This window comes from Schistocerca gregaria, chromosome 5, assembly GCF_023897955.1.
Source record: "Schistocerca gregaria isolate iqSchGreg1 chromosome 5, iqSchGreg1.2, whole genome shotgun sequence".
Lineage (NCBI taxonomy): Eukaryota > Metazoa > Arthropoda > Insecta > Orthoptera > Acrididae > Schistocerca > Schistocerca gregaria.
Genome location: NC_064924.1, coordinates 486141652 through 486285830, shown reverse-complemented (window position 1 = coordinate 486285830; position 144179 = coordinate 486141652).

Sequence of the window (144179 nt, the reverse complement as noted above, 5' to 3'; positions counted from 1 at the left end):
GTGTTTCCGGAGTCACGTTCAGAATGTTTTGCGCAATGTGTGCCTTCAATGCAGCTTAGTTTGCAATCGGAACACTGAACACAATATCTTTCAGTTTGTCCCACAACCAGAAGTCACGCTGATTAAAATCAGGTGATTGTAATGGCCAGACTGTAGGGAAATGGCAGCTGATAATTCTAGCATTTCCAAAATGGCGCTTCAGCAGCTGCTTAACTGAATTTGCAATGTGCGGAGGTGCGCCATCTTGCATAAGAATGATTCCATCCACACATCCACGCTGGAGAGCCGGAATGACGTGGTTGAGCAAAAGACACTCATAGCGCTTACCAGTGGCGGTACAAATAACAGGACCGGAAGCACCTGTCTCTTCGAAAAAAGTATGGATCTATGATAAACGATGCCGTACACAAGCACCACACAGTGATCTTTCCACGATGAAGTGGTACTGGTTGATTTGCGTGTGGATTTTCCGTTTCTTCTGCCATACGTTTTCCTCTTCTGCGATAATATTTCGTTGCAATTTGACGTAATTCTGGCCAGTGGCGTTATTTCTACAGCGTTTTCAAGCTTTAACTTTAATCACCCAGCATATATAGATAGCTTGGTCAGAAACAGTCTGAAAAGCTTGTAAGAGTGTTGCAGAGGAGGCTGTGCTGAGAAATCGTTACTATGAAAAAATTTGACGCGTTACGCCGTTTAGCACTGAAGTTAGCTAATCAGGTTTCTGCGCATGCAAATTCAACCAACCGCCTGGAGCAGTGGTGCCATACGTGTTATTCGTTTTATTTCCTCAAACGGAACAAACATAGCGTTTGCTCACTTAACTTAAATTTATCTACATCTACATGACTACTCTGCAATTCACATTTAAGTGCTTGGCAGAGGGTTCATCGAACCACAATCATACTATCTCTCTACTATTCCACTCCCGAACAGCGAGCGGGAAAAACGAACACCTAAACCTTTCTGTTCGAGCTCTGATTTCTCTTATTTTATTTTGATGATCATTCCTACCTATGTAGGTTGGGCTCAACAAAATATTTTCGCATTCGGAAGAGAAGTTGGTGACTGAAATTTCGTAAAAAGCTCTCGCCGCGACGAAAAACGTCTATGCTGTAATGACTTCCATCCCAACTCGTGTATCATATCTGCCACACTCTCTCCTCTATAACACGATAATACAAAACGAGCTGCCCTTCTTTGCACCCTCTCGATGTCCTCCGTCAATCCCACCTGGTAAGGATCCCACACCGCGCAGCAATATTCTAACAGAGGACGAACGAGTGTAGTGTAAGCTGTCTCTTTAGTGGACTTGTTGCATCTTCTAAGTGTCCTGCCAATGAAACGCAACCTTTGGCTCGCCTTCCCGACAATATTATCTATGTGGTCCTTCCAACTGAAGTTGTCCGTAATTTTAACACCCAGGTACTTAGTTGAAATGACAGCCTTGAGAATTGTACTATTTATCGAGTAATCGAATTCCAACGGATTTCTTTTGGAACTCATGTGGATCATCTCACACTTTTCGTTATTTAGCGTCAACTGCCACCTGACACACCATACAGCAATCTTTTCTAAATCGCTTTGCAGCTGATACTGGTCTTCGGATGACCTTACTAGACGGTAAATTACAGCATCATCTGCGAACAACTTCCGAAAAAGGCACATTTTAACTGGTGATGTGCATTTCAAGATCAGTGTGCACTGATTGAACACTGAAAGAAGAACTTAATGAGAATCTCAGATAAGCAGACGCTAAAGATGTTAAAATATCACAAGATTCTCATAGACATACAATGAAAAATAAAGTTAGTATATTGAATCAGAATTGGGGGATTGAAAAACAAAGTAGACGAGCTTCTCGTTTTTTGGAAGATATATAAACTTATGATGTAATAAGACGTAATATGCCTGTCTGAACATCATATGGTCACAGACATGGACACGGGGAGGTGCTGGACGTGACGGCGCGACGGACGGACGGTCGCGAGAGAGACTTGGAAGAGAGTGGAGCGGTTTGCGCGTGATCGCGGTAGATAGAAATTCTTCACAGTGCTGACTTGTGAACGTGTGAGATTTCCGTGGTTTCTACAGTGAAGACGTAGTATGCATTTAGAAGTGAATATATCGCGAGCTAGCCGCCGCGGTGGTCTCGCGGTTCTAGGCGCGCAGTCCGGAACCGCGCGACTGCTACGGTCGCAGGTTCGAATCCTGCCTCGGCCATGGATGTGTGTGATGTCCTTAGGTAAGTTAGGTTTAAGTAGTTCTAAGTTCTAGGGGACTAATGACCACAGATGTCAAGTCCCATAGTGCTCAGAGCCATTTGAACCATATCGCGAGCTATGTTGTCGTTCATAACTGAAAATCAAATCAAATGTGTGTGAAATCTTATGAGACTTAACTGCTAAGGTCATCAGTCCCTAATCCTACATACTACTTAACCTAAATTATCCTAAGGACAAACACACACACCCATGCCCGAGGGAGGACTCGAACCTCCGCCAGGACCAGCCGCACAGTCCATGACTGCAGCGCCGAAGGCCGCTCGGCTAATCCCACGCGGCGTTCATAACTAATTACGTGAAGTAGGAATCTATTATTTTCCTGTTATTCAACTTATATTTTATTTAATTGCTGGACCATCGACACCAATAAGTGTTTTGCAGAAATATACCTCATTCTCAAAAGTACTTCTACTATCGTACTCATCATTTAAAGTTTTTTTTATTTATTGAAATCTTTTATTTATAAATTTCTACGTTACACTCGCAACTGCCGAGTGATAAGAACCTTCGACCATTCGACATATGTGTGTATTCATTTTGTATACTGTAGACTCAGCAGTATTTGGCTTGTAATGCGGCAACTACGTATCCCAGCTCCTAGACAATGAAACCAGCCAAAACTTTTAATACTTCATATCTGAGTCTGTGCGTAGTTGAGGGTCACCTCATCATTTCATTTTAATGTGAAAGCCCGCACCCCGTTCCCCCGTCCCCCCAAACAGCCTATTGAGGGCAGTAACCTATCCATTAACGATACTGACTGTTTTCTGGAAATTGTCTTAAGGGAGTAATTATGTCATTTTATCCTCATAACATGCTTTTTTTCCTCTTGAATTTCAGTATTCTTTTATAAAAATAAAATTCAAATAATTTGAGCTCCCGCTAAAAGGCTCCATTCGGGTCACATGATGCCTGTGACATCACTGGGTAGATCTCGACTTGTACTATCATAATGCTAGTTCACAGTGATGTCTTGCTTTGGAATTTAAGTTTCGGAAATGGATTACAAATGGTGTGTAGTACCATACTGCGCAAATACATCTACAAAACTCCTGAAGAGCTGCTTTTGAGTTTTCCAGGGAATGAGAATATGTGTAAAATGTGGTTGCACTGTACCGGAAAATTGCCACCACGTGACTTAACTAAAAATGTATTGCTCTGTGAAATTAACATATATCCGAGTTATGTTCTCCCACTGTTACAACGAAGGACAGCGTCATTCAACGAAATTAGACTCCTAGTTAAAATTGTCGTTTTACCTAATTACACCAGAATTGTTCGGTAGCTCAGTTGTAATAGCGGTAAACCGTCGAATTTTATAAGGCGACGTCCATAAATCGCTGGTTCGAATCTAACCCGAAAGAATATTTTGACTTAGTTGTAAAACGACTTTGTGTCGACAATCTAGTTATATTATACGGACTCATTTGCAAAAGTTCTACAATTCCTTAGTTTCGAGAGAGTTTAATGATGTAAGGAGCAGGGAAAAGAATGTCCGTCGTTGCACACATCGCCGGTGTAAATGGATGAATCACAAACGCATCAACTTTCAGGAGGCCTCTATCATCAGCGTTACCAAATTCCTTTCTGTTTTTAGTTTACAGTTGTAAATGCGTTTTCCATCACTAAACAGCTAAATTGTTTGCAGTAAAAGTACGTAAAAACCTCACAACATCAGTTAACGCTCCTATAACGCAGTATACCTTCGTCTTATTCCTAGCCTGCGATGTCACCAGAGCATCAGCCAGTAACAGAGCATTTTCGAACACGTGACCAGATCTTGACATTTACTGATTTTCAAGCTTCAATTACATAAAAATAACAGCTATTTTGTGAGAATATTAACCGTAAATGCTATTTAAATTTAATAATCAACCAGAAAAACAATCCGAACCTTATTTTTAACACAGGAAAACAGCCTATTCTGATTGACTGCTTGCAACTGAGAAATCATATAGACATCGCAATACTTTAAATACCAGTCATAATCCAAAATGGAATGATAGCTCCCTGACTCTAACAAGGTGCAAACAAGTTCATAATTAAGAACTGGACACACTAATAGCGGGAAATGTTTGATGACCTCCTTTATGTTACCAGACTCCTTCACCAGGAACCCGTATTCGTAATGGTTTGTGTTTCCTTGGCGTCAGCTGTTCCGAAATTTCTCTCGTCCAGTTGTGTACTTGCAAATGCCTGGCTTCTCACAACGATAACGACTTCTTCTGGAACGAGTCACTCATTTAGCCAGTATCCACTACTTTCGAAAACTTGACCTACTATACTAATCCCTTGTCTCAAATTTTTCATCAGCACAGCAGAAATTCTCTATACTGACTACAACTTGATCAATGTCCGCAAATGTACCAGGTTTCTCAGAGTACAGAATACGTGAATGATCTTCGAATCACATTTCTTCCAAAATGTTATTCACAGCTTCCGTCCTGGTGAGCTGGAAATCCAGTGCCAAGATGGTATTTCGGAGCTTCTCAGTATACTGTACAAGCGACTCATCGTGAGCTTCCACGCGAGAGAAACGATTACTTGCAAGATCGTTCCTAACTCGATTAGATAACTCTTCTGCACAATATTCTCCCTTAAATCCTTCAACAAGCTTCGATTATGCAAAATTAGACCAACAATCCCAGTCAAGAAAGCCCAAGTTAAAGAGTATGTGATCTGAAGAACCATGGAATGAGCAGTCTTAAGGGAACCTACATTGTGCTCCAAGTGGACAGAGAACCACAGAAATCCTATTAGTTCCTGAACGTTCTCAACCGACAGACCACTAATAGCTTGGAGCACTGGTAAAATGGGACGGGTTTGGGTAACGTAGCTAATTGTTGATATATCTCACCACGACACACTCTCTCCCCGATGCTGCCAACTACTCCTGTCCTTTCTCCCTTATCCTCAAACAAATTGTCCTATTAAAATGCATGAGTCCGTCTTGCAGTTGTATTACCCTACCCGTAATTCGTAGAATCCGCAAGCCTCTTTATTACTGGTATTAAGTGACTTGTAGCATTGACGTTAGCTGCGCCAATGACTAATTTGGACTGCATGTAATAAATTTGAGTCTAGAAACGAGTGCTACACTCAAGTAAGTCAACGTTTCTGCAGAGTACAGCAGCAGAAACACTCAGGGCAGCAATTAACTCAACAACATTGTCGACGGTGACTTGTAGTGCAAAGTCCAGGGCTCCACATAGCTATGAGCGTAGTTTGGCAAGAATGCCTTCTCCCAGCTGACCAGATATTCGGAGTTCATGCTGGAGCTGCTTTATCAAATAGCTTGGTTCGATAGGTGATAACAAGGTACCTACAACACACTCATAAAGAAACGGACTCTGCACATAACAAAACGAAATCGTATCCAAACAAACTTAACTTGAGAATAATATCTATTTATAGTTGTAATTTTGATCTGCTCCCAGAGAACCATGCTCTACTACCATTGACAAATAGAGAGTGAGGAGATGGGAGTAGAAGTGCCAGACGACCAAACAAACAACATTCCATTGAAAGAACAAAAGTTTCTTCACCAGGACTGTATTAATTGAATTAAAGTACAAATAGTCGCCAAAAGGTGAGGAATTAAAACAAAGTGCACTGCGAGGACTGGCAAAATCTGTTACAATAAGTCGGTAAGGCACCAAACGACTAATCGCCGTCGGTCATCAGTACTGGGGTGCTCTCACAAGCGTCTCTTCTGTCTAAGTACCCACAGCCACTGGCTATTCAGAGAGGCATTCATATAGCTAAATATACCAAATTTGCACTACAACCAGAGCGACGTATTTAGTTATTCTTAAGCCCCAAGCACTGATAAGAATTAATAAGCCGCCGGACACACCAGAAATACAAACGATTTTACAATACAGCAAATAACGCAGTAAAAAAAGAAACGTTCATCTTGAACACGTCAGTAAAACGATAATCTGAAGTTTAAATACACGGAAAACTAGTTTACATATAAAGATACAATAACCTCAGAATATTTATCGCTTTGATGAACAATAGGCAATGTAGTTACAAGAATCCACAATATAAGGTAAAATACACTCATGCTAATAAATCAAGGATAATTGCAGAATTTGGTGCCACACAAGATGGCACTACACAAAACTGGCGGTAATGGCATAGGCACATAGGGAACACACACGACACAGATCTGTAAGTCCACAACGGTATTGGTGATAAGTCGAGAAAACCGTCCCGTGCTACAAAACGCCACTGTTTCCTGCGCTTGTATCCCGACATCAATATAGGATATGATCGCCATACACACGTACACAGGCCGCACAACGGGTTGGCATACTCTGGATCAGGTGGTCGAGAAACTGCAGGGGTATAGCCTCCCATTCTTGCACCAGTGCCTGTCGGGGCTCCTGAAGTGTCCTAGGGGTTTGAAGACGTGCAGCGATACGTCGACCGAGAGCATCCCAGCCGTGCTCGATGGGGTTTAGGTCTGGAGAACAGGCAGGCCACTCCATTTGCTTGATATCTTCTCTTTAAAGTACTCCTCCACGACGGCAACTCGGTGGAGCCGTGCGTTATCATCCATCAGGAGGAAGATAGGACCCACTGCACCCCTGCAAAGGCGGACATACTGGTGCAAAATGACATCCCTATACACCTGACCTGTTACAGTCCCTCTGTCAAAGTCATGCATAGGTGTACGTGCACCAATCATAATCCTACCCCACAACATCAAACCACGACCTCCATATAGGTCCCTTTCAAGGACATTAAGGGGTTGGTATCTGGTTCCTCATTCACGATAGATGAAAATCCGGCGAGAATCACTGTTCAGACTATACATGGACTCAAAAAATGGTTCAAATGGCTCTGAGTACTATGGGACTCAACTGCTGTGGTCATTAGTCCCCTCCAACTTAGAACTACTTAAACCTAACTAACCTAAGGACATCACACACATCCATGCCCGAGGTAGGATTCGAACCTGCGACCGTAGCAGTCGCACGGTTCCGGACTGCGCGCCTAGAACCGCGAGACCACCGCGGCCGGCTACCTGGACTCGTCTGTGAACATAACCTGGTACGACTGTTCCAATGACCATGTAGTGTGTTCTTGACACCAGGCTTTACGGTCTCTCCTGTGAGCAAGGGTCAGTGGAATGCACCTTGCAGGTCTCCGGTCGAATAAACCCTGTCAGTTTAGACTTCTGTAGACTGTGTGTCTGGAGACAATTGTTCCAATGGCTGCGGTAAGGTCCCGAGCAAGACTACCTGCAAAATTCCGTGGCCGTCTGCGGGCACTGATGGTGAGATATCGTTCTTCTTGTGGTGTTGTACACTGTGGACGTTCCGTACTGTAGCGCCTGTCTGCTGGAATCGTTTCCATAATCTTGGGATCACACTTCGTGGCACATGGAGGGCCAGTGCTACGACCTGCTGTGTTTGACCTGCCTCCAGTCGCACTAGTATTCTACCCCTCATAACGTCATCAGTATGTGTTGAGCCACTTTCAACACACAGTCAACATTAGCACGTCTGAAAACGTCTGCACACGTACTCGCTGCACCGTACTCTGACATGCACCAACACACCTCTGCGCATGTGGACTGCTGTCAGCGCCACCGTGCGACAACCGCTTGTCAAATGCACCGCATGGTCATACCCCGAGGTGATTTAAACCCGCAAACCGCCCACCAGAGAGTTGCTTCACCATGCATCAGCATTATCCTTAATTTGTGAGCATGAGTGTAAATTAAAAGGAACTTTAAAGCCAAAACACACATAAGACAAGTGGATTAACTCGTGAGGCTTCAAGGAGCAAACAGGCCTTAATTAAAATTCTCAGATATGCACTATCCTACAAGGACGGGAACGCCAAGAACCTAAAATAATACCCACAAAGACGGTTGCCTACACTTGCTGAAGTGAGGGACCGAACAAACTAGCCAAGCTGAATCTCTAGAGGTGTACTTTCCAGAGTGGACAAATGTCGGAAGTAAATGTTCAGAAATGTGATCACCAAATACTCTTTCTCCTTTGATGGCTGGAGCTGAAAAAGGAGAGCCCAGCCCCTTCCACAGCCAGTTCACTGTTGCTTCCAACAATTGCTTTTGGCTGATCGTGCCACATAGAACACTACGTATTACAGCCCAGTAACCTCCAGGCAGCACATCCAATTCCTCTCGTGGTTCTGCACTTCCACGCTCTGCTGAAGTCAGCCAGCGCTGCCTCCACCCATCTGCTCCAGTCCGAGGTCAGAAACAGAATGCAAAGTGGCATGCTGAGCGCTTTCAAGCCTCGCAGACGGACAGTCTGCGTCCTCTCGGGAAACACTCCCAAACCCACTGCTGGGTAACTAACGTAGAAACTGCTGTGGAGAAGCACTATCGATAAGAGCTGGCACGGCTCAGAGCTGTTATTCTGATCTCTAATGTGATGAAGAACATCATTCCAGAATTGGGTCCCTGCTTCTGGAAAGGACTTTGAGAAAGTGGCTGAGTGATAGAACTGGACACAAAGGAATTTGCTCTGACAGGAATCAATGTTTCTACTGTGTTGATCAAACAGCGTCGAGGAGAGATACAAGTGATCATATACATGTACTTTGATAAGACAGTAGAGGAAGTAGAGTATGTAGACATGCCTACACTAGTTTGCATAAAACTAGGATAACTGAGAGTAGGCTCTTCCTATATGGGAATTTTAACCTAAAGATGTCTCTTAATTGGTCTGTTGAGCAGGAAGAAAAAACTGCGATCATCTACACTATTATCGTCCCGTTGATTCTTTGAGGAGACGCGCAAACCGCAGTGCACAACATCTGATGCTCGCGGCGCGGCAGATAGCGACCTACTGGCTGCTGGAGACCCCTGTCTTTCCGGCGTTGGTCATTTGTAACGTTGTCGACGGATAGGTGTGGAATGACTTGCGAGCTGAGGATGCTACTTACACACCCCAAACGAATATATATATATATATATATTGCTAAGCAACTAACATATATAACTGTAGAGAAGTACTATCGATCAGTCTCTCCGCCAGGGAGGGGGGGGGGGGGGGGATGTTTTACAATGATCATATACACATACACAGTTGACGGTATGCACATACACAGGTGACGGTAGTATCGCGTGCACAAGGTACAAAAGAGCAATGCATTGGTTGAGCTGTCATTTGTAGTCATGTGATTAATGTGGAAAGGTTCCCCACCTGATATTGGCCATACGATGAAAATCAACAGACTGAGAAACGCACAATGGTAACTTCAGATAGACGCAGGGGACATTCCATTTCGGAAATTGTTAATGAATTCAATATTTCTAGATCTACAGTGTCAAGAGCAGGCTGAGAACACCAAATTTCAGGCATTGTCTCTCACACGGCAAGGTTCAATCGATATGTTTTTAGTTCTAGTAGAGACTAATGTAGAACAGAATAGGGATACAGCAAAATGCAGTGTTAGATACAAACTGAAAGGGGCATACCGAGGAATGAAAGGAGAGAAGACTCATTCGAAGACTTCTAAATCAATGTTCTACGTTTTATTTACGTTTGTTCCGTATCGCAAATGCCATAATAGCATTTATAGTCTGTGAAGTATTTATTTCTGCCAATGAACACGTCAATTAAGACTTAAAGTTCAAATCTCTGTTTGCTCTTTCCAAATCCGACGTCACAAATAGGGGTTTCCATGTAACAAAACTCAATCTTTAAATGACCTTCGATAATTACCTTTAAAATAATGGTTATTAATAATTATATGAGACCCCTTCTGCCCCCTCCAGTCTGCACCAAACATTTATTCTACTTTATCCCTCCTCTACTCCTAGTTAATCCCTGCTAGAACTAAAAACATACTTGCTTATTTGACCTTGATTGAACCTTGCAATGATTTTTATCAATATATTATTTTATAAGTAAAATTTGATACTCAAATCAAAAATTAGGATTCCCATTTAAAAAAAAAAATCACTTGGACCTCAGAATCACTTTGAAAATCACGTTCAAAGTAACAGCTATTAGAAGCAATGCGTGACCCTCTTTGCCATCTACAATTTTTATCTAAAACATTTTGCATTTTGCTGTGCCTCGTCTCCATCCAGATTTATTCCCCATTACGAATTAAAATAGTCCACCTCCCTCCTCCCGCCTCCCCCCATATAAGTTATGAAAGATCTACTAGATCGAAACGAAACTTCCGTTACGGTTGAATGCTTGGAGGTCAGTGGATGTCCCAATGTGACTACTGCACCTTGTTGGACGGCGACCGATCTGTTTCCAGGTGGGCAGTAATGCTCTTAATGACGTTGCGGTCCCAACTGCTGTGGAGTGGTGGATGTTTTGTATCCGGTGCTCAAAAAATGGCTCTGAGCACTATGGGACTTAACATCTATGGTCATCAGTCCCCAAGAACTTAGAACTACTTAAACCTAACTAACCTAAGCACATCACACAACACCCAGCCATCACGATATTCGGTGCTGGCCTGCGTTTTGCTGGAGTTTTCTTCGCTTAGGTGGACTGGCTTGCACCGATCAACGGACATTACTTCATCTATTTACTTAATGCAGAGAGTGAGTGTCCTACCATTTCAGCCAATTTTGGTAGGGTGGCTCCACTGAGTTGCGCAGTGGACGACGTTGGAGAAACACGTGCTTCGTCATTGCCAGGTCGTGGCATTTACGCCCCATGTCAGCCAACATTTAGTTATATTTCACCAGACACTGAGGTGACAAATGTCATGGGATACGTCCTAATATCGTGTCGAACCTGCTTTTGCCAGCTGTTCTGCAACAAATCGACGTGACATAGTCCTAACAAGTCGTTTGAAGTCTCCTGCAGAAATATTCAGCAGCACTGCCTCTGCAGTCGACCGTAATTTCGAACGTGTTGTCGGTGCAGAATTTTGTTCACGACCTGACCTCTCGATTAAGTCCCATGCATATTAGGTGCGACTCATGCTGGGCTATCTAGGCGACCAAATCATTCACTCCAGAATGCTCTTCAAACAAATCGCGAACTATGGTGGCCAAGTGATATAGTAAATTCCCATCCATAAAAATTCCATCGTTGTTTGGCAAGATGAGGTCCGTGAATGGCTGCAAATGGTGTTCAAGGGACCGAACATAACCATTTACAATCAATGATCGGTTAGTTAGAACTGGGGACCCAGGCCTTCTGTGTAAACACACCATTATGGAGAGAAACACAGTGCCTTGTTGACAACTTGGGTCAATGGCTTCGTGGGATCTGCGTTACACTCGAACCTAACCACCAGCTCGTACCAGCTGAAATCGGGACTCATCTCTTCAGGTAACGGTTTTGCAGTCGTCTGGGATCCAACCGATATGGTCATTGGCCCGAGAGAGGCGCTGCAGTCGATGTCGTACTGTTAGTAAAGGCACTCACTTCGGTCGTCTGTTGCTATAGCCCATTAACGCCAAATTTTACCGCCCTGTTCTGACGGACGCGTTCGTTATACGTAGTTATATCGCGCAGTGTCGCTTGTCTATTACCAGTGACAACTCCACGCAACCGTCAGTGCTCTCGGTGGGCCACTACATTTTCCGTAGTGAGAGGTAATGCCTGACATTTCGTGTTCTTCACACGCTCTTGGCACTGTGGCTCTAGAAATACTGAATTCACTAACAATTTCCAAAATGAAATATCGCATGACTCTAGCTTGAATACTATTCCGCATTCAAAAGTCTTTTAATTCCCATCGCGTGGCCATAATGACGTCGGAAACCATTTCACATGAATCACCTAGTACAAATGACACCTCGACCAATGAGTTGCTCTTTTATACCTTGTGTACTTGACACTACCACTATCCCATGACGTCTGTTACCTCCCCATTTTTTGTCTAAGGGAGAGAGACTGAGCCGGGACAGCTCGTATCGATTGTGGTTATCCATAGTGACCTATGTCAGTTGCTCCGTAATGGGTTAGGGATCATCTCCCGAGAGACCACAGCCAGTCCTCCTGTGAGGCTTGGAAGTGCTGCACCAGTTGGGGGAGTTCTGTTTTCGACGTCAGACGGGAGCGTATGGGAAGAGGTAGCGTTGGTCAAGCACAGCCAAGTGCATCGCACCAGGAAAGCTCGGACTCAAAAGAGGAACCTGACATGCTACCCGGAGGTTACTCGGCTGTTATATGCAGTTGGCTAAGTGACATGATCAGCCTCAACCTCTAGTTGAAAGCACCAATGAAATGGCTGCGCCGGCCGCAGTGGCCGTGCGGTTCTAGGCGCTACAGTCTGGAACGGCGAGACAGCTACGGTCGCAGGTTCGAATCCTGCCTCGCGCATGGATGTGTGTGATGTCCTTAGGTTAGTTAGGTTTAAGTAGTTCTGAGTTCTAGGGGACTGATGACCTCAGAAGTTGAGTCCCATAGTGCCCAGAGCCATTTGAACCATTTGAAAAGGTTCCGGAAAGGGCTGGGCCCTCCTTGTTCAGCTCCAGCCGCCATACAAGAAAGGGTATTTGGTGAGCACATTTATGAACATTTGCTTCTGACATTTGTTTTCTCTGAAAAGCACAGCCGTAGAGATTCAGCTTGGTGAGTTCGTCCGCTCCCTCGCTTCAGCAAGTGTAGGCAACGGTCTTTATGGGCATTGTCTTAGCTTTCTGGCGTTCCCGTCCTTGTAGGATACTGCAGATCTGAGAATTTGAATTAATCGAGGCCTGTCTTTTGGTTAAAGCTTTACAACTTATTTCACTTGTCTTATATGTGTTTTGGCTTTGAAGTGCCTTTTAATGTATTTCATCTTATATTGTGGCTTATTGTAACTAGATTGCCTTCTGTTCACCAAAGCTGTAAAATTGTTGTTGTTATTAAGTTCCGGAGTTTTTTGTTCAAATGGTTCAAATGGCTCTGAGCACTATGGGACTCAACTGCTGTGGTTATCAGTCCCCTAGAACTTAGAACTACTTAAACCTAACTAACCTAAGGACATCACACACATCCATGCCCGAGGCAGGATTCGAACCTTCGACCGTAGCAGTCGCACGGTTCCGGACTGCGCGCCTAGAACCGCGAGACCACCGCGGCCGGCCCTTGCTAGTCAGGTAACTTATTCCAAGTACTATATTGTGTGTGTATTGTGTATTAAACCGGGGCCTAAAAACGACGGAGAGGCTTCGTCCCACCGTAGCAATCAGTGGTTCACAACCCGACAACTGGCCACAGCAGTCCGCCCACCCAACCGCCGCCCCACATCGAACTGTATCGACACAGATCCAACTGAAGATGCCTTAGAACAAGACAAAGGCGAAACGCGTCTACCAAAAATAAATTAAGCTGCAGCAAGAAACAGCGGTTTTGTTTACAAAATAAGTATGTCTTTTTTTTACAAGGTTATTTATGGTATTGTAAAATCGTTTTAATGCTGGTGTGTCTGGCTGCTTATTACTTCTTATCTATGCTTGGGCTTAGGAGCCACTACAGATATTCCTCTGGTTATGTAAAGTAATTACATTTAATTTACTGACTTTCTTTCCGAGTGACCATTGGCTGCAGTAGTAGTCGTGTAGGGCGACAACCCTATACTGATGGAGAGCGCTGATTTCTCGTTGGGTACATTAACAGCCTATTGTAAAAGCTTTTGCCGGTTCTTTCAATACATTGTTTCAATTCCATATCTTTTGAAAGCTATGTGTATTTTAATGCGGTCAATGCAGTTCTGACCCGAGTGGAATGGTGTTTATTTGGTCGACTGGCACTTCCACTCCCACCTCTTTGTTCACTACCTTTCAAGCTCGGCTTCAGGAGACTGTTAATGACATACCTAATTGCAAAAATAATTTCTCCTTTTGTTCCTGCATGCAACAGTTATCTTATTACAAATAACAGTAAGTATTGTTCTTTCCAACCAGACCCTAAAGTTATAAGCTGGTGCGATCTACCTAAACTTCTCCTCCTCACAAGTCGCTGTCTCCATTATTATTATTATTATTATTATTATTATTGGCAGCAGCAGCTGTAGTAGTAGTACTGCTAGTAGTAACATTTTTAGTTCTTCATCAGTACTCTTACATTGTCACTAGATTCATTCAAATGGTTATTAATTCTATTAACAGGATTTTATTGCCATCTACCACATTGAAATTATTTTATTTTCGTAAGTAACTATGTGTATGTATGTTTGAAACCCTGGTACGATGTAAGAGAGAACGTGAAGGCTAAAATCTGGTCAGATTAAATAAATAAATAATAAATATTTATATGTTTTCAGCCCACAAACGCTCGATGTCCACCCAACTGCCCTGCGCTGATATACACTCTTCCCAGGAACACTCCACAAGGCGTTCAGTACATGGACGTAACTGCCTGTGTAGCACTACTTACGCAAGGTCCTGAAGACCTAGTTGTACTAAATTCCGCTATGTCTAGTAACACAGCCCGACTACCCATTTGGTTCAAATGGTTCAAATGGCTCTGAGCACTGTGGGATCTAACAGCTGAGGTCATCAGTCCCCTAGAACTTAGAACTACTTAAACCTAACTAACCTATGGACATCACACACATCCGTACCCGACGCATGATTCGAACCTACTACCGTAGCGGTCGCGCGGTTCCAGACTGAAGCGCCTAGAACCGCTCGGCCACTCCGGCCGGCCTCCCATTTGGTCCCATTCACCTTGTGTCCAGAGGCGAGTGTATCTGACGGTGGGATCCAGGGTTGTTCTTCTGATTTTATTCACCTCTGTAGCTGAAAACCGAATTGTTCCTTGGAGTCTGCAATAGAGCTGATAGAATGAGCTAGGACTTCAGTTGCAGAGGGGCTGGATATAATCTAAGGAGCGGGAAACACTCGTAGTAGCCGGTTACTAATTTGAAGCTTAAATTTAGGCCACAGTCGACTTTCTTGACATTTGTTGATTTACACCGCAATGGCTTAGCATACTCGCCAGTGGAGAAGCGCAAATCTGAAGCAGCAATTGACACAACTAGTGCTCTGGTTCCCCAAATTGCCCTGATTAATAGGCAAAGTATGTGATTTTTACCATTGGTCTTGAATGGTTCTAATATGTTAGAACTAGATATGGAATAACTCTTAAGCAAGTGAGATAAGCACAGTGCCCCAGTGTTGTATATCGGCTTCCTTGGGACTAGACTGTGCAAAGGTGAAAAGAACAAACTTTCATTTTATTGCGAAATAGTTTACACTGTTTCTCTGCATTGTACTGAATCAAGCTTCCATAAGCTTATGTTCCAATACCTCAAATGACCTGTTGCTAAATCAGCAGCGAAGATAGAGCTGATTTTATCTTTCGGTATGCGCAGTAAGTTATTCTAAGGTTAAGCAGAATAGAGGCGAGCAACCCAATTTGTGCAGACAATCTTTTTCCTATCTGCCAACAACACAATTTCTCCTGAAACTCTTCATGAAACCGGCGATTTTAGAAAAGAATTGTGATGTTATAAAGTAACTACAAATCCTTGTTCGTTAGATCTTCACCAGCAGTTTATGGTGGGTGGTCTCAAATGTGACTGAAAGAACTCTAAACGCAACGTTCATCACTGTTGAATTTTTACATGCAAGTGTAATTGGTTGATCAAATGTGCTAGAAAATCATTATAGTACTTTATGAAACTGCTTTAGCAACTTTTAGTGACAACATCAAACAGTGTTGGAGAAGCCTTTTGAAATGCCTATGGAAGGTGACATATCATTTGACAATGCTGTTATGTTTTGCCGCCAGAATGCTTCACTACTCACACTAAGTATAATAGGATGTTGTTGTAGTCTTCAGTCCAGAGACTGGGTTGATGCAGCACTCCATGCTACTCCATATTGTGCAAGCTTCTTCATCTCCGAGGAACTACTGCAACCTACATCCTTCTGAATATGTTTAGTGTATTCATGGCCTCCCTCTACGAATTTTACCCTCAGCCCTTCCCTCCAATACTAAATTGATGATCCCTTGATGCGTCAGAATGTGGCCTGCCAACCGATCCCTTCTTCTAGTCAAGTTGTGCCACAAACTTCTCTTCTTCCCAATTCTATTCCGTACCTCCTCATTAGTTACGTGAGCTACCCATATAATCTTCAGTATTCTTCTGAAGCACCACATTTCAAAAGCTTCTATGCTCTTCTGGTCTAAACTATTTGTCGTCCATGTTTCACTTCCATACATGGCTACACTCCATACAAATACTTTCAGAAAAGACTTCCTGACACTTATATCTTTACTCGCTGTTAACAGATTTCTCTTCTTCAGAAACGCTTTCCTTGCCATTTATATTCTCTCTACTTCGACCATCATCAGTTATTTTGCTACCCAAATAGCAAAACCCACCTATTACTTTAAGTGTCTCGTTTCCTAATCTACACTCCTGGAAATTGAAATAAGAACACCGTGAATTCATTGTCCCAGGAAGGGGAAACTTTATTGACACATTCCTGGGGTCAGACACATCACATGATCACACTGACAGAACCACAGCCACATAGACACAGGCAACAGAGCATGCACAATGTCGGCACTAGTACAGTGTATATCCACCTTTCGCAGCAATGCAGGCTGCTATTCTCCCATGGAGACGATCGTAGAGATGCTGCATGTAGTCCTGTGGAACGGCTTGCCATGCCATTTCCACCTGGCGCCTCAGTTGGACCAGCGTTCGTGCTAGACGTGCAGACCGCGTGAGACGACGCTTCATCCAGTCCCAAACATGCTCAATGGGGCACAGATCCGGAGATCTTGCTGGCCAGGGTAGTTGACTTACACCTTCTAGAGCACGTTGGGTGGCACGGGATACATGCGGACGTGCATTGTCCTGTTGGAACAGCAAGTTCCCTTGCCGGTCTAGGAATGGTAAAACGATGAGTTCGATGACGGTTTGGATGTACTGTGCACTATTCAGTGTCCCCTCGACGACCACCAGAGGTGTACGGCCAGTGTAGGAGATCACTCCCCACACCATGATGCCGGGTGTTGGCCCTGTGTGCCTCGGTCGTATGCAGTCCTGATTGTGGCGCTCACCTGCACGGCGCCAAACACGCATACGACCATCACTGGCACCAAGGCAGAAGCGACTCTCATCGCTGAAGACGACACGTCTCCATTCGCCCCTCAATTCACACCTGTCGTGACACCACTGGAGGCGGGCTGCACGCTGTTGGGGCGTGAGCGGAAGACGGCCTAACGGTGTGCGGGACCGTAGCCCAGCTTCATGGAGACGGTTGCGAATGGTCCTCGCCGATACCCCAGGAGCAACAGTGTCCCTAATTTGCTGGGAAGTGGCGGTGCGGTCCCCTACGGCACTGCGTAGGATCCTACGGTCTTGGCGTGCATCCGTGCGTCACTGTGGTCCGGTCCCAGGTCGACGGGCACGTGCACCTTCCGCCGACCACTGGCGACAACATCGATGTACTGTGGAGACCTCACGCCCCACGTGTTGAGCAATTCGGCGGTACGTCCACCCGGCCTCCCGCATGCCCACTATACGCCCTCGCTCAATGTCCGTCAACTGCACATACGGTTAACGTCCACGCTGTCGCTGTCGCGGCATGCTACCAGTGTTAAAGACTGCGATGGGGCTCCGTATGCCACGGCAAACTGGCTGACACTGATGGCGGCGGTGCACAAAGGCTGCGCCGCTAGCGCCATTCGACGGCCAACACTGCGGTTCCTGGTGTGTCCGCTGTGCCGTGCGTGTGATCATTGCTTGTACAGCCCTCTCGCAGTGTCCGGAGCAAGTATGGTGGGTCTGACACACCGGTGTCAATGTGTTCTTTTTTCAATTTCCAGGAGTGTAATTCCCTCAGCATCCCCCTACTTAATTAGACTACATTCCATTATCCTCGATTTCCTTTTGTTGATGTTCATCTTTTATACTCTTCACAAGACACTGTCCATTCTGTTCAACTGCTCTTCCAAGTCCTTTGCTGTCTCTGACAGAATTACAATGTCATCGGCAAACCTCAAAGTTTATATTTCTTCTCCATGGATTTTAATACCCACTCCGAATTTTTATTTTGTTTCCTTCACTGCTTGCTCGCTTCGATCAGCATCACCCGATTTCATTCGACTACGTTCCATTATCCTCGTTTTGCTTTTGTTGCTGTTCATCTTATGTCCTCCTTTCAAAACACTGTCCATTCTGTTCAACTCCTCTTTGAGAGAATTACAATGTCGTCGGCAAACCTCAAAGTTTTTATTTCTGCTTCATGAATTTTAATTCCAACTCCAAATTTTTCTTTCGTTTGCGTTACTGCTAAATCAATATACAGATTGAGTAACCCTGTCTCACTCCCTTCTCAATCAATGCTTTACTTCCGTGCCCCTCGACTCTTAGAACTGTCATCTGATTTCTGTACAAATTGTAAACAGCCTTTTGCTCCCTGTATTTGACCCCCGCCACATTCAGAATTTGAAAGAGGGTATTCAAGTCAACATTGTCAAAAGCTCTCTCGAGGTCTACAAAAGCTAGAAACTTAGGTTTGCCTTTCATCAATATATCTTCCAAGATAAGTCGTAGGATCAGTATTGCCTCACGTGTTCCATCATTTCTACGGAATCCAAACTGATCTTCCCAAGGGTCGGCTTCTACTAGTTTTTCCACTCGTCTGTAAAGAATTCGCGTTAGTATTTTGCAGCCGTGACTTATTAAACTGATAGTTCGGTAATTTCCACATCTGTCAACGCCTGCTTTCGTTGGGATGGCAATTATTATATTCTTCTTGAAAGCTGAGAGTATTCAGCCTGTCTCATACATCTTGTTCACCGGATGGTAGATTTTTGTGAGGGCTGGCTCTCCCAAGGCTGTCATTAGCTCTAATGGAATGTTTCACCTGAGGGCCTTGTTTCATCTGAGGTCTTTCAGTGCTCTGTCAAACTCTTCGCGCAGTATCATATCTCCCATTTCATCTTCATCTACGTCCTCTTCCATTTCCATAACACTACCCTCAAGTATATCGCCCTTGTATAGACTCGCTATATACTCCTTCCACCTTTCTGCCTTTCCTTCTTTGCTTAGAACTGATTTTCCATCGGAGCTCATTATATACACTCCTGGAAATTGAAATAAGAACACCGTGAATTCATTGTCCCAGGAAGGGGAAACTTTATTGACACTTTCCTGGGGTCAGATACATCACATGATCACACTGACACAACCACAGGCACATAGACACAGGCAACAGAGCATGCACAATGTCGGCACTAGTACAGTGTATATCCACCTTTCGCAGCAATGCAGGCTGCTATTTTCCATGGAGACGATCGTAGAGATGCTGGATGTAGTCCTGTGGAACGGCTTGCCATGACATTTCCACCTGGCGCCTCAGTTGGACCTTGCCGATCTAGGAATGGTAGAACGATGGGTTCGATGACGGTTTGGATGTACCGTGCACTATTCAGTGTCCCCTCGACGACCACCAGAGGTGTACGGCCAGTGTAGGAGATCGCTCCCCACACCATGATGCCGGGTGTTGGTGCTGTGTGCCTCGGTCGTATGCAGTCCTGATTGTGGCGCTCACCTGCACGGCGCCAAACACGCATACGACCATCATTGGCACCAAGGCAGAAGCGACTCTCATCGCTGAAGACGACACGTCTCCATTCGTCCCTCCATTCACGCCTGTCGCGACACCACTGGAGGCGGGCTGCACGCTGTTGGGGCGTGAGCGGAAGACGGCCTAACGGTGTGCGGGACCGTAGCCCAGCTTCATGGAGACGGTTGCGAATGGTCCTCGCCGATACCCCAGGAGCAACAGTGTCCCTAATTTGCTGGGAAGTGGCGGTGCGGGCCCCTACGGCACTGCGTAGGATCCTACGGTCTTGGCGTGCATCCGTGCGTTGCTGTGGTCCGGTCCCAGGTCGACGGGCACGTGCACCTTCCGCCGACCACTGGCGACAACATCGATGTACTGTGGAGACCTCACGCCCCACGTGTTGAGCAATTCGGCGGTACGTCCACCCGGCCTCCCGCATGCCCACTATACGCCCTCGCTCAAAGTCCGTCAACTGCACATACGGTTCACGTCCACGCTGTCGCGGCATGCTACCAGTGTTAAAAGACTGCGATGGAGCTCCGTATGCCACGGCAAACTGGCTGACACTGATGGCGGCGGTGCACAAATGCTGCGCAGCTAGCGCCATTCGACGGCCAACACTGTGGTTCCTGTTGTGTCTGCTGTGCCGTGCGTGTGATCATTGCTTGTACAGCCCTCTCGCAGTGTCCGGAGCAAGTATGATGGGTCTGACATACCGGTGTCAATGTGTTCTTTTTTCCATTTCCAGGAGTGTACATATAAGTGGTTCTCTTTTCTACAAAGTTCTCTTTAATTTTCCTGTACGCTGTATCTATCTTACCCCTAGTGATATATGTCTCTACATCCGTACATTTGTCCTCTAGCCATCCCTGCTTAGCCATCTCGCAGTTCCAGTCGATCTCATTTTTGAGACGTTTGTTTTCCTTTTTCTCTACTTCATTTACTGCATTTTTATATTTTCTCCTTTCAGAAATTAAATTCAATGTATCTTCAATTACTCAAGGATTTCTACTAGCCCTTGTGTTTTTACCTACTTGGTTCTCTGCTGCCTTCACTATTCCATCTCCAAAAACCACCCATTCTTCTTCTGCTGTGCTTCTTTCCTCCATTCTTGTCAGGCGTTCCCTAATGCTCTCTCTGAAACTCTCTACAACCTCTGGTTCTTTAGGTTTATCCAGGTCCCATCTCCTTAAATTCCCACCTTTATGCAGTTTCTTCAGTTTCAGTCTACAGTTCATAGCCATTAGATTGTGGTCAAAGTCGACATCTGCCCCTGCAAATGTCTTACAATTTAAAACATGGTTCCTAAATCTCTGTCTTACCGTTATATAATCTATCTGAAACCTACCATTGTCTCCAGGCCTCTTCCACGTATACAACCTTCTGTCATTATTCTTAAATCAAGTGTCAGCTATGATTAAGCTATGCTCTGTGCAAAATTCTACCAGGCAGCTTCCTCTTTCATTCCTTAGCCCCATTCCACATTCACCTACTATGTTTCCTCTTCTTCGTTTTCCTACTATCGAATTCCAATCCCCAATGACTATTAAATTTTCGTCTCCCTTCACTATGTGAATAATTTTTTTTTTATCTTATCATACATTTCTTCAATCTCTTCGTCGTCTGCGGTGCTAGTTGGCATATAAACTTGTACTAATGTGGTGGGCATGGGCTTCGTGTCTATCTTGGCTACAGTAATGCGTTCACTATGCTGTTCATAGTAGCTGACCTGCGCTCCTATTTTTTATTCATTATTAAATTTACTCCTGCATTACCCTTATTTGATTTTGTACTTACAATCCTGTATTCACCCGATCAGAAGCCTTGTTCCTTCTACTACCGACGTTCACTAATTCCCACTACAATAGGTTAGCTATGTAATTACGTGAATAATTCCTGTTAAAATTGGTCAAGAACGAATACAATTAGGTTTTCAGTTTGTTTACGCACTCCACAATTTAAAAAAGAGTTTTAATACTAAAATATGACTCAGTCGTTCAGCAATAAATAAACTATGCTTCAAGAATCGAGAAACGTCAGTGTTTAAATAAAAAAAGCTACAATGCAAAGTTTTCACTTTCATATCTAGCGATGAGTAATGGCTCTAAGCACTATGGGACTTAACATCTGAGGTCATCAGTCCCTTGACTTAGAACTACTTAAACCTAACGAACCTAAGGACATCACACACATCCATGCCCGAAGCAGGATTAAACCTGCTACCGACATGGGTACTAACAGTAAATTACTTTCGAAATACGAAGTAAGAATAAGTAAATGTTAACAACAGAGAGTTTGTTAAGTATTGTCTAAGTGGTGGTGGTGGTATGCCTTTTCATTCCTCACGATTGTAAATACTGTGATCTAACTACCTAGTTAAAAAAAATACAACAGAGCGTTTCTGTTCACCTCTTATACTCTCTGACCTATCCCTTCTTCATAAGGCCTTTTAGCTGTAACGTGGAATTATTCATTATAAGATTAATGTTTCCCATGTTATAAATAATCTTCATGGATAGGAAACATCTACCAAAATTTGAGTAGCATTGTAGCTCAGCGTGTTCGATTAGAGGGCTGCCTGCCCTCTGTAATAAAAAGAACTTAATCAACGATCAATTTGAAGGTGTGTCATGAACGTCCGCCCAGAGAAAATGGCAAGAACAATGACGAACAAAACAGAGGAACGAGAGTAGCGTCATTGACTAATAATCACAATGTCCTCTGTCCCTGGTTCGAAACGCGCCACTGTTTGCATTATGGATAAAATTCATCACCAATGCCGGACTTGTCAAAGAGAGTGGAGGAGCGGACAGAGGTTCATGGTGCTTTTTTGCCCTTGGGTTGGTAAGTTACGAGTAAAAGGCGGAAGAACCAGCAATGGTCAATGGCATGAGGATGCAGAAGGGAATGGAAACCACTGAATTAAAGACACAAAACGTGTATCCATGAACATCTCTACATTAGCAAAACATTCGGGACTAGTTCCCCATTCGGATCTCCGGGAAGGGACTGCAAAGGCGAGGTGACTATGAGGAAAATGTTGAGTAACCAGTGAAAGAATAACGTTCAGGAAGTCGGGATGTTGAATGTGCTAGAGAACCTAGAAAATCTGAAAAGAGAAACGCAAATGCTCAGTCTAGATATTGTGGGGTTAAGTGAAGTGAATTGGAAAAACGACAAAGATTTGTGATCAGATGAGTATCGTGTAATATCAACAGCAGCAGACAATGGTATAAACGGAACAGGATTCGTTATGAATATGGAAATAAGAAGAGAGTGAAGTACTGTAAGCTGGCAGGTGTGGCCGAGCGGTTCTAGGCGCTTCAGTCTGGAACCGTGCGACCGCTACGGTCGCAGGTTCGAATCCTGCCTCGGGCATTGTGTGGTGTCCTTAGGTTAGTTAGGTTTAAGTAGTTATAAGTCCTAAGGGACTGACGACCTCAAATGTTAAGTCCCATTGTGCTCAGAGCCAGCCCAATTACTGTAAACTGTTCAGTGGTCGGGTTGTTCCCATCAGAATCAACAGCAAACCAACACCGACAACAGCAGTTCAGGTACAAATGCCGACGTCGCAGGCAGAAGATGAAGAGATAGAGAAAGTAAATGAGGATACTGAACGGATAAATCACCAGGTAAAGGGAGATGGAAACCTTATAGTCATCGGGGTTTCGATTGTGGTTGTAGGGAGAGGAGAAGAAGAAAGGGTTACGGGAGAATAATGGGTTTAGTAGTAGGAATGAGAGAGGAGAATGACTAATTGAGTTTGGCAATAAATTTCATTTAGTAATAGCAAATACTCTGTTCAAAAAGCAGTAGAGGAGGCGGTTAATTTGGAAAGGACCGGGAAATACGGGAAGACGTCAGTCATGGTCAGACAGAGATTCCGAAATGAGATATTGGATTGTATGGAGTACCCAGGAGCAGATACAGACTCAGATCACAATTTAGTAGTGATGAAGATAGGCTGACGTTCAAGAGAGACTCAGGAAGATTCAGTGGTCAGAGAAGTGCGATACGGATATACTGGAGGAGGTTAAAGTTTGATGGATGCCGAAATACTTAGGAACGAAGAGTTACGCAATAGGTAAAGACGGTTAAGATACACACACCAAAAAAAAGTTTTGCATCACCCCAGTTCCCAGAACTACTGAAGATAGACTGTGAATGAAAATAGACTGAAGACTGTGGATATTGTATCACAGACACAGTCACTTTGACTGTTGAGAGATGTCACTAACCCGCCCAAAGATGTAATCAACCATGCATGAGCAGCGCCTATTAGACGGAAGGGGTCCGATAGCCGATCAGTTCCAGGCATTCCACCAGGAAGGAGGTACATGGCTCGTGTTATCTGTAGTTCAACCATGGCTATACGGTAAATTCCGTAGTTCAATCGCGTCCGCATTGTTACTTTGTGCCAGGAAGGGCTCTCAATAGGGGATGTCCAGGCGTCTCGGAGTGAACCAAAGCGATGTTGTTCGGACATGGAGGAGATACAGAGAGACAGGAACTGTCCATGACATGTATCGCTCACGCCGCCCAAGGGATGACCGCGACCTATGGATTATGGCTCGGAGGGACCCTGACAGTAACGTCACCATGTTGAATAATGCTTTTCGTGCAGCCACAGGACGTCGTGTTATGATTCACTGTGCCCAATAGACTGCATGGTGTGCAACTTCACTCCCGACACCACGACACCATGCAGCCCGGTACAGATAGACCCAACAACATGCCGAATGGCCCGCTCAGGATTGGCATCTCGTTCTCTTCACCGATGAGTGTCGCATATGCCTTCAACCAGACAATCGTCAAAGGCGTGTTCGGAGGCGACCTGGTCAGGCTGATCGCCTTAGATAGACGGTCGAGCAAGTGCATCAGGGTGGAGGTGTTTGCTGTTTTTGGGTGGCATTATGTGGGGCTGACGTGTGACGCTGGTGATCATGGACGGCGCCGTAATGGCTGTACGATACGTGAATGCCATCCTCCAACCGATATTGCAAACATCTCGGCAGCATATTGGCGAAGCATTCGTCTTCATGGACGACAATTCACGCCCCCATCGTGCACATCTTGTGAATGACTTCCTTTAGGATAACGACATCCCTCTACTAGAGTGGCTAGCATATTATCTACATATAAACCCTGTCGAACATGCCTGGAATGGATTGAAAAGAGCTGTTTATGGACGATGTGACCCGTCGACCGCTCTGAGGGATCTACGCCGATTCTCCGTTGAGGAGCGGGACATTCTGGACCAACAGTGCCTTGATGAACTTGTGGATAGTATGCCACGACGATTGCATGAATGCATCAGTGCAAGAGGACGTGCTATAGGGTTTTAGAGGTACCGGTGTGTACAGCAATCTGGACCACCACCTCTGAAGGTCTCGCTGTAAGGTGGTACAAAATGCAATGTGTAGTTTTCATGAGCAATAAAAAGGGCAGAAATGATGTTTATGTTGATTTTTATTCCAATTTTCTGTACAGTTTCCGGAACTCTCGTAATCGAGGTGATGCAAAACTTTCTTGATGTGTGTACAATATGTACAAGAAACAAGTACTTTGTTTGAAATGGGTATAAGGCAGGGATGTAATCTCTCGCCCCTGATGATCAATCTATACAACGAAGAGACAATGACGGAAGTGAAAGTAAGTTTCAACAGTGGGAGGGCGTTGCAGTGTTTCCCAGCCAAACCGCCTTTGCCCGATTAACTAAGTGGGGGCGGGCTTTATTGAGTAACAGGATGACTCCGATTGAAAGCATTCGTGGGACTCTGCAGTCAAAGAAGGAGGTCATCACGAATTTATCGGAAATTGTGTGACCAGTTTCGGACTTTTTTGGCTGGAAAGACGTGGGATGTTCCACTCTTGGTTTTCCCCCATACTGCCAATCAGGTGAAGATACACTTTAGCGACTTGATTGGGATACACTGCAACATCCTCCGTGCACGTCGGATCTTTCAGAGTATGATTTTCAAGTCTTTGGCGACCTGAGGAAAGACATGCGTGGACGTCAGCTTCACTCGGACTAGGGAGTGCAAGTCCCTCATATACTGTGTATCAATATGAACTGTCACACAGCCTTTCTCGAATGCCGATTTTCTAGCTTTACCCGACGTAGTTTAGTGAGAACGGCGACACATTTCTTCCAAAAACTCCCTTTGAGTGACCAGCACCTCAGTTACAGATTCGTGTGGTATACCGACCTGTAATGATCGTAGCAGCGCGTCTCTTTGTTCATCCAGCACTCACAGATCTCCTATTTTTATTCCTCAGCTTTGCCACGTCATTTATGCTATCAACGAAATTGTTCCTACTAACTGACAAGAGCTCGCAGAAAATGCTTTCTACTTTCACTTAATGCAATTATACATACCATACCCCACGGTAAAATCCTTTTTCCAGCTGCTTCGCTGAACATGGCTTTTCACGAAGATCCTCCATACAATAATGTTCGTCTCCCTCTTTTAATCTTTCACTATTATCTTAAATGTCCGCCCCCGGTAGCTGAGTGGTCAGCGCTTCAGAATATCAATCCTAAGGGCCAGGGTTCGATGCCCGACTGGGTCGGAGCTTTTCTCCGCTCAGGGCGTGGCGTCAGATAGAAAGAATTGCACCCAGCGAACGGTCTACCCGACGGGAGGCCCTAGTCACACGACATTTGCATTTATCTTAAATTTCTTCCCAACATCCATTTACATTGACCATCAAGTACGTCACTTCTGGCTGTTCACATTTTATACATTCTTGTTCTTGAGTCTTAATTCGTCCAACAAAACTAATTACAGTTTTGACATGTATCATCAGTCCCTCTTCTATATTATCCTTTTCAGAGCCATTCCCCTCTACCATTTCAACTTCAACCACAATTTTATTTTCAATTTCTATGGATCTATCCTTGACTTGAATAGCGTCATCACTAACTACAATCATCGATTTAAATCCCCACAATTGATTTCAGCCTTCTCACGACTTGATTCATTCTCCTGAAATCGCTTTCCACAACTTGAATTTCTGTTAATTTGGCTTCCAACTGATAAAACTTTGTACTTGCTTCACTTACTTTGTGTTCGAGCTCCGTTTTGAATTCCTCATTATAATTCCTAAACTATGATTTTAGCTCTGCAACTAATTCAGATTTCATGCTCGCTGTTCTTGAGTCTATATATTCAAATTTTAAACTTGTTTTGTTATAATTAGTGTTCACAGCATTAAGGATTAATGCAAATTGATCATCTGCCAACCACTGAAAGAGATTTTGCACGACAGTGTTGAGAACTTGCGACACAGAGATCTCAGTGCAGAGACACTGCAGCAGTGAGATTGCACTGTAGATGTGTTACAGAGTGGAGACGCGATGGCAATGAAACACACCAGCTCAGACACTGTGGATTTGGTGTCACTGTAGCATGGACAAGGCAGTATGTGATGTGGACATGCTATGGTGTGGGGACATAGTGCTGCTTAGACACTGCAGTACAGAGACTGTAGTGTGTATGTACTTCATAGACTCTAGACAAACTGGAGCATGAAGACTTTGGCTCAGAGATGAAAACACTGTGGCAGCGAGATGCCGTGGTATGGAGACTGCAAAGCAGAGACACTGTGACATGAAAACTGTGGCACAGAGATGCTGTATCATGGAGACTGCTGCACAAAGATGCTGCGACATAGAAGCTGTGGGGCAGATGTTGCGTAGAGGCTCTGCAGTAAATGCACTGCAGCACACGACTGTGATGCAGAGGCTGCAGTACAGGGACGCTGCGGCACTGAGACATGGCAGCATAGACATGCAGTTGTGTGCAGACAGTGCAAGACGAAGATGCTGTGGCATGGAGATTGCAGCACGAATGCGCTCTGGAGACTGGGATGCAGATGCAATGTTGCACGAAAACTGTAATTAGAGACTGTGGCACAGAGATGCTGCAGTGTGAAAGCGTGGCAACGCTGAGTTGCGCATATACAGTGCTGCATAAAAACTGTGCTGCAGAGACTGTGGCATGGAGATGTTGTGATTTTGAGGGAGCATCGACATGCTGTGGCCTTGCGAAGACTACTGCTCGCTGTTACAGCAGAGTGTGCTCCCACACATGATTGCACTGGTGCTACTACTGCTGCTACTGCACTAACTAAAGTTCAGACTTCCACACAACCTGTCCATTGCTAAGGCCTCAATACATTTATTGGGACACCCGACACCAAAATAATTCTTAGAATGAACTGCAAATAGAGTTCTGTTCGGCAAAAGCCAACGCAATTGCAACTTGACTAATTACAAAAGTGGAATCCTGGATAAGACCAAACCAGCTGCAACTTCACTGGGGCTCGGTAACAAAATTAGGAATTAATCAACAGTCAGTATCAGTTCGTAGCTACCTAACCATCAGAGGGCGAGCCCAATACGCTAGATCTGTCATTGCTCATATGATCAAAAAGGTTTGGTGATGCAGTGTTGCTTTAACCCCATCTAGAGGCATGGATTATTCATGAGACACCTCAATTTAGCAATGAACGGATTGAAATAATTAAACAAGTCATTAAATCCAGAATGAGATTTTCACTCTGCAGCGGAGTGTGCGCTGATATGAAACTTCCTGGCAGATTAAAACTGTATGCCCGACCGAGACTCGAACTCGGGACCTTTGCCTTTCGCCGGCAAGTGCTCTACCAGCTGAGCTACCGAAGCACCACTCACGCCTCGTACTCACAGCTTTACTTCTGTCAGTATCTCGTCTCCTATGTTCCAAACTTTACAGAAGCTCTCCTGCGAACCTTGCAGAACTAGCACTCCTGAAAGAAAAGATGCTGCGGAGACATGGCTTAGCCACAGCCTGGGGGACGTTCCCAGAATGAGATTTTCACTCTGCAGAGGAGTGTGCGCTGATATGAAGGTAGGAGACGAGATACTGGTAGAAGTGAAGCTGTGAGGACCGGCCCTGAGTCATGCTTCGGTAGCTCAGATGGTAGAGCACTTGCCCGCGAAACGCAAAGGTCCCGAGTTCGAGTCTCGGTCGGGCACACAGTTTTTATCCGCCAGGAAGTTTCAAATCATTAAATGTACTGTGATGGTCAAATGGAATAAAACATTAAGAATGATCCTGTAGGATAACAATGTGGGCTACAACTGCAAGGGTCCATTTTATGCTTTTCTGCGATTTATTTCGTACAAAATGTGGGAAGAAGAGGTGTGGAGTCGTGTCAGAAATGACTGAAACCGCAACGAAATCTCAAAGTTCGACAGTTTCTAGACACTAACAAATTCATCATTGTTGAAATATCAGTCACTGTTAGCCCAACTACGAGTCGACGTCCACTAGCACTGGTGTACATAGAAATATTTCTTAAGTCCTGAATGACACTTAACCCTATGTGGCTCTCTGGCGGCACAAATGTTACCGAAACCAACCTCACCAACCAAGAGACAGAGACGGAAAACCCCCGCCCTGCTCTCCCTGCCTCTTTAAAAACTCAATACTGCCAATTACAACTTGACCATCACGAATGAGATTATATGTATTATAACATTTATACATTTTAAATGTATACAAGACATACTCTTGGTTGGCTAGCAACCTCATTCAACACTACTCACTTTCAAACATAGCAAAATAATGGCTTTATTAAATTTTATGCACTACGAACGGAACTGTAGAAAACTTAGTCAACTTGACAACTTTATTCAGTATGGCGCTACAGTCCTACGCTAGCCACGCGACAGTCTTACATACATTAAATTACTAAAATCTTATTAAATAGACGTAAGTATTGATGGGATAATGGGACAGCCTTCTCATGGCGGCGACAACAGTTTGACACATACGGAGAAGTCTTTTTTTTGCATCATTATTCTGATCACTTAAAAAAAATTTTAAGCATTTTTGTATTTGTTTAATAATAATAGAAATATAATCACTCCCAAGCTGACACAAAGTCTATCTGACTGTGCATTACATGCATGTATTGTGTGACTGCTTCATTTGTTACTCACTTTATGTACAATTTTTAGTGAAAATATTAATAACATTGTAAACAATAATTTTATATCATGGTGATTCTTTTAGTGACCTCGTCCGACAACTGCGAATTCGGCGCTGTCTTTACATTTTTCGTGGCATGTCTGGAAGCAGTTTTAGAGTCTGGTCTTGGTTTAGCTGTGTTTCGTATTTCTACTTCACAAACACATCACCAACAGTCGACTTGGGAAGCTTTAGAAGGATTGAAATGTTCGTGATGTATTTGTTGCTTAGATGACAGCCTATGACTAGTCCACGTTCCAAATCACTGAGCTCCCCTGGCCTGCCAATTCTGCTGTTTGTGCTTCTCTAGCAGCAGCACAACACTCCCTGCCTCTTTTTATGAGGGTAGCTTCCCCTCTCGTGACATATTGGTCAGCTGCTCCTTATAAAGGGGTGTCGGATACTTCTGATCAGTGTATCTACGATGAGCAAGAGGCAAAACAGGGACAACTAATGGTCGCTTTTAAATCTTCATTCATCTTAGCGTTTGGATTACGAGTGTTTAGGACACAGTAGGTTGAGACTTAATGAAAGACTTGATCCGGGTAAAGCAAATGTAGTATATCAATTTATGCAGCATAAGAGAAAGAATACTAATTAAGTCGAATACAAAGACAATAGAGTTTCTAGTGACCCCATTTCGAGTGAAAATGACACCTTCACATATAAGTCTCATTTAATGCAACAAGAAAAATAAACGAAATTTGATTTCCTTCGTTCCAGATAGAAGTTTGAAAACATCCTATTTAAATTGCAAAGTCAGACGGTGAAATACGCAAAGCTGAGTATCTCAGAAATGTTTACTGAAAATATCTTAATCTTATTTGACATGGCAATATGTAAAGCTCAGGCTACACGACGTGAAATCCAGAGTAGCTGATCGATCCAACAATACGACTGCGAGAAAGAAATCTGTTCTCATTAATATTTACGTACACTTCCTGACTTTGTGACAAAATTAATTTATGTTAAATGCTGGCCCTCAATGTTGCGAATCTTTATTTAGAAAACAATTGCTGTTCCAGAACTATAATCGTAATTACGCTACAAATGGCCTCTGAATAAAACGCATCTGACTTCATTTGTTAAATGCGTTTAAAATCACAATGTTGCACTTTCATAAGATATTTCATTCGCAATGAGCCTCTGAACTTATTCTGACATTATTCTCGTAAATGCACTCCCCCCATCATTGTACCTGACTCTGAAGATGAACTACAATGATAATGAAATTGATGGCTTACCTGTGCGCAATGGACCGCTCGTCTGCTCTGCAACCCTGTAGCAATAATGTCTTTGTTCGGTATATAGGGGCTTCCTTTTGTTTATTTTATAAAATAATGTTCTGACTGTCAAAAGTAAGTTTCACTCACCGTACTCGCGATGTGTATTGCGAGACGGGATTTCATCAATACTCAAAAATGGTACACAGCACACAAACTCGCAATGAGCAATGCCACTGTGCAGTTAAATAAAACCATGAATACAAATGAAAAAGCGGGTACTTATTTCATAGACAAAGAAATAACTGAATCGACCCTTAAAGTCATAGGAACAATACAACTTTCTACACTTCTCACAGACACAAAATGTCTATTTCGTATTTATCACTGCAACGAAACACATATCCATATAAATTCATTACAAAAACCTTACAGAAAATCTAAACCATAAGCACTGTTACAACAATCAACATACTAAGTAATTACAAATATAACAAACTAAGTTACCTTTTCTCATTCATACATCCTTCTGCTTAATATCTCTCTCTAAACATCATGTTACATAAACTGCTCCACATAATGCCGCCTACATTCCAGGACAGTCAAGTTTCCGGCAATTTCAAACCAAGTATATTACCCCACATTTGCTATTAGCTCACCCTGGCTATACTTTTTTTTGCCTTCGGTTAGACACCATTCAGTCATGGCAGCGTAGCAATAATAACTTGTTCGCTCTATAGTCACTTCCCTTCGTGTTGCTTCGCCTTCCCTGTTTCTTATATTTACTATTCAACATGAAAACTAGGTACGTTTTATGTTGGGTTCAGATAACAAAGACTTGACTGACATTGGTTGCGGGATTTTATTCTTGATAACAAATGCTAGAAACTTGTTCCTCACCTCACTACATTTTCTGCATTGAAATAATATGTGGTTCGTATTTCCCTCAGCAGAACCATCACAATCGCAGGCTAGTGTTTGGTTCATATGCTGTCGGTATAAATGTTCTGGAACTTTCCAACGATTGAGCCTTATTCTTCTTAATGTGGGTGTTGCTTATCGGGGTCCATAAACGTATTCAAGCCAAGATCGTTTCGAAATTCGTGGTTGTTTTTGCACATAGTCATTTGTTTTGAGTCGTGAGCTTCGTGTCTGTTCTCCCTGACAGAATTCGAATGCCCTTTTTTCGAAGAAGCTGTCCAAATTCCGTGTGGCGAAGGTTTTAAGTCGAGTGGTGAACCGTTGCTCGTAGCCTGCTGTGCCAATTGATCTGCTGTTTCACTGCCTGGGAATCCACAATGTAATTTCACCCACATCAAGGACATGTATTATCATAAAGGCAATGTTAAGGCGATATCACAAGGTTTGAGAACATTTATCAAATTCACAAGTTAATTCATATTTATGACCCATGACACACTCAGAATTACCATAGCAAATAGGACATCCACCTTTGAAGTTGTGACGGCATCCCCCCCCCCCCCCCCCTGCTGTGTAGGCAAAACAAACCACCAACCTTTTAGATGCTTTGCTATCACGTCAGACCAAACTCGTATATTAAACTTTTAGGACGGTACATTCTCTTCGCTTTTAGGGACTCCCTAAGGGCGATTGGCCGCCTGTTTGAGATCAGTTCGGTGCCGTTTACAGTTAGGTGGCGGTGAACAGACGCCTGACGCAATACGCGTTAGCTATTACGAGCGATCGCAGCGAGGGACGTAGGCGCGTCTTGTTAGCATCGCTCAGGGACACAACAAGTACAGGCGCGCCGGCTGGACGCGGATGTGGACTCCGCCTGCTCAGACGACGGGAAACAATTTCTGGCGAGTGACGGATCCATGTGATACGGAGCCTGTCTGTCTGTGGCTGTTACTGCATACAGGAGTATAGGCACTATTGGTACAAATATTGATGCAAAATAGAGCTAGTAAACAATACGAGATACCCCAGTGTTCTTTGAACAGTCGAAATGAGTTAATTTCATCTGCTTTCATCTACACGTCTCATGTCTCTTCATCACAAACGTAAATCGTAGATTACCACTTTCCTCTCTCTCCTAGTTTGAGCACACTCAACACTGGTACACAGTATGTCCGTAATTAATACTGTAGAATGAGAACCACTGCTCAGAATGACAAATTTGAACAGCATATTATTGACACAAGGACAAACCTCCTGGAACAAGAACTTAACGAAAATTTTCCCAACAGATGGCGCTGTGAACGTCTTAACGTAAGTGGGTTCAGCTAGAAATGACAGATGAATCGCAAACGAAGAAAGTCATTTGAGTTGCACACTGCACCAACCGCACTGTCCAATGTGCATGACTGCACAAGTTCTGCAGTCAACGGTTGTGACACTGTTAGTAAAATACGCCCATCCCCCAGGGCAACGTCGTACCACATCGGACGGGAAAAATCAGTTTTTAATTACCCTGAGGCTAAACATCGTAAAAAAAAAACAAAATTACATCGGTTTTGGATTGTTCTGGGTCAAAAACAGCATAAAAAGCAAAATGATATCAGTTCCTAGTTCGCGTGCGACTGGCATAAGACATGTTTAACATGCTGTGAACAGTTTTCTGCAATAAATTGAAACCGAGAAACAGCGTGTAGCAAGGAAGTAAGATGGGGTTTAACATCCCGTCGACGTTGAGGTTATTAGAGACGGAACACAAGCTCGGATAGTGTCAAGATTGGTGAAGAAAATCGGCCGTCCTCTTTCAAAGGAACCATCCCGGCGTTTGCCTGAAGCGATTTAGGTAAATCACAGAATCTGGATGGCCGGACGGGGGTTTGAAACATCGTCCTCCCTAATGCAAGTCCACTACACCATCTCGTACGCTAACAGCATGTTCCACAACAGATCGCAGTGTCTGAGGGGTCACGCTGAAAATGCGTTGTGCAATGAGTGCCTTCAGTCCAGCTACGTCCGTAATTGGAGCACTGAACACAACATCTTTCAGATAACAACGCAGCCAGATGTCACACGGATCAAGACCAGCTGGTCTGGACGGACAGGCTGAAGTGAATCTGCAGCAGCCGCTTCACTGGCTGGGAAAGACGTAGGCGCGCAAAAGACTGTCATAGCGTTTACCAGTGACGGTACAGGTAACAAGACCCGCAGGAGTCATATCCTCGAAAAAGTACGGTCCTACGATAAAATATGCCGTCAACCCGCTCCACAGTCATCTTTGTTGAATGAAGTGGTATCGATTGATTTGCGTGCGCATTTTCCGTTGTCACTATCCTCAGTTCTGGTACTGACATGTCCTCGCAGTTGGAAATGAGCTCCGTCTGCCCACAGAATGTTCCATGGCAATTCATTGTCCACTTCCACGCGGACAAGGAATTCAAGAGCGAACGTTTGTCTTGTTGGCATGCAAGCAGGAAGCAACTCCTGAACACGGGTGACTGTGTACAGACTGCAGTGCACGATGTTTCACAGGATTTTATGCAGAGTGCACGCAGGCGTGTTCAACGTTTGGGCAGTTCTCCGCGCAATGCATCGTTGTACACCACCGCTCGACCCCTCTAGCAATACTGTGGCCACATTCTTGACAGATGTCGGGTCAGCTGCTTTCCTCACTCTGCAACACTGTACTTTAAAAGAACACGTCTTTTCGAATTTTGTAGTCATTTTCTCCCGATCCTTAGCAGACATTGGACCAATGGCTTTTTTCACGGCTCTTGAGTGTCCGGAACTTCTGCAGGAGCTATGGAGCACAATCACAGTTCTTGCAAAAGAGCTTTACCAGCATCTTTCATGGAGATAGTCATGCTGAGCGTCTCGGACGGAAACTGAGGAACAGCCATGTGTCGCGCGTCTATTGCTGTACATATTCTGTCGCTTACAGCACCATCTATTGACCATTTTATTTTATCTTATTTGTTCCATGAGGTTTGCAGCTGCGTCAAAAATATGCTGTTCAAATGTGACTTCATTCTGAGCAGTCGTTCTCTTTCTACAGCGTTTAGAAACTGGAGCTTTCATTATGGACACCCTGTTCTAGCTCTTTGAAGGCAGGAAGGAAGATTAGTGTTTAACGTCCCGTCGATAACGAGATCAGTAGAGACGGAGCACAAGCTCACGTTAAGGAAGATAAGAAGGAATTTGGCAGTCCCGTTTCAAAGGAACCATCCGGCACTCGCCTTAAGCGGTTTAGAGAAATCCCGGAAAATATGAATCAGAATTAAATGTGTGGATAAAAACGACAGGTCAAGAACTAAAGAATTTCTTTATGAGAAACTAGCTTCAGCTCACTGACGAGCCATCTTCAGATCAATAAAAATTATTCCTTAACTCAGTGAATATCAGTCAACAGACACCACAAATCGTCACCATCTACTGAGCTGAACAAGACGGTCCGACCCGGATTTGAACCATCATTCTAGCGAATGCAAGTTCAGTGTGCTAACCACGGCAATAACTCGCTCGGTAGAACAGATCTTTGAAGGGAAAGTGCCACCACGCCGCAAGGTCATTTTTGACCAATGCGGCAAGTATCACACAGAAAACTAATTTACCCTGTTCACCTAGCTGTTTTCTGTAGGTATTGTCGTCTGTGAAATTTATTTGGCTTGAACTTTCAAACTTTATTCCATCGAAAGACCAGGCATTTACCTCGCCTAACTCGGGGCTATCAGGCCCGTTGTAGAAGAGAGAAGAAGAATCCACATGGTTGGACACTACAATTGCAATGCCACGAAGGCGTAACGTGTACTACACACTGAGGTGATGAAAGTCATGGGATACCTCTTAATATAGTGTCAGAAGTCTTTTTTACTGGCATAAATGCAGCAACTCAACATGTTATGGAATCAACAAGTCGTTCTAAGTCCCAAGCATAAAAATAGATTCACGTTGCCTCTATAGCCGTCAGTAATTGCGGAACTGTTGCCGGTGCAGGATTTTATGCACGAACTGACCTCTCGATTATGTCCCAAGACGGGTGACATGAATGGCCAAATAATTCGCTCGAACTGTCAGAATGCTCTTTAAACCAATCACGAACAACTGCGGCCCGGTGACGTGGCACTTTGTAATCCATAAAAATATGTCCATTAATGGCTGCAGATGGTCTCCAATTAGACGAACATAACCATTTCCGGTCAATGATAGGTTCAGATCGACCAGAGGACTCAGTGCATTCCATTCCAGCCCACAGCATTATGGAGCCACCACCAGCTTCCACAGTGCCTTGTTGACAACACGGTTCTGTGGGGTCTACGCCACACTCGAACCCTACTATAAGTTCTCACCGATTCAAATCGGGACCCATCTGAACACACCACTGTTCTCCAGTCGTCTAGGACCCAAACGATAGGGCCACGAGCCCAGGAGAGACACTGCAAGCGACGTGGTGCTGCTAGCAAAGGTCTGCTGCCATAGCCCATTAACGCAAATTTCGCCGCACTGTCGTAATGGATACGTTCGTCATACGCCCTACATTGATTTCTGTGGCTGTTTCAAGCAGCGCTGGTTTTCTGTTAGCCCAGACAACTCTACGTAAACGCCGCTGCTCTCAGTCGTTAAATGTATTCCGTCGGCCATTGTGTTGCCCGTGGTGAGAGCTAATATGTGAAATCTGATATTCTCGGCACACACTTACACTATGGTTCTTGGAGTGTTGAACTCCCTAACTATTCCCGAAATGGAATGTCCCATGCATCTAGCTCCAACCACCATTCCGCGTTCAAAATTTAGTTAATTCCCGTCGTGCGGCCGCAGTCACTTCGGAAACCTGTAACGCCGGAAATGCATATCTTGCTATTTCCATCTATTGTACTATTTTATTACCTGAAGATATGACATTTCGGTGTCTTTTTATATTGTAATTGTAATTTTATATATATATATATATATATATATATATATATATATATATATATATATATATATATATATATATATGCATTTTTGTCGATGTATAATTGGTTTGTTTTGTAAATATTGTTTGTATTTTTACGCTGGGTCTGACCTATGGAAAACTATGCTATCGAACGATTACATCGATAGGTCGTGTGGAGAACCACAGTGTTTAGGATCTTTGGTAGTGTGAACTCTGCGGCGTGGAGCGCGGGCAGAGCAGAGTCTGGCTGGGGTAGGGCGGTGGAGCAGGTGTGTTGTGTGACGGTCCCGCGAGTTGCCGCGCTTTCGGAGTTTGGCAGCATGTAATTGCGGTCGACTTGCTATGATTGTTTCTGACACGGTGTCGCGGACGGAAGGCATTAGCTGTCGCACATCAAGAGCCCGTTTCGCCTGGTGACCGTGTCGAGAAGAAGGCACGCCAACATCCAGCTTCAGCAACAGCGACGGCCGACAATGAGTGACTGTCGCCACCTCCTCGATCGACGACTTCAAACCTTCAATCAACTAACAAGGAAGACTGGAAGCACGTAAATTTTTAGAACTGTGTGGCAGACCCCAGCTTTTCAAACTGTTTCAAAATTACAGCAACGTAGCATGAACCTTTATTGCTCATTGTCCCAATTGCATTACCAAGCAGGGTCGCTTCCTTTTCCGGAATGGACCCTAGTGTCGTTGACATTCAAATGCCAGCATTAAAGTAATATAATTCCATTTCAGTGCTTTAATTTCAAAGTTCAGTTAAAGTATTCATAGCTGGCTACAATATTTAGATTACACAAGCACAAATTAAGAGTGCGAATTTTGTTACCACAATTTAGCTTACCTGTGACTGCAGCTCAGCTTGGTACGTACTAAATTTTTCTGTTGTTAATAATTCAGAATCATTTAATTCAAGTTCAAAGTTAAATCTCTCATTTCTAAATTGCGTAGATTCAAGTAGCTTTTGAAATGATTGTTGAGGTAGCCCAAGACTAACCTTATTTTACTGAATTTCGTAGTGCTTCAGAAACAAAACTTCCTATTACTTTCAGTCACTAAATTAACTTTCAAATTTCCGGTTTTATTAAATCTTTAGCTAAATTAAGCCAGGTGTAGCGAAATTTATTACTTCTGGACAGACATTCAGTTTTCACACAACACGTGTCGACCTTTAGTTGACACTCTTTTAGTGATAATTATATGTGCATTAATCTTTCATTTTCAGTTATTATAGTAGTTGTCCATAGGACTGGCGACCGTAATTTTCCTCAAAGCTCAAATAGCTAATTAACGCAGATTAATTGCTAACGTAACGACTGCACATTTACTTTCTTTATTAATGTTACCCTTTTCTCAAAATTAATTTCCACCAATATCATTTGCATTTTTCCTTTCATTTAGATGTAACGCTTTCCTCCCTCTTTACCGACAAATTAACTTCGGTGACGATTGCTTTTCCCAAATTTCCATTAGGTGCACGCGGTTTAATTTTTACTGTCATTAAGCTCGATAAGTGAGGGGTAGGTTACAAACCTATTCACGTAAATCACCTGCGTACAAAAGACAGCTCCACCAATGCGCTGCCTCTTTACACCTTGTGTAAGAGATACTACCGCCATCTGTGTATGTGTATATCGCTAACACATGTCTTTCGTCGCCTCAGTGTATAGAAGTTCGTAAACAAGGGATATATTATTGTCAAACCCAAGAGGATGAGTGACACGTAGGTACGGCGACGGCGAGAGCAAGATATGCACTCCTACGGTGACCGCACGTACTAATGTGAACACTGCCATTTAAATTTCTACAGCAAAACTTCCAAACACGTCGGTGGAATTACGGACCTGTCACGGGACTGTTCTGTCACTTGAGTGACTTTTAGTCACTGATTGTGTGTTGTATCGTAGTATTGTGTCTGCTGTTAGTGTTACTTGACATCAGTATGGATGCTTCGTTTCGGATGGGGTCCTGCCACAAGACGAAACAGACAAGTGATGAACGAACTTTCCGATCAGATTCTGTAAAAAGTGAGATTGTTAGTAAGTCAATATCGAGCCAAAATTATAGCGAAACACCAAAGAAGGATAAAACATATTTTCGTAAATATAACCAAGTTTTTTAAAATCTCGAGTTTGTATATTCCGATGCCGAGGAAGAGTCTCAGTGTGTGATTTACTTCGAAATGCTATCCAGCAAATGTATGAAACTATCAAAACTTGAGAGGCAGCTACCAACTAAAAATCCTGAATGTGCAGGAAAGTCTCCCGATCGATTTCAAATTAAGAAACGAAATATTTCTATCCTTAAGTCCACTGTGGAATAATCTTCAAAATAGAACGTACTGAGTACCAGAGATTCTTATGAGCTATGTTGTTAATTCCACAGAAGTGGTCAGCTTACACCGAGGGAGAAGAACTTATACCCACAGCAAAAATAGTAACTAATCAATGTTTGATGAAAATACACAAAAATATAAATGAAATTCCATTATCAAACACAACAGCGAAGAGAAGAATTGACGAAACGTCAGAAGATGTGAAAGAAGCTGCTATTACTGGGGTGAAACGAAGTGAATATATTTCGCTGCAGCTCGGTAAGAGTACAGATGTTGCTGCCAGGTTAATTTTATTAGCTTTTGCTCATTTTTAGTTGAATGGCAATCCTGAAGTAGAAATGCGGTCCTGAGAGCCTTTGAGACAAAAACAACTGGCGAAGAGATTTTCGGATCTGTTGACAAATTTATGAGAGAAAATCACGGGCAGATTGTATAGGATTGAGATCTGATGTGGCAATAGGTATTCATACCGGCTTCGTCGCGAAAGTTATGTCAGTTGCTCCCTTGATTCAGTGTTTCATTTCAACATCTGTAGAGATTCTTGCACTTAAACGTTTGGATGAGTGTCTCAAAAACCTCTATACGACACAGTTCAAATAGTCATCTTTATTAAAACAAGGTCTAAAAATTGGACTGTTTGATGTTTTGTGGTGTTGAAATGAGCAGTGGACACGCGCAGCTTGTACTACATTGCGAAGTTAGGTGGCTGATGACAGGTACTTGTCAAGATTTTTCAAACTTCGCGACGAACTCATGACTTTTCTTACGGATGAGATAGTGGCAGAAAACTTGCAAGTTCCTGCTTAAACTGTGTGACTGACGAGAACTAGTTGACATGGTTGGCGTAATTGGCGGTGAGTTTATGCGTTTATGTGTGTGTGCGTGCGCGCGTGTCTATCTGTGTTTATATTTTTTTAATTGGATACGCCTCACGCCCATGCACCAGGAAAAATGACGTAAAGCCTGTGGCGTCTTGTTTGGCGGTGTTGTAGGCAAACGTCACGAAAGGTAGCACCTCATCGCAGTTGCTCCGCTCAACAGTGACGAACATTGATAGAATATCGGCCAAGGTCTTATTAAGGCGTTCAGTAAGCCCGTTAGTTTGCGGGTGTTACGCAGTCATCATGTGATGAGTTATGTTGCACCGACGGTTTATCTCTGTCACAAGATTCGATTGAAAAATTTTCCCTCGATCTGTAATTAACGACCTTGCGGCACCGTGTTTTAATACAATGTCTTCCACGATGAATTTGGCTACCTCCAATGCTTCGGCTTTTTCAAGGCTTATGTAATGGCATTGCGTGTCATATAATCAGTACAAACAATAACCCATCTATTGCCACTAGCAGACGTTGGAAATCGTCCGAGGAGGTCAATCCCAACACGCTGGAAAGGCGTTTAGGCTCGTGGAATTGGTATGAGTTGGCCAGGTGGTTTCTGAGGAACTGCCTTTCTCCTCTGGCACTCTAGACAGTGTGACACATAGTGACGGACACTCCTAAATAAACCTGGCCAGAAAAATCTCTTGCGGATTCTATCGTAGGTCTTAATAAATCCTAAATGTCCAGCCTCAGGTGTGTCATGGAATCTAAGCACAGGTATTTAGGAATCACTGGTAGCCACCTCTTTCCAAGCGCATCAAAGTTTTTCTTGCAAAGTAATCCATTAACAACCTTAAATTGTCCTTTCACATCTTCTGGCCGATTTAAGGCAAGCATAATACGAGATATCTTGGCGTCCTTCTGCTCAGGAGAGAGATCCTGGTGTGCAGCGAGAGAGTCACTGTCTTCATCGAAGTCTTGACGGTCTTGCACAGGGTTTTTGAGAGACAGTCGACATCTTGGTGTTTTCTTTCACTTTTGAACACTATGGTAAAGTCATACTCTTGAAGACGTAGTGCCCACCTGGCGAGTCGTCCTATTGGATCCTTAAGACCTGTCAACCAACAAAGTGAATGATGGTCTGTAACAACTGTGAATGGCCTTTCATAGACATACTGTCGAAATTTACACATCGCCCAGATCACAGCAAGACATTCTCTTGCTGTAGTTGAGTAGTTTCTCTCGGCTTTTACAAGTGTCCTAGAAGCATAGGCTATAACCTTCTCTTTTCCATCCGAAATTTGCACCAGAACAGCACCGAGCTCATACCCACTGGCATCTGTGTGTAGTTCAGTAGGTGGTCTCTCATCGTACAGACCAAGTATAGGGTCAGACCTCAGAGCTTTTCGCAGCACATCGAAAGAATCGTGTTGATCACCACCCCAGATAAATTTAGCATCAGCTTTTAACAACTCTTGGAGTGGCCTGGCTTTGATACAAAAGTCTTTGATAAAGCGACGGTAATAAGAACATAATCCGAGGAAGTTTCTCACATCTCTAATTTTTAGGAATAGGGAATTCCGTTATAGATCTCACCTTTTCTAGGTTTGGCCGCACACCTTCGTTTCTCAAAAGGTGTCCAAGTATTTTGATTTCCTTTGCTCCAGAGAGACACTTTCTTGAATTAAGTTTCAGTCCGCCTTGTTGGAGACAAGAACGGCCCTCAGTCTTTTTATATGTTCGTCAAATGTCTTTGGGAACACTATAATGTCATCTTAGTAACAAAGTCTCATTGTCCACTTCAGGTGACGTAGAAGATTATCCATCATCCGTTCAAAAGTTGCTGGTGCATTACACAAATCGAACGGCATTACCTTAAACTCACACTGGCCCTCAGGGGTGATGAATGCAGTTTTCTCACGATCAGCCTCATCTACTTCGATTTGCCAGTGTCCCGAGTACATGTCCATGGTTGACTTAGCCCCCTTCAGAATTTAGTGTATCGTCAATTCGTGGAAGAGGGTGAACGTCTTTTTTAGTTATCTTATTAAGCTTTCTGTAATCAACATAAAGCTCCAAACTGCCGTTCTTCTTCCTGACGAGGACCACTGGTGACGACCATGGGCCCTGCGAAGGCTGAATGATGTCATTCTTCATCATTTTATCTACCTCGTCGCGAATTATTCGACGTTCCGTTGCTGACTCACGTTATGCTCTCTTACTTATTGGTTGATGGTCTCCACAGCTAATCCGGTGCTTCACCGTCGATTTGTTTAATTTGCTCTTCGCCTGTGGATTGAAGCATTCAGAGAACTCTTGGAGAATAGCAAGTAGCTTCTTCTGTTGTTCCTCAGTGAGACCTGGCGATAGTCGAGCTAGAAGATCTTGTCTCGTGGTGGTAGCGCTCATTTCGCCCACAGACTCGGCATGGGAGGTTTGTATGACGCTGAGCTGATCTTCAATTAACAGCTCGGCGTTTGCTACGCACATGCCTCTTGGAAGGATTTGCGGTTCTCGGCGACAGTTAAGTATCCAAAATTCACCAAATCCATGCTTAAACGAGACGACAGAGGCTGAGATGACCAGGTTACTCTTCAGTGGTATACTTCTCTTACACTCCACTACAAGATCCATGGGCTGATGCATGGCATGACACGTGATAGTTACCTTTCTAGCGCTGACTGCAGGAATGATAACTTCATCCAGCACACATAGTCTCCACACACTCGGACTCGAATCTTCCTGTCCACAGTATCTCATCTCGTCTAGCATAATCTTCGAGCGACCGTAATCTATAATTGCCAGAGAAGCTTTCAAAACGTCCCATCCGAGAATGACGTCATGACTACACTCTTGTAAGACGATGAATTCTAAGGGCTGCGTATGGCCACTTATACCTACACGAATGTTACATCTCCCTGTAGTTTTTACATTTTTCCCATTAGCCATCCTCAGCAGAGATATTTTGCTGTCGACGAATAGAGTTTTCTGCAACTGGCGACGGTAGTTCTCCGAAATGACTGAATATGATGCTCCATAGTCCACAAGAGTTTGGGCTGGTCGGCCATCCATGAGGATATCGACGTTGTTTCCCATCATTTTTTTTAGTGATCGACGGCGGAGGATTTTTCTCTTCAGCGGCCTCACCTCCAAGGAAGGTCGCACCCTTTAGTTTTCCAGGTTGCGGCAGCTAGGTGATCGGCTGCAGCTTCTAAACACCGATGGAGACCGTGATCGACGTGTTGGGGAGCGTCCTCTCCCGTGGCTAGCTTGCGGCGGTGTTGACCTACGTCGTCCTGCACCTACATCTTCTTGTTCATCTTCGTCGTCCCGGAGTTGGCGTCGGCTAAGATCGGTCTGCTGTCTTCTGGCGCAGACGTCATCAAATATCCGCTGCCTTTCTTGACAATAGCGCACCACATGTCCCGGTCGTCCGTAGTGGAAACATACTGGTTGGTTATCCTGGGCTCTCCAGACGTCAGACTTCCTTGGTGCCCAAACAGGTTCCTCATTCGGCATTGAAGGAACGTAACTCCGCCTGGGTCTCGACCTTTTCACCGTTTTAAAGCGAAATGAAGGACCACAGATTGGATTCAATATCTGTTCTACTACCTCCCTTATCACCCTTGAAGCGTCTCTAATTTTTGCTCGCCGTGCAATCCAAGTGCCTTCTCAACTTCCTCTCCTACTATCAGTTGCTTCCTTAGTCACAGACATCGATACGAAGTTTGGAAGCCGTTCAAACTTCTTGCGTGTAACTCTTTCTTGATTCATTGTCTCGATATACTGGCACCATTTTATGAAGTCGTCTGCTGTCGAAACCTCCTTCAGGAGTAGGGCTTGATACATGTCCTCAGCAACACCCTTCATGAGATGTGCAACCATATCTTCCTCCTTCATTCTAGGATCCACTATTTTACACAGCTCCAAGACGCCTTGAATGTAGGATGCTGTAGTTTCTCCTGGACGCCCTGCCCTGCACTTTAATTTATCTTCAGCCTTGAACTTCTGTCGTTGTGTGTCGCCGAAATACTTGCGCAGTTCCTCCCGGAATACTTCCCAGCTTGTGAACTTCTCCTCGTTCTCATACCATTGCTTGGCAGTAGGGCACTGCCAAGGCAAGTAGGGAAATACGTTAGCCAGACACACGGTTCATCCCATTTGTTAAATTTGGCTATACGCTCGTATACCTTAAGCCACTTGTTTGATCTTGGCCATCGTCACAAGAGAACCCGGAAGGATGTCTCATGTGGTGGCACACAGTTGCTGTCATCGTAACGTCCTCTTCTTCTTCTGTCTCCGGTAGATTGCGATCTGTTGAATGTGGCTCGAACCCGGGTTTCTCGCCACGTAAACGTCGGCTCTGTCGTGGCCTGATGGGAGCCACTGTGTCGTCGATAATGGGCGCTGTCACAAATTCCGATACCCAGCGCCTCCACCAGAATAATGTCACGTAGAAGAAGACACTAACCTCACTTAACAAAGGTTTATTCAGCACCTGCACATACAAGAGAGCGGAGCGAACTGCCTCCGGCCAGAACACATACGGTATATGTACAGCTACAGAACATTCCATTACAATGAATCTTGACATTTGTGGATACTTTTAGAATGTACTCGAACCGAATATAGAAATTTAAATGGTACAGTTCAGGTGAGTTATGTAACTCACGACCCGCGATGCAACAGTTTAGTATCATAACCACTGTACTACTCATCTTCCTCTGCGACAAAATTTTAAAAGAAATATATTTAACTTGGTATAAGAACATTCAGGACCATGGATTCTGTTGCATACGTCAGGATAGCATTAAAGGAAGTTCTAACAATTGAGCTATCCTGGAACACGAAGAGCGATGTTATGAGAAAATTTAACTGAGAAATTTAAGAGCTTCATTTTTAACATCTTCGTCACACATGATAGACACGGAAACTAGATATGTTGCTACGTATGCGTCCATAATGTATGTAATTCCTTAAAAACAAATATTCTGTCGTCAGTCATTGACAGAGAAGTGTTACTTTAAGCGCAGTTACCGTCTCTGTCAGCCTGTCATCCTCGCAAAGCTCGGCGAAGTTCTGCTCTACCGCATTAATTTGTTTCTGAGGCAATTCACAGTCAACGGCCATCTTTCGCATGTCTGTAAAGTAAGTTTCATCAAGTAATTTGTCGTATAGTCTTTTGATGGGAGGTATTTTTTGACAGCAGCCACGCGATACATCGCAGTGGTAAGGCTCTGGACCAACATCCACCCACCGTTCACCAACCCAGATTGAGGATTTCCGTGATTTCCGACAAAATCGCTTCAGGAAAGTGCTCGGGTGATTCAATTGGAAACGGTACAACAGATTTGCACTCTGTCTCTAATGACCTAGTTGACCAGGTGGCGCTAAATCCTGACTTTCCATCTTCATTCCTAACAGCGCCATGCAACTGCAACGTCTGTCCTCCCAGACTGCAGAGCCTGGTGTAGTAATCGTCTTTACTGGTTTATATTGAACCTGAAGAGTGTAAGGTTATGTTTTGAAGACCTACACTGAGGTGACTAAAGTCTTGGGGTAGCGACATGCACATATTGTGTTGTATTGTATGTTAACTGGGGGCCTACAAACGAGGAAGAGGCTCCGTCCCCGCCGCAGCCCACGACGACTACCGCAGTCCACTTCACCCCTCAGCCGTCCCACACGGAACCACTCTTTCAGTGTTATAGTGCGGTTCGGCCCTCGGAATACCCCCCCCCCCCCATAAACCCCCCCCCCCCCACACACAGGGAACGTCTCACACCAGACGTGTGTAGCCCCTATGTTTGCGTAATAAAGCAATGGTGGAGTACGCGTACGTGGAGAACTTGTTTGCACAGCAATAGCCGACAGAGTGTAGGTGAGGCGGAAAAGGGGGAACCAGTCTGCATTCGCCGAGGCAGATGGAAAACCGCCTAAAAACCATCCACAGACCGGCCGGCTCACCGGACCTCGACACAAGTCCGCCAGGCGGATTCGTGCCGCGGACCAGGCGCTCCTTCCCAGTCCGGAAAGCTGTGCGTTAGACCACACGGCTAAACGGGCGGGCGACATGCACATATACAGATGGCCGTAGTATCGCGTAGACAAGGTATAAAAAAGCGGTGCTTTGGCAGGGCTTTCATTTGTACTGACGTGATTCATGTACAAAGGTCTCAGACGTGATTATGGCCTCACAACTTTGAAGGCGGAATGGCAGTTGGAGGCAGATTTCATTTTGGGAATCGTTAGGGAATTCAATATTCCTAGATCCAGAGTGTTAAGAGTGTGCCGAGAACGCCAAATAACAGGCATTACTTTTCACGACACACAACACAGTGGCCGACGGCCTTCACTTTACGACCAAGAGCAGCGGCGTTTGCCTAGAGTTGTCAGTGCTAAGACAACCAACACTGCGTCAAATTACCGCAGAAATCAATGTGGGACGTACGATGAACTTATCCGTTAGGACAGGGCGTCGAAATTTGCTACAGCAGCAGAAGACCGAAGCGACTATCTTTGCTAAAAGCACAACATCGCCTGCAGCGCCTCTCCTGGGCTCGTGACCACATCGTTTGGAAACTACACATTTCAGTTGGTAAGAGCTAATGGTAGGATTCGAGGGTGGCGCATACCCCAGATTGTCAATAAGGGATTGTGCAGTCTGCTGGTGGCTTCATAATGTTGTGTTCACATGTAGTAGACTGGGTCCACTGCTCAAATGAACTGATCTTTGACTGAAAATGGTTACGTTTGGCTACTTGCACACCACTTCATTTTTGTGGATGACGATCCATCGTGTCATCGTGCCACAACTGTTTGCGAATTGCTTGAAAAACATTCTGGACAACTTTAGCGAGTGGTTTGGCCACCCAGATGGTTCAACATGATTCCCATCGAACATTTATGGGACATAATCGAGAGTCAGTTTGTGGACAAAGTCCTACACCTCCAACACTTTCGCTATTATGGACGGCTATATATACAGCATGGCTCAATGTTTGAGCAAGCGATTTCCAGTGACTTGATGATTCATGCCACGTTGAGCTGCTGCACTACACCAGGCAAAGGGAGGTATTCCATGACTTTTGTCACGTCCGAGTATTGATAGTATTCGTTCGTTGCATTTCTTTCTCTTACCAATTATGTTTGTCAGAGCCTTAAGAACGTCAACGAATTTTTAAGTGTACAGATGTTCTTTTACCAGCCAGCCCAACGATTTAGATTAGATGCATTCAACGCATTCTTGGAAGTACTCACCACATAAACGACCGAAAATGCGCAGATATTCTCAACTACTTCGCAAATTCGTCGCTGGTTTCTGCGCACAATTACGTAGCCACTCCTGATGGATGTAGCGTTATGGCCTTGGTAGATACGTTTGCTCACATTTAGCTGCTTTTATTTTATATATTCCATAAACTAAAGCTCGTATCTCAATACAGACAGATCTTCAACTTGGATAAAGGAGTTAAGTGATTCGCATATCATTACTCTAGAATGGTTTCCAAAAACAATCTTGTTTTAAAATATCGAAAGACTTTTCTTGCTTGATAGATTTCTCCACTTTTCACTCCCATTTTATTTTTTACTCACTTTTTCCTTTTTTAAAAAAATTGTAATGGCACCTTATCCCAGGGAGCATTCCCCAATCGTCTCAGCGTAATTACGCCTCTGCTACTATTGGGGATGGTCCCCTTAATTGAGCAGTGATTATTTTCCGCACACAGAATAAACGACATACCGTTCAGTGACGTAGTACTCAACAATACAAGAACTTCTACAGAAGCCCACGCAGTTGCTTAGCATCAGTTTTGGATGCTTTGACTGACAGGCAATGTGAACATACACGAAAATTCTATAGAAAACAGTGAAATGGAGTAAGGACACGGAGTAACGACAGCAGCCAGAAAGTAAGGCATTGACAGACATTTGAGTTCCTCCAATGAGTGGCATCCAAAACACAGGCGTCAAACCGATTACACCTTCCTGCGGCCACATAATATAAAGTCTCACAGGTATGTACGTTTAATCAAGATAGAGATCGACACTGCAGTTATATCCAGGGTAATCTGATTTTGCAACCAGTCATCGTAATCGTTTATGAAGGTTTGTCTGAGACTGTTTGTGTTGGAGGAGCATGACATTTTTAAACCTTGTAACTGTAGAAAAATCGAAATATTACAAACTGTACGTTCTCCTATGAAGTTTCCGTGCCATGTGATCACTGTGTTAGCTCGTATAGACACTCTCCGATAAGCCGAAAGTGTCACACACACGCACATTTTCCTCGCACATCTTGTTGTTGTTGTTGTTATTGTTTTAGTCGTTGTTTTCAATCCGAAGATTGGTTTGATGGAGCTTTCCATGCTACTATATCCTGTGCAAGCTTCTTTGTCTCCGAATAACTACTACAATCTACATCCTTCTGAATCTGCTTACTGTATTCATCTCTTGGTCTCCCTCTACGATTTTTACCCTCACACTTCCGACTGGTGCTAAACTTATGATCCCCTGATGTCTCAGAATGTATCCTACCAACAGAGCCCTTCTTTTAGTGAAGATGTGCCACAAATTTCTTGTCTTCCCAATTCTATTCAGCACTCCTCATTAGTTACGCGATCTATCTACTTAATCTTCAGGCACACCACATTTCAAAAACCTCTATTATCTTTTTGCCTAAACTACGTATCATCTAAGTTTCACTTCCATACATGGATATATTCCAGATCAGGGATTCTCAAACTTTATTCGTGGTGCCCCCTTCTGAAACATATCTTTTTTTTTAATCATCATGCATTTGTATTATACAAAGAAGGCAAAGGTGGTGAAATTTAACAACTAGAACTAGTTTATAAATACGTAAATTGGTGTGTGCACTTTTTGGAATTGAGACAATATGTGTATTCGTCACACTTTTTTTTCTAGAAATTAGTTAACGAATTAGTTACTTAAAATTTAATTATTTCCATTTATATTGTTTCTAATTCATTTAGAATATTTTAAAGATTGCGACGTACAAACATTTAAACACGAATTTAAAAACTTATATTTAAACTGATAATACAAGGAGAAAATAAACATTACTAAAAACGCACACTGTTCAAAATTCGGAAATTTTCTGACATTTTTACACTTCGTGTGACGCGTGTGCTTCAGTCTCTGATGCCGGCCGCGGTGGTCTAACGGTTAAGGCGCTCAGTCCGGAACCGCGCTGCTGCTACGGTCGCAGGTTCGAATCCTGCCTCGGGCATGGATGTGTTTGATGTCCTTAGGTTAGTTAGGTTTAAGTAGTTCTAAGTTCTAGGGGACTGATGACCACAGCAGTTAAGCCCCATAGTGCTCAGAGCCATTTGAACCATTTTTTTCAGTCTGTGAAGAAAGCAGATGCAGCCTTGGTTGTTTTTCTGAGGCAGCAACTCGCAGATCACCTTTCAGCTGCAGTCGAGACCGATCTTTCGCCTTGGTTAATGCCATTGCGGACAATGCTGGATCAAGCGTAATAACACGTCCACAGCCGTTCTTCAAATTGAGATAATCATTCCGAGTCTGCACCCAGATATTTTCAAAAGGCTTCTATTGAATTTCATTCCAAAGTATTCTATCACTTGTGAGTTCCATTAGTTCCATACGTTCGACTGTTGACAAGAGTCTGATAAGAGATCTGTTATGATAGTATCAAACAGGTTGTGGATCTAGTGGTAATTAGATAAAGCTTCTGTAGAGTTATCCTCGCGTTGTTAAAGGTTTTCGAGACGTAATAAGCCAGTTCTACTACTTTTGTGTATACCCAACTCATTTCCTTCACGAAGTCATTCGGAAACTTGCAGTTACCTTTGTCCATCTCTATTTTTCACTGTCCAAGTCTTCTCTTAAAATCAAGCACTTTCTCGCTTAGAAAGATGATATTACTATATCGATCGTGAGGTGATACGTTAAGATCATTCAGTTTCCCAAAAACGTCGGCCAAGCAGCACAATTTTTCATTCATGTTTCATTCAGAAACAGAGCCGCGAGTGTAGGACTGCTCTTTGATAGGAAAAGAAGAGATTCATCCTTCAGATCCACAAGGCGGCGAAGAACTTTACCACGAGCCAACCAAAGTACCTCCGTGTGCAATAGAAGCCAGTCATTAATAGAACACATCTCCTCGCAAAGAACTGAAAATAGCCTACTGCTTAAAACTCGGGCTATCCCAAAATGTACAACACTGACTCCATCGTTCGGCACTTTATTGAATTCCGACTGCAGTACTTTATAAGACAATGGCTCCTTGTGTATCATGCAATGTGTAAATTTTAGAGAAGGAAAAAAAGCACACTCCCAGTAAATGCTGCCGTCGCATCGGTTCACATACCAACACAATTTGTCCACGACAGTTGTTGTCAACAAAAAAGAAATTCACTAGAAAGAAAATATATTCGCCTGTAGTTCTCCCTTCCAGACCTTTACTAAATAGAAAATCGTCCTGCATTTCGCTTCCGTAAAAGTAGCGTATCAAAACAAGAAGCTAGGACATATTTCCGATATCAGTACTATCAAGTTGTAGGCGGTATTTCGGGCTGTCATGAAGAAGTGGTAGCAACTGATATTTCACATCAGATGCTATTCCATTAATATGACGACTACGGTACCGTTTGAGAGTTGTATCGGCTTCAGATTCTCGCCAGCCCTTCGCCTTGTATTTTGATGACCGCGGGAAGAAGTAATTTCTCCGTAACAGTGCGTGGTGATTTGGATTTTGCAGGTTCCATCCTGAATACTCGTAGGGCTTTCTTATGAACTGATACCTGTTTTTTGAGGTATCTGATGTTTCCTTTTAGCTGTTGTTGATGATGCTAAAAACATTCGTTGAGTTTACGTACATGGTCTGGATGTTTTGCCTGCAGGTGTGTCTTTAATTTTATGTTCTTGAAGCTATGGTTGGCCAAAATCAGAAACACTTTGTGGTCTTCCTCGCTATTCCAAAAAATACTGTTAAAGCCTAGTGTCAGATAATCATCTTGATATTTACACACTTTGGTTTTGCGTTTAGAGCTAACCTTGCCGATGCGAACAGAGGAAGATGAGCAAGAAAAATGTACTTTGATTCAATTCGTATCTTTTTCCTTATTAGAACTGCATGTGTTCTAAGAAAAAGAGACACTCGACGAATCACTACCATGGCTTCTTTTGTTACCACTGTGAGTGTGCCACTTAGCCATGGGAAATGGCGGAACCTGAGTCACTTCATTTTAAATCCTGTGAACATGTACTAGAACTCATCTTCTAATTAACTTACTACCTTTGAACTAACTTCGGAAGCCTGGGTGAAATCGAGTGGACAATCACAATGGCTGTGATTAACAATCTATTACTCCAGTCAGCGTTGCAAGAAAGTAGTGGTAACATTGTCAAGCCGCTTATTGCCATTATTGTCCTGGTAAGTAGCTAACCCCGAGGGCGGTCGGTGACAATGCCTTAGCTTTCTAACTGACACGATCATTTCTTGTGAATTAAGATAGCAAATTAACTATGGGACAGCTTCGTAACTTGGTTCACGGAAATGAGAATCTGACGCTAGCAATATTCACTTGAAGTCTTCTTACGTAATGCGAAATGCAAATATTTCAAAGAAAGCTGGCGCCCCCCTCCATTAGTCTCTGCGCTCCCCATTGCCAGTCTAAATGTAATATGAAACTTTATGATTCCAGTGTCCTTTTCAAGTCACAGATATGTGTATATGCAAACTGGAGTAACGAATGAAAATTTGTACCAAGGCCGGGACTCCAACCAGGGTCTCCTTCTCACTAGGCAGATGCGCTAACCACTACGTCTCCCTGGCACAGTCGTTTGCACAACTGCACAGACTACCCTAGCACGCCTCGCTCCTCAGTCCAAATTCTCATTCACGCTGCAGTACACTTGGTATTCACTCTGAATAAATAAGTTCGTTGCAGGACATTCAGCATATCCTCTAAAGCCTTCTCCCTTTGATTTCTATTATTGTAGAATTCGTTCTTCTGATTTCGAATACATTGCTTTCCCTCACGTGAGCTGCGAAACGCAATCGCTATAGCTGCTCTCTTCCTTTCCACAACACCACGTGTATTAATGAAGTAACCGGCTGCCCAACGTTACTCTATTACTTACTTTTTTCTGACATCCTCCATTATCCCACCAGCAGAGACTAAATGCCTTCGAGACTGTCACCAACCATATGACCTACGTATGCGACCACCAGTCATTTTCAATTACTTTACGAGTCATCCACTTCCCACCCCACCCTCAAACGAGCACCTTGTGTCAATTGTCGTCTTGTCTGTTACCATTCCGCTGAACAACTCCAAATACTATGGATTCGACATTTAATATTAGTCATATTCGGTTTTATTTATGGCCGGTCGCGGTGGTCTCGCGGTTCTAGGCGCTCAGTCCGGAACCGCGCGACTGCTACGGTCGCAGGTTCGAATCCTGCCTCGGGTATGGATGTGTGTAATGTCCCTAGCTTAGTTAGGTTTAAGTAGTTCTAAGTTCTAGGGGACTGATGACCTCAGCTGTTAAGTCCCATAGTGCTCAGAGCCATTTGAACCATTATTTTTTTTATTTCTGGCATAAGATTAGCGAATACTAGATAACTACACTTATGCTCATAAATTAAGGATAACTACAGAATGTGGTGCCACATAACGTGGCACTACACAAAACTGGCGCTAATAGCATAGGCACATAGTGAACACACACGACGCAAATCTTTGTCCATGGTGTTGGTGATAAGTTGAGAAAACCGTCCTGAAACACATGTGCTACAAAACGCCACTGTTTCCTGCTGATGTACCCCGACATCAGTATGGGATATGATCGTCATGCACACGTACGCAGGCCGCACAACGGGTTGGCATACTCTGGATCAGGTGGTCGAGCAGCTGCTGGGGTATAGCCTCCCATTCTTGCACCAGTGCCTGTCGGATACATCGACCGAGACCATCCGAAAGGTGCTCGATGGGGTTTTGGTCTGGCACTCCATTCGCCTGATATCTTCTGTTTCAAGGTGCTCCACCACGATGCCCGCTCGGTGAGACCGTGTGTTATCATCCATCAGGAGGAAGGTGGACATACTGGTGCAAAATGACGTACCGATGCACCTGACCTGTTACATTTCCTCTGCCAAAGACACGCAGGGGTGTACGTGCACCAATCATAATCCCACCGCACACCATCAAACCACGACCTCCATACAGGTCCCTTTCAAGGACATTAAGGGGTTGATATCTGGTTCCTGTTTTACGCCAGATGAAAACCCGGCAAGAATCACTGTTCAGACTCGTCCGTGAAAATAACCTGGGACCACTCTTCCAATGACCATTGCGGGCTCTCTGTGGCCAGGGGTCAGTGCAATGCACCTTGCAGGTCTCCAGGCGAATAAACCATGTCTGTTCAGTCGTCTGTAGACTGAGTGTCTGGAGACAACTGTTCCAGTGGCTGCGGTAAGGTCCCGAGCAAGGCTACCTGCAGTACTTCGTGGCCGTCTGCGGGCACTGATGGTGAGGTATCGGTCTTCTTGTCGTGTTGTACACTGGGGACGTCCCGTACTGTAGCGCCTGGACACGTTTCCTGTCTGCTGGAGTCGTTACCACAATACTGAGATCACACTTTGTGGTACAAGGAGGGCCCGTGCTACGACCTGCTGTGTTTGACCAGCCTCCAGTGGCCCTAGTATGCTACCCCTCATAACGTCATCAATATGTGTTCTTTGAGCCATTCTCCACACACAGTCATCATTAGCACGTCTGAAAACGTGTGCACACTTACTCGCCACACCGTACTCTGACATGCACCAAAAGACCTCTGCGTATGTGGACTTTCTGCCAGCGCCACCGTGCGACGACCGTAGGTCAAATGCACCGCATGGTCATATCCCGAGATGATTTAAACCCGCAAACTGCCCACCAGAGCGTTGTTTCTCCATGTATCAGGATTATCCTTAATTTATGAACAGGAGTGTAGATTGAATAACTAATGATAAGAGCTTTGTGGTGTAGCGTAACTAAAAGGAGGGATAGGCTGATAGGACACTTCCTGAAGAATCAAGGAATGGTTAGTTTGATAACAGACGGAAGTGTGTTTGCGGGGAGAGAGGGTGAGATGGGGTAATAATTGTTGAGGGAGGTCAAGAGTTGACCACAGGAAGCAGGTTCAAGAGCTGTAGGTTACAGTAGTTTAGCAGAGACTAAGATACTTGTGCAGAATAGACTATTGTTAACCCAGATTATGGCTGAAGGCCACAATAATAACAAACCAAACATAAGTTCGTCCATCTCTGATTTACTATAATACATCGCAAATTCGTGCTTTCACTTACATGGTGTGGATCCTCATGACGATGCATACCAATGAATTTAATGTAAAATGTATTCATTTAATTATTTCACACAGCACTGATCTGTGAAGTGACACGGTCAGAACTAAAATCTTTATAAAATGTACATGACCATAGTCTATATCTGCACAGGTATGAACGAAATTTTTCAATTACTAAACTGTTTCTAAAAAACAGTTTGCAGCGCTTTCAACTGAAAATGTTTTATAGTGACCCTGGCAATAAATTGAAAGGAGACAAAGAGTAAACGTGAGCGACATTTGGTTGCTGTGTTTTGGGCAGTTAAATTGTGATTTCGTGTTCGTCGGTCTTAAAAGAGAAGTGTGGGTCGATCGACTTTTGTGTCAGCTGCAGTGCAAATGAACAAATGACCGTGGCACTGTCCTCTGATGTTATATACACAACTATTGATGGAGATAAATGTTGTAAATGGCTGAAAGCTATTAACACATGTGGTATCACACCTATAGAGAGCCAAGCATAGCATCTGGTATCATTTCTCCGTTTCTGCATTCTCCATAAAATATCATAAGAGAAATAAAAAACAAGAGACAAATAGAATTTTTGTATATTGTGGCGATTTTATTTTGTTAACAGAAGGAAATTGAATTTAAAGTTAGGATTTAATATACATATACTCCAGAAAATTAATGTAAAGCTTACAGAAGTTTTATGTGCAAAACCGAATATGGATAATCTTAGAAAGAGTTTAACATTAAAAGTTCCTCAACAATTCAAGAAAGAAGAAAGATAATTCAATAATCACTCACCAATAACAAAGCGCCTGGAGAGGACAATAAAACTGCAGAAACGTTTAAAATGGGTAGTGATGACTTCATAAGAAGAATTTATACATTCTTAACAGAAACATGGGTAACTGAAACACACAACTGTGGCATAAAAGATATGATAGAACAGACACCAACAAATGCAGAGGCCTATCTCTTCTGAAAGTTATAATTAGGGTTTTACACAAAACTCTCTTACACAGAGGTGAACTGCCAACAGATAATTTGGTTGCTGTGTATTAAGCTAGTTTCAGGAAAGGAAGCTTGTGTGCTGAGCAGGTTTGATGTCTGAAGAGAATATTAAGGATGTATCAAAATACCAAACACTTTCTATAGAGTTTCTATTCATGTTTTGACACTTATTTGATATGAACAATATTCTTTTTGCAGTGTTGATGAATTTTGGCACACTTGGAAAGAAATTGTGACATTTGACAAGCATCATATATGTGCTAAATAATTTATTTGTGACTCTGTTATGGCTCATACTATGGTAACCCTGCGGGCCGGTGTGGCCGAGCGGTTCTAGGCGCTTCAGTCTGGAACAGCGCGACTGCTACGGTCGCAGGTTCGAATCCTGCCTCGGCATGGATGTGTGTGATGTCTTTAGGTTAGTTAGGTTTAAGTAGTTCTAAGTTCTAGGGGACTGATGACCTCAGATGTTAAGTCCCATAGTGCTCAGAGACATTCTGAACCATTTTTATGGTAACCCTATCGAACTTTGAACGTTTCATTAGTGCAGCCTCCCGTTGACGAAGAGCTTAAAATTAGTAGTTGGTTTGGTGTCTCACTTTTGTTTTGTAGAACAATTTTTAAAGTAAAACTCATGTTCGACAATTATGTATTATTGATTTGTTAATAACATTGGATTAGCAAATTGGTTGTTAGCTATGGAGAGTGCATTACATACTTGTTCTAGTATTCCATAGCGAATGTTATGTAGCTTCCAATAATATTTGTCGATGCGACTGGTGAGCGAGTCCACAAACGATTTATTAAAGCCAATAATGAAGACATTGTTGAGTACATTTTCCGCATGTGATGCAATTCAGATAATTTTTTTAGTGAGTAGCGTATTTTTTTGTTCAGATCGTTTGGATACTTTTGAGCAGAGTCCAGGTAGGGTTGAATTGTTGTTGGCTCTTTCGTTGTAATGGCAGCTAAAATACTAGGTTATTACTGAAGGTGAGGCTATTGGTACATTATGCAGTGTTTGTGTGTGTTTGCAAATTTCTCGCCCCTGTCTTTTGATAAAAAAGCGGTGTGGCCTGTGACATCACTATAATTACATCATTAATGAGGGTGAATCGCTTATTAAGTCGTTGCCCTTGGATTTAGGCAACCTGCAATGAAACTTGCACTTTTCAAGGTCAATTGGGCGTCGTTTTGAATTGTGTCATGAGTGATGTTGCGTACTTTAATATCGCATTTAAGTACAAAGTGATGCAGGTAGTTGGCAGCCATTCTACTGATGAAAATACAAAATACATAATACTATTTTATCAACATATTGCCCCACTTACACCGTCTTTGCTTCTGTCTTTATTATTTTAAAATCTTGGCATTTACTTACTATGCCACCCTCTCAATTTGTTTCATATTTTTATATTTCCGTTTTCTTATTTCCATTAAAGTTAACATGTTATGCAGCTCAGTACTAGTGACTTAGTTATATAAGGAAACACAATAGCATATCTGCACTAACGCTTTTAAAGTGACTTATTTTCGTGCGCCCCTATTATTGTTGTCGTGACTCGGGTAACTTTTTTGCAAAATGATGTTTGGTATAAGTGCTTTACTAGGAACGCTGTACTCTAGGTCACAGCAAAAGAATGTCCCACTAAAAGTGTCTATGCATAGAGAATTCCATCTACCGGCACGTGATCTTAAGCGAAACCGTGCAGGACATGAACTTTAAAGACGACATTTGCGTGCAGCTGCGGCAAGCAACGCTAATCCTGAAAGGTCAACTAACCCAGCACTCAGTCACATATAACAGGCTATTACCATTCAGTATCGATAAATGTCACAGCTACAGTTACTGTTTCCCTCGTTGACCAAAGTAGCTTTATATCACTGTGATTCTGAGAAGTTTCACGTACAATTCAAAGTTGTCTAAGCTGCACATTCCTCATTGGAAGAAAGCAAAATCTGGAAAATCTCGCCTCAAACCAGTCTTCTGATTCACTGGGAGATTAGTTCCTGCCTGATTAAGCCTTTCCGTTGAAAAGATCTCTATTGGTAAGAGCTTCACTATTTTCTTTTGGAGAAATTTAAAATTGATAGTATTCAAGTTAAAATGAGTAAGTGATCCACTTCTTAAATAACTGATAAGAGTCAAAGGAGCTGGGTCGGAGATTTTCTCCGCTCAGGGACTGGGTGTTGTGTTTTCCTTATTATCATCATTTTCATCCCCATCGATACGCAAGTCGCCGAAATGGCGTCAACTCGAAAGACTTGCACCAGGCGAACGGTCTACCCTACGGGAGGCCCTAGCCACACGGCATTTTCATCAAAGGAGCACATCACATAGTTCATATACTCCCTTTGCAGAAAAGTTCCAGATCGGTTTTTTTAACAGAAAATTGCACGTACCAAGTAATGATCCAAAGTATCGAAGTGGTCCCCTTTGCAACCTGTATACAGTTCCCGACGTTTCTGGAGGTCTTGGAAACAAGCAGGGGAAGTTTCAACTGCGATGCCTGTAAGCTCCTTTAGCACAGCCCGTTAGATGCCTACGATATCTTCATGAAGCTTTCCTTTCAGTTGCCTTTTCAGACACACCGAGAGAGGTGGTGCAGTGGTTAGGACACTGGACTCGCATTCGGGAGGACGACGGTTCAAACCAGCGTCCAGACATCCAGATGTAGATTTTCCGTGATTTTCCTTAATTGCTCTAGGCAAATGTCAGGATGGTTCCTTTGAAAGAGAGCGGCCGATTTCCTTCCCTATTCTTGACAACATCCGGGCTTATGCTCTGTCTCTAATGATGTCGATGTCGACGGGGCGTTAAACTCCATCTTCCTTCCTTCCTTTTTTTTCAGTTACGGAAAAAGAAACAATTGCAGGGCGATAGGTCGAGCGAATACGGCGGATGTGGGATGGCAATAACAGAATGTCTGGCCAGATACTCTATAACAGATAAAGCAGTATAGTGTCTTCCATTGTCAAGCAATAAGAATCAGTCCTGAGAATGCCATAAATGAGGGCGGCCACGTCGAGTTCCTTGCCACAAAACTCAGCTATTTACTATTTAGAAGCATTTCAGAGGCGGGCTGCTAGGTCTCTTACAGGTAGTTTCGAACAGCAAGCAAGTGTTACGGAGATGCTTCGGGAACTCAACTGGGAATCCCTAGAGGGTAGGCGACTATCGAAAAAGTTGGAGAACTGGCATTTGAAGTTGAATGTTGAGCGACTCTACTGCCTCCAGCATACATTGCGCGTAAGGATCACGAAGATGAGATACGAGAAATCAAGAGTTCGTGTGGCGGCATATAGACAGTTGCTTTTCCCTCGTTCTATTTGCGAGTGGAACAGGAAAGGAACTGACTAGCAGTGGTATGTGGTGCCCTCCGCCACGCACCGACAGGTGGATTGCAGATTATCTATGTAGATGTAATGAGGAGGTGACAGCTTTTCTCATTTAGTTGATTTAATTTAGCTGGCGTAAACATAAATAGCATTAAACGCTATAATGATAGTTCAGTGTTAATTCGTTACATATTTTATGTTTCTGTGAAGTGTCAGCCTTTTGTAATGTATACCATGATTCGCTCCACAAGCCGGTAGGTTTCTCTTATTGATGGGATCTGCAGAATATGATGAATAAACGTATCAACAATTAGTCAATGAGTGAAGAATGACTAAATGAATTGCTCGTCTAGCGTCTTGTGTGTGATTTCTGTTACAGATACACTACTGGCCACTAAAATTGCTACACAAGAAGAAATGCAGATGATCAACGGGTATTTATTGGACAAATATATTATACTAGAACTGACATGTGATTACATTTTCACGCAATTTGGGTGCATAGATCCTTAGAAATCAGTACCCAGAACAACCACATCTGGACGTAATAATGGCCTTCATACGCCTGGGTATTGAGTCAAACAGAGCTTGGATGGCGTGTACAGGTTCAGCTGCCCCTGCAGCTTCAACACGATACCACAGTACATCAAGAGTAGTGACTGCCGTATTTTGGCGAGCCAGTTGCTCGGCCGCCATTGACCAGACGTTTTCAATTGGTGAGAGATCTGGTGAATGTGCTGACCAGGGCAGCAGTCGAACATTTTGTGTATCCAGAAAGGCCCGTACAGGATCTGCTCAATGCGGTCGTGCATTATCCTGTTGAAATGTAGGGTTTTGCAGGGATCGAATGAATGGTTGAGCCAACGGTCGTAACACATCTGAAATGTAACGTCCACTGTTCAAAGTGCCGACAATGCGAACAAGAGGTGACCGTGACGTGTAACCAATGGCACCCCATACCATCACGCCGGGTGATACGCCAGTATGGCTATGAATACACGCTTCCAATGTGCATTCACCGCGATGGCGCCAAACACGGATGCGACCATCATAATGCTGTAAACAGAACCTGAATTCACCCGAAAAAATGAGGTTTTGCCATTCGTACTCCCAGGTTCGTCGTTAAGTGCACCACCGCAGGCGCTCTTGTCTGTGATGCAGCGACAAGTGTAACCGCAGCCATGTTCTCAGAGATGATAGTCTATGCAGCTTGCAAACGTCGTCGAACTGTTCGTGCAGATGGTTGTTGCCTTTCAAACGTCCCCATCTGTTGGCTCAGGGATCGAGACGTGGCTGCACGATCCGTTACAGCCATGCGGATAAGATGCCTGTCATCTCGACTGCTAGTGATACGAGGCCGTTGGGATCCAGCACGGCGTTCCGTATTACCCTCCTGAACCCACCGATTCAATTTTCTGCTAACAGTCATTGGATCTCGACCAACGCGAGCAGCAATATCGCGATACGATAAACCGCAATCACGATAGGGTACGATCCGACCTTTATCAAAGTCGGAAACGTGATGGTATGCATTTCTCCTCCTTACACGAGGAATCACAATAACGTTTCACCAGGCAACGCCGGTCAACTGCTGTTTGTGTACGAGAAATCGGTTGGAAACGTTCCTCATGTCAACGCTTTGTAAGTGTCGCCACCGGCGCAAACCTCGTGTGAATGCTCTGAAAAGCTAATCATTTGCATATCACAGCATCTTCTTCCTGTCGGTTAAATTTCGCGTCTGTAGCACGTCATCTTCGTGGTGTAGCAATTTTAATGGCCAGTGTTGTACATTGCGGGTTACCAGAAAATTTTACACATGCGTAATCTTCCATTCTTCCATACCGCTTTTACATGTTTGTCCACTTCATATCGCTTTTTATCATTGCATGGTATTTGATATTATTGGAATCTTGTTTCGGGAATCGGGAGAAGCTCTGACGACAGAACGTTATCTTGTACTCCGAGATATATGACGGCCATTACTAAACGAATTACATAACCCTTTTTATGGTGTAGAGATATATGATCTTTGATATTTATAGTTCTCAACTGAGAGGCGTGAGAAACAGCGAACCATTAGTTTAATAGCTCATCCTTGCAAAATACTAACGCTATTGTTTACATAAGAAGCCGACTTTGGGGAAGATTCGTTTGAGGTACAGGTATTAGCAGCCAAACACGAAGCATTACTGACCCTGTGGCTTATCTTAGAAGATAGGTTGAAGGAGTGCAAAAGCACGTATACAGCATTTTTAAATTTAGTAAAGCTTTTGAAATTGTTGACTGGAAATACAAACTTTGAACTTAGGAATGTAATAGGGTTAAAATACAGGGAGTGAAGTGTTATCTGCGATTTGTACAGAAGCCAGACTGCTGTCATAAGCGTCGAAGACCATGGAAGAGAAGCAGCAGTTCAGAAGTGAGTAAGACAGGATTGTAGCCTATCCCCTACGTTATTCAATCTGCATATTGAGCAGACTGTGAAAAAAAAAAAAACTCGAGGAATTTGCGTTGTAAATTAAAGTTTATAGAGAAGAAATTAAAACTTTGAAGTTTATCGAGGCACTATAATTCTATTGCGGGAGGCAAAAGACTTGGAAGAGTAACTGAACGGGATGGAAAATATATTAAAAAGAAGTTATGAGATGAATATCAACAAACGTAAAACAAGGGCAATGGGATAAATTCAAATGAAAGCAGGCGATGCATGGAGAATTAGAGTAGAAAACGAGAAACTAAAAGCTGTAAATGAGATTTGTTATTTGGGCAACAACAAAAAAACATTTTTGAATAAAATTTAAATGTTAGAAAGTCTTTCCTGACGGCATTTGCTTCGAATGTAGTCTTTTACGGAAGTGAAACGTGGACGATAACCAGTTCAGACAAGAATGGCGTAGAAGGTTTTGAAATGTGATACAGGTAAATGCTGCAGATTAGATGGGTAAATCGGTCAACTGTTGGAAAGGTACTGAATCGAATCGGAGATCAAATAAAATTGTGGCACAGCTACAATAAAAGAAAGGATAGGTTGACGGGGTACATCTTGAGGCATCGACGAATTGTTAGTCTGGCAGTGAAGGGTTGTATCAGGTTCAACAATTCTAGAGGGCTACAGTAATGAGGTTCGAATGATGGGTGCAGTAATTATGCAGAGATGAAGAAGCTTGCACAGGATTGATGAGCTCGGTGAGCTGTATCAAACAAGACTTCAGACTGAACAACAACAACTGAAGCTTTATTGCTGGATTCCATTAGTGTCCGACATTCGTAATTTCATGTAACTGTATTCTGATTTTCAGCCTGAACTTGTGAGCGGTTTTTCGTTTCCTTTTTTTTCTTTTTTTAAGTCTTAACTTTATTTATAGTCTCAAAAACAAATAATACACAGAACTTGTGCACACAACTTAGCTAAGAACAAAACATTGATACACAGCTCAACTATCAACAAAATATAAACATAACAAACATTAGACAAAAGCAGAACTGAACTGCACTAATTGCAGATATTGTTAGCTCGGCCATGGTGCACGGAAGCAGTCATAGGCGACCGAGCAGTGTTGTGCTCAGGGCTGCTCAGCCTCGTATTTACAACAAGCAGATTCCACTCAGACTCTACGATGTGAATCCATTTCAATTAGTTTTGTTCCTTGAGATTTCAGAACTGATCTGACATTAGATTTTGTCACAAACCTTTCCACCGAAGATATAATTTAGGTGGTTTCTGAGAATCGCATACGGAATCTGCGTGTGAGTAGTAAGGAATGATAGCATCTAGAATTTCTTTTATGGTCTACCATCCTCTCCTTCTAACCTAACTCTCACTATAATCGGCCTGTTTGGCTCTAGTTCTTCGCTAAAGTTACTGTCTCATCAATGCAATTTCTGCTGTGTAAAAATATGTTTCCTTCTGTGAACTGACTTACTAAAAGATAATACGAGCGTTGCCCATAAAATAAGGCACAGCATTTTTTTCTTCAACATTTTTTTATTGAATGTAAGAGAATTACAAACAAGAAAGAATGGTGTTTTATCTACACACCCAATTTTTCCACCCCGTTCTATGGCCTTCCTCCAGCGCGTAACAAGGGCGCGTATGCCCGGTCGGTACCATTCCTTGTCCTGGAGGCGGAGCCAGTGCTTCATTATGTGACTCACGTCCTCATCGTCCTCAAAATGTCCTCCACGAATGGCTTCCTTCAATGGCACAAACAAGTGGAAGTCCGAGGGATCTAGGTCAGAGCTGTAGGGTGGATGGAGTAACACTGTCCAACCCTGTTTTGCGATGTATTCAGCAGTCCTCACATTTGTGTGGGGCCGAGTGTTATAGTGTTGCAGCAAAACATCTCTTGGGTTGCTGTGGCACCGAAGTCGCCGGAAGTACGTCGTGAGTTTTGTTAATGTGCTGACGTATGCTTCTCAAATAATGGTACCGCCCCTTGGCATCACGTTAATGAGAATCACAGCTTCACAGTCCCAGAACACGGCGATCATGACCTTACCACCGGAAGCACTTGCTTTGAAGATTTTATTCTGTGAGGAGTGGGAATGGTGCCATTCCATCGACTGTTGTTTTGTTTCGGGCTCAAAATGGCGAACCCAGGTTTCATAACGTATCACATCGGGACAAGAAGGCCTCCCCCTCAGCTTCAAAACGTTGCAACAAATCAAGACAAATGTTTTTTTCTGTGCAATTTGTGATCCACCGTTAGACACCGCGGGACTCATCTTGCACACCCTTTTGAATGTCCAAGAGTGCGGGCAACTGCATCCACTTTTCCTTTCCTTGCCATTGCCATTGTACATTTTATATCCTCTCTACTTCGATCAAAATCAGTTATTTTGCTCCCCAAATAGCAAAACTCATTTACTCCTTTAAGTGTCTCATTTCCTAATCTAATCCCCTCAGCATCACCCGATTTAATTTGACTACATTCCACTATCCTCGTTTTGCTTTTGTTGATGTTCATCTTATATCCTCCTTCGAAGACACTGTCCATTCCATTCAATGCACTTCCAGGTCCTTTTCTGCCTCTGACAGAATTACAATGTCATCGGCGAACCTCAAAGTTTTTATTTTCTTGCCATGGATTTTAATTCCTATTCCGGATTTTTCTTTTGTTTCCTTTACTGCTTGCTCAATATACAGATTGAATAGCATCGGAGACAACCCTGCCTCATTCCCTTCATAACCACTGCTTCCCTTTCATGCCACTCGTCTCTTATAACTGCCATCTGGTTTCTGTACAATTGTAAATATCCTTTCGCTCCCTGTATTTTACCCCTGCCACCTTCAGAATTTGAAAGAGAGTATTCAAGTGAACATTGCCAAAAGCTTTCTCTAGTCTACAGATGGTAGAAACGTAGGTTTGTCTTTTCTTAATCTATCTTCTAAGATAGGTCGTAGGGTCAGAATTACCTCACGTGTTCCAACATTTGTACGGAATCCCATCTGATCTTCCCCGAGATCGGCCTCTACCAGTTTTTCCATTCGTCTGTAAAGAATTTGCGTTAGTATTTTGCAGCCGTGACATATTAAACTGATAGTTAGGTAATTTTCACATCTGTCAACACCTGCTTTCTTTGTGATTGGAATTATTATTTTCTTCTTGAAGTCCGAGGATATTTCGTCTCATACATCTTGCTCACCAGATGGTAGCGTATTGTCAGGGCTGGCTCTCCCAAGACTCAGTCAAAATCGAATGAGGCTCATGTAGCTGAAGCTGTAGAAAGGGCTCAACAAGTTTTCAAGGACTTGAAAAAGGTAGGGAAATTTGTAAAGGGAAAGAAAGTTCTGTTGGTAGGTAGTTCCCATGGTAGAGGTGTTGGCCAACTACTGCAGGAAAATCTAGGTCCAGAGTACCAGGTCACAAACTTTTTCAAGCCTAGTGAAGATCTGCGTCAGGTAACAGAGGATGTAGGTTTTTTATGCAAGGATTTCACAAAGGAGGATGCTGTGGTTATAGTGGGTGGTCCTGGAAATAGCATTGACGCAGACTCTGAATATTCCATAGGAAGTGACCTGGTGAAGATAGCACCAGCAATAAAGCATACGAGTGTGGGATTTGTGTCTGTGTTGAGACGCCATGATCGGCCTCATTTGAACTCTTCCGTTGGGAGGATGTACTTGGAGTTGGAGTGGCTACTTAGGACGGATATAGGGTCCCATATTGGTTTGATTCCTGTGGATGCTATCGATAGGTGGGACTACTCTAGGGATGGCCTTCACCTGAATAGGAAAGGGAAGGGAAAGTTGTCTGGGTTGATTGCAGAAAACTCAAGGGGGAACACTGTCAGAAGTGGTCATGGGTGTCATAGGGATGCCTTTTCTAGGATAGGGAAGGGGGAAAGAAAACGAGTCTTAAGAGAGATTGGCAGGCACACTCAGTTTGAGAAAACAGATGAACAGGAGTCAGATTTTAGCATACAGACTCCATTTAAACAATGCTTAACAGAAAGTAATCAGAAACTGCCAGCTCATCTTCGCCAAAGCAGTTATAATCCCATTAGTATGCAGTATCAGCTGTCTTTATTACACCAGAACATTCCGGGACTCAGAAATAAATTTGATGAACTATTCATTTGTATCGATGAAATGAATTCATCTAACCAAATTGACATAATCTGGCTCTCTGAACATCAAGTGACCACTGGTATATATATGTTAGACATTTCAGGATTTAAGCTAGCTTTCTACTTCAGCAGAGTAAGATGTGGATGGAGGAGGAGTTACCACATTTATTAAAAACTGCCATAAATTCTAGAACATTGAAATTAATAAATTCTGTTTAGAGCAGCATCTAGAAGAATGTGCAACAGAGGTAGAGTTCCATAACAGATCCTATATAATAGTAACCATTTACCGAGCAATTGCAGGAAATTATAATCTATTCATAAATCAACTAGAAGCTCTTTTGGGTTATTTAACAGGAAGAAACAGAGAAATTTTAATTGCTGATGACTTTAATGCAATCTTCCAGTTAACATTCACTGCAGTTAGTAATGTTGTCTTTCAATATAACACACACTGTAAACTTTCCAACTAGGATCACTAAATCCTCAAGGACAGCCATTGATAACATTTTTATAGACAAATCAAAGGAACGAAATCATATCATAAAACCGGTTATAAATGGACTATCAGATCATGACATGCAGCTCCTTGTTTTAGATGTAAATTCTAAGCAGATTATCAAGACTGCTAAATCTAAGTATGGCAGAGTACTCAACCAACCAAAAATTGAGTGTTTTAGAAAACTGCTCAAAGATATGAACTGGAAAGATGTTTATAGTGCTCATGACATGAATGAAAAATATAACACATTCATGAACAATGTCAGTACAATGTTTGAAAACTGTTTCCTCTAAAAGTTACTCAAATTAAACAGAAGTCTATAATAATACCATGGATTAAACCACGAATAAATATTTGATGTAAGACAAAAAGGAAAATGTAATAGTCGACCAAGAATAGTTCCAATGCTGATGATTTAGCTAAATACAAGGAATACTGTAAAATATCTAAAAAAAGTAATTCAGATCTCTAAACAAATGCACTACGAGAAGAAGATAGCAATATCAGGGAACAAAATATAAACAATATGGGATATACTGAAAGAGGAGACTGGTAGAACCAGAAAGGAACAGGAGAAAATAGCACTAAGGGTAGACGACACACTAGTAACCGATGGGCAAAGTGTGGCAAATCTATTTAACAAATACTTTATATCCATTATTGATAGAATGGGATTGTCAGGATCAGTAAATAATGCCCTTGAATATCTGAAACCAGCCTTTACAGATAGCTTCAGGTACATGAATATGACACTCACTTCACCAAAAGAAGTAACTTCCATAATAAAATCTTTAAAAACAAAGCATTCTAGTGGTTATGATCAAAGATCAACAAAGTTAATTAAGGCATGTTCTTGTGAGTTTAGTACAATTCTAAGTTACTTGTGTAACCAGTCAATTATAACTGGGACATATCCTGACTGGTTAAAATATGCAGATGTTAAGCCTCTGTTCAAGAAAGGGGATAAAGAGATACCATCAAACTACAGACTAATTTCACTTTCGCCAGCATTCTCAAAAATTTTAGAGAAAGTAATGTACAGGCAGATTCTCAACCATCTGACCACAAATAACATATTATCAAGAACACTGTTTGGACTTCTGAAGGGTTCTGATGTCGAGAAGGCTACTTACACCTACAGTGAAAATGTACTTAATTCATTAAATAACAAGCTACAAGCATCAGGTATTTTCTGTGATTTGTCAAAGGCATTCCACTGTGTGAACCACTACACCTTGTAAATAAATTAGAATTCTATGGTGTCACGGGCAGTGCTGCAAAATGGTTCAAGTCATGCCTCATTAACAGGAAACAAAGGGTGTCAGTGCAAGGAACTAGTGAATTAAGTCATCAGTCATCATCACAATGGGAAGAAATTACCTGTGGTGTCCCACAAGGATCCATCTTCGGGCTATTGGTTTTTTTTGTTTACATTAATGATCTCTCATCAGTTATACTGCCAGAAGCAAAGTTCGTTTTGTTTGCAGATGACAAAAGTATTGCAATAAGTAGTATGTTGAGTGTAGTTCTAGAAAGATCTACTAATGGTATTTTCATGGATATTATAAACGGTTTAAAGCCAACTCACTGACATTAAACTTCGAAAAGCCTCACTATATGCAATTCAGAACCTGTTACAGGTTTCCACCCATAATATGCATAAAGTATGAAGAAGAGCAGATAGAAGAGGTTGACAGTCTTAAATTCCTGGGATTACAACTTGATACTAAATTCAGTTGGGAGGAGCACACCACAGAACTGCAGAAATACACTAACAAATCTGTATTTGCAGTCCGAGTGTTAGCAGACACAGGCGACATATAAATGAAAAAGCTTGCATACTTTGCCTACTTTCATTCCATAATGTCATATGGTATAATATTTTGGGGTAACTCTTCAAGTCAAACAAAAGTTTTCAGAGTCTAAATGCGTGTAATGTGTAATATTTGTGGAGTAAATTCACAGATGTCCTGTAGAAACCTCTTCAAAGAAGTGGGTATACTAACTACTGCCTCTCAGTATATTAACTCCATAATGAAATTTTTCCTAAATAAAATATCTCTTTTTACAACAAACAGCTCAGTTCATACAAACAATACTAGGAACAAAAATGAAAAGCATTTACTTTAGTTCAAAAATGGGTCCACTAGTCTGGAACACTCATCTTCAATAATTTGCCAACAAACATAAAAAATTTAGTTACAAATAAAGATCAGTTTTAAAGGAGCCTGAAAGACTTACTAGTGGCCAACTCCTTCTACTCCACTGACGAATTTTTTAACACAAAAAATGATGTATTGTATATATGCATACTATTAGTATTGTTATTTCAGCTTAAAAAATATTTTTAAAAAATGACATGTTCCACATCCACGAGGATCTCCTCAGCTCGGATCTATGGAACGAAAAACTACTCTAATCTAATCTAATCTCAGTAGTTCTAATTGAATGTGATCTACTCCTGGGGCCTTGTTTCGACTTAAGTCTTTTAGTGGTCTGTCAAACTCTTCGCACAGTACCATATCTTCCATTTCATCTTCATCTACATCTTCTTCCAAATCCATAATATCTCCTCAAGTACATCGCCCTTGTATAGACCCTCTACATACTCCTTCCACCTTTCTGCTTTCCCTTCTTTACTTATAACTGGTTTTCCATCTGAGCTCTTGATGTTCATACATGTGGTTCTCTTTTCTCCAAAGGTCTCTTCTATTTTCCTGTAGGTAGTATGTATGTTACACCTAGTGATATATGCCTCTACATCTTTACATTTGTCCTCTAGCCATCCGTGCTTAGCCATTTTCCCATTCCTGTCGATCTCATTTCTAAGATGTTTGTATTCCTTTTTGTCTGCTTCATGTAGTATATTTTCGTATTTTCTCCGTTCATCAATTAAATTCGGTATCTCTTCTGTTACCCAAGGATTTCTACTAGCTCTTGTCTTTTTAACTACTTGATCCTCTGCTGCCTTCACTATTTCATCTCTCAAAGCCATCAATTCTTCTTCTATTATATTTCTTTCCCCATTCTTGTCCATTGTTCCCTAATGCTCTCCCTGAAACTCTCTAGAACCTCTAATTCTGTCATTTTACCCAGGTTCCATCTCCTTAAATTCCCATCTTTTTGTAGTTTCTTCAGTTTTAATCTACAATTCATGACCAATAGATTGTCGTCAGAGTCCACATATGCCCCTGGAGATGTCTTACAATTTAAAAGCTGGTTCCTACATCTCTGTCTTACCATTGTATAATCTACCTGAAACCTTCTGGAATCTACAGCCCTCTTCCATGTATACAATCTTCTTTCATGATTCTCGAACCAAGTGTTAGCTATGATTAACTTATGCTCTGTGCAAAATTCTGCCAGGCGGCTTCCTCTTTGAGTTTTTACCCCCATTCCATATTCACCTACTACATTTCCTTTTCTTCCTTTTCCTACACTCGAATTCCAGTCACCCATTACTATTAAATTTTCGTCTCCCTGCTCTGTCTGAATAATTTCTTTTATCTCATCATACATTTCATCAATCTCTTCTTCGTCTACGGAGCTAGTCGGCATATAAACTTGTACTACTGTGGTAGGTTTGCGCTTCATATCTATCGTGGCTACAATAATGCGTTCACTATGCTGTTTGTAGTAGCTTACCCGTACTCCCATTTTTTTATTCATTATTAAGCCTACTCCTGCATTACCCCTATTTGATTTGTATCTATAACCCTGTATTCACCCGACCAGAAGTCTTGTTCCTCCTGCCACCGAACTTCACTAATTCCCACTATATCCAACTTTAACCTATCCATTCCCCTTTTTAAATTTTCTAACCTACCTGCCCGATTAAGGGATCTGACATCCCGCCCTCCGATCCGTAGAACGACGTCCTCTTGAGTAGTCCCCGCCCGGAGATCCGAATGGGGGACTGTTTTACCTCCGGAATATTTTATACAAGAGAACGCGATTATCGTTTAACCATATAGTAAAGCTGCAAGCCCTTGGGAAAAATTACGGCTGTAATTTCCTCTTGCTTTACGCCGTTCGCAGTACCAGCACAGCAAGGCCGTTATGGTTAGTGTTACAATCAATCATCCAGACTGTAGCCGCTGCAACTACTGTAAAGGCTTCAGCCCCTCTTCAGGAACCACACGTTTGGCTGGCCTCTCAACAGATACCCTTCCGTTGTGGTTGCACCTACGGCACGGCTATCTGTACCGCTGAGGCACGCAAGCCGCCCCACCCACGGCAAGGTCCATGGTTCATTGGGGGTTTCTTTCTCTACAGTGAGAAATACAAGGACGGCAAGGTGCTTGTACGTCACCTACAGATGCCATTTTGAAGCCGTTTTGCAGCCTCGCTATTTGTCGGAAGTGACGGAAAATCGGTGCTCTCACTAAGGTAGGAAACTTCAAACAATACATATGTAGCGCTTCGCACGTTGTTTTCGGCTGAGAAAAAAAAATGTGGTGCATTACTTTCTGGGCAACCCTCATAGTTTTTTTTGTTGAGCGTGACTTGAGGCGAAACAAAATTTCATTACCTACATAGGGTGTGATGCGCTTAATAAAAGATTTAAAATTTACTTCATCATATGACATTACTTTTCCAGAGTTTCTCAGGGCACAGTGCCGTTAATAAAGGAGTCAGAATTTCTTGGATGATATGTATTCATGTAAACAACAAAAATATTCCGATAATATGTTCTCCTTTGCTGACTTATGTTGAATTGCATCACGCCTTGCATCGTTCTTGTAATTTTTAAGAGGAAGAGAGTTAACAACCCTGACACAACAAAGATCAAAACTTAATTATGATTGTAGTGTTGCTCACGCTACTAAATATTGCATTTTTGGCCAACAACAAAGTTATATTATGTGGCATGTGGCATTAGAGCACTGTTAATAAACTCATTTCATGAAATAATGGATAAACTAGGCACTCATCTTTTCGCGTTTCCCACGCTGGTCTCGTTGTGAACTCATGGCTCTATCGTCGAAAATCTAGGTAGTGATGATTCCAAGCTCGGATGCAAAGAGGCCTAGGTGTTGTTCTGCTATATTCAAAAGTTTTATAGAAGATTCTTGAAGATTAAACTTTTGCAAGTTAGGACAATGGTGATGTAAAAAAGTAATCAGCACTCCGAATTTAAGTTACACTTCTTTTTTATTATTTTTGTTGCACCATCACTTCACAATATAAAACATACTTGAAAATATCTTCCTCACTGTTAAAGTTCACATTTAATAAACTGACTACAATTTGCGTCTTTTCAACATGACGACCCAGACTTGACTCTCTAATAACCGCTTATGCGCCCAAAAATCAGAGTTACAAGTACGTCAAATATCATAGTGACAAAAGAAAGAATACACATAAGAATAATATCATTGCAATATAAACATATTGATGTATCAAAGTACCTCTACATTAAAAAAATCAAATCTGAATGTTATCACAGAAATATGTTAACTCTTTTACAGAAACACAGTAGAATATTGCTGGTATCGAGAGGTTGAGGTGAGGTGCCATAATGGTTACATAATTCAAGTAACATTACAAGAGGATTATACAGAAAACGGGTTATAAGAGTTCTGAGTATTGCGCTTTAAATCTTGCTTCAAGCTTCAATTGAAGCTGTATTGGGAACTGAAGAAACTTTGTATTTTATTGTTTACAATGTCTATTGTGTAATACGTGAATTGGCCAGCTAACCAAGCATAGAAGATATCCATTTATCTGGTGTCAGTACATCCGTAATGTATAAATTTTTAGACAACATAGTTGTGTGGAGATAACAGCGATTGGTTTACTTATGATCAATTATTCAAAATGAGAGTCACAATCGCATTATTTATTTTGCCGCCAAGCGGTTTCAAACCACGATGGGGTCATCTTCAGGGCAATTTACACCATTTGGTCGCACACTGGAGGCGTCACCCTGCCTGTGCACGGTTGGTAACTAGTTCAGTTTTGTCGAGTCTGATACCATATCTTATTGGCTCCTTGCATAGAATTACAGGGCGTCCCAAAAGAATGTAGACACTCTTTTTATGTCTGTAACACTAATTTTATTAAGGAACGGACAAATTTCAAAATTCAGAATAATGGGAACAAACGTAGAAACCAGCCATTTATCGAAGCGTTCAAATTGCTGGCCACTGTGGTCCAAACATAGCTGATATCGCTGACCAATGGCATCCAGCATGTTCGTGATCGCTGCAGTTGGCATTTTTGAACATTCGTTGTTAATGATCGCTTTCAACTAATTTATTGTAGCTGGTATTGTGCTACGAACGTTGTGTGATGGTAACGGGTAGGTGCGCCATACTTCTGGAAATACCATTCTCCATCCCGAAAGATCCCTTCGATGCGTGGTAAGGCATATTCCTGTACTAAAATCAGGTAGTTCTTATAAATCATTGTATGCTAAAAAAAAGAAAAGTCCCATCAAACAAAATGCTAATAAATCACACCACACTCCTGGTAGGTTCACATTGTGTTTCACTGTCACTTTAGGATTCTCAGCTGCAGAGTGCGTACAATTGTGATGATTACTTGAACCATTTAACTTGAAAGTGTCCCCTTCGCTCCAGACAATGTTGTGTGGGATTTATTTGTCCTGGCGCACCTTGATTGATACCATTCACAAAATTCAATTCTTCGGTCGTGATCATTCTCATTCATAGCGTGGAATAATCTAGGAGTAAAACTTTTCCATTGGAGACGCTTCAGAATACGATGGATCCTCGCTTTTGGAACTCCTCTCTCACGAGCCGCTTGAAGCATACACTTTCTGGGAGATTACTGAAACATTTCGATGACATCTCTTTGACCTTTGGAGTGGTAGATTGTCATTGTCTTCCGGAATGGTTCTTATGGGCACTATGGATAGTTTCACCTTCCTCAAGCATATCTCGCAAATGAATAATTGTGAGTTATATTGGTGCATCCCGTTGAATCTTTCTTCTGAACTGCCTCCTGCCATCTTTCAAGCTGTCACACCTGAAATAGCAAATAATTAAATAAATAAATAAAAAATAAAATGTAGTTATGAGCTGTAAAAGAGAGTATACAATTATTTTAGAGAGTGTCCCAGGAGAAATGGTTAATATTAAGGTATATGACAGAAACGTTCATTTGAAAGAAAAAGCTTCATATGAACATATGCTCAATGGTTTCCTCTTTGGCTAGTGGCGTACGCGTACGGATCTTATTCACCCAACCTCTTTGACGCTTCATTTTAGTCCAACCTACTTAATTGCTTTCAGCCTCTTTGCTCTGGATGCCTCTCTGCCACTAAACTAACCCGTTGAATCCGCAATTGTCTGTGGTCTGTTCAGTGTGCGTTAGTGTGAGGTATCGATAATGTATCAGAGAGAGGCGTCGGTTAACAATGTTTCTACACGTGTTATCTAAAATACTGCACATCTACAATGATGAAGAATGTGCAGATATAGTGTATGTTTGCGGCTTCTGCTGTGTTAGTGCCCCTGCTGCTGCCGAAGAATACCGTCGGTGCTTTCCGACGCTAGGAATTCCTGATCATTGAGTTTTTAACAGAGATTTTTTTCCTTTGACTCTACGTAAAACTCACATTTTCATGTTTAATACCTGCCGTGTATGTGCACATGTATAAACCAGGCAATGTACTGAATAATACAGAAAATGAATAACAACATATATTTAATGTGTTCCATTCGGAATAGGGGATACGTCCATAAGAACAGAATGGACTCCGGTCGCTGAGGCGGTTTGTAAGTAATGTAAATAAACATAACAGAAAGAGATGCAGGTGGATGCTTCTGATCCTGTTAGCGTTCACAATTGGCTCTATTTATATAACTCCGTACCCACCTTCAGTTCCACCTCGACGTCCTTGCAAAAGATAATTTCTGCGCCTTCATCAACTGTACGCCGCGGGCGTTGTCGATCTGTTTTCGCAAGGTCTAATAACCTTTCACCGCCGCTGACGATCCTTGCTACGCTGTCAACACAGCGATCCGGGTAACCTCGACAGTATAGTGCCGCATTTGGTCTCTCCTTCGCGTAGCTGAATGTCCACGCGCAACCGGAAGCAGTACAAGAAAAGGACGTCAGATGTGTGTTTGCTTTGAGGGTTCCGTGTCTAGAATCCCCTTGTTACCCGTCCGTCTGTCTGTCAATCTATCAGTGCGGTCAAAAGAATCGGCTATTTATGTCATATATTATAAAACTCGTAAACTCACTCGCCAAAGCTATAGGGTACTTCCCTTTGACCTACAATCATGAAATTCGGCAAGGAGCAAGGTTTCACAATACAAGTAAAGTGAACGATCTGAAATTTGCTAAATTGTAATTGTATCAAGTAAATAACATATTTTTACTATTACTATTTAAACATATAGTGCACTCACCATCCGTCAGAAGCATAGACGAACATAACTGCATGCAAACATAAAATGTAAATGTAAATTGTAGTTATGTTTTAGTAAGTAAATACAAATGTTTTATTAAATATCCTCTCTCTCTCTCTCTCTCTCTCTCTCTCTCTCTCTCTCTCTCTCTCTGCATACATAAACTGAGACCCCTGCTCGCCAGACTCATACATTCTACTCACCAACATGAATTGTTTTGCTGCATCGTCCCCTAATGATTTTAGAAACCCTGATGAAATGTTATCTATGCCTTCCGCCTTAGTTGCTCCTAAGCCCTCCAAAGCTCTTAATTTCTGACGTTAATATTGGGACCCCTATCTCTTCTATATCGACTGCTGTTTTTTCTTCTATCACGTCATCAGACAAGTCATACCCCTCATAGAGGCCAATTCCACTCTAAATGTTACCGCCCTCGCTTTTAATTGGTAGTACAAAATAGAAACGCCCTTCGATGTTTTTAAAGTGAAAGGGAAGCAAAAATGGAAAAGTGTTTATAATAGTGAAAGGAGCACCCTCAATTTTCCGCTAAGCGTTTGAGACGCATTATAATAACATATTTTTATTATTATATTCTTCACCATGGGTCACTCAAATGATATCGTTATCCTATAAAACATTCTCGAACTTCCTGCCGCGTCACTTCAGGCTAAAACCTCGAGCTTTCGACGATTACCTCCATCGTCTTCGTCAGGAGCAATTGACTGTCAAAACCGCTGCTGTGGTGGCCTTATATAGAGGGCTTCAGATTGGTCGGTAATTATGTAATGATGTCACAGAGGGAGTCGACGTCTGCGCTGGTGGCGCCACCGCTTCTGTGCATCGAGAGCTCACTTCCATGCACCGTTGAGATTATATCCGCCGACCACTTCGAACATTTTCTCACACATTCGTGTTTCTACAGACTCTTTAATTATACCAATCCCAGTACGTAGGAGCTTGAGACAGAACTTCGGTTTCGTCAAACAGTATTTTACGCTTATTTGTGAGGTTGTGCTCAGAAACTACAGATTTCTCCAGGTCTCGATTTTTAATACGTCGTTGATGTTCTGCACAGCAGTCGGAAATAGTGCAGATGGACTGACCGAGGTAACTGTCCTGCACTCACGCGGGATGTTTTAAATCCCAGGGATACTGAGGAGGAGACTATCCTTAACAGGCCGAAGCATCTCTTTTATCTTCCTAAGAGGTCAGAAAAAAGATCTTATACCTCGCCATCCGAGGACTCTGCCTTTTTTGCTGGATGTAGCACCACAGAAAGGAAGGAATGCAATTGATGGCTCTTCATTTGAATCGTTATCGATTTCTACGTAATACCAAGTCATCGCCGGCAGGTCTCCTTAAAAAGAAAGAAAAAGATGACAGTGGAATAATAGCAAAGAAAATTACAAATCAAGCTAGCATCTATACAGAATTTTACGTGCTCTGATTGTTGTCACTTGAGGCTGCAGTTAACTACGTAATGGTGTTTTGTTCGTAGCTTTTAGACCGTGAATATAAGGTAATTTTCGGATAACTCAATACACTAGATGGGAAATTGAAATTATAGGACCACTGTTCAAAAAATTGTGAAACCCACATTTTTTCAGGTATTTGTTCGACATTAACTTTTTTATTTTGAAAGAAATAAATATTTAATTAGCATAGGTCGGGTAATGTTTTAATTATTAGAGTGTAAAGCAAGATTTCCACTTCTCCCTAAAGTTTGAGAGATCTTGAGACATGATTTTAGGTGACGGGCAAAATCGGAAAGAAAAATAAATAAATAACAATAAAACGTAAGAAAACGAACATTTGCAAAGGAGACAAGAAACTGTAGTAACTTAGTTAACTATACAATCTGTATAAATCATACAAAGTGATAGTGAACAAGTTTCGCATGTAAAATGGAGTTCATCTCCGTTTTCAACAGATGACTCGTGGAAGTATCTGTTGCACTGGCCAACACAATTAGCCCAATTTTGTTCAGCAGTGTCATTTGAATAAAAGCCACCGTATTCACTGCAGTAGTTATCTTTGTCCTTGAGATTCGCACACAAAAAGTGGTTCAAATGGCTCTGAGCACTATTGGACTCAACTGCTGTGGTCATCAGTCCCCTGGAACTTAGAACTACTTAAACCTAACTAACCTAAGGACATCACACACATCCATGCCCGAGGCAGGACTCGAATCTGCGACCGTAGGAATCGCACGGTTCCCGACTGCGCGCATAGAACCGTGAGACCACCGCGGCCGGCTTTCGCAGACAAGCGTGCTACATTCTTCCCTGAACATCGCTTTGAGTGCTGTGAGGATGCTTTCTCCGAAGATGTCTTCGGTAATACACGGATGAGAACGACAGATGCTTGTTTCGTAGATACCTTACTGTCAGAAACCTTACTTTGTACAACAGGCACAGGTGATATTTCCTCAAATGACGACTGAGTAGATGACAGCCGGACGGAGTCATTATCCACAGTGATGTCATCTCCTACTCTAACCTGAGTAGTATCATGTGGTTTAGTGATTAATTCATAGTGGAAGACATCGTCAGTCAATATATCTGGATTATATGGGTAGATCCCACACTTTTTAAACCCACTCGTTAGATTGCCTGTAGTTGTTGAGTTGTCCCAATCTTGTTTGAATGTGTCGCTGAAATCTTGCTTTGTGATGCCCTTTTTTCTTGGTGCCAGTGGACAAAGTTTCGGCACACCTCGTCGAAGAAGTGTCTCAGATACGATACTTCAAGAGGCTGATATTTATGTGTGCTATGTAGAGGGAAACACAACATTTCAATTCCTAAATCTGATGCTTCATCCAGGACGTTGGGATCTTTACAATAGGAAGCATGACCATTAAAAACTAGTAAAATGTTGTCTTGAGGTTTGTATTTGTTTAGACGGTCCAGGAAAATACTTCACTGATCACGTATCTGGATTTGGACATCTGAATCGATGATCTATTTAGCAACCCTTTGAATATGAGGTTTTCTGTCAGGCATCCTTCATGATCGCAAAAGGTGGAATCGGATACCCTGCCACACTGCTGCAAACCACTCTTTTCTCCTGTAGCTACATGATAATCTCCTTCTTTCCTCTCGGAGAAATGATCTCCCCGCTTTGAAAATAAGCTGAAGTCTAGTTCCGCTCACACTGAAAATTCTTCACGGGTCTTCCCAAAATACAAGAGTATCCGTACATTGTTGTGAGATTTGTAAAAAAAATTCCCCGCTTTTTCTTTGTTGCGTTGCCTTGAGCGAGCTTTTCTCACACTGAAATTTGTATGTCTTTCTGCTATTTGTTTCTTTCTGTATATTTGAAAGCGAGTTCTCTAACATCAGTTACAGTTAACCCAAATCCTTTGGCATCCATTGGTAACAAATACCTTACGAGTTCATCCCCTACAGCAGTAGTTAGGGTGGCTCCTTTCCCATTTTGTGCGTTAGACAAGCCGCCATTCAGAACTCTTGAAGCAACTTGTTTCTCGGTACCGAGGATAGTTTGGTGGCAGTTTCGGGGTGCATTTTGCTGTCTCTTCTTGAATAGCAGCTACCATATACTCCAACCTCCAATGACAGAGGTTTTCTTTGTTTATATACAAAATAAATAAATAATTTTACAAGTTACTTCCAAGCGGGAAATCCAAAATTTTGGGAGAAGTTGACATGTCGGGATCACCTCCTATGGGAGTGTCGCAAACTGACAGAGCTATACAACTTAATAAGAGAAGGCACTGTAGTCAGCCAGTGAATCACAGAACTTTCCACTCTCAAGACAATAAATCTAACAGCATGTTTTCAACAACACAACGGTTAGAAATCATTCATGTTCACACCTATCTATACAATGCACTGCAGTTTCCATAGCTAATGGCTCTGAGCACTATGGGACTTAACATCTATGGTCATCAGTCTCCTAGAACTTATAACTACTTAAACCTAACTAACCTAAGGACATCACACAACACCCAGTCATCACGAGGCAGGGAAAATCCCTGATCCCGCCGGGAATCGAACCAGGGAACCCGGGCGTGGGAAGCGAGAACGCTACCGCACGACCACGAGCTGCGGACTCCATAGTTAATCTTATAAGCGAAATACTGTAGTATATAACTGACCCACCGGATTATTTTCTGCGGATTCGTTTGGTTGTTTAAACTCGTGATGAAAACCAGCACAATACACCCACATTAAAACAAATAGCCGCACTTTTCAGAAATGTGTTTCTAGATCAGGGTTGTGTTGAGAGTGTCGAGATCTCCCAGTTGACGAGATATACCAAAATTACCTTAATACGAGGGTCGTCTGAAAAGTTCTCGGAATCACCCTGAGAGGTCAGCGCTAGCGCAACGAGTTGTTCACGTGATTTTCATTGGACTGTTGCCTGTAAACACGTGCCACCTCAGAACTATTGGAAGAGAACTGTGGCGGTGACGTGGCTCTGTTGTTTTTGCCGCGTAGTGATTTGCGAAGATGGAAAAAAATCGAGATTCGAGCAGTGATTAAGTACTTCGTAAAGGAAGGTATGAAAGCAAAGGACATTCTTGCCGATTTCCAGAATACACTGGGGGACTCTGCACCTTTATATTCAACTGTTGCCAAGTGGACAATTGAATATAAATTTGGTCGGGAGAGCTAAGATGATGATCCGCGCAGTGGTCGGCTAAGATGCCTCACTACTGCAGAAATTATTGCAAAAGTGCACAAAATGTTCACGGAGCATCGCCGATTGAAAGTGCTTGAAATTCATCACTCTTATCAGACGTCATCTGAAAGGGTATATCACATTTTAACTGAAAATTTAGAAATGAACAAATTATCTGCAAGATGGCTGCCGCGACCATTGAGGCGCTCCCACACACATGTGCCGTCTCCATGGCAAAATTACATGAATGAAAGTATGAATTGTTGCCACAATCACCTTATTCACCTCCGTTACACTCCCATCTGTTCCTTCTTGGCGGACGAAGATTCACTTCAAACAAAGAATTGATAGCCGGAGTTGACAACTATTTTGCAGGCCTGGAGGAAACTCATTTTCGAGATGGGATCAAGGCACTGGAATGACGTTGCACCAAGTGGATTAAATGACAAGGAGACTAAACTAGACTACATTGAAAAATAAAAAAAGTTTCAGTGATGTAAGTTCTTTTTTCCTATCCTGTTCCGGTACCTTTTAAAACCACCCTCGCATTAAAAATATTTCATACATAAACCAGGCTGTAGCGAAAAATCCTTCTCAATGTGAAAACTAGAAAAAAAATTCTTAATTACTGATATATAGGTAAGATAGACGTCCAGTAGCAGCAGAAAGGTGATGGCCGCCAGTAGACCCGATCCACAAGTAGCAAACTGGCCTCTGTTGGGCACAAATACGCACTAAACAGTCACAATGAAACAATAATCAGATCAAGTTACTATTAGACAAGTGTGAGCCGCAGGAATGTAAACCCCAGAAAAGGAAAAGGTGAAAAATACGGAGAGGGGACACCACAACAGGTCAGAAAATGCTTTGAGAAAGTCTTTGTTATGGGAATAACTTTGTTTGTTTAATAACTAGTGTGGACATTTTTTATAATTAGTAAAAATTTCAAGCTCTTTGTGTGTAACCAAATGGCATGCTTTAGGAACATAATGTTAATTAGCAAGGTGTTGATAAATGCCTCACATTTGTTTGGAGGTAGGCTGTGCAATCTGTGTACCACAGTCTGGAATTGCACCCACTTACATTGAAGGGACAGGAATCATTTCTGATTAATGATAGCAGCTGATCAGGTCGGTAGGCAGCGAAACTGTATTATTATCTTGTCTGCATTTGACAGTATTTATGAAATTGATGCTGTTATTTTTCTCTATTTCAAAAGTAAATTCGATTGTAAGACGAAATACATCCCCCTTATCGGTAGCTCCAGTTAATTTGTATCAAGGGTATATCTGTTGTGGTATTTTTTTTCATATGTACTGACTACTGGCTGAAGAATCTATTTTCCATGTCGTTTATAAATATTTTGGCAGTTATGCTCAACAGACTTCAACATGTTTATAAATCGTGTTACAAGAGCTCAAGTAATCGAACGTAAGAGACAGCTCTAACATTTCTATTAAATCAGTAATATCCCCTATGCTCATGACCTTACACTAACGCTTTTGATAGTAATTTTTTTGTGAGATAGTTCACGATTGGCAGGCCTATTCCGAGATTCAGCCATCTGGTTGAGTGGAGAAATAATGAATTTACACATCATTGTGTGTAAATGAAGTGCAAAGCAAAAAATCGTTTTTTAGTGTTCTTTAATACGATGTGGTTTGGATTTGTGATTGTGTACTTTGACTCAAAAGGGTGTAAAAAAGCTCTAATGTGGTGGAAATAATTAATTATGTACATTAGCGACTGTTAATATGCATACACTAAATAGTATAACTTTTCTTTCGTCAGTATATCATGGCTGTACACCATATTGCATTAAACACTTTCCTCATGTAGTGTCAACTCTGCATTAGAGATCACCTACAAATTAATTCAAGAAAATAACTGATTTTATTATGCAGAAGCAATTCTGGGTACAAATGCTTACTCAGTGCCAGTATTAATGGTAATTGCGGATAGAAGCGAGAGTCCTATTGGGTGGCAAAGCTGCCATGCAATTGACTTTTGGATGACCACATAATGCACAGCAGCAGCGATTGCAAACTACAGGTGCCATTTGTGTGCTCATCCTTAGAAAGGAATTCATTTCATGCTTCCCTAAGAGGTGGCTGGAACTATTATGACTCTAATATGAACATTTCATTGTAGTTATCACTCCAAAGACTAGTTTGATGCAGCTCTTTGTGATAATCTGCCCTCTATCAAGCCTCTCCATCTCTGCATAACTACTGTACCTTACATCTATTTGAACCCAATTACTGTAGTGAAACCTTGGTCTATCTCTACAATAGTTATCCCCATACTTACTTTAATTACCAATCTGACTAAACTTTGATGCCTCAGGAAGTGTCTTAGATGGTGATAATTATTGAACTATATGGGAAAAAACTTAAATTACTTACAAACTACGGCGTGCACACACTTGATTCAACATGCAAACGTCACTACAGATATTCAGATTTAAGTTATGACATGTTTGATACACATGCCATAACTGGCGATGATGTGGCTCAGACGAATAGCAAAATTCTGAAGTGTCAGAACATGGATGCAGTCGATGATCTCCTGAATGGCTCTTTTCAGCTAAGCACTCGTTTTGGGGATTATTGCTGTAAACCTTCTCTTTAATATATCCCATAAAAAGGAGTCATGTATTCAGATCTGGATATTATGGGAGCGAATTGAGGGCCATGCCAGTGGTATATAGATACCCCAGGTTCAAAAATGGTTCAAATGGCTCTGAGCACTATGGGACTCAACATCTTAGGTCATAAGTCGCCTAGAACTGTTCCGGACTGCAGAGCCAGAACTGCACGGCCATCCTGACCGGCGGTACCCCAGAGACAGACTGCAGTTCCCAAAGTACTCCTCCAAGACATTAAAAACTCTCCTGCTTCGATGGGATCGAGCTCCAAATTGCATGAACCACATCTAGTCGAATTCAGGGCTACTTTGGAAAATTGGGATGAAATCATCGCCAGCCGCGGTGGTCTCGCGGTTCTAGGTGCTCACTCTGGACCCGCGCGACTGCTACGGTCGCAGGTTCGAATCCTGCCTCGGGCATGGGTGTGTGTGATGTCCTTAGGTTAGTTAGGTTTAATTAGTTCCAAGTTCTAGGCGACTGATGACCATAGATGTTAAGTCGCATAGTGCTCAGACCCATTTGAACCATGAAATCATCTTCCAAAACCTCCACATACCATTCGATAGTCACTGTGCCATCAAAAATTAGCACACCAGTTATGCTCTGACTGACAATAGACACACCTATTGAGGGTGAAGAGACTTCTCAATCGTGGAATGCGGATTCTCAGTCCCCCAAAAGTAGTATATTTATGAGAGTTCTGGCTCAAAGAGTATTTTGATTAAAAATTCATGTTTATGAACCTAGATTCTAATTTTGCAGTATCCTCCAATCAAAATTTGTCTATAGTGAAAAATATTCCCATTTTAAATTTACAAATCTAATAAATTTTACGCTTTATCAATGTGAGCATTCAAACTTCATTTCCCTATACTCAAAAAACCAAATTCCCATTCATTTAAAAATAACAATCTAATAAAGTTTTTCTTTGTAAATAAGATCTGTCAATCGTTGCTATCTATACCATAGATTGAAATTTAAATTAAAATACTCAAATGTACATTTTAACCTTGAAATTTTAATAACAAAAACTTAAATTTGTTTCTACATAAATGAAACCAAAACAAAATTAACAACAAGGCTGAGCCATTCCAAAACTTGGAAAATTACAGTAAAGGAAAGAATGGATTGAGTTATAGACATTCAAAAAATTATTGTAAGGAAAATAATTTTTCAAATGTAACTAGACAAGATCTGATGGAATTTATTGACTATTTCAATAAGAAAGAAACGAAATAAATTAAAGAAGTAAGAACTAAAATACAAGAATATAAAAGAGCTTTGGTCAATTTGTAAGACAAAAAATTTGTAGAATAATTCCAAACTTAATACCCAAAAATTAATCGATCTTATTACAAATCCTAATGATAATATAAAGACGACAAATTGAATAAAAAATCTGTAAAAGATCTAATTAAAATCCATAAACGAAAATTTTAAAAAATACTGTAGACTTTATAAACACCAATTAATCGATCTTATCAACCGATTTGAGAGTAAAATTAACAATATCGATAAAGATAACTACTTTCCAAATTTTCTAGTATATAAATATGAAGAAATTAAAGAAAAAAATTATCAGCAAAATTTACCAGGTCTCAATTTTCTAGATGATGAAGATTTTTTCAAATCATCGAAACAAATATACAGAAAAGTTTTTGGTTTTCAGTCAGGAATAATAACTTATAGAATTACTGATAATGATAATGTTGTTGAGCCACAAGACTTTTTTAATCAAATTAAAGAAGAAATAATCATCCAATCAAAGAATATTGTAATATAAAGAAGAACAATTAAAGTTAATATGAAGTTTTATTGTAATTTTAAAAGAAAAGATGAAGCACAAGGATTTAATTTCAAAATAACTAATCAAGTTTCATTAAGAACAACTGATTTAGAAGATTGTTATCAAAAATCAACAAATAAACTATTATATGAAATGGAAGCAACGCAAAGGAAAAAAACTGGTTGGTCTTTATTTTAAATAGATAGTTTACACTTGAGTGTTAATAGATAGAATCCATTTCTGGTTCTTCTTTTATAGATTATTGGAAAGGAACAAAAATTAAGAAGTTATAAAAATGTGAAAAGTGCAGATCAAAAATGTTTTCAGTCAGCTATAAAATCTGTATTATATCCTGTAGATAAAAATCAGAAAGGGTTAATGATTATAAAAATATTGAATTATAACTAAACGAAATTTTTGAAAAGAGAAAATTAATTTTCCAGTTCAGTTAAGGGGAGTTACAACAGAAAAAGTTTTTTCATATTTTTGGATTTTTATCTCAATTTAATATTTGCAATTTTCTGAATTAAATGATATATATTTAATTTATAAACACACATAGGAAGTATTTTATTTCATTTTTAAAAAATAATCTACACTGGTTGAAAATGTTAAAATTTTTAATGCACATTACTTCAAGGTCTAATAAAATCGGCTTTTTATATAGAAGCCTGTGGATCGCTGTATGATAAATGTCATGTGCAGAATAGGATGGGCACCAGGTTGAAGAAGTTTAAACAAAGTTTGAGAGACAACAAAATTTCTGACTGTAAAACCATAAGAGGCAGGCTGACAGACAAAATTATTGATGAACTACAGCAGTATTATGAGATGGCGATTAGAAATAATACTGAGGATTTGTTGATAATGAAGCAGTCAATACAGGCTACCTTCCTCCACAGACTGTCAACTGATGAAAAATCAGTACACGACCTTTGACCTCCTGGACATGATTTGTGGTGCAATTACTGCAAAGCCCAGTACTCAAAACAGTTTATACAGCCATAAACATTCCATCCCAGCAGCAGTCACGGATATTATAAAACCTATTTACAGGGTCCTAGATAATGCTGAATTACTGAAGAAGTGTCTGCATGGTCAGACTCAAATAAGTTGTTCAATAATCTTATATGTACTTGCTTCCTAAATGTTTTTGTTGGAATGAAGACAGTAAAGCGAGGGGTCAGTGATGCTATTATTGCTTTTAATGATGGCAATATTGGTAGGGTAAAACTTCTGCAGCACGTGGGAATTAATCCTGGAGCAAACTTCATCAGAGAACTTGTACAAATGGACAAGGCTCGCATTGTAAAGCAGCATATGCAGCACAGTTGGCCACTAATGAGTACAGAAAGAAGAAAACACTTGGGAAAAAGGTCAAGGGGATGGTATACAGTATGTCACACAGTGCTTCTGAGTAACTAAAAATAAAAAAAGCATATATTAAGTGAGTTACAGTCTTTTGAATCTTTAGAAGCTGTAACATGTATTTCCAAAAGCAGTGGCTGAAATGCAATTATTGTAGTTCAGTTTCAACACACACAGTTTAATGTCCTGTAAGAATTTCATTACAGCAGCTAGAGTGGTTCCTGAAATAGAAGGAATCCACGTCACACCAATTTAACATTGTTGGGATGGGACATTTCAACTCCCCTTAACAGATATTCCCCACTTTGTAAAAAAATCAAATATTTCAGTTAATGTTTATGCATATGATCTGATAGCAATGAAGAAGTAGAAAGAATTATTGAATATCATGTTTACCATACACAAAATTACAAGAAAAACATGGTAATTTTTTTAATTAATGTTATAAATACTCCACTTATTCTCAGATTATAAATCTATCTAGATTAATTACTTCACAAACAAGTGAACATAATAGGAGAATTCGTCTTTGTGGTGCAAGATTATTTATTCACAAGAAAAATTACACACTAATGAACATGGTTGCAAAGAACATAAAGAAAAAAATAGATATGACAGTAAAATGCCAAAATATTCGATTTGAAAATTATAATCATTCATCAAGGGCTCCTTTTATAATTTATGCAGATATAGAATGTTTATTAGAACAAATTAACATTTGTCAACAAAGTACTGAAAACCTTATATTAATAAATACCAAAAAGTTAACAGATTTCGTTTGGTTATTATGTGAAATAATATAATGGTGATTATAAGATTCCTGTTAACCATACTGGTAAAGATGCAGCAATAATGTTAAAAGAAGGGTCAAGAGAAATTGCTAAAATATATGGTCAAAACATTCCAATGATAATGAAAAATGAACATAAAATAATTTTTATAAATTCAAAAACTTGCCATATTTGTGAAACTAAATTTACATTTGGAGAAATTACTTAACTAAGAAAATGCAATATTTATTGAAGTTTATATTCATTAATTTAACAAATTACAATGTTCTTTTGTTTATCAAGGAATTAGCAGTCAAAAATGAATATAATTCAAAATAATGAACAAAATGTATATTTCTTTTAGTAAATATATTGAATATGATTAACATTAAGATTTTTGAACACATTTAAGTGTATTTTCTCAAGTAGTGATAAATGATCTTCTAACCTTGCAAACGAACAATTTAAAGAAACTGTAAAAGATTTTGAGATTTAATAATTAATTATGCATTATGAATGAAAATTACAACTAACTAAATTACCTGAAAATAATGATTTATTCGAGACATAATGACGTCTATATTTATGATGAAGATTATAATCAAACAAAAACAGTTTGGGAAAATTTAATTGTAAAAATTTAGATGACTATAAAAGTTATATAGTAAATATGATGCTTTTACTTTAGCAGATATTTTTGAAGATGTTAGAGATATGTGTTTTAAATCTTATAGTCTTGATCCATCATGGTGTTTTACTACACCAGAAGTATCTTCAGATTCTATGTTACAAATGGCAAAATATGGATTACATTCATTACACGATTATGATATGATTTTACTTCCTGAGAATGAAATTCGAGGTGGAACTCTTCAAACTATTAAAAGATATTCTAAATCAAGTATTAAATATATGAAAAATTTTAAGCCAGCAAAACAATCAAATCATGTTGCATATTTGGACGAAAATAATTTATATGGTTGCAGAATATCTTAGTTTTAACCATTTAAACATTTCAGTTAGCTGGAAGCACAATGTTTTAATGCTGAAAAAATACTTAAAATGTCTTCTGATAATAGCTATGGTTATATTTTAGAAGTCGATTTAGAATATCCAAAGAATTTACATGACTTACATAAACGTTAATAGTTAGCACCAGAAGGAGAAAAAAATTATTAACAACATTAAGTCATATAGACAAATATGTTTTTACAATTTAGAAATGTTAAACAACATTTAAAACTTTTATAAAAAATTAAAGAAATGTCATATAATCTTACCATTAGAATAGTCAGACAGGTTGAAGAGATACATTGATTTTAATACAGATAGTTAAAAAAATTGGAAAAGCAATAGAATATATCGACGAAATATTAAAACAATAACAGACCCAACAAAACATACATACTACTTCAAAACCAAATTATTAATAAACTACTTTATTTACACAAAATGTAGTATTAGTTCATATAAAGAAAATAAAACTAATATCCAACAAACCAGTTTATACTGGAATGAACATTTTAAATATTTCGAAAAAAATAAGATTTTCATTACAATGTTATGAAACCAAAATATGTTGAAAAAATCGATTCATGTTACATGGATACCGATTCTTTGATTTAGGTTATAAGAACTAAAGATGTCTATGAAGCTTGATGATGATGATCGATTACTTTGGCACAATTGGGTATACAAAAGATAAAATTTATGGGATTCTGTAAGTAAATAAGAAGTATTAGCAAAAATGAAAGACGAAAATTGTGGAAAAATTATGGTACAGTTTACGATTGAAAATGTTTGCTTATTAAGTGGTTGATAAGAAAGAGGAAAAATATCTAAGGAGTGAAAAATAAAATTAGTTTGATTATAAAAAGTATTTAACTCACAATATAAAACAATGTATAAAAATTAATTTGATTAGATTATTTAAACATCTGTTGTATACAATTGAATGTAATAAAATTGTTTTAAGTGCCATTGATGACAAATATGTTTTATTACAAAATGGAATTAATATATTGCCATTTTGTCATTGGAAATGAAACCAAAATGAAATAATAGATGATAAAAATGATTTCTTATGACAATTATACAGTTGCATAGAAAATAAAATAAAAATATTGGATATTAATATTGCTTCATGATACTTTAAATTTAGACATTTTACAAACCAATTTTCCACAAAAACATTCAACTCTTTGATAATCTCTTTCTTTTTGTTTTTGAATCCTGACAGCCATTTTCTCAATATTCTTTTAGTCACTTTTTTATACAATCTTTTCAACCTCTATTTGAAGGCATTTCCTATTTGTTAGGTTAATTTCTCTTCGAATTCATTTTTCTTGATTGCACTATGGACAAATCATTTTATTTTTGCTTTCAGTTTTTAAGCAAAAATTTTTATTAAAATTAAATTTGTTGTGCACCAATTTGGTAAATTTATATTACTGAATGAGAGAAACTTTAAGAACTGTTTGGTTAGTAATTATGTCAATACTTTGGATAAATATTCACGAGAACAACTGTATGATGATAGAATGAATCTTTCTAATAATAAAAAAACAGAATAGCTCCTATATCGCGCGAAATCTAAAATTCAGCTTCCTAATAACAATTGAAACGTAACTATTCGCTACCTTTAGAAAATTATTCAACTTCTGTAATTGTAAGGAAAGTCAAAGATCGGCAAAATCGACGATTTTCAAATCCTTTTTTATAATTAAATTTAAAATAACTTCCATGAAGCTATTTCTAACCATCTAATAAACAAAAATTCATTAAAATCATATGTTTCCATCAACTCAAATTTAAAATCCCCAAATGATTTTGTCATTAATTTAAGTTAACATTTATTTGAATTTCAAAATAAACTCTATCTTCTATAATGAAACAAAAAGCATAATGAACATTATAGTCAATGTTAAACATGCTTCAATCATAAATAGTACTCCCCATTATTTCTAACTATATTGTTAACATTTTGAAGCTCATATTATTTATGTTTATTCAACTAATACATGAATTATCAAATCCTAACCATTTCACATGTAATTAATTAGATATCTTATTTAAAACTTTTCTAACAAAATAAACAACTGGGAAATTCGTTTTCAGTAGATCATGCACACACAAATTTCTTTTTATTAGTTTGCCATACAGACATTTCAATTTATATCTGACTTGATTCGAATGAGTAACTACTTCAATTTCAAAAATTTCTGTTGACCAATTGGCCATACATGCTTTTTGTAAAATTCCTTTCATTTCACTTATTCTTAGTACAACACCAATTTTATATTTAGGTTCAGTATCTAACAAATTTGTTACATAACTGATTTTCAATAAGGTTTTTCATTTTCTTTATTACACCTGCTGACATCATTTTTATAGTTGAATGTCTACTGTTATTATATTCATCAAGTAATTTAGAAGCTAAGTCTATCAGTCTATAATTTACTTGAAAAGCAAAAATCGCTCGCATTTTTTTCTTTCAGTGTTTAATTGAATCATTCAACGACACATGCTTTTAATTTACTAAATCTCAATAATGATTAACTTTAAGTTTTCCATTAATTCTTTGAAATCGTTATTTTAAAATACTTAACCATTTTTCATTGATCCAGTTATGAACATTTTATGAAATAATTAACTATATTTTATTCACTTTAATTTAATTGGAATAGCCAAGGCAAATTTATGAAAAGTCTATTATGTAAATAAATTTTTATATTCTTTATTAATGTTTGAAATTGCTTTCAGATTATCTCAAACCATTTTGACTAATTTAGCTTGCATAAATTATCCATTCCAAAAAAAGTACTTTTTTCTTTTAAATTTGTTTCTCATTGTTTTATGTCATTCTTTAATCCATCACCTAGAAATTTTAAACAGATTTATTCTTTTTTTTACATGGTGCACAAAGACCTTCGATTCTTTGTCTTCCATTTTTTGTCAATTTATGAATCCATGAACAATAGACCTTGCCGTTGGTGGGGAGGCTTGCGTGCCTCACCGATACAGATAGCCATACCATAGGTGCAACCACAATGGAGGGGTATCTGTTGAGAGGCCAGACAAACGTGTGGTTCCTGAAAAGGCGCAGCAGCGTTTTCAGTAGTTGCAGGGGCAACAGTCTTTATGAACAACTGATCTGGCCTTGTAACACTAACCAAAACAGCCCTGCTGTGCAGGTACTGCGAACAACTGAAAGCAAGGGGAAACTACAGCCGTAATTTTTTGCGAGGGCATGCAGCTTTACTGTATGGTTAATTGATGATGGCGTCCTCTTGGGTAAAATGTTCCAGAGGTAAAATAGTCCCCCATTCGGATCTCCAGGTTGGGACAACTCAAGAGGATGTCGTTATCAGAAGAAAGAAAACTGGCGTTCTATGGATCAGAGTGTGGAATGTCGGAAACCCTTAATCGGGCAGGTAGGTTAGAAAATTTAAAAAGGGAAATGAATATGTTAAAGTTAGATATCGTGGGAATTAGTGAAGTTTGGTGGTAAGAGGAACAAGACTTTTGGTCAGGTGAATACTGCGTTATAAATACAAAATCAAATAGAGGCAATGCAGGAGTAGGTTTAATAATGAATAAAAAATAGGAGTGTGAGTAAACTACTACAAACAGCATACTGAACGCATTATTGTGGTCAAGATAGACATGAAACCCACGCCTACTACAGTGGTACAAGATTATATGCCTACTAGCTCTGCAGATGACGAAGAAATTGATGAAATGTATGATCAGATTTTAGCAATTATTCAGATAGTGAAGAGAGACGAAAATTTAATAGTCATGGGTGACTGGAATTCGATAATAGGAAAAGGAAGAGAAGGAAATGTAGTAGGTGAATATGCAGACACTGTCACACATGCCGCCTCTTCTGGCTGTCGGGGTTGGTTTCACGCACTTGTTTTCTCTTGACATGGTCTCTTACTTAAGAAACCATTTCATGTCAGGGATTTCTGAATTACGACCACCTTCATTTTCCAGTCTGAATGTTTTCTGAAAAGCTAAAATGCAGACTCCTATAACCAATGTCTCCACTATGTCATTCACTCTTGGTAAAATCGTGTCGCTCTGACCCTTAATATACAGCCAAGGACAAAATATCACCAATTTTTTTCTGGCCATAGCCCGATTTTTTCGAAGTATTAATGAAAGCATTATGGCTACCCCTAATAATTATATGGAGAAACTGCTGGAACATGAGTTATGTACAGAGCTGGAAGGCCAACGCAGAAAGAACAAAATTCTCGATCCACATCTTCTCAACAAGTGTTCTGGGAAAGTAACACGTCTGACTTATTTAGAGGTAAACCTATGTGGTGACTGTGGCTATGAGTCCTCATAAGAAAGTCTGTCTCATCACGAGTCAAAATCGTCCGTCCTCATAAGAAAGTCTGTCTCATCACGAGTCAAAATCGTCCTTCGACCATCTCGTGAAACAAGTGATATGCCAGCCCATCGGGATCATCAATAAGAAAATACTTGTGTCCATATCATTATGAAAGCAATCACAGAACAAAATTTGCTGTCTCCCTTCTCGGTAGATATCAAAGTGTAAACGGAAGACTGGAGTGATGTAAGTCACCACGCTAGTATATCCTGTGCATCTCTCTTCACCTTTGATTCGCTGCTGCAGCATGCATACATTTGGAACACCATACTGTATTCATGCTTTGGTCTCTCGTCTTTATCAAACTAACTATTTCTTGATGCCTACCGATACGTCCTGTCACTCTATCCCTTCTTCCTGTCAAGTTGTGGCATTAACCCCTTTTCTGCCCATTTCTATTCTGTACAACATCATTGGTTATCTTATCTATCCGCCGAATCATTAGTAGTAGCGTGTACTCTCAGAAATGTGTAATAAGTGTAAATAAAAAGCTCGAGTTTATTCATTATGAATTTTGGGTGAACACCGTGACACTCAATACACGTCATCAATGCTATGTTATGACAATAACGCCGATTCTTCCTCCAGAACTGCTCGCAAGTTCTGGAGAGTGGTTGGTGGGTGCTGACGTGATGCAACATATCTACCTAATGCATCCCACATATATTCTATGGGATTCAACTCGGAAGAGCGAGCAGGACACGCCATGTGTGCAATATTTGTTGTATCTGTTACCGGCAAAACCCGATTTTAGGATCAACTAGTTTCGCCTAGTTGAAACTCGTTCGTCCTGTTACCGATATGATAAAACAGTTCACCCTAGGTCGAATCGGATAGAATTTACATGCTTTAGGAGAAACTGGTACGTCCTAGTCTGAACTAATTTTGCTTGGTCGGAACGCTAGTCGCTACCTGTACGAATGGGGAATCCCTGAATCATCTCTGGCTCTCCCCTTGCGCCTCTAAAATGATCTCCGCTCGCACTGTTCTTTGCTTTGGACGGTATTTTGCATCGAAGAGTGCTCGTGTTAAGTTGCTGTTTGCGTTCAAAAAATTTTATTATAATCCTATTATAATTATTGTGAGGCGTTTCATCATGGATGAGCCTTCGTGTAGGAGACAATCCAATCAAAACCTGCGGAGAGCAAAGCTTCTGGAGGAAATTTTGCACAGTGTAACAAAAAGTCTTCTCATTATACTGTGTTATCAGTAGACGAATATGCGGATTTGGTTACACAGGTAGAAGACGCGGAAAAGAAAAAAAGAACATCAATACAAAAAAGAAGACTTTAACGATTTGCTGTTTTGAAAATTGGTGATGTGAAAAAAACTCATTGCACGGTGTCAAGGGGATATAAAATACCTTGTTCCAGCTGATGAACTTTATGATGTGATTGATGCAGCTCATGTAGCTGTGGTTCATGGTGGTCGCGATAGGATGTTAGCCAAGACATCAAAAAAATATGCCAATATCACAAAGAAAATGATATGCCTCTATTTATAAATGTGTGATGTTTATCAACAAAAGAAGACAAAAAAGCCAGTTATCCATTTGGAAATGAATACCAAGTACAAGTCGATTTGATTGATTTCCAAAGACAACCAGACTGGAATTTAAAATTCATTCTAGTTTACCAAGACGATCTCACAAAATTTGTTCTCCTTTGTGTGCTAACATCAAAGAGGGCTGAAAAAGTGGCTTATCATTTGAATGGCATATCCCTAACTGTAGGGGCGCCATGCGTTCTCAGTCTGAGAGAATTTGTCAATAACGTTAAAAGTGACCTCGCAAAGCTTTGGTCATAACTGAAAATTGTGTATGGAAAACCAAGGCACAGCCAAAGTCAGGGTTATGTTGGACGTGCCAACCAAGACATTGAAATATGATAAGTTCTTAGTTAAAGGACAGCAATTCGAAGTAGTGGTCGGAAGGATGCCAATTCATGAAAAATCGAGCTTACCACTAGCATAAAACAATTATCTTACAATGCATTATTCGGATCGAACCCAGAGTAGGACTTCCCATTTCCTCGTTGCCTCAAGAAATCATAAATGATATTCAGGATGAAGATGACCTAAAGAAGGCAATCGAAGATGACAGTAATACTGAACAGTACAGTGACAGTGATGATGATAATACTGTGAAAACTGACACAAACGATATTCAAAACGCTAGAAAAATTGCGACAGAAAATTTAAAATACAAGCTAAAAGAATGAAAGCTTCCTCTGACAAATCCCATCCATCAGCTGGCATTGGAAACAACATAACCATACCTATTCTAGATGCAGATAAATGCAGAGGTGACCTTCGAAACACAACTGGAGTAATACTTCAAAAGACTGATAAGGGCCTGTACAAACCTGGCAGCAAACATGGCAAACTTCAAAAACATTACTGCAGGTATAATATTAAAATTTTCCGTAACTTTTTTAAATAAAGTATTAAAACTATTTGTTTTAACTTTCATATTTTTTTTTAGAATTGATTTCGACGTCTGCATTCAGAAGTTATTAGATGTGGGAGATATTAACCAGGATATTGAAATATCTTTAAAGACTGCAGCCACAAAACATTCTCTTGTATCAGGCCAAGGCTTCGTGAAATGCAGTTGCGTGAAAAGCTGTACAACAAACAAATGTAATTGTAAGGAAAACAAAGTACTCTGAAATTCTAAGTACTACCAAAATAAACCTTGCAAAAATAAGTTAGGATGATTTCTGTGGATGCATATATGTAAGTTGATCTAGTGACAGATGTGAAATTACTGATAAGTTAAAAAATAACTTTAATGAATCATATTGACTATTTTATTTCTATTCCTTTATTCAGTTTGCTTTGAAAAGCTTATAGAAGATACAAACTAGGTGAAATTAGTTCAGACTAGGACGTACCACTTTATCCTAAAGCATATAAATTCTAACTATAATAAACCGATTCGACCTAGGCTAAACTGTTTTATCTTATCAGTAAAAGGACGATAGAGTTTGACATAGGCGAAACTAGTTCATTCTAAAATGAATTCTCATTCAGAAATCGCTTCTGAATGTTAGTTTTGAGAGAAGATCATTGTTGTCTCATGAGAGAAGGGCAAACGCCTGCCAGTATGTGTCGGAGTGGGCAGTGACAGGTTCGTATCCTATCAAACCTATGGATTATCGTTTCACGATATTTCCGCCAGCAATGGACAGAATCTCACGGCTGTCACAGAAATATCGAATCTGTGGTTTCAGAAGAATCGTACTCACTGTCATGCAGGATCTCAAGGCTATAGTAGACGAGTGCCTGAGAGAAGGGAGATATTTCTCGATCGGCCTTGTGGATCATACAGCATCACATATCTCGAGCCTGGAAATAGGCCTGTTTGCATCAAGGGAAGCATACACACTGAAGTTAGATTGGGCCATATTAGGAATCGAACTATTACGCAAGGCTTTCGTATGCGTTTATCTTTGACTGGAGAGTGTCCACGGGCGGTTTGTAAGATGTCTCTGGCGAGCTCACCACTCTCTCGCAGGCAGTTCGTCGAGGAGGCAGGTGTTGGTGCCTACTGGGAAGCTCGTGGGGTGTGCGGAGCACCTGGAGGTCCGGGGTTGGCGGCTGTGCTTTGGACGACAGGCGTGTGGGCCGTGGTCCACCACAGTTAGTGTTATTATGGAAAGAGGGGCCTTTTCCATCGCGTGCCTAGGAATGGTGCTGCAAACCGCCATCTTTGCCAGAGTTCCACTCTATGTACCGCCACATGACCACAAACTGCGTGTTAACATCTCTCTTTTAATAACCTGTCAGGAGCTTGAGTTGTTGCTTACATTTAGCAGTGTACCAGCACTGCGGTAACTGCAGTTACCACACGTTATAGCAGCTGAGTGTCTTTCAAGGTGCGCTAACTTGGGTAATGCTCGTTAACTGGGTGGCCCTCTGGGAGAAGCCGATACCCGCTAATTATCATCCTGATATTTAAATAATCTGACAAGGTTCGGCCTCCTTGGGTAAAACTTACTTCTAATTACATGTTTGCTGTTTATTGCGTTGGTCCTTTAGTGAAACGAGTGGATAAGGAGATGTAATCCGACATTCAGTAAATTTTATCGTTGTGAACTGCTTAAAGTTTGGTGGGACTTTTAATGTTCCATCTGTGCTCTTGCGACCAGACTTATGGAGTTGGCTCAGCCTGGACTCTCTTAGTACGAATACAATTGTCTATTTAACACCGGTAGTGTGGGTGTTACAACAACAAAAAATCTACTTCTTGCGAATGAAGAAAAATTAAATTAGCTTTCTGTAGCTCTCTGTTATATCATCTTGTAACAGATTTTTTTTTACTTGTCCTTTCTTATTGGGTACTGAAGGAAAGTGTGCAGTGTGCAACTAACCCCTAAGTCTAGTCCACAGAGTGAGAGATTCAACTATTTGTTGACATGTTATATTGCGCGTATTAATTTTATTGTGTTTATAGTAATAGTCTTGTTTATGTTTTAGAACCAGCTAATTTAGACTGCTAGGTCGAGTTCTTGTGGAGAATTACAGGCTCTACCGCCCAGTGCGAACCACTTGCAATACCAAAAGGTTGCTCCGAATATTTCTAAAAAATCTCACCTTCTAATTTTTTATTGCAGTTCTTGCATACACAAAAGTTTCACGCTCAAATTTCTTATTACAATTGTTGTATAAATTAAAATTTTCACCTTCACATTTTTTGTTACAGTTGTTGTATATGTAAAAGTTTCATCTTCAGATTTCTTATTACAGTTGTTGTAAATGGCTGTTTTTAAAACATTCCTTAAATTGATTTAAATGTTTAAATGTCAATGGACTTGCCCAGTTAAGGTTCAGCTGGGTGTTAGCGTGAGTTGGTGTACATTATCTCACGCACTGATAAAGGCTTTTAAAAGTTGTTTGAGTTTATTTAAACCCTATACCGTTAAGATTATGCAATTTTACTTTCAAATGCTCATTGATATAAAGAACAATTGTCAAATTTCATCATATCTAAATATTAGCCCTGCAGTGCTCTTAATTGGTAAACTGGTAACCACCCCCTTTTATTTTGGGGCCCATCTTCTTAAGTTTGCTGATTTGTGTAGAATTTGTGATATTAACAAATTGTAATTAGAATGAACGCTAAGGAATGGTGTTCAACACTCACTTGCCCAGACATCCCTTGTCCACCGTTGCAGTGGCGTATTGAGGCGTCTCACGGATTGTTAGTATGGCAGGAGCAGTATCACGTCGTCTCTTCAGACTAGACCCAATTCTGCATGCAGTATCATGAATGAAGGGTGGGGGGAGGACACTGTGTACACGACGTGCATATTAATGTGGCCAGCAGCTGCTACATTTCTGATGTGATAAGGCTAATGGCTATGCTTAACTTCGAAATCTCAGTGATGCTGCCTTCCAACGACATTACACATGACCCTGCTGTTCCAAGCTGTCTCAATATGGAGGGTGTTCCGCTTTGGTCCTGTCCAGCACGATCTCCAGATCTCTCAACTATTTAAAACATCTGGTCATGGGGTGCCAAGACAGTAACAGGTCACCACCATTCACCAGTCACCATGACTGATGAACTCAGCATACAACCAAAACAGCATGGAAAGATATATGTATATCTCTCATCCAAACTCAGTCAGTCTTGATATCCAGCCCAGACATGGCAATTTTTGGGCCAGATGTGGCATGTCTGTGTACTAAATTTCACACTTTGTATATTCCTAAACATATATAAATGTAATCACACATTTTTCGCCCAGTACAGCGTACCCACAAAAATTAAAACTTTATTAATTGTTATCGTTCTTCGTGTCGCAATTTTAGCGGCCTGCAGTAAATTTTCATAGCATTTGGAAAAAAAATTGTAATTTTCAAATACGTTCTAAGACAAACAAAAAAACGACGTACCAAGAAGGAAATATCCGGACGGGACGAAAATCGGTAGAAGTGACCTGCATGTATAGACAAAGAAATGGTTACACTTTCAGAAAAAATGAATGATTTAATCAAGAGAAAGAGATTCACAAATTGAGCGAGTGAATAACGCTTTGGTCCACCTCTAGCACTTATGCAAGAAGTTATTCGGCTTGGTATTGACTGATAGAGATCTTGTATGTCCTCCGAACGGATATCGAACCAAATTCGATCCGAGAGGCGCGTTAGGTCGTCAAAATACCGAGCTGGTTGGAGGGCTCCGCCCATAACACTCCAAACGTTCTCCATTAGGGAGAGATCCGTCAACCTTGCTGACCAATGTAGGGTTTGGCAAGGACAGTCATAAGCAGTAGGAACTCTCGCCATCTGTGGGTCTTTCTGAAATGTAAGCCCTGGATAGCTTACCATGAAGGGCAACAAAACAGGGTGTAGAATATCGTCGACGTTCCTTTGCGCTATAAAGGATCCACAGATGACAACCAATGGGGGCTCGCTATGAAATGAAATGGCATCCCAGACCATCACTCCTGGCTGTCGGGTCGTATGGTGGTCAACAGTCAGGTTGGTATCCTCCCACCGACGAAGGCATCTCCAGACACGTCTTCGTCGGATATCGGGGCTCGGTTCGAAGCGGAACTTATCAATGAAACAATTATACTGTAGTAAATGAGACTCCAGACTGAATGTTCCCGACACCACTGAAACGTGCTAGTTGGTGTACAGAGAGCAATGGTAGTCGGTGCAGAGTACGCCGCAAACTCAGAATCCTTTCTGTGAGCCACCTACTAATGGTCCTTTTGTTCAATGAAACATCAGTTCCACATCGGATAGATGGTAGTGATAAATTTGGGGCTCTGAGTGCCTCGCTGACGATTCCTCGGTCCTCTCGTTCCGACGTCTCCCAATGTCGATCGCTTCCTTCTTGACGCTGTGATCGGCCATGATTCACCCATTCCTGTCATCAGCGCACTGCAGTGACTGTGGGAGGATGACAGGGAGGTTGAGGTTGTTTGGCTGTGCAAGGTGGTGGTGACAGGTATTAAGGAGGCTTTGGGATCAAAGGTAATACGAGGAATTTTGGAGAAGTGAGCAATATGGAAGTTGGGATTTAGGGATTTTAGCAAGACGAAATCTTTTCTTGGGATGATTTGTTGGATATGGAGGCTGGGTAGGTATTTTTTGATTTTGAAGGTGAGGGGTTTGGTTTTAAGGAACTTTGGGTCAGCGTTGGAGAGGGTGAAGTGTTGATGGAAAGGGAAGAAGGTGAAGGAGGAGGAACTGTATGCATATGCTGGATACCTTCAGCTTCAGTTTGTGGTTTTTTAGGAGTGGGAGGGGAGGGAATGTTGGGGATATGACGTTTTGTAGGTTTCTTAACGGCTGTGAGACGGAAGGATGGTTGGGGGATGGGCGGTGGTGCGATATGACGTTGTTGATGGTTACCTCCAAGTTGTGCAGATTCTTCAGCATGACTTGCATCGGTCAGTGGAGTAATGCTTGAGGTGTCATCCATTGCAACTGTTACTCGGCGGGAAGCAGCATTTGCAGCAGTGGTGGAGCTGGCTGGTGAGATGTGGCTAAAAGAGAAAAGTTGGGAGGGGCTGGGGACAGAGAGATCAATGTGTAGTTGTTGTAGTAGGACAGGATACGGTAGGCAAGGGGAGATAGACGTAGGGGGATGGGTTACAGGGCATGCTCCATGTGGTGAGAGATGGAGAGGTGTAGATGATTGACGTAGTAGGTCCATAATGACGGAGAGTAATGACTGGCGTTGACTGCGGTGAGCAGCCTCCGAAGCAGCGTTGGGACGACGGTGACGAGCTGTGGTGAAGTTGTGAATGATGAGAGTGACTCTGGTGTGACCGGGATGGGAGCAACTTTGTCACTGATGCAGTGGCAGCGATCAACAGATGGAGGAGGCTCAGGTGTTGACGCTAATGGATGCAAGGACTGAAAGTGAAGATGCGGGCTGGGGATGACGAGATTTCGATGTGAAAATGGTGACAGGCAGCGAAAGCGATGATGGGCAGCAAGCACTGTCAGCGAAGACGATGACAAATGGAAACTATACCCTATCGGAATTTAAACCCTGAGAGCTGTTGGATCAGTTCTAATTCCCGAGAGGAAGAGGGGCTCCAACCATCGAATGTATGATTCATTCTTTCAGTTCACAGTTCTCACGCTAGCGTATACTGAATTAATATATATAAAAATATTCATTTATTTAATACTTCTCATTCCCAGTATCATTCACACTAATAATTAAACAACTTGGCAATAATTAATGAAAGTAGTAATAATCGCAATAAATACAGTTTTGTTTCCATATATACAGTTTTAACTACTTGATAATTTCATAGTCTGTAAGATGCTGACATCCTTCGGCCAAAGTCTTTAACTACTTGCAAAAAAATTGTTCAAATGGCTCTGAGCACTACGGGACTTATGAGGTCATTGGTCCCATAGAACTTAGAACTACTTAAACCTAACTAACCTAAGGACATCACACACATTCATGCCCGAGACAGGCTTCGAACCTGTGACCGTAGCAGTCTCGCAGTTCGAGACTGAAGTGCCTAGCACCACATAGACACCACGGCCAGCCTACAAGTTGTACACACAAGGGTTTCCCGGGAGCACAGTTCAGCTGATCAAAAGCTATCTCACGAATAGAACTTTCTCCATCAAAGTAGAAACTGCCACCTCCACCAAAAGGCGTATTCGTGCTGGGGTGCCACAGGGATCGGTCCTGGGGCCCGTTTTGTACAGTCTGTACATTGAGGACACTCCAACGGCCCCCCGGGTGCATACTGCGCAGTACGCGGACGACACAGCCTTCTACACGAGAAATGCGAACAAGGACCTGGTCATTCGTAGGCTACAAAGGGTGTTAGACGACACAGAAACCTGGGCCCGTCGTTGGCGCATCACCATCAACTCTGAAAAGACGCAGGCTATGCTGATTACCCGCAGGCTCAGAAGGCGCGAACCTCCTCAACGTCCCCCCCCCCCTTCACCTTTACCTAAACGAACCCAACTCCCCTTGGACTCTCGTCTTACGTAGAAACCCCACATAGACGAAGTCCACAGGAAAGTCTGCACCAGCATGTCCATCCTATATCCAATCCTGAACTCAACCAGCTCCCTTCTCTGCCCAGTAGCAGTAAATGTGTACCAGGCCCTGATCCGGCCAGTAATGAAATATGCGTGCCCTGTCTGGGGATACACGGCGAAGCAGCACCTGGACAAACTCCAGAGGCTGCAGAACCGCGCTCTCAGGAGGGCATTGCATTTACCTCTTGGATCCCCCATAGATGATCTGCACGCCGCAGCTGAAATCCTACTCCTGAGAGAGCGTTTCCAAGATCTGGCAAGGGCCTTATATGGGGGTTCTTCCAGATCAGGAGACGCCCTCATCCACTCCCTAGGACGGTATGACACGTAGCGTGACAAGCACAAGCGCTCCATGACTATCGTCAACGATTGAGTCGAAGAGAAAATCCCAATCCCAAATCCTGCTCCTTCCCATGTAACACCAAACATCTCGCCAACCTCAGGCAAATATCAGACACATACAGAACAGTCATCACATATCACAGCACCAAAAAACTACATAAATAATCACACACACACGTACACAGGGGAGTAAAAGCCGAAAGGCTACAAACTCCCCCTCACACTTCCCCAAAGAGGGGAAATTAAAAGATGAGAGCAGCAAACCGTCAAGCCGAGCGAGGTGGCGCAGTGGTTAGTACACTGGTCTCGCATTCGGGAGGACGACGGTTCAATCCCGCGTCCGGCCATTCCGATTTAGATTTTCCGTGATTTCCTTAAATGCCGGGATGGTTCCTTTGAAATGGCACGGCCGACTTCATTCCCTAGTCCGATGAGACAGGTGACCTCGCAGTTTGGTCTCTCCCCCCCCCCCCCCCCCCCCCGCCCCCCACATCAACCAACCAACTACCATCAATTCCGGCGGTCACAAGCTGCTGCGCACCGCTTCATTCATTTGTTGATATTTCTACAGTGATGCTCAGCAGCGGAAGCACTTGTGCATGACGAAAAGGCTGAACATTCACAGATGAGTACATGATGTTTCCAATGAGGAAAAATATTTCTTTTGCAGCTAATACACTCTAAAAATAACAGTTGTATCCAGTGGGTCTGAAAAAGTTAATCTGATGTTCCAACTATAGGTGGCACAAATGCTAGCGACACATACGAAGCACACGTCCACACCTAGCGAGAGCGACTTTCGTTTCACGAAATAGCTGCGCTACTCCAAGACAACACAAACTGCCTGCTCACACTAATGATCGTAAGTAAATAGGCCGTATAAGGCGCACTGCAGCCGAGTACATAAACAGAGTCCCGAGCAGCGCTATCGGTTATTCATTACTGTCAGCCTGCTGACTTGATCTCGCCAGAGGACAGGAAGCCGTATATCCGCTTCAGAGTGCGCCGCGCCTGTTGTCTCGCGGAGCTGGACGCTGTTACCTGATTTAACTCGCAAGGCCGCAGGTGTCGCCATACCTTACAGGTTGCGTCAGCTACTGACGTGATATAGACTCGGCACTCTTCTAGCGTACAGTCTATCCTGTTATGGTCCGAAAGGGCACACCTTTGTTTACATACAGCCCCCCCCCCCCCCCCGGACAATACCTCAAGAACTGCCAATAACATCAGTAACATTACCTCTGCTTACCAAGGCTACATCGAAGGTCGTTAACGCTGCATGTTGGACGAGTTTGTTCAAAGGGGGAATAACTTTGACTGCTTTTAAACAAGCAGTAAAGGAAACAAAAGAAAAATTCGGAATAGGAATTAAAATCTATGGAGAAGAAATAAAAACTTTGAGATTTGCCGATGACATTGTAATTCTATCAGAGACAGCAAAGGACCTGGAAGAGAAGTTGAGCGAAATGGACAGTGTTTATTTATATATATATTTATTTATGGGACCAAATTAAGTAGAAGTCTCCATGGTCATGGAACGAGTCAATACATGAAATTATAACACGATATTAGAAAACAGATAAAATGAAATATAAAAAAACATATTCAGGTCACAAGTCGTATGTTTATTTAAAGAAAATCAACAATGTAACGCTGGAATTAGCTTAATTTTTTAGCTCTTCCAGGAGCTCCTCGACAGAATAGAAGGAGTGAGCCATGAGGAAACTCTTCAGTTTAGACTTAAAAGAGTTTGAGCTATTGCTAAGATTTTTGAGTTCTTGTGGTAGCTTATTGAAAATGGATGCACCAGAATACTGCACTCCTTTCTGCACAAGAGTCAAGGAAGCGCATTCCACATGCAGATTGGATTTATGCCTAGTATTTACTGAGTGAATGCTGCTAACTCTTGCGAATAGGCTAATATTGCTAACAACAAACGACACTAAAGAAAATATATACTGCGAGGGCAACGTCAGAATTCCCAGACTATTGAATAGGGGTCGACAAGAGGTTCTCGAACTTACACCACATATAGCTCGAACAGCCCGTTTTTGAGCCAAAAATACCCTTTTTGAATCAGAAAAATTACCCCAAAAAATAATACCATACGACATAAGCGTATGAAAATATACGAAGTAGACTACTTTTCTTGTTGAAGTGTCACTTATTTCAGATACTGTTCTAATGGTAAATAAAGCAGCATTTAGTTTCTGAACAAGATCCTGGACATGGGCTTTCCACAGCAGCTTACTATCTATCCGAACGCCTAGGAACTTGAACTGTTCCGTCTCGCTTATAATATGCCCATTCTGTCTGATCAAAATATCGGTTCTTGTTGAATTGTGAGTTAGAAACTGTAAAAACTGAGTCTTACTGTGATTTAGCATCAAATTACACTCCTGGAAATGGAAAAAAGAACACATTGACACCGGTGTGTCAGACCCACCATACTTGCTCCGGACACTGCGAGAGGGCTGTACAAGCAATGATCACACGCACGGCACAGCGGACACACCAGGAACCGCGGTGTTGGCCGTCGAATGGCGCTAGCTGCGCAGCATTTGTGCACCGCCGCCGTCAGTGTCAGCCAGTTTGCCGTGGCATACGGAGCTCCATCGCAGTCTTTAACACTGGTAGAATGCTGCGACAGCGTGGACGTGAACCGTATGTGCAGCTGACGGGCTTTGAGCGAGGGCGAATAGTGGGCATGCGGGAGGCCGGGTGGACGTACCGCCGAATTGCTCAACACGTGGGGCGTGAGGTCTCCACAGTACATCGATGTTGTCGCCAGTGGTCGGCGGAAGGTGCACGTGCCCGTCGACCTGGGACCGGACCGCAGCGACGCACGGATGCACGCCAAGACCGTAGGATCCTACGCAGTGCCGTAGGGGACCGCACCGCCACTTCCCAGCAAATTAGGGACACTGTTGCTCCTGGGGTATCGGCGAGGACCATTCGCAACCGTCTCCATGAAGCTGAGCTACGGTCCCGCACACCGTTAGGCCGTCTTCCACTCACGCCCCAACATCGTGCAGCCCGCCTCCAGTGGTGTCGCGACAGGCGTGAATGGAGGGACGAATGGAGACGTGTCGTCTTCAGCGATGAGAGTCGCTTCTGCCTTGGTGCCAATGATGGTCGTTTGCGTGTTTGGCGCCGTGCAGGTGAGCGCCACAATCAGGACTGCATACGACCGAGGCACACAGGGTCAACACCCTGCATCATGGTGTGGGGAGCGATCTCCTACACTGGCCGTACACCTCTGGTGATCGTCGAGGGGACACTGAATAGTGCACAGTACATCCAAACCGTCATCGAACCCATCGTTCTACCATTCCTAGACCGGCAAGGGAACTTGCTGTTCCAACAGGACAATGCACGTCCGCATGTATCCCGTGCCACTCAACGTGCTCTAGAAGGTGTAAGTCAATTACCCTGGCCAGCAAGATCTCCGGATCTGTCCCCCATTGAGCATGTTTGGGACTGGATGAAGCGTCGTCTCACGCGGTCTGCACGTCCAGCACGAAAGCTGGTCCAACTGAGGCGCCAGGTGGAAATGGCATGGCAAGCCGTTCCACAGGACTACATCCAGCATCTCTACGATCGTCTCCATGGGAGAATAGCAGCCTGCATTGCTGCGAAAGGTGGATATACACTGTACTAGTGCCGACATTGTGCATGCTCTGTTACCTGTGTCTATGTGCCTGTGGTTCTGTCAGTGTGGTGATGTGATGTATCTGACCCCAGGAATGTGTCAATAAAGTTTCCCCTTCCTGGGATAATGAATTCACGGTGTTCTTATTTCAATTTCCAGGAGTGTATTTTCCACAAGCCACGAACTTATTTCATGAACTACATTATTTGATACTGTTTCAATACTACACACAAGATCCTTCACTATCAAGCTGGTATCATCAGCAAACAGAAATATTTTTGAATCACCTGTAATACTAGAAGGCATACCATTTATATAAATAAGAAACAGATGTAGCCCCAGCACCGACCCTTGAGGCTATAAGTTGAACATCAACAAAAGAAAAACGAGGATAATGGAATGTAGTCGAATTAACTAGGGTGATGCTGAGGGAATTAGATTGGGAAATGACACACAAAGTAGTAAATGAGTTTTGCTACTTGGGGAGCAAAAAAACTGATGATGGTCGAAGTAAAGAGGATCTAAAACGTAGACTGGCAATGAAAAGGAAAGCGTTTCTGAGGAAGAGAAATTTGTTAACATCGAGTATAGATTTAGGTGTCAGAAACGCGTTTCTGAAAGTATTTGTGTGGAGCGTAGCCATGAATGCAAGTGAATCATGGACGATAAATAGTTTGGACAAGAAGAGAATAGAAGGTTTCGAAATGTGGTGCTACATAAGAGTGCTGAAAATTAGATGGGTAGATCACATAACTAATGAGGTACTGTATGGAATTGGGGAGAAGAGAGATTTGTGGCACAACTTGACTAGAAGAAGGGATCGGTTGGTAGGACATGTTGTGAGGTATCAAGGGCTCACCAATTTAGTATTGGAGGGAGTCGTGGAGGGCAATAATCGTAGAGGGAGGCCAAGAGATGAATACACTAAACAGGTTCAGAAGGAGTAGGTTGCATTAGGTACTGGGATATAAAGAAGCTTGCATAGGATAGCGTAGCATGGAGAACTACATCAAACCAGTCTCTGGACTGAAGACCATAACAACAACAACTTTTCGTTCCATTGTATACAGGGTGAACATTAATAAAACCGACTAACTTCTGGGACAGATTCCTGACTGGAAATGGAGGAAAAAAGGTTCTATGAACGTGTGTCGGGAAATGCATTCTTGCCACGGTAGATGGAGCCGATGAATAAAAGATCCTCTGATCGTGGGCAGTCTGTAGCCCACAGATGACGATTCTGCAGACTGATGACTCCAGTTCTTGTAGAGGGTGCTTCGTCGGTAAACATTACTGATGACAAAAATCCTTTAACTGGGATGGTCTAGTGCAAATACCATCGACAAAATTCTTCCTGTAGAGGAAAATCCGCTGCTGATAATCCTTGCTCTCGTTGCAGGTGATAGGCATAGTAATGGTTATCATGCAGGATACACGTAATCATACTTTGGCTTACACCATGTTGGCGGATCACTTGCCTGGTACTTGTACTATGGCTCGTCTCAATATCCCGTAGAACCTGGTCTTCCAAATCTGGTGTACGCACCGTTCGCCGCCTCCCTGCATGACAATTCCTCTGATGGGACCCTTGACCACACAAACGGCCAAAAAGGGCTTGAAATGTTGTGCGCTGTGCTTGGTGCCTGTGAGGGTGCTTGGTTTGGTATAGCCGTGGTGCCTCTCGACCGTTTCCACCTGCTTGACCGTGCACAGACACTATCTTGGGCTGTTCATGACATGAATATCGGACCATTCTGCCGCTATAGTACGCTGCTCTTTCACACAGCCTGCAATACACAAGGAGCACAAGACATTTGGTCAGAGGAACATTAATTCGACAGCGCCCTCTACCGTTGCTACGATGCATTTCCCAACACATGTTCATAGCACCTTTCTTCCTCTATTTCCAGTCAGCAATCCGTCTCTACAGTTCGTCGGTTTTTACTAATGTTCACCATGCAGTGAGGAGATCCTCAAGAATGTGGAATATGTCATAAGAACAAGAATGAAGAATCCTTATCTACGAAGAGAAAAAGATATGATAATGTACCTTCCACAGATCTCAAGCGGATTTGAAATAAGAAAAAACAACACATTTTCATTCAAAAAGTAATGACAAACTTGTCTCAAAGTTGTAACTGTGCAATACATTGAGGTGTATATGAGAATTTGTAGGTTATCGTTACCTTGCACCATCAATTAGGAAAATTAGTATACAACACTTATTTACATTGATCACATAGCAGCAGGTGTACAGAGGTCGTATTTTGTGTAATACATTATAGGACATTATTAATAACATCTACAAATTAATCGGTTCTACTAGGAAATTCATCGATGGAGTGGAAGTAACTGGCTACCAATAAATCCTTTAGGCTCTCCTTAAACTGAACTTTATTAGTTCAAAGTGGCTCTGAGCACTATGGGACTTAACTTCTGAGGTCATCAGTCGCCTAGAACTTAGAACTACTGAAACCTAACTAACCAAATGACATCACACACATCCATGCCCGAGGCAAGATCCGAACCTGCGACCGTCGCAGTCGCGTGGTTCCAGATTGTAGCACCTTTAACCCTCGGCCACCCTGGCCGGTGAACTTTATTAGTAGTTAAGCTATTTGTGGCTGCTGAAAAGTTATTAAAACTGTGTGTCCTTGAGTAGTGTACATCTTCCTGGAGCAAAATAAGTGACTTTAAATCTTTGTGAAAATTATTCATATTTCTATTACTGATTCCATGAACTTAGCTGTCTCTTTAATAAAGAGGTATGAGCATTAAGGAATAAATAAAATCGGAAGCAGTACTTAGTGTCCACAGTTTCTTGAACAGGTCTCCGCAGAATGTTAAGTTCACATCATAAAATTACGGCTTAATGAGCTGCCCCAAAGACTGATCCCGTATGATGTTATGGAATGAAAGTAATTGAAGTATGCTAGCGTTTTTAATTGTTGTTTCAGTTCTGCCTGACAACTTCCACAGTGCAAATAAATCTTTGTTTAGGCGCTTCATCAAGTCTGAGGTGTGCTCCTCTCAGACGAATTTACTATGAAGTTGTAATTCCCAGAATTGAACACTGTCAACCCCTTCTATCTGTTTTCATCATATTTTAGATATATATTGGGCTGATACCTCTTACAGGTTCTGAACTGCATATAATGTGTCTTTTTTTTTTCAAAGTTTAGTGGCAGGGAATTGGCTAGGAACCATTTAGTAATATCCATAATAATTTTATTAACCAATCTTTCTGAAACTGTACTTATTTTCTACTTATTACAATGTTCCTAACATCCACAAACCAAACAAATTAGGCATCTTGTAATGATATATACAAGAGAGAGAGCACTAAGATGCAGCTTTGTGCAACACCACATGTAATTACCTGGATGATGTGTCATACCTTAATACTTGACTCTTTCCTATTGACACCCTTTGCTTCCTGTCATAGAGATACGATCTGAACCATTTTTCAGCATTGCCTGTTACACCATAATGGCCGAGCGGCTCTAGGCGCTACAGTCTGAAACCGCGCGACCGCGACGGCCGCAGGTTCGAATCCTGCCTCGGGAATGGATGTGTTTGGTGTCCTTAGCTTAGTTAGGTTTAAGTATTTCTAAGTTCTAGGGGACTCATCACCTCAGAACGTAAGTCCCATAGTGCTCAGAGCCATTTCAACCAACAGAATAATGTTTCAATTTACTTAAAAGGATATTTTGATTTACCCAGTGAAATGCCTTCGTTATATCACAGAATTTGCTTGTAGCCTGTAATTTATTGTGTAATGGGTCAAGTATGTTCTCGCTTTATGTGTAAATAGACTTCTCAAATATCGGAAAACTTTCTAGGATGCGGGAAGCAATGAACAACCGTAACATTAGTAAATGTTAGGTACAAGCCCTTAGAAAGCTGTATCCTGATAATAACTATCTCGTTAAAGTTGGGAAGTTACTACCACAGAAACCTAAGGTTAGCAAAAAACTCAGACAAGGATGTTGCTTACCGACTGCTCCCTTTAAAATACTTTTGAACGAAGCACTGAAAAATAGGAATAGAAAGTGCAAAAACATGGGAAATAGAGTAGGTAACGTCATCCTGCTCTACCTAAATTTCACCGACGATCAGGTCATCTTCGCCGAGGAAGAACGGGATATGTCTTACATGTTAAGAAAACTTAAAGATGAATATCAGCAATAGGGCTTGAGGATTAACTTTACAAAGACTGGATTCGTGGTTGCCGGAAGTATAGGAAAGAATCTTGTTATGGATGTTGGCTCTATAGTTAAGTGTAGTCGATCGGGTACAATAATTTGGGATAAAGCTGCAAGCAGAGAGGAAATAAAGTAAAGAACAGGGAAGGGAAAGGTGTCAATGAAGCAGTTACACTCCATTATTTGGAATAAAAGTTGGTTAAAAAATTTGAATCTATAGTTGAGAGTATTACTCTATATGGTGCTGAACTGTGGTAAGTCTCCAAAATAAGAAATGAAGTGTTACGAGAACAGATGGGAGTTACAAAGAGTATTATAGATACAACCGAAACTAAATGCCTAACATGGTATGGACATCTTAGAAGAAAGCCACAGGGAAGATCTCCTTCTGAAATATGGCACTGGAGACCTCCACGATACAGAAAAAGAAGAAGGCCAAGGCTACATTGAAACGAGGGAATGAGGCGTGCGAAGCAGAATAGAACATGCAAAAAGGTGACTGGAAAGATAGAAGCAGATGGAAACTTGGATGCGAGAGACGCCATAAGATGTAGAAAAGTCGCAGGAAGAGGAAGAAGTATGCCAATAGCCCCTCATTATGACCGATGAACAGATTAAAATTTCTTGCAGGTGCTTGGGATACACTTCCTGTTATAAAGGATTTCTTACGAAGTTTTTCTTCAATTGCACATACTTCTGGTGCTGTTCTAAGCAAAATTCATGGATGTCTGCGCTTTCGAATGAATGACGCGTCCTGACGAATTGGAAATTTCTCATTTCTATCTTTCTTGTCCATAGAAGCGAGATGCTAACCTAAATCCCGTAATACTTACCGTATGTATACCAGTGGCTACATTATGTTAAGAGAGGGTTTGATGATTAATCCGTCACTGCAGATAAGTAATTCATAATTTTACTTTTCAGTCCTCGAATATTTAGATGTAATAAAGAAAAATGTTAATGGGAGCTTCGAGGAGAAAGACCTGGAGCAAGGCCAGATAAAATTAATCTGTCTGTATTGTTACTCGTGTGTGGATGACACGTTTCTCGTTTGCTCGCATGGACGGAACACCTTAGGTGAATTTCTCTACCATCTCGACTAGCTTCACACCAACATACTGTTTACCGTGGAGGTGGAACAGTATGGCTTCCTCCAGTTTCTTAACGTCCTGGTGCAACTGAGACCAGATGAAAAGCTGAGACAAAAAGTTCACAGAAAACCTGCACACAGATCTGTATCTACACACCAGTAATGGCCATAATTGCCAGCCTGGAGGCATTTTACGCAAACTTGTTCACAGGGCACGATCCATGTGCGACCGAAACGACCTTCTAACTGAACGGAAGTACCTAGACACAACATCCCGCGGGAATAGTGATAGCAGCAAACAGTAGAGGATGCGTTTCGACAGGTTGTACGAAGACAACAGTGGGAAGAATAAGGAGAGAACAAATCACAAGCGTGCATCCAGTTTATTGGCAGTAGTTCCAGAGAAGTCAGCAGAACCTTGTAGCGACACAATGGCAAATTAGAATTTTGTCAGTAAAGTTTGATCTAAGCTTTCGCAATCCGTGGATCTACTAAATCCTCTGCCAACACAGCAACGCGTGCATTGGGGAAACGGTAAGCATGGTAGAAGAGAGCTGCTAGTAACATAGACGCCACACTGAATTACGCCAGAACACCAAAGGAGCCGTTGCTGACGATAGTATGAAAACTAGCCACGCTATAGATTACAACAAAACCGATATACTCAGGCAAACTTCCTCCTACCGTAATTGTGTGATTAAAGAGACCATTGAAATTTGGATCCAAGACGGTCCAGCCAAGCGTCCCCCCCCTCCCCCCCTCCCCCCCTCCCCCCCTCAACGCCACCACTCACTGTGGCATAGATAGAGAGACAGGAGAGGAGTAATGGAGTGGTAACGACCAATGTGTATCGGACACCAATGTAAACTGGGCAGCAGTATTGAGGATCCGCCTGAAGAGAACAACGTTTATTTGCCGCATTGCCGTGGAGAACTTGTGACGCGATTCGAGTAGACGCCCCGGAATTCTTTAAGTCAAAAATACTCCAGGAAAAAAACATAAGAATGCAGAAGGGAAGAGAGTTGTAATACTGTGTTGTAAATAGCAACAAAAAATTCTCTGCCTGTAATTGGTAAATAGCATTAAACAGCATTTTTCGAACAGCGAACTTTAATTTAGAACCTTGGTGATGTCTCAGCCTAGAATTTTGATTAAGAACCATGATGCAGAAATGCAATTTTAATATATGTGTATGGACTGTTTCAGTGTGTCAGGTTTCAGAAAATTATTCACTGATATGATCATTGTTGAATAAATACTGGTAAGAGACAAAGGTTGTCCAACATTGCACTTTTAAGATGATTAAAATTATTCTGGCTGTTTGACATCATTGTATAAAATACTTAAAATACGAACTATAACACAGACGTTTCGGCAATATTATAACGACCTTCCTCAGGGCAAGACTGGTGGTTTACTGGACGAAAAGTGTCCCTATTTATTGCAAGCTCTTTATGTCAATATATCATTTTTCTAGGACATTATTGGCCCTAGAATACAATCCACTGGCGGGCTTTCAAACGTTTTCCCCAGAAGCTACAGGGACCACGACATGATAGATTCCACCAAAGGTACAGTGAGCAGTCTCAATAGTGCAGGAATATTTGAGCTTTTTTGTAAGTGTGGGGTTGCATACACAGGCAAGACAAGGACTCCAGTCAGCAAACATGTGGCAGAACATAAACGGTATGTGCATTTAGAACGGCATAATAAATCAGCGACATTGGAACACCACCATGACTGTGGACACCCTATCGTGTTCCAGGAAGCCCATGTACTGGCAAAGATTCGCGGACATACCAGTGCAAAATACGAAATTATTAAACAGTTTGACAACATCAGTAGAAGCGATGGCTACAAACTTCCAGCGTCCTGGCTGCTCGCTATCCGAGTCCGACAGGCTGCAATTGGTTGCAGGGCAGAAGCCTCCTTACGTGACCATTTTTTTCTGGAAACCGTCACATAACGCAGGAAAATTCAAACTGAAAGACCCATTTGACTGGAATATTTAATTGACACTGAGGCATATGACAAACAGCTATACTAGAGATTGTCAGTAACTGACTATTGCAACATCACTCTTCTTTTACTCTTGATACCGAGCGAAGTGGCACACTGGACTCAAATTCGGGAGGACGATGGTTTAATCCCCCGTCCGGCCATCCTGTCCGTGATTTACCTAAATAGCTTTAGGCAAATGCCGGGATAGTTCCTCTGAAAGGGTACGGCCGACTTCCTTCCCCATCCACCCCTAATCCAATGGGACTGATGACCTCACTGTTTCGCCTCCTCCCCCAAATCAACCAACTAATCAACTCTTGATTTTAATTTGCCTTATGGAAGTGAGAGAACACTGAAAAGCATTCTCAATAATGGAAAAAGCACATAGAGCGCCAGGCACAGCAGAGGCGGACACCACACCTAGAGCCATTTAGCAGAAGGATTGCAGAAGGATTGCCGAGGGAGATGCGAGGGTCAGAAGTCCACAGGCCATCGGTCATGCTTTTGTAATGCTACAGCTTTGTTCTGAACGAATAGATAGAATCTACCATGTCGCAAACTCCTTGCAAAAACGTTGTACAACCTGGGAGTGGAGTGAGAATGTTTGCTTTTTAGAGGAAGGAATTATTGTATTCAAATGAGGAGTGAAGATACGAGGGCTATTCAGAAAGTAGGGAATGTTTTTACATTAAAAATTAAGTACAAGAAATACATTTTATTAAATATATCTGAAAGAGCGATTGAAGTACTACTTTTCCACACCAAACACATTGAAGCACTTACCATAGCGGTGGACAGGATCTGAAATACCTTCGTCGTAGATATCTGCCGCCTGAGACTTCAGCCAGTGAGCTACGCCCGCCTGGAGTTCCGCGTCATCATCAAAATGCTGCGTTGCAAGCCAGTTTTTCATCTTGGAAAACAAGTGGAAGTCGCTTGGTGCAAGATGGGGGCTGTTGGGCGGATGAGGGAAAATTTCCCATTTGAATGAATTAAGGAGTTCTTTAGTGCGGTTTGCCTTGTGGGGTCGGGCATTGCCGTGCAAAAACAAAATTTTGGACCTCGGCGTTTGTTTTAAACTGCTCTTCTAAGGCTGTGCAAAGTTTGACAGTACCGGGCAGACTTTATGGTTGCTCCACGTTCGAGAAAATCAATAAGTAACACACCTTGACTATCCCAAAACACCGTCGCCATCAACTTTCTTGCTGACAAGGTTTGCAAACATTTTCCTGGTTTTTGGGGGGACTCTGTGTGCCCCCACTCCAGGGACTGTAATTTTTTCTCGCAATTGACTTGGTTCACCGAAGTCTCGTCACGGTTACGATTCGATCCAGTAATAAGTCACCATGTTTGTGGTAGGTCTCCAGAAATGTGAACGTTACCCCCATTCGCTGTTCTTTATGGTGCTCTGTAGGAATTTTGGGCACCCATCGTGCACAAAATTTGTGGTAGACTGGCTTTTGAGTGGCAATTTCAAACAACAAAGTCCGGACGGAACATCCACTCATTACACTTAGCACAGTCCACTATAAATTTATATAGGTTTTCGGTTTTTTGCCAATAAAAACCGTATCACAGAGCACATCTCACAACTGGCGGAGTTGTCGATTGCAGCGCACATTTAAAATTCGCAAATCGAAAAGACCAGACGCTCAGAGACGTTTCCGCTGTCACGGATGGATGCCGACTGAGCCCCGAGACCGCATATGCCAAAATATACGCGGTCGGCGCGCTCCTAGCGGCGGTCAGACGGAATCGTTCCCAATTTTCTGAATAGTCATCGTATTTTGAAAAGTATCGGGAATCTCATATATCGACATTAAAAAGTTGCATCTTCGGCCCTCGATGTATCGATAACAGGTGGCGATATGTCGCAGAAGGAAACATCGACATATCGGCCTACAAAAATATCGGTTGCACACTGTTAATGTATTGCCGGTTTTAGGGTTGTATATTTGCTAGAAGCCTGCCTATCCCTCTTAGAGAAAGAATTTAAAGGAAAACACTTAAAGAGAAAATTTCTAAGTCGATAATGAAAAACTTGTATTACAATACTTTTTTGGTCGACTGTTGCGTTGTTAATTAACAACTGTGTACATGGTCCATTGTCATGTAATGTTTCATTTCATTTAATCCTTTATACCTTATATTCTTAATTTGTCATTGGCTGCATGTCGAAATAAAGCTTTTTTCATGCTAATGTAGGAAAATCCAAAATATTTTCCACAGCGCAAACTTTGGAGTGCTCTATCTAGTATCCTCATGTCTGGAATCTGGCACCAATCGGTTAATTATGCCTTTTAATAAGTCGTTTTGAACAGATATCCCGACTGCTGAAGATGGTGTACAGAGTTCAACTTCAAGTCGCAGCAAATTGGAAAGAGTTGTAACCAGACTCCTTCTCACAGTGAAAGTAAAATTATGTTCTATTACAATCTCAAAAGAACAATTTCCTAAATTTATCGAAAATTATGAAAAAATATAGTATAAAATAAAAATATCGGCACTCGATATTGCCATTTTGATACCAATATATAGTGAAAAAACGCCGCCGATATATAGCGAAATATTTTGAAAAAATATATGTATATAGATATATCAATATTGTATCAACAGCATTAATTCAAATATAGGAAGCTGACTGTTTCGAAAGAAAGCATCGGATGCCAGAAATAAACATCTCTAAGACATATTAGGGTCCAGCAGTTAAGGCCCTCTGAAATCATTAGACAGCTCTGAACGTATTGACTCTGTAAAAAACAAATGTTTTCGCAATGTAAGGACTGCCTATATAGGGTAATGTAAATAAACTACAGGTTAGAAAGAGAAATATGACTAATGTGAAGATGGCCTCATTGGTCGCAGAGAGAGAGAGAGAGAGAGAGAGAGAGAGAGAGAGACAGACAGACAGACAGAGAGAGAGACGGAAGCGACTTCTTTCTTTGGAAGATGGTAGTACGAAAGTTATTGGTTTACCAGTTAGAGGAAGGAGACTAGTGTTTTCTAAGGAGAATTTTTATCAGTAGCCAACGGCCTTGCCGCAGTGGTAACACCGGTTCCCGTCGGATCACCGAAGTTAAGCGTTATCGGGCTGGGTTAGCACTTGGATGGGTGACCATCCGGTGTTGGCAAGCAGGGTGCACTCAGTCCTTGTGACGCAAACTGAAGAGCTACTTCATTGAGAAGTAGCGGCTCCGGTCTTGGTAACTGACACAAGGCCGGGAGAGCGGTGTGTGACCACATGGCCCTCCATATCCGCATCCAATGACGTCTCTGGGCTAAGGATGACACGGCGGCCGGTCGGTCCCTTTGGACCTTCATGTCCTGTGCGGGAGGGGTTTAGTTTCTTATTTTTATTAGTCGATGCTAGAAAGATTCAGAGCCCAACGAATATGAAATTAGTAACAAACGCAAAACGTCGTAATGCGTAGTTTCCTACTAATTAACATTCGCTCAGATATCACTCAACCTTTGGGAGTCTCTGCCATCAGACCTCACGCTGAGAATGACGTGACGCTGATGGCCTGCTGACGTACTGGGGACTTAGAGAAATTTCGAGCTGACCTGCACTCAGCCGCTGGTGAGATTCGTTGGTTCTGCCAATGAATGATTCTGCAGCCATCGCAACCACATTTGCAGCAGTTTGATGAAATTGAGTCGCAATTGCAAGATGATGTGAAGGAACATTGAAACCATTTTACAGCAATTTGGTTACTTCAAGCTTCAGTGTGAAGATTGGTTCAAATGGCTCTGAGCACTATGGGACTTAACATCTATGGTCATCAGTCCCCTAGAACTTACAACTACTTAAACCTAACTAACCTAAGGACAACACACAACACCCAGCCATCAGTGTGAAGACTTGTATTTTAACGTCAATGAACAGTCTGCTTTCAACTTTGACCACAGGTGTGTCGTATTCTCTTATATGTTTTCAATTAACATCATGACACTCACTGCGCATTTCACGATTATAACTACTTCTAATTGCGCAATTGTCAGAATATTTCCTCCTGATCCTTGTATCAGGTATGCCAAGTCCTTATTGTATTTATGTTGCTGCTGTGGTTCATTTGTTTTGTTAATAATGTTATTGGAATAAATCGAAGTAATCGTTAGTGCCTCGCTTAGTAATTATAAGTTTTCACTATTTTGAGGCGCTTTCTGATAATATTGCTACACCAAATAGGCTTACCTTGCAGTGAAAAAACAAACCACCTTCCGCCTCACCAGGCACGGATACGACAGCCTAAACAAACAGCTATAGAGAGGCTGTCAGTGCATTTCCGCGCACACCAGAAAGAAAACATGCCCACTAGAAGCAAAGCGTAGGTTTGCGGTCTGTCACTAACCACTGACAAGCCAGACAGCCCACGAATAGCCTTCTTCCTACTCACTCCCTTTCGTTATGACCATTGCCTATTGCCTATTATATGCTACGGCCACCGTTCACCAGTCAACATGATTGATGGATTCATCATTCAGCCGAAGCCGCAAGGAATCATGTACGTGTATCTCTCATCAAAACTCAGACCTGACATCCAGCTCAGACATAGCCATTTTTTGGACCGGATGTGGCAGCTCTGAGTACCAAATTTCACACACCGTATGTCTCCCAATCATCTACAAATTTATAAGGACGTAGGATTCCGCGGCCGGTGTCATAGTGATTAAAATTCTTCTGGGTATTATGCCACGTCATTGCTAAAAGTAACAACAATAATAAACTCAAACCGACGTTTCGGCCGAATTGCAACGGCCTTCCTCAGGGCACGACTGGTTTTGCATGGGGATAGGTGCTTCTATTTATTACAGACTCTCGATGTCTGGCGTCACTGTTGTAAAACTTTAAAAGTTTTACAACAGTGACGTCAGACATCGATAGTCTGTAATAAACCTATCCCCATGCAAAATCAGTCGTGCCCTGAGGAAGGCCGTTGCAATTCGGCCGAAACGTCGGTTTTAGTTTATTATTGTTGTTAGTTTTGAGCAATGACGTGGCATAATACTCAAAAGAATTTTAACCACTATCTACAAATTTAATCACGTATTCTTCGGCAAATGCAGTAACCCACAAAAACTAAAACTTCGTTATTTGTTCTCGTTCTTGGTGCTGCACTTTCAACAGCCAGCAGTAAATTTTCGTAGCATTTAGAGAACAAATTGTAAGTTTCATATACATTCTAAGACACACACAAAAAAACGACGTACGATAAGGGAAATATCCGAATGACACGGAAATCGGTAGAGATATATCCGAATGGGACGGAAATCGATAGTCGTGATCTTTCTGGAAAAATGATTTAAGGACACCGATAGTTTGGAATAAATAGGGGCACCTTCCCTCAAGTAAAACCAGTGTTGCTCTGAGAAAGGACATTGAAATACAGCCGAAGCGTAGCCTTTATATTTAATACTTGAAGTATTCACACAATACCATGATGCAGAAGCATTTTAATCATCTTGACACCAGCTGTGGGAGCCTATGTTTTAATTTATGAAAATCTTCATCATGAGCTGCATTGAAACGATCATACTCCAGTAGTAATCGAATAGTGACCAACAGAACACTGTTAGGTCGCAACGGAAAAATAGGTATATTCCGGTCATTGTGGCTCACTTCTAAGCGGGACTCATCACTGAAGACAATCCTACTGTAGTCAATGAGATTCCAGGCCGACGACGTGTCTGAAGACGGCCCGGACAGCGATAAGATACCAATCTGCCTTTCGCCCGGCATATGGCCCGATAATCAGGACCCCTTTCATTGGCATCCTTACAGCACGGTGCTACGTCGACGATATTCTACTTTATTGCCCTTCATGGCAAGCCATCCTGGGCTTACATTGCAGCTAGATAATGTCCTCCTACACACGGCAAGAATTTCAGCTGCTTCTCTTCGTGCTTGCCAAGCCCTACCTTGGCCAGCAAGTTCGCCATCTAATTCTGCAGTTAAGAACATTTGGAGCATTACAGGCTGTCCCCTCCAATCGGCTCGGAATTTTGACTATCTAACACAACTGGATAGAATTTGGCATGATACGCCTCAGGAAGACGTCCAACAACTCTATGAGTCAATGCGAAGCCGAATAACTGCTTGCATAAAGTTCGCAGAGGGACCAAGGCATTATTGACTTAATCACTTTGTGAAGCTCTTCCTCTCGAATAAAGCACCGTTTTTTTTAAATAATTGTATTAATTTGTTTGTCTCTACACATACATCATATCTACCGATTTTCATTCCATTCGGATAATTTCCTCGTGGTGCTTCTTTTTTTTCTTTATTTGATTGACTGTCCGGTTTCGACATTTCAGTCATATCAGTACCTCTATAAAATAAGAAACATAGTATAAATACTCACATCAACATTACATTTACAAATTAAATAAACTCCCAACTATGTTATATCAGTTCAACGTGACACCACTGTTTTTCTTGGCCAATGATTGCGTCAGAGTATGCAGGAGAAAGAAAACTGGCATTCTACGGAACGGAGCGTGGAATGTCAGATCCCTTAATCGGGCAGGTAGGTTAGAAAATTTAAAAGGGGAAATGGATAGGTTAAAGTTAGATATAGTGGGAATTAGTGAAGTTCGGTGGGAGGAGGAACAAGACTTCTGGTCAGGTGACTGTATATTGGGCAAGCAGTGAAGGAAACAAAAGAAAAGTTCGGAGTAGGTATTAAAATCCATGGAGAAGAAATAAAAACTTAGAGTTTCGCCGATGACATTGTAATTCTGTCAGAGACAGCAAAGGACTTGGAAGAGCAGTTGAACGGAATGGATAGTGTCTTGAAAGGAGGATATAAGATGAACATCAACAAAAGCAAAACGAGAATAATGGAATGTGGTCGAATTAAGTCGGGTTATGTTGAGGGTATTAGATTAGGAAATGAGACACTTAAAGTAGTAGAGGAGTTTTGCTATGTGGGGAGCAAAATAACTAATGATGGTCGAAGTAGAGAGGATATAAAATGTAGACTGGCAATGGCAAGGAAAGCGTTTCTGAAGAAGAGAAATTTGTTAACATCGAATATAGATTTAAGTGTCAGGAAGCCATTTCTGAAAGTATTTGTATGGAGTGTAGCCATGTATGGAAGTGAAACATGGGCGATAAATAGTTTGGACAAGAAGAGAATAGAAGCTTTCGAAATGTGGTGCTACAGAAGAATGCTGAAGTTTAGATGGGTAGATCACATAACTAATGAGGAAGTGCTGAATAGAATTGGGGAGAAGAGAAGTTTGTGGCACAACTTGACCAGAAGAAGGGATCTGTTGGTAGGACATGTTCTGAGGCATCAAGGGATCACCAATTTAGTATTGGAGGGCAGCGTGGAGGGTTAAAATCGTAGAGGGAGACCAAGAGATGACTACACTACGCAGATTCAGAAGGATGTAGGTTGCAGTAGGTACTGGGAGATGAAGAGACTTGCACAGGATAGAGTAGCATGGAGAGCTGCATCAAACCAGTCTCAGGACTGAAGACCACAACAACAACACAAATATGTGGAAACAGACACTGTAAAGCGCGAAAAGAAAAGTATAAAACTTTAAGAATGTATGAACCGTATCAGAGGTACCAGAACTGCAACCACAAAAGTAATCTCTTAATGGACAAAGATCATTGACATAAGTGGCTATATAGACCGCTGTCAAGGGTTCTTGGTCTCACTTTTTGCTCATTTTGCTCGATCGCTGCGTTACCTTGCTCGATTGTGAACTGCGATAACTTTGGTCTGACGTTAAGTTTGCAAACGTTAAGTTTGTGTTCATCATTAACTCTTGTCTGGGCAATAAAAGTTTGATCAGAATCCGGGAATAGGTAATGTGTAGGAACCACATAAATATACGAGAGTCACTCCAAACGAAATGCACACTTTTTTTTTAATCCATCTTTTATTCTTCGTGTTTGAAAGTTTTACAGTGTGTAGATCCTGCTTTTGCCGATGTGGTCGAACACGACTCAGTCGAGCTTGAAGTTTCTTCAGTGTCGTCACATTTGCATCAGAATTTATGGTGGTTCCACTTGGCATGATGTCCACAAGCAAGAGTCCTTCAGCATCGAAAAACATCGTAGCCACAACTTTTCCAGCAGAAGGCGTGGTTCTGAATGTTTCTTTCTTGGGTGAATTTGCATGATGCCACTCCATTGATTGCCTCTTCGTCTCTGGTGAAAAATAATGGCGCCATGTTTCATCACCTGTCACAGTTCTTCCAAGAAATTCATCTCCACCATTCTCATACTGTTCCAAAAGTTCGCTGCATACCGTTTTTCTTGTTTCTTTGTAAGCCACTGTCAGCATCATGGGAACCCACCTGGGACAAACCTTTTTTAACGCCAACACTTTCAGTATTCTACAAACACTTTCTTCCCCTGTCCCAACGTAGTGTGACAATTCGTTCACTGTGATGCGTCCGTCAGCAGTCACCAATTCGTTATCTCTCTGCACATTGTCTGGAGTGTGTGCAGTACGAGGCCTGCCGCTGCGAGGACAGTCCTCAATATTGCCCTGCCCGCTTCCATCAAGTAACCTGCTTGCCCACCGACTAACTGTAGTGCGATCGACAGCAGAATCTCCATACACCTTTTTCAACCTCTTGCGGATGTTTCCCACTGTCTCGTTTTCACATCACACGAATTCTATGACAGCACGTTGCTTCTGACGAACGTCAAGTGTAACAGGCATCTTGAAGATATGCTGTGACGGCGCCACCCACAAGAACAGGTTGAACTAAGATTGAAAACAAGCGGGAAGGATGTAGCTACACACTGTAAAACTTTCACACATGCAGAATAAAAACCGTATTTTTACAAAAATAGTGTGCATTTCTTTAGGAGTGACCCTTGTATTATATTCACAGATATCATTTTTTGTTTTTTCGCCATAACAGTAGATTAGTCGCTGTGATGACCACATGAAAGTACGGGTGCCATTTATTTTGAAAATATATTGTTAAATTATTTCATTACTTTTCCTTTCAAGGTAAGTAATTAAATACGGAAGCTTTCCTTTTGGACCGCGTTATTTTAAAGCGCCATTTCATGTGCAACCAACTTTTGTCTTTAAATTCCGATAGAACCTGCAGTCGTTTTTACAATACGAGGTCCTATTATGTATTACACATTCTTTTCCGAAAGGAAACAGCATTAAATTTCACGGTCAGTTATAGATTACCAAAACAACTGCCTTGCAAGCTGTAGGCCGCAGCTATTTTAAATTTGCTACTGAAATTGTTTAATAATTTACGTTAAAAATTAACTGAAGACTCAAATTATATTTCATTAAAAGACTCACAGTTTTCTTCAACGTTGCCGTTGTTGCTAATTATTCCAAGTAAGAATTTAAAGACAATTAGTATTTTCAATTCTCAGTTATTTTATATAACTTCCATTCATTTAAAGGGAAGCGTTAGCGCTAAAATAAAGTGAACAAGTATCAGTCGGAGCGCGAAAACAGGAGGGCGAAATATTTATTCCATGTTTTTTTAATTGTGAAATAAGAAGCAGTGTACTTTTGTTTACGATCACAGAAGACAACATAAAAGGGCAACGGCTAAACCGAGTGAAAATATGCTGTTCAACTATACTGTGCGGGCTTTAGATCACCGTAGGTAGCCTTCCATGAACTCAAGACGTAATAAACCCAGTGGTAGTTATAAACTGTTTAATTTCAAGATGTCTTTCCATCAGAGTATGCTCACAGAATCAATCGTGGCCGGCCAGGGTGGCCGAGCGGTTCTAGGCGCTACAGTCTGGAACAGCGCGACCGCTACGGTCGCAGGTTCGAATCCTGCCTCGTGCATGGATGTGTGTGATGTCCTTAGGTTAGTTAGGTTTAACTAGTTCTCCGTTCTAGGGGACTGATGACCTCAGAAGTTAAGTCCCATAGTGCTCAGAGTCATTTGAATCATTTTTTTTAATTAATCGTGTTGAAGAGTGGCAGTATCAGATTGAGAGGATTCGTGTCACAAGGGCACTCGCTTATGGAATTTGTTATAATGATACGAGTACCTCAGAAATACTGTCAACAATTAGTACTCGAATGCTGAACCAATCATACAACAGCAACAATAGATGAGAAGTGTTAACGGGCCAACGAACAGTTTCTAAAGTTGTCAAACGACCTGGCAGCTTACAGATTTTGCGTTAAAATTAAGCAATGCCGACGTGCATAAGTGGCAAACTTAAAGTCAGTCACGTATTTGGCTGCAGTCCTGGTTCACTCTGAAATTCGTCCAGCGCCTCTTTATGTTTCCTTCTCCAGCGGCGTGCTACAACACTGTTGGGACTTCAGTGTGTAAGGTATCCTAAAAAAAAAAAGAAAAAATTATGTAACTTTATTGTTCCGGGGTGGTAGTTAAAACTTTGTCTATCACTCATACTGCGCTTGTTCCACAAAACCAACTCGCAGAAACACAAAACTTCAGCGGCCATTTCTACAACATCTACAGCGCTACAAAGCGATCCATGTTCTGCTTCAAGTGGGCGACTAATAGTTTTTTCCGTAAACTTAGTAACGTAATTCTTTTGCGATCGCCAGACATACTAAGAAATTAATACTGTGCTGGCTACATTGAGTGTGATGAAATGCCAGTAAGACCGACAGCCATCATATCAGTTCACACGCCACGCACGACAGCAATGTGTGCTGCCTAACTTCTAGGCGATAACTTATTCCTTTCACACCTACAAGGTACCCTTTCCGTTCTACGAAGGCTTCAGCTCAGATGTGTAACGCGTCCATGTCTGCTGAAGGAAAGAGAAAAGTCTCACAGCTGCTTGTCTTGGTATGCAATAGTGTAGATATAATGACTTGTACTACGTCAGTCTTTCACCTGATATCACTTAACGTCTGCGTTGCTACGAGACAGATTTGCTGCTACGAGTTCTGGCAGCTGCACTAGAAACAGAAGAGTCACCAGGTGAGATGAAGAGTGTGTATCAGAACATGCTTCATAGATACTACGTTGGTGGTCGCCACATCGAGCCGCTGTTGTAGTGCATCAGTACTGTTCTGCATGTGCGGTATGCTGAGTTCTTTTCTGTTCGGAATAATTTAAACACGTAATCGTTACTTGGATTTAACTTTATCGGTAGTTAACGATGGGATAGAGTTTAATATTTATCGAAATCCTACGTTTACAGATTGCGTCATTCCCAACAGGTCCTCGCATCCGTGGGTGCATAAAATGACTTTTTTTCAATTCGAGTGTTCACAGGGCAATAAATTTACCTCTTACCCAGGCTAACTTTCAAAAAGAAGTGTGTACCCTGAAAAAGATTGAAGGTAATAATGGTTATAATCCCAACATAGTGGATAATATAATTGAGCACAAAACGAAAAAGACAGTTTCCACGTTGATGTGGTCCGTGAACAACATGGATGAAGGTAAGAGATTTATAGCTATTCCGTTTCTAGGAAACATATCTTATAAAATGCATCGTGTGCTCCGTGAACACGACTGTAATGTAGCATTTTGCACCAACAATAGCTTAAAACTAAAGTTTGTTTGTTACAGCAATAACAATTATAATAAGCTATTGCAATCAGGAGTTTATAAATTGAAATGTAATGACTGCCCGTGTTTTACATAGGCCAAACAGGTAGGTCTATAGCCACAAGATATAAAGAATATATGCCGTCGAGGATGGGTATGAATAAGAATGGGTCAACGTTTGCTGAACACATCATCGAAGAAGGACATACGCCATAACCTGTAAACGACACCGAAGTATTGTGTAAAGAAGCAAAGAGTATGAAATTATATTTATTGGAGGAGGTGCAGATATACGAGCACAAAAAGTTTGACAGTAGGAATTTACTGAATGATCAGTGTTATTTGAAAATTTCCAGCTTCCTTGAAGGTTTTCAGCCCATACTAGACGTAGCAGATAGGCACTAGTAGTTACTCCACTGTGCCATATGATTGTATGATAATCTTTTGAGATAACCTAATGTCTTAGGACAGTGCTCCAGTAGGACTTTGTAATAAAGAGTCATGAGCTGCTTTTATGTTAACAGTAGTTTATGTTGAGACAGATACGTTAATGTGCCCATTGTCATCTTGTATCATGTTATCGCACTCATGCACTAGGGTGTTAGTCGTAGAAATAATGTCAATCATAGGTAGTGTGGCTATGTACAACGACTACGGTCGGCTTGTAGAATTAGCCCTATAAGCTATTAGAGCGTATAATGTAAGCTGAAGATATATTTGTACATGAGAGTCTCGTTTCTGGAGACAAACTTTGATATATTAAATTGTTGTTGTTCTACTTCTCTAATGATCGTATGCAACAGAATTTCATCTGTTGGACATTCGTATTAATAGTATATCGTCTGTCAATTGCACATGTATTCTTTTTATTAATTTATTGTCGTACACATCGACTACTTGCCTGATAAACGGTGCGACATATCTCTCTATGGTGCGCGGGGTGCAGCACATTGGACAACCGTGCGCCCAGTATAACAGTGGTAGTGGCGGAGGACATACGGTGCCACATGTCCTTTTGCTTATGTTCGAAACTGGCTTATGTCCGTTGAAGTTATTTTATTGCTCTTGACGCAGCCGCTGGGCTAAGACATTTTTCATTTATTAGTGTGTTTGTAAGTAATATGTTATCTCTTACCTAATTTTGAAGTTTATGTGTAGATTTTATCACTGGTCTAGATGTTATTTTGATCAGTTTTAGGACTTCTGAAGAAGGCTATATTATTATAGCAGAAACCATGGTCAAGTTTTAAAATAAACATAATTTAGTGCAACTGTGGGCTGTTTTTCAATCGTGACTATCCTTGTTTTATACGAGTACATGAAGTGATGCAGTTTCTGTGAGGCTATTTTTTGTGGTAGCGTGTCTTGTTATCGTTTCCCGTATTCCTGTTTCCAAAGCTCTATTGCAAGCAGTTTCCAGTTTATCATTCTGATACTCCATTTCAAGTCTCCCCCAGGGGTCTCTCGGCTTCTTCGTTAGTTCGTGTGAGGTGCAAACAGGGCTCCGAGCTATTGTCGCTCATGCTTCCTTCCTTGGCCGTACTTCCTTGGCTGTGCGCCTGCCTCCCTCTCCTCATTCCTTCCCCTCTGCCTCTTCCTTCTCCTCTCTCGGTGTTCTTACTTATGTAGACCTGGCTATTCACCTCGTTACTTGTATACATTCCGGTTTTTGCTCCCCTTGCCATTTCCCTTTCATACTTTCATTTTGGAATTTTTGGTCCCTCTTCGAGGTCTGACATCCATTTCTAAATTTTTTTCTCCATACTGTGAGCCATTTGAGGAAGAACTCTCTCCCAAGCATCTATGGCGTGGATTCCTTTCCCCACCTCGTTCCCCTCTTCCTTCCCCCACCGTACCAAATCCCACCACCACCACCTCACTAGGCCACCAACCCGTGTGGATAGTCTATATGAGGGAGGAGGGCACTGTTATGTACCAATCGGCTGGCCCCTGACAACACAGGGTCACACACTTCTGACAGTTGAGCTGTTACCTCCCAATGTACACTCCTGGAAATGGAAAAAAGAACACATTGACACCGGTGTGTCAGACCCACCATACTTGCTCCGGACACTGTGACAGGGCTGCACAAGCAATGATCACACGCACGGCACAACGGACACACCAGCAACCGCGGTGTTGGCCGTCGAATGGAGCTAGCTGCGCAGCATTTGTGCACCGCAGCCGTCAGTGTCAGCCAGTTTGCCGTGGCATACGGAGCTCCATCGCAGTCTTTAACACTGGTAGCATGCCGCGACAGCGTGGACGTGAACCGTATGTGCAGTTGACGGACTTTGAGCGAGGGCGTATAGTGGGCATGCGGGAGGCCGGGTGGACGTACCGCCGAATTGCTCAACACGTGGGGCGTGAGGTCTCCACAGTACATCGATGTTGTCGCCAGTGGTCGGCGGAAGGTGCACGTGCCCGTCGACCTGGGACCGGACCGCAGCGACGCACGGATGCACGCCAAGACCGTAGGATCCTACGCAATGCCGTAGGGGACCGCACCGCCACCTCCCAGCAAATTAGGGACTCTGTTGCTCCTGGGGTATCGGCGAGGACCATTCGCAACCGTCTCCATGAAGCTGGGCTACGGTCCCGCACACCGTTAGGCCGTCTTCCGCTCACGCCCCAACATCGTGCAGCCCGCTTCCAGTGGTGTCGCGACAGGCGTGAATGGAGGGATGAATGGAGACGTGTCGTCTTCAGCGATGAGAGTCGCTTCTGCCTTAGTGCCAATGATGGTCGTATGCGTGTTTGGCGCCGTGCAGGTGAGCGCCACAATCGGGACTGCATACGACCGAGGCACACAGGGCCAACACCCGGCATCATGGTGTGGGGAGCGATCTCCTACACTGGCCGTACACCTCTGGTGATCGTCGAGGGGACACTGAATAGTGCACGGTACATCCAAACCGTCATCGAACCCATCGTTCTACCATTCCTAGACCGGCAAGGGAACTTGCTGTTCCAACAGGACAATGCACGTCCGCATGTATCCCGTGCCACCCAACGTGCTCTAGAAGGTGTAAGTCAACTACCCTGGCCAGCAAGATCTCCGGATCTGTCCCCCATTGAGCATGTTTGGGACTGGATGAAGCGTCGTCTCACGCGGTCTGCACGTCCAGCACGAACGCTGGTCCAACTGAGGCGCCAGGTGGAAATGGCATGGCAAGCCGTTCCACAGGACTACATCCAGCATCTCTACGATCGTCTCCATGGGAGAATAGCAGCCTGCATTGCTGCGAAAGGTGGATATACACTGTACTAGTGCCGACATTGTGCATGCTCTGTTGCCTGTGTCTATGTGCCTGTGGTTCTGTCAGTGTGATCATGTGATGTATCTGACCCCAGGAATGTGTCAATAAAGTTTCCCCTTTCTGGGACAATGAATTCACGGTGTTCTTATTTCAATTTCCAGGAGTGTATATCTAGGAGTGGTTGCTTGTCATTCTGGAGTGTCAAAACTCCCAGCAATGTCCACTGCGCCAGACGGCTCTTGCTGTGGCTGGGTGACGCGCATGAGGGGATCCCCTGATCGGAGTAGGTGGCATCAGAGTGGATGCTTGGTGTATGAAACGTATTATACTCCAAAAAACTGGCCATTCTTCTACGGCTCTCACTTCAATTGGTAATGAATCATTTAATCCTGCATCGTAAGACACTGCAGTCTGTCCTTCTCTGGGAGACGTCCAGGCTCGTCAGCTTGGGATGAAGTACTTTTCCCGCTACCTGGTATACACTAGGACTGATGGAAACACGTTCACCGCCACCAAGCCATTACTTTTGTGGAAAATATCGAAGACGAGTTTGGTGAAGTGGAGTGTCTCAGAAGGATGCTACTGGGTTTGCTGTTGATGAAAACTTCTTCTGCCAGCCAGTCTACAGCCCTCTGTGCATGTGGTCATCTTGACAACATCCCAGTGTCTAGTCTCTGAATATGGTTCAAGGAGTCATTTTTCATAGGGACCTTATACTTCAAACTGGTGAGGAACTCGGGGCGAATCTGGAACGATAGGGCATTAATTTTGTTCAGCGTGTTCAGAAAGGTAGTAAGCACAACTGTACTGACACTAGCAAATTTATTCTGGTATTTGAGGTTGATACCTTCCTGGAGAAGGTCAAGGATATGCGTTATTGGTGTGACGTGAAGCCATAAGTCACGTCACCCATAAGGTGTTTTTGATGCTTGTGTTTTGGGCACATGTGTTCCCACTGTATGGCAGACTATACGGGCACCCTCTCCACGAGGGGAGCCTCTGTGTTCAGCTGTCAATGTGTGTTAATTGTCACAACTGTCAGTCTCCACACTCGCCAGATTTCTGGGTTTATAAGAAGAAAAAGAAGATACAGGAGTATAAGTCCCTCGATCGTTTATCCTACACAGAGGATCTTCAGAAATATGACCAACTTCACCCTGTATCGATGACATTTAACTTTGCTTCTGTTATGTCCTTCTCCTGTCCTCCTTTCTCCTTACCCCAGTCCTGCACCCTCTCCTCTCCCCCTCCTCTGCAGTTCCCATGCCTTTCCCCCTGGGTGACATTCCCTTTCCCCAGCAAGAGAAAAGTTCCCCTTCTTCAGTGCCCATCGGTTATGGGGCCCCATCCTGGGAGCCCTAGCTCCATTGTTTCACAGACTGGAGGCCTACTGCCACAACTTGGCCACAACACTGTCCACGTACCCCAAAGTCGTTGCTCTATTTTAGTTCTGTATCTTGCAGAAACCTGCCCTTCTCGATTTATAAAAGAGAAAAAGTCCCCCCTTGGTGTCCCCAGACATGAAATCTCCCCTCTCACAACTGTGTCTCAGCTCTTATTTATGGTTGTGACCCTGTCCTCGCTGATGACAAATAGTGACCCAGTCTTGTGATTGGCTCCAGCCCATTTGGCCAATTTGCCTCTCATTTGGATCCCCATCTTGTGCTTACTCAACAGAACTGTTATGGATACTACCATCACTTCCCGGAGTTCAGTCCCTTATTTCCTTTTACTTGGCAGCTTGTGTCGTTTTCCAGGAATCTCATTTTCCTGGTGGTGACTCACCAAGCCGTCATAGGCTTTGTGTTTTCTGTCAGAATCAGTCTTGCCGTTTGAGGGCGTCCAGTGGCGTCTGCACTTTGTTCGTACGTGGATCCCCCTTCATACCACAATGGAAGCAGTTGCCGTTCAGGTCCACTTGGACCCTGTGGTCACAGTTGGTAGTCTCTTACTCCTGACAGGCCACCCACACCCACTGCCCTAACAGCACTCCTTCAACAACTCCTCCTCCCTTCCTCTTTCTTGGGGATTTTAATGTCAATCACCCTTTGTGGGGCATTGCTTTTTTGTCTAGTCAGGGGCTCCTCATTGAAAAGTTGCTTGCAGAACACAACCTATGCTTTCTTAATGATGGGGACCTACTCATTTTACTGACACTTCACACTCTCTATGGTTGTCAGTGGCAATCTCCATCCTTGGGCCTTGCCCTTCCAAGTGGCCTTTGTATGTATCTACCAGTTTTCATGGAACACATCACAAGCAAAAGTTCAAATGTGTGTGAATTCCTAAGGGACCAGACTGCTGAGGTCATCGGTCCCTAGACTTACAAACTACTTAAACTAATTTAAATTACCTTATGCTAAGAATAACACACACACACACCCATGCCCGAAGGAGGACTCGAGCGTCTAGCGGGAGAGGTTGCTCAGTCCGTGACATGCCGCCTCAAACAACGCTGCCAATCGGCACACAAGCCATACTGTGGCGGCATTGGCATCAGCCTCCTATCCAGCCACCTTCCTCATCTGAAAACAGTATGTTGAAGCTTCCCACTTATACTTTATCCCTTGAAAGCAGAATCCTACACTGAACCTTTTACTGAACGGGAACTTCTTCTGGCGCTCTGTTCTTTCCATGATTCAGCCCCTGCCCCAGACTCCATCCATAACCATTTGCTTCAACATTTCAATCCTCCAAAATGACGATATTTCCTCCAGGTGTTTAACAGTATTTGGCTTCAAGGTATTTTTCCCTCTCAATGGAGAGACAATATTGTAGTTCTTGTTCTTAATCCTGGAAAAGATTCGTAGTTTCTTGATAGTTGCCAACCCATCAGTCTGATCAGTGTCCCCTAAAAATTATTTGAACAGATCGTGGTTTGTCAGCTCATTCGGGTCCTTGAATGTCGGGACCTTTTTTGGGTTTTCTTTATGGCTAAAGTTACTTCGTTTCCCTTTAGCCACCTTCTGAAGGTTGGCTGTTTTTGTAAACTCTGTATCCTTTGTTTCTTTGCCCACACCTCTTGCGGTTTACTCAAATTATGCTTCTTCTTGAGAAGTGTCCAGCACAATTAGACGTTTAATATTTTAGAGGGCTCATATTAATTTCAAAGTCCTGTTACTGCATCTCTGAGTGATACCTACTATAATGAATCATCATCATCCTCTAACATTATCTTTTTTTCATAGAGATAGCAGATACCATGTATATTATCGATTCTTGCATACGTTCAAATTATCTCAGCTGTTTCATTAAAAGAATTTATATGATTTTGTATACGATGTACTATATTTCAGGCTAAAATGTATGAAAAAGAAATTAATGCTTTACAATTGATATGTACTAACAGTTAAATTTACTATTCTTTTAAAAATATTTGAAATTACAAAATCTGTGGCATACTTAAAATTCATATTATTAATTGCACAATCTAATGCTAATTATTAAATATATTTCTGGATTGATTTATAAAATAATGATATGTTTTAGAGATTATTCATCTTTCGTTTTGTAAACTCTTTTGCTTTGTAAACTCTTTGGAAATTGTGAGTACCACAGAATGTAAATAGCAGTGGGCATGCCTCAGATGGAGTAGACGTTTTTATAATTTGTCAACAATGAAATTATTTGTGATTTAGAAGAATGGGATAAAATAAAAAGATATTCATAGTAACAGTCAACTATTCATCAGTTATTTCGACTTCAAGAACCCGCAACGTTAAATCAAAATTTTCAGCAGCAAGAATGTACTCCTAGACACAAGATTTTGAACCAGCAACAACAACAACAACGAGATAATCAAGATAAGTAAAACAGTTCTTCTTTTGTAATCTTACTACTCTCGAAGTTTTCAAAATTTGTGCAAAGAGTGAGAACTTCAATGGTGATGTGTGGGAAAAGGTTACACTACGTAGAGCCCAGAGCTGGCCTACGATGCCTATGGAGGCTAAATCTCGGAGACGACGGACGAACACTGCACTTTGTATACTCGGCGGTAACTGTATACGGTACACGACTCGGCGCACTGAAGACGACTGTCCACCCTAGTTCACTGCTCCGGTATTTAACGAGGCAACGACCAATCGCTATCCACACACGTGATGCCCATGGGTTTGTAGCTGCGTCCCCTGGCGAACGTCAGTATAGTTCGAACTGCAAACGCATACTGCTGTTGGCAACGAGTGTTTCGAGCGCAGCTTATCGATTGTGGTGCCGTACTATCCGGAGTGGTAAGTACGAGGGTGAGTGAAATGATAACCTTAAATTTTTAACAACAAATCGAAATTTCGCGCCGTTATCCTGTAAGTTGTTGGCAAGCGTTCTATAAACAGCGTGTAGAATGGCCTGTAGGTCGCAGCATAGTGCAGATGCACACATACCGTCGCAGTATCAGTATAAAGATGGCCGCCCCGCTTGCGATTTCCACCAGGGAAGAACAGCGTTCTGTTATTCGGTTTTTGCGTAGCGAAGGTGTGAAACCTATTGAAATTCATTGACGAATGAAGGTTCAGTACGGTGATGCATGTTTGTCACAGCACCAAGTCTATGAATGGAGTAGGAAGCTCGCAAATGGTATGACTTCAGTGGAAGATGCTCCTCGTCCAGGTCAGGCACAACGAGTTGTGACTCAACAGAACATTGCAGTAGTTGAAGCCATAGTGAAGGAAAACCGCCCAGTGACACTGAATGATACTGCAGCATGTTTACAGATTAGTCACGGGTCAGCACACCACATTATGCACGATGTGCTCCAGTTTCACTAAGTGTCTGCAAGATGGGTGCCACGGCAGATGACTCCTAAAATGAGAGAACGACGTGTTGATACTTGTGAAGAGCTTATTCGGCGCTTTGAACGAGAAGGTGATGGCTTCCTTGCAAGAATCGTTACTGGGGTCGAAACCTGGGTTCACTTCCACCAACCAGAAACTAAGAGAGCGTGCAAGGAATGGCGCCATTCCTCATCACCAAAAGCAAAGAAGTTTCGAACAGAACCTTCAGCAGGGAAGGTTTTGCTGGCTCTCTTTTGGAACGAAAAAGGAGTCATTTTGGAGCATTACATGCCTAAAGGGACCACTGTCACCAGTGCATCGTACACAGATCACCTAATAAATTATCTGCGGCCTGCAATCAAATCAAAGGGACGTGGATTGCTATCAGCAGGTGTCCTTTTGCAACATGACAATGCAAGGCCCCACGCTGCCCGTACAACAAATGCAACAATCACAGATCTGCATTTTGAGTATCTTACTCATGCACCATATTCACCAGACCTTGCCCCAAGTGAGATGACCAAAGTTTTGGGACAGTGATAGGGACACGTACAGATGGGGGTAGTTTCTCGTACACAAGGTGTTAAAGGGCAGTTCATTGCCAGAGCTTTGATTTGTACTCAGATGATACGTGCGAAAAGGTCTCCGGCGTGATTATGACTACACGGCGAAATTAACCCACTTTGAACGTGAAAATAGTAGTTGGAGCTACACTCATGCTCATAAATTAAGGATAAAGCTGATACTTGGTGAAAGAAGGCTGTGGTGGGTGGTTCGCTGGTTTAAATCACCTCTTGGTATGATCTTGCGGTGCATTTGACTTGCGGTCGTCGCACGGTGGCTTTGGCAGCAATCCACATACGCAGAAGTGGTTGTCAGGGTATGGTGCAGTGAGTAAGTGTGGAAACGTTTTCAAACGTGCTAATGGTGACTGTGTGTTGAAAACGGCTCAAATAACACATATTGATAACGTTATGAGGGGTAGAATACAAGGGCGACTGGATGCTGGTCAAACATAGCAGGTCGTAGCACAGGCCCTCCTTGTGCCACAAAGTGTGATCTCAAGATTAGGGCAACGAATCCAGCAGACAGGAAACGTGTCCAGGCGCTACAGTACGGGACGTCCACAGTGTAGAACACCACAAGGAGACCGATATCTCACCACTAGTGCCCACAGATGGCCACGGAGTACTGCAGGTAGCCTTGCTCGGGACCTTACCGCAGCCACTGGAACAGTTGTCTCCAGACACACAGTCTACAGACAACTGAACAGACGTGGCTTATTTGCTCAGAGACCTGCATGGTGCATTCCACTGACCCCTGGCCACAGGAGAGTCCGTAAAGCCTCGTGTCAAGAACACAGTACATGGTCATTGGAACAGTGGTCCAAGGTTATGTTCATCTACATCTACATCTACATCCGTACTCCGCAAGCCACCTGACGGTGTGTGGCGGAGGGTACCCTCAGTACCTCTATCGGTTCTCCCTTCTATTCCAGTCTCGTATTGTACGTGGAAAGAAGGATTGTCGGTATGCTTCTGTGTGGGCTCTAATCTCTCTGATTTTATCCTCATGGTCTCTTCGCGAGATATACGTAGGAGGGAGCAATATACTGCTTGACTCTTCGGTGAAGGTATGTTCTCGAAACTTTAACAAAAGCCCGTACCGAGCTACTGAGCGTCTCTCCTGCAGAGTCTTCCACTGGAGTTTATCTATCATCTCCGTAACGCTTTCGCAATTACTAAATGATCCTGTAACGAAGCGCGCTGCTCTCCGTGGGATCTTCTCTATCTCTTCTATCAACCCTACCTGGTGCGGATCCCACACTGCTGAGCAGTATTCAAGCATTGGGCGAACAAGTGTACTGTAACCTACTTCCTTTGTTGTCGGATTGCATTTCCTTAGGATTCTTCCAATGAATCTCAGTCTGGCATCTGCTTTACCGACGATCAACTTTATATGATCATTCCATTTTAAATCACTCCTAATGCGTACTCCCAGATAATTTATGGAATTAACTGCTTCCAGTTGCTGACCTGCTATTTTGTAGCTAAATGATAAGGGACCTATCTTTCTATGTATTGGCATCACATTACACTTCGCTACATTGAGATTCAATTGCCATTCCGTGCACCATGCGTCAATTCGCTGCAGATCCTCCTGCATTTCAGTACAATTTTCCATTGTTGCAACCTCTCGATACACCACAGCATCATCTGCAAAAAGCCTCAGTGAACTTCCGATGTCATCCACCAGGTCATTTATGAATATTGTGAACAGCAACGGTCCTATGACACTCCCCTGCGGCACACCTGAAATCACTCTTACTTCGGAAGACTTCTCTCCATTGAGAATGACGTGCTGCGTTCTGTTATCTAGGAACTCCTCAATCCAATCACACAATTGATCTGATAGTCCGTATGCTCTTACTTTGTTCATTAAACGACTGTGGGGAACTGTGTCAAACGCCTTGCGGAAGTCAAGAAACACGGCATCCACTTGTGAACCCGTGTCTAAGGCCCTCTGAGTCTCGTGGACGAATAGCGCGAGCTGGGTTTCACACGATCGTCTTTTTCGAAACCCATGCTGATTCCTACAGAGTAGATTTCTAGTCTCCAGAAAAGACATTATACTCGAACATAATACGTGTTCCAAAATTCTACAACTGATCGACGTTAGAGATATAGGTCTATAGTTCTGCACATCTGTTCGACGTCCCTTCTTGAGAACGGGGATGACCTGTGCCCTTTTCCAATCCTTTGGAACGCTTCGCTCTTCTAGAGACCTACGGTACACCGCTGCAAGAAGGGGGGCAAGTTCCTTCGCGTACTCTGTGTAAAATCGAACTGGTATCCCATCAGGACCAGCGGCCTTTCCTCTTTTGAGCGATTTTAATTGTTTCCCTATCCCTCTGTCGTCTACTTCGATATCTACCATTTTGTCAACTGTGCGACAATCTAGAGAAGGAAGCACAGTGCAGTCTTCCTCTGTGAAACAGCTTTGGAAGAAGACATTTAGTAATTCGGCCTTTAGTCTGTCATCCTCTGTTTCAGTACCATTTTGGTCACAGAGTGTCTGGACATTTTGTTTTGATCCACCTACCGCTTTGACATAGGACCAAAATTTCTTAGGATTTTCTGCCAAGTCAGTACATAGAACTTTACTTTCGAATTCATTTAAAGCCTCTCGCATAGCCCTCCTCACACTACATTTCGCTTCGCGTAATTTTTGTTTGTCTGCAAGGCTTTGGCTATGTTTATGTTTGCTGTGAAGTTCCCTTTGCTTCCGCAGCAGTTTTCTAACTCGGTTGTTGTACCACGGTGGCTCTTTTCCATCTCTTACGATTTTGCTTGGCACATACTCATCTAACGCATATTGTACCATGGTTTTGAACTTTGTCCACTGATCCTCAACACTATCTGCACTTGAGACAAAACTTTTGTGTTGAGCCGTCAGGTACTCTGTAATCTGCTTTTTGTCACTTTTGCTAAACAGAAAAATCTTCCTACCTTTTTTAATATTTCTATTTACGGCTGAAATCATCGACGCAGTAACCGCTTTATGATCGCTGATTCCCTGTTCTGCATTAACTGATTCAAATAGTTCGGGTCTGTTTGTCACCAGAAGGTCTAATATATTATCGCCACGAGTCGGTTTTCTGTTTAACTGCTCAAGGTAGTTTTCAGATAAAGCACTTAAAAATATTTCACTGGATTCTTTGTCCCTGCCACCCGTTATGAACGTTTGAGTCTCCCAGTCTATATCCGGCAAATTAAAATCTCCACCCAGAACTATAACATGGTGGGGAAATCTACTCGAAATATTCTCCAAATTATTCTTCAGGTGCTGAGCCACAACAGCTGCTGAGCCCGGGGGCCTATAGAGACATCCAATTACCATGTCTGAGCCTGCTTTAACCGTGACCTTCACCCAAATCATTTCACAATTCGAATCTCCCTCAATTTCCTTCGATACTATTGCACTTCTTATCGCTATAAACACGCCTCCCCCTTCACTGTCCAGCCTATCTCTGCGGTATACATTCCAATCAGAGTTTAGGATTTCATTACTGTTTACGTCTGGTTTCAGCCAACTTTCTGTTCCTAGTACTATATGGGCGTTGTGACCGTTTATTAATGAGAGCAGTTCTGGGACCTTTCTATAGACGCTCCTGCAGTTTACTATTAGCACATTAATATTGTTATTCCTTGTTGCATTTTGCCTACTCCTGCCTTGCCGCGTCTCAGGAGGCGTCTTGTCGGGCCTAGGGAGGGAATTCTCTAACCTAAAGAAACCCCATGTGCACTCCACACGTACTCCGCTACCCTCGTAGCCGCTTCCGGCGTGTAGTGCACGCCTGACCTATTCAGGGGGACCCTACATTTCTCCACCCGATAGCGGAGGTCGAGAAATTTGCACACCAGCTCTCCGCAGAATCGTCTGAGCCTCTGGTTTAAGCCTTCCACTCGGCTCCAAACCAGAGGACCGCGATCGGTTCTCGGAACGATACTACAAATAGTTAGCTCTGATTCCACCCCGCGAGCGAGGCTTTCCACCTTCACCAACTCCGCCAACCGCCTGTACGAACTGAGGATTACCTCTGAACCCAGACGGCAAGAGTCATTGGTGCCGACATGAGCAACAATTTGCAGTCGGGTGCACCCAGTGCTCTCTATCGCCGTTCACAGACGAGTCCAGGTATAGTCTGAACAGTGACCCTCTCCGGGTTTTCATCTGGCGCGATCCAGGAACCACAAAACAACCCCTTAATGTCCTTGATAGGGACCTGCATGGAGGTCACGGTTTGATGGTGTGGGATGGGATTATGATTGGTACACATACACCTCTGCATATTTTTGATAGAGGAACTGTAACAGATCAGGTGTATCGGGAATTCATTTTGCACCAGTATGTCTGCTTGTACAGGGGTTCAGTGGGTCCCACCCTCCTCCTGATGGATGATAACTTACGGCCCCACCGAGCTGCCATCGTGGAGGAGTACCTTGAAACAGAAGATATCAGGCGAATGGAGTGGCCTGCCTGTTCTCCAGACCTAAACCACATCGAGCGCGTTTGGGATGCTCTCGGTCGACATATCGCTCCACTTCTTCAAACCCCTACGACACTTTAGGAACTCAGACAGGCACTGGTGCAAGAATGGGAGGCTATACCTCAGCAGCTGCTCGATCACCTGATGCAGAGTATGCCTACCCGTTGTGTGGCCTGTGTACGTGTGTGTGGTGATCATATTGATGTCGGGTTACATGCGCAGGAAACTGTGGCGTTTTGTAGCACATGTGTTTCGGGACGGTTTTCTCAATTTATCACCAATAATACTGTGGAGTTACAGATCTGTGTCGTGTGTGTTCCCTATGTGGCTACGCAATTAGCACCAGTTTTGTGTAGTGCCACGTTGTGTGGCACCACATTCTGCAGTTGTCCTTCATTTATGAGCATGAGTATATTTGAGGGTCCCAGAAGACCGTCGTCAGCTGAGGGTACGGTTCTGAACTTTTTCTTCGGAGGAGGTGGTATGGTGCTACTTAATGGATTGCCATTTTGTTTACGGTTCGAAATGATGAACTAATGTCTCATTGCCTGAGACGATGTTCAACAAAAAATTGTCACGATCAGCCTTGTATCGCGCAAGGAATTTTGCACAGATGGTCCGGCATTGCTCTTTATGGGATTCTGTTACGAAGCGAAGAACCCAGCGGTTACACGGCTTGAGTACCCCACCTGGTGGACGCGTTTGTCAGCACTACCGACAGAGACCTCCAATTGTGCAGCGAGGTGTTTGATTGTCGTGTTTCGATCAGTTCGAATGAGGGTGCCTGCACGTTCCAACTTACAGAAGTCACAGCTGTGTGTTGCAGCCCGGCACATGGGAAATCGAACAGGTTTGTGCCATCTTGTTGTGATGATAACAAACGCCTCACCGAATAGCTCGCCGAGGTTTTCGTCACTGCCAGGTCTTCTTAGACAAGGTACAAACGTCCATGAATATCTGTGAAGTTCTGGATTTCCACCAAAAGAAATTCAATGAAAACTCTCTGCTACGAACGCAACTCGGTTATAGACACCAAGGCTACGTATAGCTCCACCATCTACCGGAAGTTAATGAAATTATAGTAGCTGAAGCGAGAATATTCCACGATGCTGGACAAAAAATTCCGCATTTTTTTCACCAAAACCAGTGTGAGAAAAAAATATTTTGCATTACTTATTGAACGCCCCTCGTGTATTCTCAGGCTACAATTGGCGATGATAGTATATGAGCTCCCTTAAATGATCTGTAATTGATCACGCGAGGAAGGAGCCAGAGAAAAGTACAAAATGCAATATTCCCTCTTTCGTCCTCACAATTCCGTTTTTATAACGTTCACTGCCGGTGAAAAAATTTGCAACGCTAGAAGGAGTATCACATAATGAAATTTTAGTGCTGCGCATGTACTGTACAGCATGAATATTACATGTTCACAGCTGTAGGTGATTTGGGGATATGCAAGATGCGAAATTTAGCACACAGTGCTGCCCCATGTGGCAGCAGCTATAGCTCTACCTGAGCTGTGCATCGAGTGAAAATCAGCTTAGAATATTGATACAGGCATATAATTCCGTGCTGCTTCAAATCTATGCCAGATATTATAAATAATAGTGTGTACTGAGTGGCTAGAAATTTTCAGTGGATGAAAGATCTTGTGAATGTGCTGGCCAGAGCAACAATTGCACACCGTCTGTATCGAGGTAGATCAGGACAGCAAAGTTATCATGCGGAATTGCGTTATCTTGTTTGAAAGACAACGCCATGGAAACCTCGAAGATAGGGCACAGGCCCCGGCCTTAATACGTTAGAAATGGAACGTCTGCTGTCCAAATTACTGGCTATGTGACCCAGAAGTAATATTTTTCGTACCCAATGGCACTCCGTACGATTTCGTTATGTGCTGTGCCCATAAAAATACGAGTATAATCTAGCAACGTTCGTGAAATCTGACCTTTCAAAGTGCGGCTTAATGAAAATCAAACACGTGAAAGAACTGGCCTAGGGTCTTAGGCTGCATCTAGGTACCGCGCCTACGAAATACTCGTAGAGTCAACTGTGGCCAAACTATGTGTGAGGTGCCCAAAGGCAGTGCTGCTACAGCCTCCGACATCAAAAGAAAGGGGAGAGGGACTACCACATTAAATAAACTACTAAACCAAAAAAATGAGCAGTTTACAAAATGATTAGCTTTCCATAGTAATTTAAGAAAACCTGGTCAAGTTTAAAACATATTACACTGTTAAGACAAGCGGCACCAAATTGGCATAGAATAACTGAACGCTTAGAATGAGAAAAACAGCAGTTGTATGAAAAACGTACTAGATTACAGTTACGTATTTAGCGGTGACCTCCGCTGACCACTTAGGCCTTTATAAAGAGAAAAACAGCAGTTATATGAAACAGTTAAGAGATTGCAATTGCATAACTTAGCGAGCGGTGACCGCCTCGGTGAAAGAAGTGCAGGCCGACGTGGCGTATAGTAAGCACAGCTGCAAAGGCACTACAGTCCAAGAATCGCGTAAGGAAGCATACCATACTGCCTGTGACGCTGCAACAAAGTAAAGGCGCGTCTACGTTCGGGCCTCCACTGCACACTCAACACTGCCACAGTTACGTCACTCAGCGAGATGGATAAAGTTGTGAAAACTTATTGTAGCACACACACACTTTGGGTGTCACAAAACAAGATGGTAGAATAGAAAAATTATTCCAGAAATACTGCTGGGCATGGACTAAGAAACCTAAACAGCCAGAAATTTGCAACTCAACTGGACTCCTCTCCAATTTACCAAGGTACCGGGAACGAGACAGACGGGACAGTGAGACTGATACGGCTGGAACAGTCATACTCACTTGGAAAAGTTCGACCTACGCTTTCAGACAAGAGGTGGGTTCCTCAGAGTCAAAATTCACGCTAGGCGAAAAACCAACAAGGGGGTTTAATTGCGCGGCCACAAACCAGCTACCACACGCAATTAAATTACGACACGGCAGATTAATCAATTCCAGAAGAATTGAGCGAGCTCTACACTAAGAAATGGCCTGATCCCAGAAGCCGATGTACACACACAAACTTCCCAAAGCCAGTACGCCTCTTCTGAAATATGAGCCACGTGATCCCATTGACACCGGGAGAACAGGACGTCGCTGCACCGTTCCTAGCTCACAACTCCCTGCGTCGACGCCTCGCTTCCCAATAGTGACACCACCACCATGTCCCCTAGATCAGTGGTTCCCAACCTTTCCGAGACCATTACCCATGAATACAATCAGATATTAGCTAGTACCCCTACCCCTGTCCCTGTCCCCAACTCGCGCAACATCAAACCAACATAAGTCATGCTCCAAGTCCATTGAGCTTCTTATTTTTGTTTTCATTGCTGTCATCTACAAATCTTGAATGCCACATTCCTTTTCCATGTAAGGTCTGTGGGTGATGAGAGTGATGAAGCAATTCTGTACATTGTGAATGCTACGTACAACTCCTTAGAGAAGAATGCTAACTATTCACAGTAAGGATAAACACTTGTGGCAAAACACGCTTCTTTTGCACCACTCTTGTGCGTAGCGACAGTTGCTTCATCCGTGCCCTGCACCCGCGTTTAAAATCAACCAAGTTAAAATTGGCGCACTTCACTTACTTGATTGTTGGGCACTTTACTTCTGAACTAGCTGAGATTGAAAGAGCTGAGGCTGCTTATGCTTTGCGTGTGGCCGCTGTCAATGATAAATAATAATAATTAACGGTAATAATACTACTGCATACACCACTATGGTCACCATTATGTAGTTAATGCTGTGTTGTGGTGTCAATTAGTTCGTTTATCTCTTCCAAAGTGAGTAATGAAGCAATTTCTGATCCACTGCAGGAACTACTTACAACCTGAAGAAGAAATTTTCGTGAGATATTTAACATTAAAATTTCTTGTGTGTCCTCATTTTTTTGTCATAGATCCATGTTGCGAAGCACCAAACATGAATATAGAGGGTGGATATGTGAAAAAAATGTTTCCAGAATAAGATTTTCACTCTGCAGCGGAGTGTGCGCTCATATGACACTTCCTTTGCAAATATGAAGGTAGCATCTATTCTTTTGGACTTGTGCCCCGACCAGGACTCGATGGCATCTGTTATTTTTGACATGTTAGAAAGAACAGATGCCACCTTCATATCGTTAAAGCTAACCGGCTGATGACCTTCTTCAGTGCAGATGCACACTAATTGCCTGAACTCTTGCGGGACTCGGTAGATAGTCTGCCGCGAGTAATGGGTATATTGGCAGGGGCATTACGAATGTAGTGTGTGGACTGTAAGCTGAGAATGTGGCTCTCACGGGGAGCGTGCCAGCAATAAATCTCTGCAGTCGCACTATTCTCTGCGCCCTCGGTTCTCAGATGGATAGAGCGTCTGCCATGCAAGCAGGAGATCCCGGGTTCGAATCCTGGTCGGGCACACATTTTCAACTGTCCATTTCATTGTAATTTCGTCCTTTGCAAATGTCCCGAGTCCGAGTTACTCCACTGCACAGTGAAAATCTATTTCTGGAAACATCTCCCAGGCTATGGCTAAACCTCGTCTCTGCAGGATCCTTTCTTCCAGGATGCTAGTTTTGCAAGAAGACTTCTCTGAAGTTTGGAAAGTAGAAACGGGGGTACTGGCGAAAGGGCGAAAGTGAAGCTGTGTGACTGGTAGTGAGTAGTGGTTGGGTAGCTCAGTTGGTAGAGCACTCGCCAGCGAAACGCAAAGGACCCGCGTGCGAGTCTCAGTCCGGCACACAGTTTTAATCTGGCAGGAAGTTTCGAAAGCAATGTTATTCATACATTCATTGCACCAGCTGCAACATATACCTAATCGTAACTTACAGTAATGGTAGTATTTGGTAAACAAGTAATTATTGTCTTATGTAATAAATATTAACGTCTTAGAATATTTATGAGAAACCAACGATGGTCCTCCAAAAACAGTTTCGTGACTAAGATACAATCTAACCCTTTTGGTTTTTCCCCCTCAAAACTTCCATTTTACCCCTCACGGGGTACTTACCCCTAGGTTGCGAACTACTGCCGTAGATGAACAACGGACTCTATACCGCGCCTGGGAACTCATGCGGACGAGGAGGGCAATTTGTAAAGGGAAAGGGAGCCGACATGTTTCCATTCGTTGTCCTCGTAACATACGTGAATACATACACCGTTTTGCTGTACACAGTACCGGAACTCGTCGGAAAATGACATGGCGCCACTCATGAGAGTAGTACACTACTGGCCATTAAAATTGCTACACCACGAAGATCACGTGCTGCAGACGCGAAATTTAACCGACAGGAAGAAGATGCTGTGATATGCAAATGATAGCTTTTCAGAGCATTCACAAAAGGTTGGCGCCGGTGGCGACACCTACAATGTGCTGACATCAGAAAAGTTTCCAACCGATTTCTCATACACAAACAGCAGTTGACAGGTGTTGCCTGGTGAAACGTTGTTTTGATGCCCCGTGTAAGGAGGAGAAATGCGTACCATCACGTTTCCGACTTTGATAAAGGTCTGATTGTAGCCTATAGCTATTGCGGTTTATCGTATCGCGACATTGCTGCTCACGTTGGTCGAGATCCAATGACTGTTAGCAGAATATGGAATCGTTTGGTTCAGTAGAGTAATACGGAACGCCGTGCTGGATCGCAACGGCCTAGTATAACTAGCAGTCGAGATGACAGGCATCTTATCCGCGTGGCTGTAACGGATCGTGCAGCCACGTCTCGGTCCCTGAGTCAACAGATGGGGACGTTTTGCAAGACAACAACCATCTGTACGAACAGTTCGACGACGTTTGCAGCAGCATGGACTATCAGGTCGGAGACCATGGCTGCGGTTATCCTTGACGCTGCATCACAGACAGGAGCGCCTGCGATGGTGTACTCAACGGCGAACCTGGGTGCACGAGTGGCAAAACGTCATTTTTTCGGATGAATCCAGCTTCTGTTTACAGCATCATGATGGTCGCATCCGAGATTGGCGACATCGCGTTGAACGCACATCGGAAACGTGTATTCGTCATCGCCATACTGGCATACCACCCGGCGAGATAGTATGGGATGCCGTTGATTACACGTCTCGGTCACCTCTTGTTCGCATTGACGGCACTTTGAACAGTGGACGTTACATTTCAGATGTGTTACGACCGGTGGCTCTACCATTCATTCGATCCCTGCGAAACCCTACATTTCAACAGGATAATGCACGACAGCATGTAGCAGATCCTGTACGGGCCTTCCTGGATACACAAAATGTTCGACTGCTGCCCTGGTCAGTACATTCCCCAGATCTCTCACCAATTGAAAACGTCTGGTCAATGGTGGCCGAGCAACTGGCTCGCCACAATACGCCAGTCACTACTCTCGATGAACTGTGGTATTGTGTTGAAGCTGCATGGGCAGCTGTACGTGTACACGCCTTCCAAGCTCTGTTTGACTCAATGCCCAGGCTTATCAAGGCCGTTATTACGGCCTGAGGTGGTTGTTCTGGGTACTGATTTCTCAAGATCTATGCAACCAAATTGCGTGAAAATGTAATCACATGTCAGTTCTAGTATAATATATTTGTCCAATGAATACCCGTTTATCATCTGCATTTCTTCTTGGTGTAGCAATTTTAATTGCCAGTAGTGTAGTTTCGTTGGGCGCAACACTGCTGACACGCATCTCACCGCCTGCAACGATAGTCACGGTGCTGTTAGGCAGTGGTGTTCCAGACGTCGTCGCAGCCTTTGTGTGAATACCTGTCTGCAGACATGTCCATTTGCTGACACAAAGTATGTGACGTGGCAGTAAGATCCTGGACGGCCTACCGAACGATATGTGTGTTCTCTGGGTGTGGGGTCCCGAGCACAGCGAGGAGCAGTACCGCAGTACGGCAAAACGCAGTCTAGATTGTCATGATCCTGCTGGGCCCGTGTCGAATCCCGACACGAGCTGGTAGACGCTCCTCCTCCTTACACGAGACAAAACACGATCTTCTCACAAAAACCAACATCCAAATGAGATCCCGAATGAAAAATCTGCTGTGTAATCTTTCCCCTCGTACAGGATGTAGCATCACTCCTGACTAGCTTGTGCGGTTGCAATGAGGTGTTGATCTTTGGCATATCCAAGCGTGTAGTACACTTTGTAGTGTTTACGATAAATCATGGCAAACACTGCTTTGTAGTGTTTACGATAAATCATGGCAAACACTGGTATGTTCCGCTGAGCTACGCTAGGCAAGTATAAAGAGTTATACATTTTTATTTTTGATTTTATTTGAACTGATGTGCTAAAAATGACTATTTGTATTTGTTTCATAGTTCACGATCGAGCTCGACAAGAAGTTTCAGTGCTACTCTGACGACGCGTTGTCCTCGGCGCCGCTGATGTCCAGCCGACGGCTAGCGGGTGGCAAACGACCTGAAAGACACTGCCGAGGCTGAATTTAATTATTAAAAAATTGACCAAGTGCGAGTGGGACTTCCGCTACAAGAGGTCCGTACAAACTTAATTACGTATATAGACTCTTCATCCATCCTGGGAATCAAGATCCTCGACGATTTATGCGTTGTTAGTGGCAAAATATTGATCCCAGAAATCGCAGGACTTTCGATAATTTTTCAATTTTAACTTTGAAGTCGTATAATAAATGACAAAAGAAATATTTTTATGAGATACAATTACAGATTAACAGTTTTCTGATTCTTTCCTTTACTTGTACTGTGAAACCTTTCTTCCTGCCAAATTGCATGATTCTAGGTCAAGGAGAAGTACCCTATGGGTTTTCATTAATGATTTTGCGAGTGCCAAAGTATGACTTACATGGTATCTTTTGATTCCACTGACACAGAAACTTCAATTCTTTCCACCACCAAGGGACCGTCGACCCTAATATGTGACATACAACTTGATACGTCTATACATTCATGAGAAAAGGGCTCTTAGGACAATAAGTCACAAAAGAAATAGTTTTTTCGTGCGGTATAATTACAGATTAACACATTCCGGATTTTTCCTTTACTTTTACTATTAACCTTGTTTCCTGCCAATTTCGTGATTCAATGAATGCGTTCACGAGTATCCAAATATGTGACATAATGGGCGTATCTTTTGCTTCCGTTGATTTAGAAGCTTCAAATTTTTCATGCCTCCGAGGGACAGTAGACCTTAGTACGTGACAGCAATTTCAAATCGATACATCTATCCCATCTATCCGTTCATGAGAAAAAAGGTGTCTTGAAGATGGAGGCAGACAGGTGGACAAATCAAAAGAAATATTTTTCTTCATCTGGTGCAATTAGAAAATTAACTACTTTGGGTTTTTTCCTTTACTTTTACTGTTTAGCCTTGCTTCTTGCCAAATTTCATGAGTCTTGGTCTAAGGTAGATACCATATAAGCTTTAATAACTGATTTTATGAGTGTCAAAACATGTGACATAAATGGTCTATTTTGTGATTAAATTGGCTTACAATCTTCCATTT